General features: G+C 42.8%; 1 protein-coding gene across 1 annotated transcript; it reads left to right on the top strand.

Moving 5' to 3' along the window:
• Positions 1-963: 963 nt before the first annotated feature.
• LAPTM4B (lysosomal protein transmembrane 4 beta) lies at positions 964-117,057 on the top strand. Its single transcript, XM_033930189.1, has 7 exons — positions 964-1,326; positions 37,106-37,217; positions 43,653-43,726; positions 46,982-47,104; positions 61,195-61,293; positions 67,981-68,076; positions 116,724-117,057. Exons 1-7 carry the CDS (start codon positions 1,228-1,230, stop codon positions 116,796-116,798), a joined length of 678 nt encoding a protein of 225 aa, XP_033786080.1. The 5' UTR covers positions 964-1,227; the 3' UTR covers positions 116,799-117,057.
• The last annotated feature ends 3,312 nt before the right edge of the window (positions 117,058-120,369 follow it).

Below are 120,369 nucleotides of genomic sequence, written 5' to 3'. Positions count from 1 at the left end.
GAGATATTGGACTACTGGTGGGGAAAGGAGATGTCAAACCATGGAAATGGGGAGGGAAGGGGAGAGAGATGGGACAGGAAGGTAAGAAATGGAAAAGTAGATTTTGAGAAGAAAGCAGAACAATGGAAAATGTTAAAAAATTAATTCCAAAGATGGTTAGTTGTAGAACAAAAGCAAAGGAGAGAAAAAGTCAATGGATAAGAAGGCCCTGAAACCACAGTTAAGAGCACTTCAGGAGGAAGTGCAACTCCAGATTGGGAAAAGATGATTAGAAAAATAAAATCACCAGACAACTAAGGTAGGGAGAATTATTTTATTTTCAATTCTCCGATAGTGTGTGTATATGAAAAATGAATGGAAGAAACTGCATTACAATTAGTAATGGGGACTAGGTCTGGGGTGGAGCTTGGGTGGTACTCATTTGATATTTGTTAGACTCCCCTAAGTCTAACAAATATCAAATGAGTACCACCCAAGCTCCACCCCAGACCTAGTCCCCATTACTAATTGTAATGCAGTTTCTTCCATTCATTTTTCATATACACACAGTACTAGTACTTGGCTTGAAGAAGTTGAGAAACACTAGATGTAACCATGCGGGACTAGGGGACAGGTACAGGTAATGTGACCATTTTTTTTTTTCCCCCTGGAAGGGGACAGGACCCCTCCCCCCTTGATGACTCCCGGCAGCAGCAGCGCGGCGCGCCTGCCTGGTCCCGCGCCGCTCACGGGCTGCCCTCAATTCTCGCAGGACCAGGCAGGCGTGTCGCTGCCGGAAGACATCAGGAGGCAGCCGCCGGGATTAAAAAAAAAAAAAAAGGGGGGGGGGGGCGGATCCCTGACAACGGGACAGGCTCCCTAAAAATGAGATGGTCTCTTTGTTTTATTTCTCTACCGACAATAAAACTTTACATAGTTTAACATGCAGAAATGTCCTCCTCCAACAATTCCTCACTCCCAAATCATTTTACGGAATGCGCACGACTCAGAAATCACTTTTATACTGGTGATATACAAGGAGGTTGAGGTTGAGTGCAGAAGCCGCTCAGCCAGCTTCCTCTGCCCTTTTTGCTCACCCTGGCGCGACAGGACACGTGAATGCTGCAGTGGAGAAGCCAAGCGCCTGCTGCCTTGGTCGGTGGAGGCGGGTGCGGGTGCGTCACGTGGCCCTGTCTCTCATACTCCCGCCCATAATCCCGAGACGGCGGTTCCTGCAGGTGCAGCGCCATGAAGATGAACGTGCCCTGGGCTCGCTTCTATTCCAATAGCTGTTGCCTGTGCTGCCATGTCCGCACCGGCACCATCATCTTCGCGCTCTGGTACCTGGTAAGGCGCGCTAGCCTTTTTCCTTCTGATTTTCAGCATACAGCGGCGGGAGGAGGGGAAAATCCTCAACTGGGGGTAGTGTAGTTGTAGTCTATTAGCTCCTTGCGCCTCCACCGGGAGGAGGGGCAAATAGCTGATATCAATTGCACCTTGTGTAATAAAATAATGCTGCGTTTAAGAAGCGCAGGAAATTCATGCTTTAGTGATGCATCTTTTATTTATTTTTTGATTATATTAAAATCCTTAATGGTTAGGAATCTCTATTTCTTGAGTGATGTAAATACTTGCTATTTTGCGTTTAAGCATTCAGTGATGCAGCATTGGGTATGTGTTAAATGCTGCTCTTAGTCCTTATTTCAAAATAGGCTATATTCCAAGATCTGGAATTGGTACAGTATCCATATTAGGAGGTTGTTCTCTATAGATTTTGTTATTAGAAACGTAGTAACCGTGCCGAGCTCTACGCTTGTGGAGATGGTGCAGTATACAAACCTAAGGTTTAGTTTAGTTTAGTTTCCTTATAATAAGCTAATAAAAGGAACCCAAGAAAAACCAGATAGCAATGAATATTTAGGCAATTTACAAATAGTTTGCAAAGGCATATTTCTTCGATGTTGGCTTTTGTTTGCATATTTCTAATTGAGAATGAATGTTATAGCTAAAAAGGAGAATTATATATTTTTAGTTAGGAAACTTACAAACCCCTTCCCCCCCCCCCTTTTTTTTTTTTATCAAGCTGTGCTAGAGGTTTTTAGTGTAGTTTGGCGAGGTAAGTGTGCTCCGACACTCATGGGAATTCTATGAGTGTTGGAGCATATACCATGCCAGCCCATGCTAAAAACCTCTAGTGCAGCTAGATAAAAGGGGCTATTCTTCCTTTTAGTAACAAATAAGGTTTTTTTTTTGCAATAGGTATTTAAGTTCTTCCAGTACTTTGGATAATGATTACATTAATTTGATGGAACTAGTAATGAGTCAATTCATCAGTCTGCTTGCTCTTAGCCAGATTAGTTCTGCTCTGTTTTACTTTTTAATGCAGCACATATACTCTAGCCTTTTTCCAAATATTTCTGTTCACTGTTGATGCAGAAATATAGTTAGCCCTTGGTGTCTGTGAGGGATTGGTTGCAAGACCCCCTGCAGATACTATAATCTGTGGATACTCAAGTCCTATAACTACACACATCCTCCCATAAGAGGTGAGACATCAGGCTAACTTGAACATTATTGTAAACCGGCCAGATACTTGTGATGGCTATAAATAAACTTGAAAGGACGTCAGAAAAATCATCTGTGTTGGAAGAACCAGGTTCTAATTGTAGATGTTGACTCTTTGGAGAAGGTTTAATAATACTAATGTCAGGATCTGTGGAGGTTGAGGGCTGAGGATCTTCAAGCATTGAAGGTTGAGGCTTCATAATTGCAGATGCTTTAGTTAGAAACATTGTTATAAGAAACTGTTTATTTTTCTTTGCATCATGAAACAAATCTTGCAGTGGTTGTACTTGAAGATCATATCCTTTAGCACTTGTACCTGTTGGAAAAACTGCTACAAATGTTTCTAGTGTCCAGATTAATGGCTCTGCCTCCTCTAGATCTTTTGTATCATCATTATCTCTAGTAGAGGGTTTCAGCAGATCTTCTAGTTTCTTGTTGGTAAGGGTTTCTTTGTGCTCTTCTATGTATTCTTTGACGTCATCCTTGACCATGTAACACCTCTACTTAAGGAAGCGCATTGGCTTCCAATTGCATATCGCATAACATATAAATTGTCTATTGACTTTCAAATCTCTTCTCTATAAAACTCCCACCTTTATTCATAGACTATTGATTCCCTATACATCAACAAGATTAGTCAGGTCTTCTGACCAACATCTTTTAATAGTTCCCTCACTTAAAACCATAAATACACGGCGGCAATTTATTTTCTCCGTCACAGCACCCAAACATGGAATTTACTCCCAATTCATGTACGGGAAGAACATAATTTAGATAGATTTAAGAACAAGTTAAAATGCTTTCTTTTTTTAGATGCATTTGACAACTAGTAAACTAGGTTAGGTATATCAACTAGAAAATCAGATTAGGTGCATCAACCGAACCTTAGTTCTTAATTTCTTTGAAGCTCACTGTTTTCCCCCTTCCTATTGTTTTTTCCCTTACTCGTCTTACTTACTATCATTAACTTGTATTTCTTTCCCTATATTTTCCTTTTGTACCATATGTTTTGACAAGTCAATCGTATTTATCTGGTTGGTTTCCCCTTGATAATTGTAATTCATTATTTTACTCCTTTGTACATCGCTTAGAATTTTGAATAAGCAATTAATCAAATCCATAATAAACTTGAAACTTAATTATATCAGAGAAGTTTTTCCTACCAACTTCTCTTGCAAAATTCAAGATATTCCTGACTTCTGCATCAATAGTAGGGTTGCCCCTGAAATCATTGACTACCTCACTCCATAATGGCTTCCAACATGCAGTGTCTTGGGCTTTAGGACATCTATAGCTTCTGCAATGAGCACAATTGCATACACAATTGTGAAACTCTTCTGTAAATCCAAGATGCTATAGTCAGAGTTTGCATCAAAGGCAACACAAATCCTCCTGAAGGTGAGGTGAGTGTAAATTGCCCTAATGCACTTGATGTCTTGATCAAGTGGCTGTAGCAGAGAGATTTGGGGATGGCCAGGAGCATTGTCAAGGAGGACCTTGAATGGCAGCCCCTTCTCTTTGAGGTATTTCTTCACTTCAGGAATGAAGCACTGGTGGAATCATTCCAAGATCAAGATGGCTGCCACCCAAGCCTTCTTGTTATGTTGCCAGAACACAGGCAAGCAGTTTTGGGGTTTTGTTCTTAAGAGCTTGAGGATTGTTTGCTCAGTAGATGAGGCCTGGCTTAATCATGTAACCTGCATTGCCACACAGCACCAGAGTAAGGCAGTCTTTCCAGGCCTTGGCATGCTTATGGATGTAGATACGATCTCTATTTCTTGCTCTAGATTTCTAGAGTGCCATTTCATCACAATTGAAGACTTGCTCTGGAAGGTAGCCTTTCTCTTCTGTGAGTTTCTTATTCTTCTATGATCTTTTAAGTTCTTGAAGCTGTAGTGCTTTATATAGCTAGTTATTAGCCTTAAACTCCTTCCTTTCGCTCTCCTCGACCTCCCTCACAGTAGTGCTCTTTGAAACTAAGTACTTGTTCACGCGCAATTTGGCCATCAACAGGGTTATGCTTCTGTGACGTGTCCTCTAGCCACATATTTAATGCTTTCTCAGTCTTTCCAAGCACTTTATGAGGAATTAGAGAGACCATTTTTGCCATTGTAGGGGCAGCACTAACACTTTCACAAATTTCAGTTTCTTTCACTTTATTGTGTGAATGCTTGATTCATTCTTACTGACCTTGTGGCCCATTTCGGCAATCTATAGGCTGCTTTTCAAAAGATCTAAGACTGTTATTTTCTCATTGAGATATAGCACTCTTAGAGAGTGTGGCGTGGTGGTTAGAGCTACAGCCTCAGTACCCTGAGGTTGTGGGTTCAAACCCCACGCTGCTCCTTGTGACCCTGGGCAAGTCACTTAATCCTCCACTATCCCAGGTACATTAGATAGATTAATGGGAACAGACTTACTGGCCTTTAATCCCCTATATCTTCTTTGCTTCCATTTTTGTGAAAAGCGACCACTCCTGACTCTAGAGAAGCATTGAAAAGGTCAGCCAGTGGAGCCACCAGAACTTCCTTAAGCTCCTTTAGTTCCCATTGGATATATGCCACAGCCCCATCACTTTGTCCAACTTTAGTTTAGCTAGCTCCTCATGAACACAGTCCTCTGAAAATTATTCAGAATTTACCACACCTCCACCCCTATTTGCATTTGTCTTCTGCGGTCTTGCTCTTGATGCTTCAGCTGTGAACACAGAACAGAAATTTCCTTAGCATAGCAGCAGATGAATCCAGATACAAGTGGGAATAGCTCACATCGACCAGCAGGTGGAGATAGAGAAACTGATTAACAGTTGGCCTTATAGCCTGGTATTCCTTCTGTCCATTCAGTTTGCTCTATCTCCCAGCAGGGGTTCGAGCTAGCACTCTAGCTCCTGGATTCTGGCTGTGCCGGGTGAATTTCTTTACAGTTTTAGTCTTCTGTTGAGACTAGCTCTCTTCAGACAGACAGGGGTGCCTGGCTGAGCGGTGCCAGCTTTAGGAGCTACACCTGGGCCCTCTCCACCCTCCCCTCCGGTAGATTGAGGGGTTAGTTGGGCTCTGCGGTTTCTTCTTTCCAGTTAAAAAAAAAAAAAAAAGCCGGAGCCTGCCTTTGCTGTGCTGTACCTTTTTGGTCAGCTTTCAGTTACAACTGCCAGCCATAACTTTGCGTCTTGTGCTACTGTTTCGGAGTTTTGGTGAGTACATTTTCTGGTTTTTCTGTACTTTAGTGGTGGCATTTAGTTTCCCCTGCCTCGTCCTGTCCACCGAACGAGTGCCGGTTTCTTTTCTTTGGGGGCCTCGTCGGCGATTTTGACGGGCTGTTTCAGTTTGAAAAAAAAAAAAAAAAACACAGAGGGAGCTAAATGGCAGAGGCTGCGAAGTGGTGTTCGCGCTGTGGGAAGCGCAGGGCACTGTCGGGGCTGTGCTCGGCCGGGTGTTCAGATACACCGGCAGAGGCTTCGTTGGTACAAGCGGGTGACTTGACCATTTCCTGCATTGGGGAGGCGCGATTGACTTCCCCTTCCCTCGCGGTCGAGTCGGCCGTACTTCAACCTACTTCAGTGGAGGAGGGGAAGTCAGCGGCTGTAGTAGCGTCGGGTGCGCCGGGAGGAGCCGCGGTTCCGCTCCACTGCTCCGAACAGCCAGGGTCGGCAGGATTCGGGCTGAATTCGTTTTCCCCAGAGTTTGTTATGCTGATGCACCAGGCTTTTATGTTGCAGACCTCTCAGCCTGATCAACCGGTGCCTTGGAGTTTTCCGTTGCTGCCTGTTCCATCTACTTCCACTACTAATTTTTCTAGCAATACTTCTGGTGCGGCTGCAGTTCAGGCGGTTTCTCCGGTGAACTCGCAGGTTGCAAAGAAGCGCAGACTCGCGGCCGCGGACGAAGGGGATCCTATTCCAGTCTCCCCTTTATCCCTTCCTGAGTCACTAGAGGAAGGTGAGGTGTTGGACTTGGAATCGGCTGATCCCCTGGGTAGAGAAGTAGATGATCCTTCCGCTCTCCGTCTGTTTCATAGGGAAGAACTTTCTTCTTTAATTTCTAAGGCGTTGCAGGGGTTAAATATCTCGCAGGTAGATGCTGCAGTTTCTGGGTCCGCAAACCCCCTTATGGCAGGGACGCGAAAGCCACCTAGGTCCTTCCCAGTGCATGAAGCTATGCAGGAACTTATCACGGCGCAATGGGACACGCCGGAGGCCAGTCTAAGGGTGGCAAAAGCCATGCGGCTTTTGTATCCTGTTGCCCCGAACGAACTTGAGAAATTTCAGTTACCCAGGGTTGACGCACTGGTGGCCGCAGTTACCAAAAAGACTACCTTGCCGGTTGAAGGGGGAGTTGCGCTGAAGGATGCTCAGGATAGAAAGATTGAATCTTCTCTGAAGATGTCATTTGAAGTGGCTGCGGTCACGTTACAAGCCGCGATTTGTAGTTCATATGCGGCACGGGCATGTCTGCAGTGGTCTCAGTTGATGACTGATAATTTGATGGAGGCAGGGGGTTCTGTCCCATCGGAACTGGCTGATTTGGAGTCTGGTCTGGCATATTTAGCAGATGCCTTATATGATATTATTCGCGCTTCTGCAAAGCAGATGTCTCTGTCGGTTGTTTCCCGCAGATCCTTATGGCTCCGTAATTGGGCAGCAGATGCGGCGTCCAAGCTTTGGCTCGTTAAACTCCCTTTTAAAGGACGTTGGCTGTTTGGGGAAGATTTAGATAGATTGGTGAAGGATTTTGGGGATACCAAAACCCAGCGGTTGCCGGAAGACAGGCCTAGGCCCCTGTTGAAGTCCTCCGCTTCCAGACAGCGTTTCCGGGATGTTAAGAGATATAGGACAAGTAAACCTGTTTTCCGGTCCACGTATGGTTCCTTCCCTTCTTCGAGACCTAGGTTTTCCCAGAAAAGTTCCTTTCGCACAGCAAAACCTCCATCAGCTCAGCCAGCCCGTGCCCCAGCTAGTCGCACTACACAATGACGGGGTCTTGGCTCACTCCGCCACTCCCTTAGGGGGGCGGCTGTCGGCTTTTTTGGCGGAGTGGGCCAAAATTACGTCGGATCGGTGGGTGTTAGACATTATTCAAGACGGTTACAAGTTAGAGTTATCCTCTCCCGTCGCCGATTCTTTCTTGGTATCCCCGTGCAATGGGGCGGCCAAGGGAGACTCGGTCCGAAGGACTCTTCAGGTGCTTCTGGATCTTGGGGCGGTGGTGCCGGTGCCACTGGAAGAGGTGGGCCTCGGCAGATATTCCATTTACTTCATTGTACCCAAAAAAGGGGGGTCGTTCAGATCGGTGCTGGATCTCAAAAGAGTCAACGAATTTCTCAGTGTTCGCCATTTCCGTATGGAGACAGTTCGCTCAGTTATTGCGGCAGTGAGGCCGGGGGAGTTCCTCACTTCCCTCGATCTCAAGGAGGCGTACCTCCATATTCCGATATGGCCCCCGCATCAGCGGTTTCTGCGGTTTGCGATCCTAGGCCAGCATTATCAATTTCGGGCGATGCCCTTTGGTCTAGCAACAGCTCCTCGCACTTTTTCAAAGGTGATGGTGGTAGTGGCAGCATTTCTACGCAAAGAGGGAATTCGAGTACACCCTTACTTAGACGACTGGTTGATCCGCGCCTCTTCCAGGCAGGAAAGTTTGTCGGTGACTCACAGAGTGATATCTCTCCTTCAGTCTTTGGGGTGGATCATCAACTTTCCCAAGAGTTCTCTGTCCCCGTCCCAGTCATTGGTTCATCTGGGGGTAAGGTTCGATACTTGTCTGGGGAAGGTGTTTCTGCCCCGAGATCAGGGAGAGAAGTTACAGTCTCAAATTTGTCTACTTCTCGAGTCGCCCAGACCTCGGGTATGGGATTATGTACAGGTTCTGGGCTCGATGGTGGCGGCTTTGGAGGTGGTACCTTGGGCTCGGTTCCACATGAGGCCATTGCAGATGTCTCTCCTTTCCCGGTGGTCCCCGGCATCTCAGGACTATGATCGGCGTCTCCAGTGGACTCCTCAGGCGGCTCACAGCATGCAGTGGTGGCTCAACGAGTTCAATCTATTCCGGGGCATGCCGCTAGCGACGCCGGATTGGGTCGTGGTTACGACGGATGCCAGTCTTCTGGGCTGGGGGGCTCAGTGCCTACAATCGTCGGTACAGGGGATTTGGTCCTCGGAGGAGGCCCAGTGGTCGATCAATATGCTGGAGTTGAGGGCTATCAGGCTTGCGCTTCTGGCATTTCAGTCCATGATTCAGGACCGTCCGACCAGGGTCTTTTCAGACAGCGTCACGGCGGTAGCATATATCAATCGTCAGGGAGGTACCCGGAGTCCTCAGTTAGCCGAAGAGGCAATGGTGCTGTTTCGATGGGCAGAGATGCATGTTCCTCTCCTCTCGGCGGCGTACATTGCGGGTCACGAAAACGTTCAGGCGGACTTCCTCAGCAGACATCTTCTCGATCCAGGAGAATGGGAGCTGTCCGCTCAGGCGTTCGATCTGCTGGTCCTAAGATGGGGACTTCCGGAAATAGATCTCATGGCCTCGTCTCGCAATACAAAGCTGCCTCGGTTCTTCAGCAGACGCAAGGAACAAAACTCGGAGGGGGTGGACGCGTTAACCCTCACTTGGCCTCCGAATTCCCTTCTGTACATATTTCCTCCCTGGCCGATGATAGGTCGAGTGTTACAACGCATCGCTCTCTTTCAGGGGAGGGTGATCCTGGTAGCTCCAGATTGGCCGCGTCGGCCGTGGTACGCAGATCTGATGCACCTATACGCAGGCGATCGGTTAAAGTTTCAGATGACTCAAGACTTACTAACTCAGGGTCCAATCTCCATAGAAAATCCGTCCCACTTTGGTCTTACGGCCTGGCTATTGAACGGGCGCGGCTGAGGAGTAGGGGCTATTCGGAGCAGGTTATATCCACTCTTCTTCAAGCAAAGAAGATTTCTACGTCGGCCTCCTATGCTAGAATATGGAAAGTTTTTGAATCGTGGTGTGGGAGGCAGGGTGTTTCGCCCTTCCGGGCGTCTTTGCCGGCTATTCTTTCTTTTCTGCAAGAGGGTGTAACTAAAGGGTTGGCCTATAATTCTCTGAAGGTTCAGGTGGCGGCCATTGCTTGTTACAGGGGCCGGGTTTCTCGTTTGGTGCTCGCATCGCAGCCCGACGTGGTCCAATTCCTCAAGGGGGTTCACCATATCCGGCCTCCTGTGAAGCAAACCTGTCCCTCGTGGAGTCTTAAGCTTGTCCTTGGAAGGTTGCGGGCGGCACCATTTGAGCCTTTGTCTACGGCTACGCTGAAGGATGTCACATTGAAAACGGTGTTTTTGGTGGCTATGGCTTCTGCAAGACGGGTGTCCGAATTGCAGGCACTATCTTGCAGGGATCTGTTTTTGCGTATTTCGGATGCTGGGGTATCTATTCGAACGGTGCCGTCCTTTCTGCCTAAGGTGGTTTCTTCCTTTCATGTGAACCAATGTTTATTCCTCCCGGCCTTTCGGTGGGGGGATTGGGGAGAGCAATTCTCGTCGTTGCGTCTCCTGGATGTTCGCCGGATGATTCTTCATTATTTAGGGGTGACTAACGACTTTCGTAGATCAGATCACCTATTCGTGTTGTTCGCGGGAAAAAATAAGGGTATGGCCGCGTCTAAAGCTTCCATCACTCGATGGGTTAAAGAGACGATTGCTTCGGCTTATTTGTTAACCGGGAAGCAGGTACCAGAGCAGCTTCGTGCTCATTCGACTAGAGCATTGGCTACGTCTTGGGCGGAGTCCGGGGGTATTTCCTTGGAGGAAATTTGCCGGGCGGCTACTTGGTCTTCTGGAAATACCTTCTCGAAGCATTACCGATTGGACGTGGCTGCCCGTATGGAGGCTAGTTTTGGCGCTTCAGTGATAGCGGAGGCGGCATTAGCTTCCCACCCGGTTTGAGTTTTGCTTTGCTACATCCCACTTGTATCTGGATTCATCTGCTGCTATGCTAAGGAAAGTAAAATTATGTAATTACCTGTTAATTTTCTTTCCTTTAGAAGCAGCAGATGAATCCAGAGCCCCACCCCTTCGGTGAAATGCCTGTCGCGGATTTAGGTGGCATCTTTTCAGTGAGTTATTGTTGGTAATTGTATTCTGTAGTTTATGGATTGTACATTAGCTACTGGAAAGAAGTTTTTTTTTGTGGATGCTCATTCTCTTGTTTCTGGATGCTTGGGCAAGGAGCACAACTGAATGGACAGAAGGAATACCAGGCTATAAGGCCAACTGTTAATCAGTTTCTCTATCTCCACCTGCTGGTCAATGTGAGCTATTCCCACTTGTATCTGGATTCATCTGCTGCTTCTAAAGGAAAGAAAATTAACAGGTAATTACATAATTTTACCATTTGTTAAACAATTCAGTTTTATCTTTATCTGCTCCTCCGTATTCTTCCCCTTTTAGTTTTAGAATGCCACTTCTTGCACTTTCTCCTATCACTAACATATCTATATGCATTTTTTTTATGTGAATTGCTCTGATGCATGTCTTTGGGACCTTAATTCTGACCAAAGCAAGGTCAAGGTCTTCCATTTTTTTGTGTCCACTCTGGTCCAAGATGAAACAGGGTGACTTTTTTTTTTATCAAAAAAGATGCTCTTTCAAATGACAAAAATTATAAACTACAATAGAGATATTTGTATATACAAAAGATTTCTTAATAGAACCCTATCCTATCAGGCAGGACTTTGGAACAAAAGTTTTAGTGATTTGATCTTAAGTTCTTCTTCTTACCAGGCCTTTTGAAGATCGTTTAAAAGTTTATCTGTTAGATAAATATGTATAATCTAAGTTAATAATTTCTTAATGTTATACTTTATATATAATGTGTAAATTTGCTGTGTTTTTACAGTTCTTACCTCTTATTGTAAACTTATGGAAAACATAAGAATTTGAAGTTGAAATCGGTTGACATTACAGAGAAATCTTGCGGCTCTATTATGGGTGGTCTGGAGACGTTTTAAGTTCAGTTTGGGATATGTCCACTGAACCCAGTCCTTGGATATACCCAATCAATCTGGTTTTCAGGCTCGCCAAAATTAATATGCATGATATTTGCACACAGTAACTGTATACCAATCTATTTATTTCATACATATTGTGAAGAGCTTGAAAAAACCCAACTGTGTGTGTATGCCCAACATAGTAAATGTTGGCAGATAAAAGACCTGCATGATCCATCCAGTCTGCCCCTGTATTGCTTCTTGGTGCGACCTCATTTGGAGTTCTGTTCTCCTTATCTCAAAAAAGATATATTGGTGCTAGAAAAGATTCAAAGAAGAGCGACCAAGATGGTAAAGGGGATGGAACTCCTCTTGTATGAGGAAAAACTAAAACGGTTAGGGCTCTTCAGCTTGGAAAAGAGACTACTGAGGGGGGATATGATTGAAGTATACAAAATCCTGAGTGGAGTAGAACGGGTACAAATGGATTGATTTTCGCTCCGTCAAAAATTACAAAGACTAGGGAATACTCGAAGTTACAAGAAAATACTTTTAAAACCAATAGGAGGAAATTTTTTTTTCACTCTGAGAATAGTTAAGCTGTGGAACGCGTTGCCAGAGGATGTGGTAAGAGCAGATAGCGTAGCTGGTTTTAAGAAAGATTTGGACAAGTTCCTGGAGGAAAAGTCCATAGTCTGTTATTGAGAAAGACAAGGAGGAAGCCACTGCTTGCCCTGTATTGGTAGCATGAAATATTGCTAATCCTTGGGTTTTGGCCAGGTACTAGGGACCTGGATTGGCCACCGTGAGAACGGGCTACTGGGCTAGATGGACCATTGTTCTGACCCAGTAAGGCTATTCTTATGTTCAGCAATCTCCCGATGCCGGTCCCTCTTCTCTCTACTGGCCCTTCTCTCTGCGCAAGGCTCATTTGAAGGGCCTTGGCACATGCGCTGACATAGGCATTATGATGTCATGCAGGCGCGTGACATCATGTTGATGCCAGCACACTTCCGGGTGTCTCGAGCCAGGGACACTACCAGATTTAGTGTGCCCCAGCTCAAAAAAGTTTGCAAGACACTGCTCTATAAGATGTCCTCCCCTGCCCCCCATGATAAGCAAGACCTGCACTTGGATGATTTGAATGTGGTATAAAATACACATACTTGCTCCTGATCCATCTTGCCATATCCAGAACACAGACCATAGAAGTCTGTCCAGCATCAGCCGCATTGCCCCAGTGCCAGAGTCACTATCAAAGCTAACTGCAGCCCATCCTGTCAAGGACTGGGTTGAGAACCCTGCACTAACTAAATCATTATCATCCCTGTAATAATCACAGGTTGTTACTGACAGCCTATAGCTTCTCATCAGTAGCTGAGCTGCTAAATTGGAATTTTGTGTGATTGGATAATACTGATTCTAATTTTCAGCCTGACAATTGTAAGTGGTGATTTGAGTAGTTTAAGTTTACATTGCTACTTCTTTATTCAGCTTAATTCAGAATGAGAAATAAATTCATACCTCACGTTTATTTTCAAATTTAAAATTGAGACAGAGTGGGTTTAACATCAAAAGTGCAACTTATAGTATAATTAATACAGAGTGGCCTTACTGGTAAACTTCAACTGTAGGAAAAAACATGATATCGGTTTCTTAGTAACTTGAGCATGTTTTATTTAAAGAATGTACAATGTAAGGTGAACCAACATTCTCACAGAGGAATTTTCCATTACCTAGTTCTCGTCTGTGTGTGAGTGTGCGTGTGTTTCTATACCTTCTTTTATAGTCGTGTCTGGGTATTTGATGTTTAGGTGATCACAGCCCCAGTGCCTTTTTCTTAGCAGAACACAGTGTAGAGGTTTGTCATTGCTTTCTGCACTCTTTAGCTTCTTGTCTTTCCTGGTGGTTCATCATTCGGGTACTAGCCATGTCTGATGCTGCTTAACTTTTGAGATCTAATGTTTACGACTCTATCCAGGCCAGTTTGCTCTGCCAGCCTGAATTCTAAGAAATATTAAAACCGAAAGGAGCTGTCCAGCAGTTCAGCATGCAGCCTTCTTATGTTTCTGTCAGGAGGGGGAGAAAAAAGACCTGGAGAGTAATGTATAAATTTTCTTGATAACTTTATGCTGGATTCATCTACAGCAAATATGTCAAACACAAGGCCCGCGGGGTGAATCAGGCCCGCCTGGCCTTTTTATGTGGCCCGCGGCAACGTTCCTAATCTTCTCCTTTGAGCCCAGCGTGTCCTCCCCTCAGCGCCAGTCCGACGCCCCCAAGCCGGAAAGTCCACCAGCCTCGGCAGCAACTAGGCAGTGCTGTTCATGGCTCCCCTTCATGCCGTCTGTCTGCCATGGTCCACCCGGGCGGAAACAGGAAGTTGCACATCATTGGAGACAGACTGCGGCAGGCAAAAAGCAGGAGGAGGAGCCATGCACAGCACTCCCGAATCGCTGGGGTCAGAAGATTCCCCGGCCCAGCAGCGACATAGGACCGGCACCGGAGGGAAGGCATGATGGCTGTGAAGAGAGCGAGATGAAGGGAGAGACCTGAGGTAATGTGGAGAAAGAGGGAAAAAATTACTTGAAGGGAGAACTGTTGGGAAGAGAAAGGGAAAAATGATGGACCAGGAGGGAGGCAGGCAGACAGTGGGAGAGATGGGATGGGGGGCAATTGGGAAGAGAAAGGAAGAGAAGTTGAATCTGGAGATGGAAGGGGGAGAGAGAGATGCAGCATCTCTTATTTTTTTCTTTCCATCTCATTGTTCAGCATCAAGCGGGGAGGAAAGAAGAACAACAGAAAAGAGATGGAGCAAAATGTTGGACCAAGAGGAGAGAGGAGGAGAGAGAGAAGGAAATAGGAGGCTGGGAAAGGAAATGGGAAATGGGAGAGCTATAGAATAAGAGAAGATGGAAAATTGATAGATAGCTGAAAATTTAAAAAGGAGAAGGATGAGAAAAAGGGCAAGATTTGAGTGGACAGAGGCAGAAAAGAAAAAATGAGAAAAGTTGAAAGGGAAAAATCAATATGTTGGAGACAGGGACTGGAGCAAGAGAGAAGAGGAGAAAAAAATGGACAGCAGACACTGGAAAGAGAATTAGAAGATCGACAAAATCAGAAAGAGAAACTGGGACCAAAAACAAAATGACCAGACAACAAAAGGTAGAAAAAATAATTGTGTTTTCTATTTCGTGAATACAATATGTCAGATTTGAAATATGTATCCTACCAGAGCTGGTGTTAGACAGCAAGCGTGAACTAGGACCTAAAAGAGAGGAAAAGTCTTTTTAATTTATTTTGTAGCTGGCGTGGGGTTGGAGAGGTTGCATCCCTATACTTCTTCTAAGACTAATCCCCTCCTTTGCTGGCGTGCAGCGTGGTTTTTGGTGCCGGCGCCGGTGATTGATCCAACACTCACAGAAGTCCTGTGAACATCGGAGCCACGTCAGCAAAGGAGGGGGCAAGTACCTTAATAAAAAATCTGGCCCATGACTTAGCCTGCGTTTTAGACACCCCTGTAAGGTGTAGTTTTCAGTTGCCCTTTCTACCTTAATATATGCATACACAATTACATGTGCTTAAATTATGCCTAATTTTGAGAGGTATACTATCAGGTGATTTTCCCTTCGAAAATTAGTTGTGTACTTTACACCTGATACTTCAATGGGTGGCAAATCAGAGGTCAAAGAGCGCATGTTCATTTAAAAAACAATGTGTGCATTCTGTTTCCTTCCTTGACCTAAAAGTAGCCCTTGGAATGCCTCTTTTTAACCTAGCTGAAAAAGCATATATAATTTCAGCTGCTCTGAAGAGAACTCTTTTCAGTCAGGGTAGTCTACAGGGGTCCTTCAAAATTAAGAAGAGCAATATATGGAAAAGAACATTAATTAATTTCATTATTGTACAAGCTGTCAACATAACTTAACATCGTACTTATAATCCGCATAACCGTAAGTTCAACGCAGTTAACAAAAGATTAATAATAAAATAATATAAGAAACATATGGCTTAATTTGCCGGATATTTTGAAAAGAGGTAAGTTTTCAATTGAGTTCCAAAATGTTTATAAGAATAAGCACTGCGCAGCAATGGTCAAAATTCCCTATCATAGAAAGCAGCCTGGAATGCTAATGTAGGAAGGGCATTACAACCAGGATGAAGGAGGTCATCATGCCGCTGTATCGTGCGTTGGTGCGCCCACATCTGGAGTACTGTGTCCAGTATTGGTCACCATACCTCAAGAAGGACATGGCGATACTTGAAAGGGTCCAGAGAAGAGCGACGAAAATGATAAAAGGTATGGAAAACCTTTCATACGCAGACAGGTTGGGAAGGCTGGGGCTCTTCTCCCTTGAGAAGCGGAGACTCAGAGGAGACATGATAGAAACATAGAAAGATGACGACAGAAAAGGGCTATAGCCCATCAAGTCTGCCCACTCTTCTGACCCACCCCAATAAGTCTGAATGCTAATGACCCAGTTTCAAGATCATGAAAGGCATAGAAAAGGTAGAAAGGGACAGGTTCTTCGGACTATGGGAACCACAAGCACAAGGGGGCACTCAGAGAAGCTGAAAGGGGACAATTTTAGAACCAATGCTAGGAAGTTCTTTTTTACACAGAGGGTGGTGGACACCTGGAATGCGCTTCCGGAGGTTGTGATAGGACAGAGTACGCTACGTGGGTTCAAAGAAGGATTGGATAAATTTCTGAACGATAGGGGGATTGAGGGATACAGATAGAGGTAGAGATAGGTTTTAGATAGAGTATGGATAGAAGGATAAAAGAGATCAAAGGGCTTAGAGAAGGATCACATACAGGTCATGGGCCTGATGGGCCGCCGCGGGTGCGGACTGCTGGGCACGATGGATCTCTGGTCTGACCCAGCGGAGGCAACTTCTTATGTTCTTATGTATGTTCTAGAGATTTCTTACTCTTACAACCTTGAGCAGATGGAAAAATAAACAAAGCGTAATCTTCTGTGTTTATAAGATGCTATGAGGAATCTTATCAGTCATATAGATTGGAGCGATACCATACACAACTTTGTAGCAAAGAGCCTGCCTCTAAGGAAAGAGGAAGTTACATCATTTAAGGTGAGCTGCAACCTAGCAAAGGTCCCGAGGCTGCACTGATGCCACCAGCAGCATTGCATGCAAGTTAGAACAGAGACTCTGCTGTGAAGGGGGAGGGAGAGAAAGCTGCTGCTAGTTCGAAGGACAGAAAGAAGACGCTATTCGGCCAGGGGAAGGCAGAGAAGAGAGGAAATTAAAATGCTGGTGGTGGCTGCTACAAAGAGGGTGCTGCATTCCCCCTTGCTAATAATTTGCACATGTTGGAAACCTCTGCCATACATGCCTAGGTGTCCACTTGGCACATTGAGTTCACCAGAAATGTGGCATTCTTTTTCCTTGGTCTGAAGCTGTCTTTTGCTCAGTTCAAATTCTACCTCAAAGCTCACTTTTTTAGTGTACATTCAGAGTTTGTCCCCCAAAAGCTGACTGTAAATGGCTCAGCTTGTTCACAGAGACAGTGTGCTAACATTTGATTGTTACCCTATCCCACTTATTATTTATTTAAAAAAATTATGTTCTACATTAGTTTAAAATTCTAAGTATACATAATTTAAAAACACAAAATAACAAATATGCAACTACAAACGACTGGCTGCAGGGATGGTGCAAGGAGATGAACTTTGGGTTCTTGCACCATGGAGAGGCATTGCAAGGACTACAGGGACCAGACGGGTTACACCTGACCAGAAGAGGGAAGAACGTCCTTGGACACCGTCTAGCCCGCCTACTACACAGGGCTTTAAACTAGGTAAGTTGGGGGAGGGTACGGGCACAAACAACCTACCTGGCGAGCTAAACTGCCAATACTTTTTTGAGACTAAGGTAAGTAAACACCGATCTGGGTCAGGGGAGAGTATACACATTTTCGAGTCTGGGGTTGGCTCATTATAATTGTGGGTCACATTGTAATTCTGGGTCTAGAGGGAGTACACATTGTAATTCTGGGTCTAAGGGGAGTACACATTGTAATTCTGGGTCTAGGGGGAGTACACATTGTAATTCTGGATCCAGCGAGAGAACACACATTGCAAATAGTACTAAAGGAGTTCAAGTAGCCCAAGCAGGAATACCCCCACAGGGTACACACATTTCCGAGTCTGGGATAGGAAGATACTGTAGTTCTGGGTCTGGGGATTCCAGGATAGGTGCACGTTGTAGCTCTGGGTTTAGGGAAAATACAAAACATGCGAATAATGCTAAAGGTGTCCATGTAGCTCAAGCGGGAACATCCCCACTGAGACTTAACAAACATACAACATGGAGGGCTATGTACGTAAACGCCCACAGTCTGGGAAACAAGATCCTGGAATTAGAAACAGAAATGAGGAATGCCGACCTGGATGTGGTGGCGATATCTGAGACCTGGCTCATGGACTCCCACAGGTGGGACATGGTCATACCGGGTTACAACTTGCTTTGCCGGGACAGGGAGGGCAAAACGGGAGGAGGTGTAGCATTATATACTAAAGATGACATTAAGGTCACCAGAATCACAGATGTCCAGTACACTGGGGAATCCCTTTGGGTAAATTTGGCCAGAGGGAAGGACAAATGCCTGTATCTTGGCGTAATATACAGACCCCCAAGACAACAGGATGTCCTAGATATGGAATTAATCGGAGATATAGAGAATATCACCTTGCGTGGGGACACAATATTGTTAGGTGACTTCAACATGCCTGATGTGGACTGGAACACGCTTTCCTCTGCTTCCGGCAGCAGCAGGAGACTATTAAACTCTATGAAGGGAGCAAGACTCAAGCAACTGGTGTTGGAACCAACAAGAGATCAGGCAATACTGGACCTGATACTTACCAATGGAGAAAGTGTCACAGAGGTCTCGGTGGGCGACACATTGGCCTCCAGTGACCACAACATGGTATGGTTCAATCTCAGGAAAGGTTTCATTAAATCTACCACACTGACAAAGGTCCTCAAATTCAAGGACACAAACTTCAAATAAATGGGAGATTTAGTTCACCAGACGCTACAAAGCCAAGCAGAAACCGATAACATGGAAGAAATGTGGTCGACTTTGAAAGCCACCATACAGGAAGCAACAAACAACAGTAAGTAAACGGCGAATGAACAATAAGCCACAGTGGTTCTTTGCGGAGATTTCGGACCTCATCAAGGAGAAGAAAAAAGCATTCATCTCTTACAAACAATCAGGGAAACGGGACTCTAGAGAAGTCTATCTGGCCAAATCAAAAGCCGTCAAAACAGCAGTTAGGGAGGTCAAATTCCGCATGGAGGAGTCACTAGCGAAGAACATCCAGAAAGGAGATAAAGCCTTCTTCAGGTATATCAGTGACAGAAATAAGAACTCAGGCGGGATAGTACGTCTTAGGAAACCAGACGGGGACTATGTAGAAACGGACTCGGAAAAAGCCCAACTGTTAAATGAATACTTCTGCTCAGTCTTCACCCACGAGGCGCCGGGACTCGGCCCTCAGCTACAGACAAGGGTTGACGCAGTTGACCCATTTAGTAATTTTGAGTTTACATCCAGCGGTGTCTACTGCGAACTGTCAAAGCTTAAGTTTAACAAGGCAATGGGGCCTGACAACCTACACCCCAGGGTGCTCAGGGAGTTGTGTGATGTCTTGGCGGAACTGCTATCCGTGCTCTTCAATCTCTCCCTTAGTACGAGTAACGTCCCGTTGGACTGGAAGACGACTAATGTCATTCCACTCCACAAGAAATGCTCCAAGATGGAGACTGCAAACTACAGACCGGTGAGTCTCGCATCAATAGTGAGCAAACTAATGGAAACTCTAATCAAATGCCAATTGGATACAATCCTGAACAAGGAGAATCTATGGGATCCCCGTCAACATGGATTTACAAAGAGGAGATCCTGCCAATCTAACCTGATCAGCTTCTTTGACTGGGTGACGAGGAAGCTGGATATTGGGGAGTCCCTGGACATCGTATACCTGGACTTCAGTAAAGCATTCGATAGCGTACCACACCGCAGGTTGCTGAGCAAGATGAGTTCCATAGGATTGGGCGATACATTGACAAAATGGGTTGGGATCTGGCTTGGAGGTAGGCTTCAGAGGTAGTGGTGAATAGCACCCCCTCCGAAATGACGGAGGTGATCAGTGAAGTGCCGCAGGGCTCGGTCCTGGGCCCGATCCTATTCAACATCTTTATAAGAGACTTGGCAGAAGAGCTGCGAGGTAAAATAACATTATTTGCCGATGACACAAAACTAAGCAATGTAGTGGGCAAAAGCACAACAGACGTAAATTCAATGCCCAACAACATGATGCACGACCTATTACTACTGGAGCGCTGGTCTAGGTCCTGGCAACTCAGCTTCAATGCCAAAAAATGCAAAGTCATGCACCTGGGCAGCCAAAATCCATCAAGACTTACACCCTTAATGGTGAGATCCTAACAAGAACTGAAGCAGATCGAGACTTAGGGGTGATCGTCAGTGAGAACATGAAGACTGCCAATCAAGTGGAGCAAGCTTCATCCAAGGCAAGGCAAATCATAGGTTGCATACGCAGGAGTTTCGTCAGCCGTAAGCCCGAAGTCATTATGCCATTGTATAGGTCCCTGGTGAGGCCCCACCTGGAATACTATGTGCAATTCTGGAGGCCGCATTACCGTAAGGATGTGCTGAGACTGGAGTCGGTTCAAAGAATGGCCACCCGGAAGGTCTCGGGACTCAAGGATCTCCTGTACGAGGAACAGCTGGATAAATTACAGCTATACTCGCTTGAGGAACGCAGAGAGCGGGGTGACATGATCGAGACATTCAAGTATCTCAAGGGCCGCATCAAGGTGGAAGAAGATATCTTCTTTTTCAAGGGTCCCGTGGCAACAAGGGGGCATCCATGGAAAATCAGGGGCGGGAAACTGCACGGGGACACCAGGAAATTCTTTTTCACTGAAAGGGTGGTTGATCGCTGGAATAGTCTTCCACTTCAGGTTATTGAGGCCATCAGCGTGCCTAATTTTAAGGCGAAATGGGATAGACACGTGGGATCTATTCACAGAAGATGGTAGGGAAGGGTCAGTGGGGTGGGCAGACTAGATGGGCTGTGGCCCTTATCTGCCGTCTATTTCTATGTTTACAAGATAAGACGTAGCATAACAAATTCCAGCACTGGCCAAAAATTAAATAGACCAAACTCTTTTCTAGATCAGTCTCTTCATGAAATCTCAGTCTACTCCATAAAACTGTAAAAACAAAACAAAAACCTCCCAAAACATTTTAAGCGCACTATTAAAATGTCTTGGTGTTTGCAGCTCATGTTTCCCAAGATGTAGAGCAGGGGTGCCCACACTTTTTTGACTCGCGAGCTACTTTTAAAATGACCAAGTCAAAATGATCTACCAAAAATAAAATTTTAAAAAAACACAACGCACACTGTACGCATAGAATTGTTAATTATCATTCCTATTCCGGGGTTTTTTCAAAGAGGTCAAAGCAGATGACTCTATGCACTGTCACCTCAGTAACAACCATACAAAAATAGACAAATACACCCCCCCCTCCCTTTTTACTAAACCACAATAGCATTTTTTAGTGCAGGGAGCTGCGCTGAATGCCCAGCGCTGCTCTCGACGCTCATAGGCTCCCTACGCTAAAAACCACTATTGCGGTTTAGTAAAAGGGGGCCATATTGTAAAATATAGACAGCAGATATAAATTCAGACACATTTTGATCATTAAATTTAAAATAAAATCATTTTTCCTACCTTGTCTGGTGATTTCATGAGTCTCTGGTTGCACTTTCTTCTTCTGACTGTGCATCCAATCTTTCTTTCAGCCTGTATTCTTCCTCTCCTCCAAACCTCATTCCTTCCCCCAACTTTTTCTTCCTCTCTCCCTGCCCTTTCTTTCTTTCTCTCTTCATGCCCCCTTTCTTTTTTTCCTGTTTCTCTTCTTTCCTTCTGTCTCCCTGCCTGCGCCCCTTTCTTTCTTTCTTTCTCCCTGCCCTTCCCCAAGCCACTGCCGCTGCCATGGGGGAGCAGGACCCAAATGCCACCAATGGATAACAGGCCCCAAAGCCGACGCCACCCCATGCTCTCTCTGCTTCGGGCCGATCAATCTTCCTCTCCCCGACGTCAATTCTGCCGTCGGAGAGGAAGTTCCGCCCAGCCAGGCAGCGATTGGCTGGCCCGAACTTCCTCTCCGACAGCAGAATTGACATCGGGGAGAGGAAGATTGATCGGCCCGATAGATCGCCAAGGCAAAAGGAGTCCTGGATGATCAACTCACTTTGCCTTGGCGAGCTACCGGTCGATCGCGATCGACCTATTGGGCACCCCTGATGTAGAGCATTCCATAATCCTAGGTCTAGCACTTAAAAAAATTGAAGATTTGTATTTATCCAGCCTGATTGATAGACTAAAACGAACATCCAGTAAACATTTATGAACAGATCTCAGTGTTCAGATAGGTTAGCACCCATATTCTGTTTAGCAGTTAAATAGGATTGCATAACTACCAGTCCTATCTTTAACCACAAGGAACTTAACTGGTTTGTGCTGAATATTGGTTTAACCAGTTAAATTCCAGCAGCCAAAAATGAAACTGGAAATTTAATGCCGATTGCTGGATATGGCATAGTATGGAATTTCTTGGTTCATTGTTGGCAGCAGTCTTTAACCATGCTGCCCACTGCTGGTTGAGTATCAGCCCCTTTATTTTCTAAATTTGTACTTTGTAATTTTTGAATTCATTATTGATTTTTAATTTGTAATGAAGTAACATGAAAAATTCCTAGAAATGTTCTAGCTCCTAGATGTTTGTGATCCACATAGAACTGTAGAGGTGATTACTGTACAGTACTTATATTCTGCATAGTAAGTAAAAGTAAGTACAGATGGTCTGTCATTTGAAGCAAATGTCATCTGCCAGTAATAGTGTGCTTTCTTTACACATAGTGTGCCCTCTCTTGGGATAGAGGGCACACTATCTCCCAGATTCTATGTGTATGGTGCCTAAAATTAAGCGCTAATCCAAGATGTGTGCCCAACTAAATTGACTAACAGGCCAGTTAGTACCGGGCTACATGATGGCCAAGCTTCCTCCATACATGCCGCTCCCAGGATGAAAGCTTCCTCCGTCCCTCCGTTCCCAGGATGAAATACGCCTCAAAATGCCCCTTCCACTGCAAACCACCAAATGACGTTCCTTCTTCCACTTCATACCAAGCCACTGGAATCGACTGCCCCTACAGATCAGATCCTTTGAAGGACTCCTCTACTTTAGGAAAGCCATGGAATAGAGGGAGATATACTAAGATGGATAGGCAATGGCTGGAGAACAGAAAGCAGAGAGTGGGCATAAATGGGAAGTTCTCAGACTGGGAGAAAGTGACTAGCGGTGTGCCCCAGGGCTCGGTACTTGGGCCCATCTTATTTAATATTTTCATCAATGACCTAGAAGATGGAACATCCAGTGAGATCATCAAGTTTGCAGATGACACAAAGCTATGCTGGGCAATCAGATCGCAGAAGGATAGCGAGGAACTCCAGAGTGACTTGTGTCAGTTAGAGAAATGGGCAGAGAAATGACAGATGAAGTTTAATGTGGAAAAGTGCAAAGTAATGCATTTAGGCAGAAAGAACAGTCTCGCCTGCTGACATCATTCGTCCTGATGTGGATCATTACTGTGGTCTCTTCCGTCTCCGCTCCTTCCAGGATCTTTCCAATTTTGTCCACGATGTTCTTGGTTCTCGCTCCTGGGAGACAGGTCACCAGTCGATCCTCTCTCCCTCCTGCTATGTGGCTGTCCACATGCCTCAGGATCGAGTCTCCCACTAGGATCGCTGACTTTCCCTTCTTTAGGTTTCGCTTCGGTCTCAGGTCAATGTCCTCGGTGTGCTTCGCTGCTTCCTCTCCTGGGCATCGACTAGCCATTTTCTCCCCCTCGTGCGATGTTCCTCTGTGGGTGTCTTCTATGAGGTCATCTGCTTCTTGTTCTCCCTTCCATGTTGGGGTTGGTGTAACTTCATCGTTCATCTGAAGTTCGTTTTCTTCCACTCTCCTCCTGTAGGCTTCCTCAATGATGTGTTGACCTGTGTAATTGAATGCTAATTGGCAATTTGGATTTGTATGCATGCACATCTTGCTATACACTATTCTATAGCAGCGCACACCCGAATCCAATAGTGCATGACCCAATGGGAGGTGCATGGACAGCTCAGGATGGGCACCCAAATTAGGTGCTGAAAATTATACATAGTTTTTAGCAGGTATAAGTCCTGATGTCCAGATTTTGGGCACTGAAATTGGCACTCAGTGCTATTCTATAATGGGCGTTCATCTTTGAGTGCCCATTTGCTAATTTTTAAGCACCATTTACTAAATCTAGTCCTTTATTTGCATATTGTACACGCTTTAAGAACAGGTTGCACTATTAATGACATTAATTGAAAACAAGACATCTGTTCACTAAACTTAGCCGGTCAGTGTGTAATATTGCTAGTTATTGTACAATATAGCCAATTAACTATTCAGCGCTGAAAACAGATATTCAGTCGATATTGTGGATGTTCAGCATGAGATAATTGTTTGTTAGGCACTAAAATGCTATTTAACCTGGCAGTGGCTGCTTTTGGCCAGTTAAATAGCTTTGAATGTCAAGAAGGGGGGAATTAATTTTTTTTTTTTGTTTTTTAAAACCCCACCTGTTTTCTTCTTAAGTGTATTGTGTTTAAATTAATCTATAAATATGATTTTTAAAATGTCCTTTCAAAAAAAAAAAGTTTACTTAATTTAAAAATTAATCTAGATAACTACAGCTTTCAACTTTATTAAAATGCATGCTCTTAAGATAAGTGTGGGACACTTATTTTACTAAAGGGTGCTGAATTATAATTATGAAAGAGGGTATAGGATTATAACTATGAAAATTTAATATTGTTATATTCAAAATATTAAGACATTTAAAGGATTATATAAGGTTTCAAGGTTTATTAAAATTTGTTATACTGACTTCGGTTAGATCCAAGATGGCCGCGGTTGTGGTCTGCTGAACGCCGTCGGCAAGCCTACCTCCTAAAAACTTACTTCTCTGGCGTTGGTGCGGCAGAGTTTTTGCTATGCCGAAGAGAAGGGGAAAGGGAGCTTCTTCGGCCTCACGGCGTCCCGGAATAGCCTCCTCCGGTAATATTGAGGAGTTGCTGCGGCGGATGCAGGGCGTCATCGGAGCGTCGGTATCGCCCCCGGCTGAGACGCTTCCTGATGACAGACTGGAAGAGTCTCCTCGGGCTCACGAGATCACATTGAGCCCCGACGCACGAATCCCTCCTCCCAACCCTCGAGCCGCTAGTTCCCCGGGAGTGGGGAGGCAGCCGGAAGTCGGCTTGGGCCCCCTCCCAGAGGCTGTGGGGAACGGCGAGAAGAACATCAACCCAGGCTCACAGGGATCGCAGTTGAGCCTGAGTGCACACGAGGAGATTTCCATCTCAGAATCAACCCCGACACAGGAGATACGGAGAGGAGAAGGTCCCTCAGCTGGTGAGCCTAACTTATCACTATTAAACTTGCAGACATTTAACATAGTGAAACCCCAAGAAGTTACATTGGAGGCTTTGTGGGATCTGATTGCTAATTTAACTAAGACAGTAAATACTAATCATCTTCAAATAGAGGGAAAAATAAAAATTCAAGAGAAAGAAGTTTCTCAGATAAAACAAGACTTGGGAGAATCCAAATTAGATATTCAAAGTATTAAAGATCAACTTAAATCTTCCAAATTGCTTCAGGACACTCTAATTAAGGATAATATAAATTTAAGAAGAAAGATAGAGACATTTGAAAATTTCTCCAGGAATAATAACTTAAGATTGATTAATTTTCCACGGATCTCGACAGTGACTCCAAGAGAAATGTTAAAAAGGTATATGCTGGAGATACTGGAAGTATCGGAAGATTTAATGCCTCCTTTCACCCAGGTCTATTATCTACCTAATAAAACTCAAGATCTTCAAGAAGAAAAAATTCAGGGACCAATTGATGTATCAGCTTTGCTTGAATTATCTGATAAAGAAGTTGCTACACCTGCTACATTGATTGTGACCTTGGCTATTACGATGGATAAGAATTGGCTTCTGAGATTATTCTTTAAAAATAAAGAGAAAAAGTTTCTTGATCTAAAAATACAGATGTTCCCAGATTTGGCAAGAGATACACAAAGACGTAGAAAGGAGTTTCTAATATTAAAACCTGGTGTTTTGGCTTTAGGGGGAACTTTTTATCTTCGTCATCCCTGCAAGTGTATAGTTCACCATAATTCCCAGAAATATGTTTTCTTTGAGCCAAACCAGCTAACGGCCTTTCTCTCCTTGTCCCGCCTGGAGAAGGGGTAAGAATGAGGGCTTCAATAAATTAGACGCCTGAATATCAGTTTACCATGTACAGCTTATCTTTAATGAAATAAGTTTCTTTTAGTTCTGTTCAATATACATCATGGATCATAATTGTGGACTTGAGAGATTATACAAAAATTTTCATTTTCTATGTAAATTTATGAGGTTTATTTCTTTGTTCATTTGATGTAATCACTTTCTGTACAAGATTTCATCTTGAATTGTAAATTTGAAATTTATAAATAAATAAATAAAAAAAAAAAATTTGTTATACCGCTTAATCTGAAATTCAAAGCGGTGTACAATAAAATTCATTAGCAGCATACAATGACATAAAAACAATAAAATTCATTGGCAGCATACAATGACAGGTATTGTGCGTCATAGTAATTTAAAATGTAATAAGTGTATGTTTTTGGTCTATATGACATAAAAACAATAAAATTCATTGGCAGCACACAATGACAGGTATTGTGCGTCATAGTAATTTAAAATGTAATAAGTGTATGTTTTTGGTCTATGATTGAAATTGGTCCCTAAGATGGGCATAGTATGGACCCATGGATCTCTAAGGCCTTTTCCTCCTTTGAATCAAGTGAACATAATTTCCTGATCTATAGGGTTTGTTGGAGTAAATATAGTTGCTTCAGGTGTTCCCCCATTTTTTTGTATTCATGGATGTGCATACTATGTCTGGCCAGAAGGTGTCACTGTTGAGCTCCCTAGGAACTGTGTGAATATTGTTTTATGCCTGACCAGCTCTGAATAGCAAAAGCCAGGTCCAGGAAATTGAACACAGGTCTTCTATATAGCAGTATGCAGCAATGCCAATGAGCTACTGGTCTGGCCATTAAATATATCTTAACCTATCATTCAACATGGTTGAAATCCTTAGACTCTGTTTTTAAGACATTAAAAAACTTCTGGATGAAGCTGGAGGTCTGATGTTGAAACTTAGTGAATAAACAGGAAATTAAGCCAAAAAAAACATTAAGCAAAAGAAGACTAGACTGAGGGTATCGGATGTGGTGCTCACTTTTTGAGTATACTGTGTAAGTTGGACATTCAGACACTTCTGTATTTTTACAACTTTTTCTTTCTTTTTAAGATTTTCTTTCCATTTAAAATTTATTCTTCTATGAAAAAAACAATGCAACCCCCTCCCCCTTAGTGTTTACACAGATGGAATATCATTTGCTTTGAATTATGGGCTTTCTTTGGCCATGCTGTGGTTCAGGAATTCATTTGTACCTTTTCACTCCAGGTCTTGGAAACTGTTCTCTATAAGCAGTCTCTTAGGTATAACTTTGACTTTTATAGTGCCCTCTATAAACATAAATGCAGCCCAGCTCTTGGAAGGCTTTCATAGGGATGTTATATTTAAATTTTTAAAGTCTCACTAAGCATATTCTGGTAAAACTGTTAAATTCCAAAGGAAAAGGGATAAATGTTTTTGGATTATTTTTTTTATGTCTTTCATACTGTAGCCTTTACAGTGATTCTAGTCATTAGTTTTTCAGTGACTGGTCTGCTTTGCATTTTTATATTTGGTCCTTTTGACAAGATTCATGGGTACTAGCCCTTACATAGCAGTGTGATCCAAATCCAACCACATTTTCCTTAAGAATTGTCCTTCTCCTGGCCCTGGGTGGGAAGATTCTTGCTGGGAGCTGATGATGATTGGAGGAGAGTAGGGGAAAGATTGTGTATGCCTGGTGGGCATAATTAAAGGAGGTGGTTCCACTATCATTCTGTTCCACTTGTGAGTCCACTAGGGATAAGAAAGTTCCTGCATATAATTTAAAAAGTAAACCAATTTGGTTGTACCAAGAAGGACAATATATCAAATTTTTCTCAGTGGAGGAGGGTAAACAGTGGAGTGCCACAGGGATCTGTTCCGAGGTCGGTGCTATTGAACTTATTTATAAATTATCTGGAAATTGGAACAGCGACTGAGATAATTAAATTTGCAGATGACACTAAACTGATCAAAGTCATTAAAAACTCATGTATACTTAAAAAATTGAAGGCAGACCTTAGAAAATTGGAAGACTGGGCGTCCAAATGGCAGATGAAATTTAATGTGGACAAATGCAAAGTAATGCACATTGGGAAGAATAACCCAAATCATAGCTACCAGATGCTAGAGTCCACCTTGGGGATAAGTGCCCAAGAAAAAGATCTTGGTGTCATTGTAGGCATTATGATGAAACCGTCCACCAATGTGCAGCTGTGGCCAAATAAACAAACAAGATGCTAGGAATTATTAGAAAAGGGATGGTAAACAAGACTAAGAATGTTTAATGCCTCTGTATCACTCCATGGTGCAACCTCACCTTGAGTGTTAAATTCTGGTAGTCATATGTCAAAAAAGATACAAGTAAAACCTTGGATTGCAAGTAACTTGGTTTGCAAGTGTTTTGTAAGACAAGCAAAACATTTTATTAAATTTTAACTTGATATAGAAGCAATGTCTTGCAATACAAGTACATACAGTATACACATATCACAACTGAACCAATGGTTCTTCTCTCTCTGACGCTGCAAGAGTGTAGTGACTGTTCTAAACAAACAAAGTCTTGCAATACGAGTGCATACAGTATACATGCGTCACAACTGAGCAGATGGTTCTTCTCTCTCCAACACTGCAGGAGTGTAGTGACTGTTCTAAATGAGTGAGGTCTTGTAATACAAGTACATATAGTATTTTGTATTAAAGTTTTTGTGTTGTGGAATGAATCGTTTGAGTTTCCATTTTTCCTATGGGAAATTTCGCTTTGATATATGAGTGATTTGGATTACAAGCATGCTTCTGGAACGAATTATGCTCGCAAACCAAGGTTTTACTGTATAGTGGAACTTGAAAAAGTTAAGAGGGGGATCTTGTCTTGTATGAGGAAAGACTAAAGAAGTTAGGATTCTTCAGCTTGGAAAAGAAACAATTGAGGGGAGATATGATTGAACTCTACAAGTGGATCAGTTTTTTACTCCCATCAAAAATTACAAAGATTAGGGGACACTCAACGTTGCAGGAAGATACTTTTAAAACCAATAGGAGGAAATATTTTTTCACTCAGAGAATTAGTTAAGCTCTGAAACACATTACCAGAGATTGTGATAAGAGTGGTTAATGTAGCTGGTTTTAAAAAAGGTTTGGACAAGTTCCTGGAGGAAATGTCCATAGTCTGCTATTGAGAAAAATATGAGGGAAGCCACTGCTTGCCCTGGATTGATAGCATGGAATTTTGCTACTATTTGAGTTTTTGCCAGGTACTTGGGCTAGATAGACCACTGGTCTGACCCAGTAAGGTTATGAAAAAAAATCCATGACTCTCTACATTTACCACCCTTATTCGTGTGTGTAGCGGGTTATATATTGTATGCGACCGAAGATCTCTGTTTCGCTCTTACAATATATAAAGAGCTTCTTCAAGAAACTGTTGTTTTGCGATTGCAAATACTTTTAATGCTACCTCGACATATTCTAGCCGTTAGAGGAAGCCTTCTGAACACTCATTTAAACCACTCAACTCCCTACGTACTTGGAGTCAACTGGGGTGATAGAGGAGTCCATAAAGTTAAGGTTATGGGAGGGTATGATAGTGGAAAGCCGGTGGACATAATATACTTGGACTTCCAGAAAGTGTTCGACAAAGTTCCACATGAAAGACTTCTCAGGAAACTACAAAGCCATGGCATAGAGAGAGATATACAAAGATGGATAGGCAAATGGCTGGATAACAGGAAGCAGAGAGTGGGCATTAATGGGAAGTTCTCCGACTGGGAGAAAGTGACTAGTGGTGTACCCCAGGGCTCAGTACTTGGGCCGATCCTTTTTAATATTTATATCAATGACCTGGAAAACGGAACATCCAGTGAGATCATCAAGTTTGCAGACGACACAAAACTCTGCCGGGCAATCAGATCGCAGGAGGATAGTGAGGAACTCCAGAGCGATTTGTGTCGGTTAGAAAAATGGGCGGAGAAATGGCAGATGAAGTTCAACGTGGAGAAATGCAAGGTAATGCATTTAGGCAGTAAGAATAAGGAATACGAGTACAGAATGTCAGGTGCAACTCTGGGAAAAAGTGAACAAGAAAGGGACCTGGGTGTACTGATAGATAGGACCCTGAAGCCGTCGGCACAATGCGCGGCAGCGGCAAAGAAGGCAAATAGAATGTTGGGCATGATAAAGAAAGGAATCTCGAGTAGATCGGAGAAAGTTATAATGCCGCTTTATAGGGCAATGGTCAGACCCCACTTGGAATACTGCGTCCAACATTGGTCTCCCTACCTAAAGAAGGATATAAAACTGCTGGAGAGGGTGCAGAGACGAGCAACTAAATTAGTAAAGGGTATGGAGAAACTGGAATATGAGGATCGACTTAAAAACACTGGGATTGTTCTCCCTTGAGAAAAGGAGACTGCGTGGGGATATGATCGAGACCTTCAAAATACTGAAAGGAATCGACAAAATAGAGCAGAGAAGATTATTTACATTGTCCAATTTGACATGGACAAGAGGGCATGAAATGAAGCTAAGGGGGGACTAATATCAGGAAGTTCTGCTTCACACAGAGAGTGGTTGACATCTGGAATACTCTCCCAGGGGAGATTATTGCAGAATCGACAGTCCTAGGCTTCAAAAGCAAACTAGATGCATATCTCCTTGAGAGAGGCATATAAAGATATGGTTGGCTATAAAATAAGCCAGGTGTATACCTGGCAGGGCCTCCGCATGTGCGGATCGCCGGACTTGATGGACCGAAGGTCTGATCCGGAGATGACGCTTCTTATGTTCTTATGTTTCGTTGGACATGCTATGACCAGCGTGACAGTTTTATCAGAGTTCTGTTCTAGACAGGATAGACCCTTTCTCTAAGAACTCTTGATTTGGTCTGGCAGAACTTTTATGGTTGTGGAGAATTTGCTGACTTTCATTGTGCCTTTCATACTTTGTTTCAGGGTCATATTGGTACACCCATGTTTCATCACCAGTGATAACATGGCCCAAAACATCATCTTGCCTCTCCAAAAGATCTTGGCAAACTTTGATTCTCCTTTGCTTTTTGTTCATCGGTGAGCTCCTTTGGGACCACTTTTGCACACACCTTTCTCACGCCAAAATTTTCAGCTAAGATTTTCCTGTTTCTCTATCAATATTTACTTGGTCTGCTATGCTTCTCAAAATCAGTTGATGATTTTGATGCACAATTCGATTAATTTTTGCAATGTTTTCATCAATTCTGCTCGTTACTAGCTGCCCTGACCTTTCTTCATCAGTGACACTTTCCCTTCAGAAAAATGTTTAATCCATTTGCACTCTGCCATTTTCTTCATGCCATTATCCCCATAAACTTGGACTAACATGTCCTTAATTTCACTTCCACACTTGGCAAGTTTAGCAAGAAATATAGGGCTCCTTTTTATCAAGGCGCGCTATGGGGTTAGCGCGTCTGACATTTCATCACGCGCTAACCCCCTCTTAACTATAAGAACATAAGAATAGCCTTACTGGGTCAGACCAATGGTCCATCAAGCACAGTAGCCCATTCTCACAGTGGCCAATCCAGGTCACTAGTACCTGGCCAAAACCCAAGGAGTAGCAATATTCCATGCTACTGATCCAGGGCAAGCAGTGGCTTCCCCCATATCTCTCAATAACAGACTATGGACTTTTCCTCCAGGAAATTGTCCAATCCTTTCTTAAAACCAGCTATGCTATCCGCTGTTACCACAACCTCTGGCAAAGCGTACCAGAGCTTAACTATTCTCTGAGTGAAAAAAAATTTCCTCCTATTGGTTTTAAAAATATTTCCCTGTAACTTCAAGTGTCTCCTAGTCTGTGTAATTTTTGACGGTGTAAAAAATTGATCCACTTTTACCTGTTCTACTGCACTCAGGATTTTGTAGACTTCAATCATATTTCCCCTCAGCCATCTCTTTTTCAAGCTGAAGAGCCCTAACCGTTTTAGTCTTTACTCATACAAGAGGAGTTCCATCCCCTTTATTATCTTGGTCACTCTTCTTTGAACCATTTCTAGCACCACTATATCTTTCTTGAGCTAAGGAAACCAGAATTGAATGCAGTACTCCAGATGAGATTGCACCACGGAGCAATACAGTAGCAGGGGAACCCCCCCCCCCCCCCATACACACACACACACACTGTCCATGGCAGGTGGGATGCCTACTCCCTCCAGCAGGCACCCCCCAACCACACCTCTAAAAGCAAGGCTGGCCAGAGGGATTCCTAATCTCTCTTGCCGGCAAGCCCACCTCTTCAGAATGGCAGGCCTTCCCGGTGCATTCTGGAATGCACTGGGGAGGGGCCTAAGGCCCTGATTGGCCCAGATGCCTAAGATCCCTCCCATAGGAGGGGTTTTAGGCACCTGGACCAACCGGAGTCTTAGGCCTCCTTCCCAGTGCATTCTAATATGCACTGGGAGTGGCCTAAGACTCTGATTGGCCAGATTCCTAAGGCCATGTCTACTGCTTATTCCTAGGATAAACAGCATAGAATCTGTTTTGCTACTTGGGATCTTGCTAGGTACTTGGGACCTGGGTTGGCCACTGTTGGAAACAGGATACTGGGCTTGATGGACCTTCTGTCTGTGCCAGTATGGCAATTCTTATGTTCTTACCTTAAATGGTAGAGACAACAGAGAGCTACTCTGCATTCTCTAGATGCAGAAATCAAAAATCTTGAAAAATCATATGCTTCATCTTCTAATTATTTTATTTTTCAATCTTCTTGTAAGCAAAGGAGGAAATATACAACTCAATTTTTTCTAAGCTAATTGCCAGTATTGGTGCATGTTTCTACGCTGAACACAATAAAGCTGGCTGACTACTAGCCAGCTATTTAAAAGGTAAATGCCATAAACAGAGTATCTTCTCAGAAAAAACTCAGATGACACTATTTTTACCAAAGATTCAGATACTGCAAATCTTTTTCAATTCTTTTGTAGATCATACTCTTCAGAAATAAATGCCTCTCATTCTACCGTAGATTTTTTTTTTTTTTTGTCTAAAGTAGTGTGTGTCAAACTTTTTTTAGCTTGGTCACACTAAGCGGAGCAAATGTTTTTTTGTGGCACATTTACTACTGAAATTCTAAAATTACAAATCCTGCAAAAAATTTTGAGTTATTTATTTAAAGTTCTTTAAGCTATGTTTGGATAATTGTAACAACAGTGAAACTAAATTAGATAGAATAGAATTGCTAATCAAAGCAATGGATATGCTTGTTTTTAATTGCCTATTAACTCAAAACACGGCTCAGTAGTCAACAAGCAAACACGTATTTCATCATTCACCATCTGCAGTCATTCTCTTTTTTTCGATTTAATATCTGTCAAAGCTAAAAATCCAAGTTCTCAAAGATAAGATCCAAAGTTAGGATAACTACTACATTAGTGATGACATGAAGGCTGCCAATCAAGTGGAGAATGCTTCCTCCAGGGCAAGGCAAATGATGGGTTGTATCCGTAGAGGTTTTGTCTGCAGGAGACCTAAGGTCATAATGCCGCTGTACAGATCCATGGTGAGACCTCATTTGGAGTATTGTATTCAGTTCTGGAGACCACACTACCGGAAGGATGTGCTGAGAATTGAGTCGGTTCAGCGAATGGCCACCAGGATGGTCTTGGGGCTCAGGGATCTCACGTATGAAGAAAGGCTGAATAAATTGCAGCTGTACTCACTTGAGGAATGAAGAGAGAGGGGAGACATGATTGAAACATTTAAGTACATCACGGGCCGTACCGAGTCAGAAGATGGTATCTTCTGTCTCATAGGACCCTCGACCACCAGAGGGCATCCGCTGAAAATCAGGGAAGGGAAGTTTCATAGCGACTACAGAAAATACTTCTTCACCGAAAGAGTGGTGGATCATTAGAATGAACTCCCACTGCAGGTGATTGAGGCCAGCAGCGTATCAGATTTTAAGAGAAAATGGGATATTCACGTGGGATCTCTAGGGGAGTAAAGTCAGGGGGGCAGGTATTTTGGTATGGGCAGACTTGGTGGGCTATAGCCCTTTTCTGCCGTCATTTTTCTTTGTTTCTAAGTTTCTAAAAAATAAAGCTAAAATCACTTGCCATTAGTTTTCAAGGACCAATCATGTCAAAGAATGATGCTTGTCTAGGCAGTTGTGTCCTTTCGCACACAGACACTCATAACATTGACGGACATTTGCATACGCACTGTACATGTCATCTATTGTTTTGAAGGGCAATTATAAAAATAAAGTAAAATTCTGCAATCTCTCATGGCACACCTGTAATCTCTTCGAGGCACAGCAGTTGAGAGACACTGGTCTAAAGTGACCCTTCCAACTCTTACAAAGGATCAAATTAAATCTCTTGAATCTCCCATTACACTTTCAGAAATTCTAAATGCTGTAAAGTAATTTCCCTTAAATAAAGCTCCAAGTATGCATAGTTTCTCACAGAATTCTATAAGACCTTCGCAGTTGACCTCACTCCATTGCTTCAAATGCTTTATAATATATTGCAAGATCAGTACATTTCAGGTATGTTTGTTGAGGCTAAAATAGTAATTATACCTAAGCTGGATAGAAAGAGTACAAATGTGGCTAACTAGTCATATTTCTCTGATCAACTTATACAGTAAATATATGCTAACATTATTGCTCTCAATCTAACTTCTATCCTTCCATTCCTCATTCATCTTGATCAAAATGATTTTATGTCAAACAGAGCAACTTCCCTGGAGAAGAGGAGACTTAGAGGGGATATGATAGAGACTTATAAGATCATGAAGGGCATAGAGAGAGTAGAGAAGGACAGATTCTTCAAACTTTCGAAAAATAAAAGAACAAGAGGACACTTGGAAAAGTTGAAAGGGGACAGATTTAAAATGAATGCTAGGAAGTTCTTCTTTACCCAACGAGTGGTGGACACCTGGAATGCGCTTCCAGAGGGAGTAATAGGGCAGAGTACAGTACAGGGGTTTAAGAAAGGATTGGACAATTTCCTGCTGGAAAAGGGGATAGAGGGGTATAAATAGAGGATTACTGCACAGGTCCTGGACCTGTTGGGCCGCCGCGTGAGCGGACTTCTGGGCATGATGGACCTCAGGTCTGACCCAGCAGAGGCATTGCTTATGTTCTTATGTTCAGATAACTCTAGGTTAAACTGCAATATCCTTTCACTGACACAGCTTCTAAATAATCTTTGCCTTCCCTCTACCTGGATGCAGAGAAGGCATTTGATTGTGTAGAATGATTTGAGTCTTTGGGGGGGGGGCTTCATTGGTTTTAATGTGATCCAAAATTTATTGATATGATAAAAATATTGTCTTTTAATACCATGGTAAAACCTTTTGCCAATGACGTTCTATCTGGTACCTTTTCCATTTTCAGGGGGATGAGACAAGGTTTCCTCTTTCCTCCCTTTGTTGTTTAATCTCACTATCGAATCTCTAGGTTTTGCAATAAGTCAACATATACAGATTTCTATATTTAAGTAAGTCCTACTGAAATTATAATTATCACTAAATATAGAGGACCTTCAGTTATATACTGATACTGACTCAATCCCACATGTTTTCTTTATTTCTGATTACGAAGTGAACTGAGGGAAAAAAAAGAATGCTTCCCACTAAATGAAAATCAATCCACATGGTTTGACATCTTTCCCTGTTAAGATACAAACTTCTTTTTTAAGTATTTAGTTATCCAATTTGGTCACTCTATAGCTGATAAGATAGATAAAAATATGAATCTTCTTCTATCATCATTAGAAGATATTCCAGCCAATATTCAGCAGTATTTAACTGGTCAGAAACGACTCCTGTCTAACTAAATAACACTATTTATTTATTCAATTTTCTATACCGTTCTCCCAGGGGAGCTCAGAACGGTTTACATTAATTTATTCAGGTACTCAAGCATGTAATATACCCTAGCATACACTAGGCCAGCTAACCCCCAGTATTTGGTGCGAGATACTCAACTATCTCCCACTGTGCTAATATTCATTATCTGGCCAAATATAGACCCCCCTCCCCTAAATAGGAGGTCTGCCTTTGGCCTCTATTACTTATCTGACCAGCCAATGAATATTGGACTGAGCTAGTTATGTCTACAGCGCTTGCATGTAAACTGGAAATTCAATGCCTGTGGCCAGGTTTGCCACTGACCATGGGAGGTGGCTGGGCTGCCTCCCACAGTATGAATTTCAGCCCAATTATTTCTAGGTAGTCCCCTCCTTTTCCTAAGTTGATGGGATGTGTTTACAGCAACAGAAAAGGTAGCCTGCACTAAATGCAGGTAGAAACTGCATTTTATTGTAACTTATTGTAGTTTTCAAGTTTGGCAGAAAACCTGCAGATGAAAACAATTCCAATGGACTTTGGAACAAAGCGGACAGCTTGAAAATTACCCCTCCGCCCACTTTTGACAAAATGGCAGCATGAACCCATTTTCTGATAGGTTTGTTTCAGTGATTCATGTTGCAGATACCTGTGAGACTTTAATAATCCAAGGCCAAGATGCTGCTGCCTTTGTGACTGATTAACGGATGTTTTTTTATGGTCAGAATTGATGTTTTATTAACTTCTGTTTTTACCTTTACCAGACTAGCACAAAACAGATTTCTTTTTAGATTTTTAATTCATCAAGTTGCTAGGACGTGAACCCAAGTTGATGGCACCTAGCAATTGTTAACTTAGGGCCCTATATTCAACCGGCAACTGTCAGTGGTTTTGCTGACTGCCACCAGTGTTAAACCCAGAAATTCATGTCCAGGCACTGATATTGAATTTCAGGTTTCCAGAGCTGGCTAATGCATAGCCAGTTAAATGCAATATATTCAACACTTAACTGGCTGTGGATACTGCCTAAGGATAAGATTGACTTTTATGCAGTCCTCTTTATCCAATTAACTTGGCTGGTTAAGTGTTGAATATTGGCAGTTAACTAGCAAAGTGCAGATTCTGCCCTCAGAACACCCCTAAAATAGCCATTTTTCAGCACTAACTGGTTATTTTCAGTGGCACAAACAAATTAGTGCAGCTGAAAATAAGCAATTCACCCCAAATAGATGATTTAACTGGCCAAGAGCCTTTTCTGGCCAGTTAAATCATGTTGAATAACCACCCCTTAATTTACTTTTCAAGCTATTGAAAGTACTATGCTGACACAAGTGTGTTATTTCATTGGCAGATCATCAATAGCGTGGTTCTTCTGATTTCGCTGAGTGCCCTCACTGAGTCTGATCACTATCGTTTACCAACTACTGAACTGGGCAGCGACTTTGACTTTATAGATGATGCTAGTAAGTAGAGATACACACTCTTGTCAGATTTTAAAATTCTATTTCATTATGTTTGTTGCATACACTCTTTGGCCAGCCCAACTCCTTATCCATAAATTAAAAAAATATTATACAGATAGTATTGGGCCATCTAAATCAGTCAATAGCCAGATGTTATCCATATAATTAGGCGCTTATTAGGAGTGGGGGTAGAGGCGGCCCAAGAAATGATACATATGTGCAGCTATAAAGTAGGCGAGTTAAATGGATAGTACAGTCATACAGAATCGTATTAGTGTAGTTGCACGCTGTACAGCTTGACCACTGGTTCTCCCCTGCCCACTTTGCCACCACCACTGAGAGGAAACGGTGGGCTGGGAGCAATTTAATGCACTCCTTATTTTATACCCTGTGTGGCTGAACTGCTTGGTACAGTGCTACTGACACATTCACTGACCACTTATCAACAAAACTACCTGTACAGATTAAGTTAAATGCCAGTACTGGTGTTTACACACAAGTGGGGGCAAATAAACTCAAGATTGTTTTTTCAACTTGAGTGATTAGAAAAAGTATCCTCAAAGGCAATGGAATAATCACTCATAACAGATCTCAACATCTACAGTTTCAATCCTGTATACAACTCTTGGTAACTTTTGTGCTCAGAACCATGGAGTCAATAACAGGTGCAAACCCCAACACTAATGTCTCACCACCCAATCATCGCATCTTAAAGCACCATTTGTAGACAGTATAGATGTTTAAATTGTTGACTTGGGGTGCGACTAAGTCAACACTACTTGTTCTTCTCTATGCGTTTAAACAATAAACTTATCTTGTAGCTTGCGGATATCAGGTTCCGACATGATACGTTTCATATCTGCTTCAGGGAACCGACAGTATTACAGAAGGATTTTGATTATGAGCGGTGTTGACTCACAGATAGAACACTCTTTGCTTACTGATTGAACAAAAATATTAAGTCTTCCTCCCTTTGGAAAACTCAATTATTTGTTGATGCATTTCTTTGAGCATTTGACCTATTGTAAGGATGAGGATGGGAGGAGGATGAGCGGAATGAAATTCAGGGACTGGCAGCCCATGAGGAGATCGGCAGGAGCACCAAACCACGAGGAAAACCAACAGAGAAGACTGAGGACGTCACAGACACACAACAGGAGGAGGATGACCGAGATGAAGCTCGGGGGCTGGCGAACCACGAGGAGGACTGCAGGAGACCCAAAACACGAGGAAAACCAAAAGAGAGGGCAAAAACCTGGGTCTTAAACTGCCTATACACAAATGCTAGGAGCCTAAGAGCCAAAATGGGTGAACTAGAAATCATTGCCAGCAAAAAGGACCTGGACATAATTGGAGTTACAGAAACGTGGTGGACTGAGGACAATCAGTGGGATGTGGCCATACCAGGGTACAAACTATACAGGAGAGACAGGACACATAAAAAGGGTGGAGGAATAGCGCTGTACATAAAAGACTCCATACCCTCAGCCAGGATGGAAACAACAGTACGGGCGGATGGCTTGGAATCACTATGGGTTAAGCTACAGGGAGGAACTGGGGCAGACATTAAATTGGGTCTGTACTACCGCCCACCTGGACAACCGGAAGAAATCGACCAGTACATGGAGGCTGAACTGAGGCAGGTATGCAGAAGCGGAAATGTGGTGGTGATGGGGGACTTCAACTATCCTGGGATAGACTGGAGTATTGGACACTCAAACTGCGCAAGGGAGACCAAATTCCTAGAGGTCACGAGGGACTGTTTCATGGAGCAACTGGTCACGGAACCAACACGGGGCGATGCCACTCTTGACCTAATCTTCAACGGACTAGGGGGGCAAGCAAAGGAGGTGGCGGTATTAGCCCCGCTAGGTAACAGCGATCACAACACGATCCAGTGCAGGCTAGAAATTGGATCATCAAAGGGGAAAAGAACCACAACGACGGCACTCAACTTCAAAAAAGGAAATTATGATGCCATGAGGGAAATGGTGGGAAAGAAACTCAAAGGCAACATAGGAAAGATGGAATCCGTAGAAAAAGCCTGGACCTTACTCAAGGGGTCTGTGCACGAAGCACAAAACCTGTACATCCCCAAGTTCAGGAAAGGGTGCAAAAAAAATAGAACAAAAAACCCAGTGTGGATAACAAATGCAGTGAAGAAGGCGATAAGCGACAAAAAAGCATCATTCAGAAAATGGAAAAAAGACCAATCAGAGGAGAACCAAAAAGTGCACAAAGAACACCAGAAGGAGTGTCACCGACTGGTTAGAAAAGCAAAAAGGGAATACGAAGAGAGACTGGCAGAGGAAGCAACAAACTTCAAGTCTTTCTTCAGATACGTCAAGGGGAAGCAACCGGCAAGAGAAGAAGTGGGATCATTGGATGATGGAGATAGAAAGGGAGTAGTAAAAGAAGAGAAAGAGATAGCTGACAAGTTAAATGAGTTCTTCACGTCAGTCTTCACGAGGGAGAATACAACCAACATTCCGGAACCCGAGAAAATCGTAATAGGAGACCAAAATGATAAGCTGGTCAATTTAAAGGTAAGCCAAGAGGATGTACTCAAGCAGATAGACAGACTAAAAAGCGACAAATCGCCAGGTCCGGACGGCATTCACCCAAGGGTACTCAAGGAACTAAAAAACGAAATAGCGGAGCCACTCCGACAAATATGCAACCTATCCCTAAAAACCGGAGAGATCCCGGAGGACTGGAAAATAGCAAATGTCATGCCCATCTTCAAGAAGGGCTCAAGGGGCGACCCAGGAAACTACAGGCCGGTGAGCCTGACATCAGTCCCGGGAAAGATGATGGAGGCACTGATTAAGGACAGCATCTGTGAATATATCAAAAACAATGTGCAGCTAAAACCGAGTCAGCATGGCTTCTGCAAGGGTAGGTCTTGCCTCACAAACTTATTGTACTTCTTTGAGGGGGTGAACAGCCAGGTGGATAAAGGGGAATCTATAGATATCATTTACCTCGACTTCCAAAAAGCCTTCGACAAGGTACCACACGAGAGACTGCTCAAAAAGATATGGAACCACGGGGCGCAAGGGGAGGTCCACCGATGGATCAAAAACTGGCTGGCAAACAGGAAACAGAGGGTTGGCGTAAAGGGCCGCTACTCGGACTGGAAAGGGGTCACGAGCGGAGTTCCACAGGGGTCGGTGCTGGGACCGCTCCTGTTCAATATCTACATAAACGACCTAGAAGCGGGAACCAAGTGTGAGGTCATAAAATTTGCAGATGACACCAAACTATACAGCAGGGCTCAAACGAGGGAAGACTGCGAAGATCTCCAAAAGGATCTAACGCAGCTGGAAAAGTGGGCCGAAAAATGGCAAATGAGCTTCAACGTAGGGAAATGCAAGGTCATGCACGTGGGGAAAAAGAACCCGATTTTCGCTTACAAAATGGGGGGAACACCACTAGGGGTCAGTAACCTGGAGAGAGACCTGGGAGTGATGGTAGACGCAACACTGAAGGCATCGGCGCAGTGCGCCACGGCCTCAAGGAAAGCTAACAGAATGTTGGGTATCATTAAGAAGGGTATCACGACCAGGACGAGGGAAGTCATCATGCCGCTGTATCGTGCAATGGTGCGGCCGCATCTGGAGTACTGTGTCCAGTACTGGTCGCCGCACCTCAAGAAGGACATGGCGGTACTAGAGGGAGCAGGCAAAAAACTAGTAAAGGAACAAGCTACTTTAAATACCTTTTTAAACGAGAGTGGCGCTCAGAATCCAAGATGGAGTAAAAAACTTCAAATTGGGGTGCAAACCCCTAAAATGCGTTTTTTATAGAATCAATCATTGCACCATTTTGAGTGAAAAGGTAATAGAAAGTTCTTATTGAAAAACACTCTTGCTTTAAATGTCCAATAAATGTCCAATAAAGTGAAAATGTTCCAACTATTATATAAGTTCAACTACATGAGTTCAAATCAGAACTTATCTTAATGGTTCAGATAGCGTTGACCCGGCGAGGTTCTAAACCTCGCCGGGTCAACGCTATCTGAACCATTAAGATAAGTTCTGATTTGAACTCATGTAGTTGAACTTATATAATAGTTGGAACATTTTCACTTTATTGGACATTTATTGGACATTTAAAGCAAGAGTGTTTTTCAATAAGAACTTTCTATTACCTTTTCACTCAAAATGGTGCAATGAGTGATTCTATAAAAAACGCATTTTAGGGGTTTGCACCCCAATTTGAAGTTTTTTACTCCATCTTGGATTCTGAGCGCCACTCTCGTTTAAAAAGGTATTTAAAGTAGCTTGTTCCTTTACTAGTTTTTTGCCTGTTTATGGTCATTTGGGAACAAATCTCCTTTTTTTGAAATTTACCCAGTTGTGTATATTGGGTACTAGAGGGAGTACAGAGAAGAGCGACTAAACTGATAAAGGGAATGGAAAATCTCCCATATACCGACAGATTAAAGTAGCTAGGACTTTTCTCCCTGGAAAAGCGGAGACTTAGAGGAGACATGATAGAAACCTTCAAGATCCTGAAAGGCATAGAAAAAGTAGACAGGGACAGATTTTTCAAATTAAGGGGCACCACAAGTACAAGGGGGCACTCGGAGAAACTGAAAGGGGACAGGTTTAGAACAAACGCTAGGAAGTTCTTCTTCACTCAGAGGGTGGTGGATACATGGAACGCGCTTCCAGAGGCTGTGGTAGACAGGAACACATTAAATGGTTTCAAAGAAGGTTTGGATAGATTCCTAGAAGAAAAAGGGATTGAAGGGTATAGATAGATATAGACCACTACTCAGGCAATGGGCTTGATGGGCAACCGCGGGAGCGGACCGCTGAGCAGGATGGACCTCTGGTCTGCCTCAGCGGAGGCAACTTCTTATGTTCTTATGAATCTTTCTGCTTTTGCTTTTATCTGTTATGACCTGTTTCAATATTTTATGTACGTAACTTTATTGTAAACCGTTTTGGAATAAAATGGTATAGAAATTGTAAAAATAAATAATAAATAAATAAAGATTCAATATGAACTCATATCGCCACATTTCCGAATTTGGCCAACGAGGCCATTCCACAGTTTTACTCCTGCACATGAAAAGGTCATAGCATTCTTTTCCACATACTTGGGATTGGCCTTTGTTTTCAACCGTGCTGAATTTTCAGAATGAAATGATCTTGATGATTGGTAACCAGGCATCAAACTCTTAAAAAAAATTTGGGAATCGTGCCATATAGAAATTGATGACATAGCATAATTGCTTTATAATTGTTTTATATTGGATTCTAAATACAACTGATAGCCAATGCAGTTGTCGGAGATATGGGGGTAATATGCTCATATCTTGGTGTTCCGGTTATCAATCTGGCCACGGCGTTCTGGATCACCTGTAATGCCCTACACCTGGTTTTAGTTATTCTCAGATACAGGACATTGCTGTAGTCCAGCCGCGACAAAAACATTGCTTGTACAACAGCACGAAAGTCAACTGGTGACAGCATTGGTTTTAAATGATACAATCAATATATCTGTGCAAAGCATACTTGCACTGTCTTTAACACTTGACAACTCATTGTAAGACCTGGGTCCAATTTTACTCCCAGGACTGTCATTGACTCCCTCACCAGCAATACCTCATCTATCACTTTTAATGCTTTTTGCTTTTTACCCGGTCAGATTTACCCACAAATATTACCTCCGTCTTTTCTACGTTCAATCTCAAGCATTGCCTTTCCATCCATCCTGTAATTTCACTCATATAATTACTCATCAATTTCTCTAACCCATCCCCCCATACATACACTGGGAAGAAAAGATGATATCATCTGCATCACTTTCTTCACTCTTTTCAATTTGAATTCATCAGGGCCTCTCTACAGAAACTATTATTACTTCCCTTCTTAACAATCTTTATATTGCTCTGGATAAGGGTAATTTCTTTCTCTACTCATTTCTCTGGATCTCAGTGTAGCCTTTGATGTGGTGAGTTACTTACTACTTTTGTTCAAATTATCTTCAGCTGATATCTCGGATTCAGTACTTACGAGTATGTGATTTTCTTGGTTCCTTGCTAATAGCTCTTTTTCTGTCTCTCTTCTCAAGTGAAGATCAGATTCTCTTCATGCCCACTGCGGTGTCCCACAAGGACTGGGAGAGCTGATACAGGGTACACATCACTAGCAGGATGTTGTTTTTGATCTAGCCCATGACTAGCATAAAGATAATAAGGATGGCTTTTGTTTCTGGTTTTTTCTAGTCCAGCTTTCATGAGTTATTGGTAAGATTTCAAATGCAGTTTAATCATCTGGTTTTCATTTTGTCTAATTTCTCTCCTGCTTTATGAAATCTTTATTCTAGAACTTCCACAATTGTATACAAATTTAACTATTATTGTGCTCACTTCAACAGTGCAAGGTATGGTAATATTGCTGTATTGTTTGTTTTTTTCAGATATATGTATTGGTACTGCAGTTTCACTTCTGATGATTTTGATCTGTGCAATGGCTGCTTATGGAGCATACAAGGTAATGTAGACCTTATATAAGTTGCTACTTTTTTCCCTTAGATTCAATGGTTTGTAAACCAGAACCGGGAAAATTTATAGCACACGAGGCTAAGTCAGGGCAGTCACTTCTGGCTTTATACATTCTGCTGTCATTGCTGGAGGTCATCTGACTGAGGCTCCTCATCTTCCCAAGTCTTTGAACTTTCAGAGGGTTTCCTCTATTTGTCAGACCTTCAGTATAGACCATCTGTTTGCTCATCAGACCTCCAAGAATGACTTCCCCTGCTCCTCAGACCTCACATGGCTTCCCTCCAACTGACTTAATATCTTTCATTGTATCATTTTTATAAGCTTTTGTAAACCGCATTAAACTTATGGTTATGCAGTCTAGAAATCTGATGTTATGTTATGACCTAAAAATGATGATCTTGATCAAAAAACTTGCCCTTCCCCTTGCCTCTTGGAATCTCCTATGTTAACTAACTAAAAGTGAAAGTGTCAGTTAGTCTAAATTTCATTCTCTGACCCCCATCTGAATATTCATGTGCTGAGATCCCACCACCCCAGCCATATCATCAAGCACCTTTGCTATAAAGCAGGGGTGTCCAACCTTTTGGCTTCCCTGGGCCGCATTGGCCGAAAAAAATGTTTCTGGGGCCGCACAAACGCGCATATGCTGCAGTAAGACAGAGGAAGGAGATGGCAAGACGGTAAACACTGCATCGCCCTCGACCAGGGCCGCACAAAATACTTCACTGGGCCGCAGGTTGGATACCCCTGCTATAAAGCATCTGCCTCCACTCCTTTTTAAAGCCCTCTGCCTAGAAGACAAACACCCTTTCTCAAACTCTCTTCTTCCCCTTTTTGTGGAGGGAAATATGACACCACCCTCTGTTGTATGATGCCTTACTTAATCAGCAGGAAGTACAGGAGAGCTTTCTTGCTGGTACCACTGTAATCATCCAAGCAATGCTGTTAGGTAACAATTTACAGTTCAGTGCCACCTGCAGCATCATTTGGATATCTCCTGGGGTTGTCAGCAAGAGGTTTTTGCTGGGGGCCAAGGCTGAGAGGCAGGTTCTACTTTGATTTTAGGAGTGGAATTGCCTTCATAAGAACATAAGAATTGCCATCTCTGGATCAGACCCATCAAGTCCATTGATCCGCACACGTGGAGGCCCTGCCAGGTGTACCCTGGCATAGTTTTAGTCCCCATATCACTGTATGCTTCTCAAGGGAGATGTGCATCTAATTTACCCTTACCCGTATCACTCTATGCCACTCTTAAGGAGATGTGCATCTAATTTACCCTTACCCGTATCACTCTATGCCACTCTTAAGGAGATGTGCATCTAGTTTACCCTTAAATCCTAGAACGATGGATTCTGCAATTACTTCCTCTGGGAGAGCATTCCAGGTGTCCACCACTCGCTGTGTGAAACAGAACTTCCTGATATTCGTCCTGGACCTGTCCCCTCTCAGCTTCAGTCTATGTCCTCTTGTCCATGTCACATTGGACATTGTAAATAACTGCTTTCCCTGCTCCATTTTGTCGAATCCTTTCAGTATTTTGAAAGTCTCGATCAGATCCCCTTGTAGTCTCCTCTTCTCAAGGGAGAACAACTCCAGTCTCCTAAGTCGTCCTCGTAGTCCAGGTTCTCCATACCTTTCACTAGCTTCGTTACTCGTCTCTGCACCCTCTCTAGCAGTTTTATATCCTTCTTTAGGAATGGAGATTGGCATTATGGGGTTTGAGAGGTGCCTTACTATAGCAGTGAAGGATAGATGAATATAGAGATGCAGAAGGTCCATTGGTTTAACTGAAGAGAACTTGAGCCTTGAAGTTCTGGGAGAGAGATCTGACGATCTTCAGGGGTTGGCAGCTAGGGAAAACCTTAATGGGAGGAGGAAGTGATGGAACAAAATCCCTCATGGTGACTGGCCCTTTCACTCCAGTTAGCACAGGGGATTTAGAAAGAGCACATTTGTTGTGTGATTTCCCCTGAAGCAGCTGATGTATTTGGTGAAACAAGGTACCCTATTGGAATTTTGGGGAGATATATGGTGTATTATGGACTGAGCAACAATGTGGGAAATGAAGATTTCTCGGGTGCAGCCCAGCGTCATCAGTTAAATTTTTCATGTGTGCACACGGAGGGTTTGTTTTTCATTTTGAGAATAAGTATGCCGATGCTGTGAATAGACAGCTTGATTTACCTTGTAGTAATGTACTATTGTGTACTTTGAGGCTTTTTTCTCCACTTTTTTGTAGTGCATATTTTCTCTAAGGAGCAACACCCTGATGGACATAAATTAAAACAGTTTATATTGTTTGGATGCACAAAAATAATCTATTTGAAGACACTGCCCCCAATTTAAAATCCTAATGACAACCAGAACTATGGAAGCCCTGTCCACCTGAAATAGTTATTCTTTCCTTGCCAGGTCTTACCTAATAGGAGAGATTTTTATTTTTTTTAATTATTTTAGCATATGGTCTCAAATGCTTTCTGAACATAACTTATAGGGTATATTCTTTGTAAAAAAGCCTGTTGGAAAAACTTATGCCTGGTCATTAAAATCTGTAATAACAAAGCAAAGTCTTATTAGATGAAAAAAATAAAGTTGACTAGGTATTTTCCATAGTTGTTGTCATGCAGAAAAGTATTGTAGTCCATTAGCTTATAATGAGCAAACAAAATGATGATAATGTAGTAGATCTTTATATCTGAAAAACACATTTCTAAATAGGAATTCTCTACTTGCAAAGATGATATTAGACTCTGAAGAAGTACTCGTACAGTATGGCATTTTTATAATAAGATGGTGTTGTCTCATAAACATTCCTGCAGCCCAAGCCTAAGCTAAGGTGAGGAGTGGCCTAGTGGTAGAGCTGCTGCTTCAGCCTAAGGGTATGGGATCAAATTCCAGCGCTGCTCCTTGTGATCCTGGGCAAGTCACTTAATTCTCTTTGCCCCAGGTACAAAATAAGTACCTATATATATATATACGGTACACTGCTTTGAATATGTGACCACAAAAAAGTGGTATACAAGTCCCATTCCCCTTTCCCTCTCATGAAATGAGACAGATGACAAGAGGATACCTGAAAAACTACTTCAAGAGAAGCCCATATGTATGAGTATCACTACAAGCTCCAGATTCTTTTCTGTGATGAATACTCAGATTAGTCCTTGTCTTGTTTTGGCATTTGTTTGGCTTAACTCACTAATAATCTTTCTTCCCTTCTTTCTCCTTTTTTCTCATTCTGTAGGAACGTGCAACCTGGATTGTCCCTTTCTTTTGTTATCAGATCTTTGGCTATGCTCTCAGCACTTTGGTCGCCATCAGTGTCCTTGTTTATCCAAGCATGATTCAGGATTACCTGCGACAGCTGGTAACACTGGGAGTTAAAATTAGAAATATATGAAATAGAAGGAAAAGCCTGTGGTAATTGGCATCATAGCTCAACAGAGGACAGTTCTCATTTGAACTTGAGATCCAGTGGAGTGGGAGGACACCAATTGGATTAAATTGATTTTAGTAACAAAGTTCAAGGGAAAGTAATTTAATGTAGATTGTATATTAATGATACCCCCTCTATCAATATCCTGATTCACTCCCTAGTAATTTCAACCATAGATTACTGCAATGCCCTTTATCAAGGTATAACCCAGAAAGAATCCGCAGTCTACAACTATTGCAAAACACTGCTATTAAATTAATCTATCATGCAAAAAGATTTGACCATGTCACTCCTCTCCTCTGCAAAGTACATTGGCTACCTATCACTCACCGCCTCTCCTATAAAATACTCCTCCTCACCTTTAAAACAAAAAACTCTAACCAACCAGCGTTCATAGATAAACTTTTGATCCCTTACTCATCATCTAGGGCCTTCGAATCTAATAATCAAAATCTACTCTCCATACCGTCAATACAGGAACTGTTTTACAATACTACTCGCAAATCCATCTTTTCAGTCACCGCTTCCTCTCTGTGGAATGCCCTCCCATTAGATGTTTGATTAGAGAACTCGCTTGAAAAATTTAAAGCAAAACTTAAAACTTTCCTCTTTAAAGATGCCTTTATTCTTTAGTATCGGCTTCCGCCTCTTAATTCCTTGATTCTTGTGAAGCTTTGAAGCATCTAATGCTTCTTTTGAAGTGATTCCCATCCTAATGTTTTTCTACTCCCCATTTATCGTCCTTTTTTAAATTAATTTTACTTTGATGTATTTTAAACAACCTTTCCTACTTTCCTTCTATTTCATATATGTTAGCCTAAATTCATCTAGGATTTTTAATATCTGATAAAATATTGCTTTTATTTATTTATTTTAATTGGGGTTGGTTGTTTGGATTTGTTTGTTTTTTGCAATCTTTTTATATTGTACACCGTTTAGACACTTGTTTTGATAGACGGTATAGCAAAAATAAAAAAACTTGAAACTTAAACAATATTATATTGATTAATAAGAAGGATTGATCAAAATATTTTTTTTAAATTGATAAATTTGCAAAAATAGCTTATGTGGGGTGTAGTATATTTGAGTGTAAACTATTAATTAATTTAGAAGTTCCGAGCAGGAGTGATTAGATATGCTTATTCATTGAAGATATCCTGAAAATCAGACTGGCTTGGTGTATCCCAAGCACTGGTTTGAGAACCCCTGGTCTAGATAAGGTAGTTTTGATAGTGGTATTGGCTTTTGAGTGTGACTTTCAGTAGTATAGACCAGGAGTCGGCAACCTTTTTACAGCAAAGAGCCAGTTTATCCAAAATGTTTGACCCAAGTTTTACAAAGAGCAGCAAGGTATAGCTTCTCTGCTCTCCAAACCCCTTGCAAGTCTCTGCACCTCTCAATTCTCCCCCTCCCCTGTCCGTCCCCCTCCCCCCAACCCATAGCCAAGGTTCTCACCCCTCTTCAGGCCCCAGCCCTTTAATCTTCCTCCTAACCCCATGATTCCCCCACCCCACCCACAGGCCTACCGAGGTACCTGGCGGTCCAGAAGGAGTCTTTGTGGTAGGATCACGGCCCTCACTCCTGCCTCCTTGCGGCTGCCTTATAAAATGGCTGCCATGACCTCTCACAGCACTACAAGAAATTCCACGAGCAGCTAAAAGAGGTTGCAGCCTCAAAGAGGCAGGAACAAGAAGGTCCTTAGTAGACCCGAAGGGAGGGATCGTGGGGTTGAGTGGGAGATTAAAGGGTCAGGGCTTGGAGAGCCACAGCCACATGCAAGAAGAGCTGCATGTAGCTCGCAAACTTGTCAACCCCTGGTATAGACTATTGGCTTTTACAATTAGAATTATATCAGATTGGGCCACCAGGAACATGGATCTGCAGCTAGAGGGGCAAGAGAAGATAAAGAAGACAGCAATAGTCGGTGGGGACTCCATCATCAGACAAGTTGACAGCCACATAGCGGGAGAAAGACAGGATCGGCTGGTGACCTGCCTACCGGGAGCCAAGGAAGAAGATATAGTGAGCCGCATTGACAGGATCATCGACACCGTGAAAGAGGAAGATACGGCAGTGGTGATCCACGTGGAGACAAACAATGTGAGCAACAGGAAATACAGCAGGGAAGGACTGAAGGACCAGGTCTGGATGCTAGAAAGTAAGTTGAAGACCAGAACGCCGAGGGTAGCATTCTCGGAAATCCTGCCGGTACCCAGGGCTGACGAGAAGAGGAAGACGGAGCTGCAAGCAGTCAATGCCTGGATGAGGTACTGGTGTGAGGAAGAAGCATTTCACTTTGTGCGCAACTGGACGACGTTCTGGGGGAAGAGCAAAGCTATTCAGGAAGGATGGACTCCACCTCAGCGGAGACTGAACGAGGCTACTTGCAAGAAACATCAAGAGAGAAATTGAGAAGTTTTTAAACTAGCAAGAAGGGAAAGCTGACAGTTGACCACGAGTCTATGTTTTGGGAACCGGTATACCCAGAGGATACCATGCAGGAAGATAGCAGGGAAGACTTACTGGATCATCGGCAAGACAGAAATCCTGACGGATCGAAAGGGAAACCATAGTGAAGGATATGCAAAACAAACTGGTGAAATATTTTTTCATACAATATGTAATTAAACTTTGAAATTTGTTGCTGGAGAATGTGGTAAAATCAGTTATCTTAATCAGGGTTTAAAAATGGTTTGGATAATTTCCTACAAACAATGGTCTAAGGCAGGGGTAGGCAATTCCGGTCCTCGAGAGCCAGGTCAGGTTTTCAGGATATCCACAATAAATATGCATGAGATAGATTTGCATCTCAAGGAGGCAGTGCATGCAAATCCATCTCATACATATTCATTGTGGATATCCTAAAAACCTGCTCTGGCTCTTGAGGATCAGAATTGCCTACCCCTGGTCTAGGGAAATTAAGTAAAGCACTGAGATAGTCTTCAAGGTATCAAAATAAATCACAGTGTTCAATTACCAACATTAATAAATTATTCATTTTTGAAACATTCAGACCCGCAACCATGAGGTTAAAATATAAATCAAACCGGTATTGCCAATGGGACCATCATGATGTTTCACTGCCCCGACCACCTTTAAACATAATAGGTAACCATCGTATTGTGATAAAGAATTGAAAGAACTAAATAATAAGAGTGAAACTTATCTGTGTGTAGCGTGAACTGCACATTCAGTGTAGTCAGTCGGCTGGCCCCCAATTGCTCAGGCGATACCGGATTTACTACTCTTAACTCTCAGAACCGGTGAGCTGTAACTTAACAGAGAAATCCATAGGCCATTATTGAGATGGCTTGGGAAAATCCACTGCTTATCTCTAGGATAAGCAGCATAAAATCTGTTTTACTACTTGGGATCTAGCTAGGTACTTGGGACCTGGGTTGGCCAATGTTGGAAACTGGATACTGGGCTTTATTCCTTAACCCCACCCTTCCCCTTCTCATCTCTCTCCTTTCCCCTTCCTCACCCTTTTTCATATCTTTCCTATCCCTCTTTATTTCATTTATTTGAAAATTTTCTTACTCTTGCCATGTACTTATCTGGGTGAGGTGCAAAAGAAGCAATATAATAAAATCATATATGGAATGGTCTAACCTAAAACTTATATACTCACAAACAGGGTTGGCCAAAATTGTATAAAATCATCTGGAAATTCATCCTTCCATTTTCCCTTTTTTCCATCTCTCTCCTTCCCCTTCCTTATTCCCTCCTCTTTATCTTTCCTTCCTTTATTCTCCTGCTTCTCACCATTCTTACTCTACCTCTCTTCCAGTCTCTAATGTCACCATATCACCGTCACCATCCCCTCCCACTCTATGCCTCTCATCACCATTGTTCCCCTCCTGGGTTTTTTTCAGCTTCTTCAGTTTTACATTTCTTTCTGTCTCTTATCCTCTTCCTCTCAAGACCATGCTGCTTTGGTCACAAATGCTTTTCCCCCAAAAAAAATTAAAACTCAGAGTATTTTATCAATAATAATACATTTTTATTTTACTTTCTCTTTGTTAAATCAGAATTTAGGATGGATACAAATGAATGTAAGCATACAAATATGATTATAAAGAATACCCATACAAAAAATTATTCCTGTGGACCAGAGATAAAGACTCAAGTTGGCCAAAAAGAGAAGTGTGTAGACTTAAAAATAAGCCTGCTAACCTCTCCTTTGGTCAAATAAAACATACTCCTTCTGCTCTTAAATAACCCTTTTTCCTTACACTGCTCCCATTCTGTGAAATCTGATTCCTTTCAGGGTGACACCATGGTATCCTAGATTTGTCCCCTTATCTTATTATCTTTAGGCAGGTCTGCCTAACGTGTACCCCTCATAAATTCTTTCAGACTGTCTCCTTGGTGTCAAAGTTTGGTCCTCACATATTCCACAGACCTATCAAAGTTTTGGGGGGTTTTTTTTCTTTTAAATTCCTTTTCATTACAGGCATATAGTGCTGACTATAATACTATATAGTATTATATAATAACTCATTCACGACTTAACAGTCAAGCACAGCAGCAAGGACTAGAGAGATTTTGTTGACCTAACTGTCCCTTTCTTCTATACACAGCCTTCCCACTTTGAAATACGATGCAGTGATTTAGAGAGAGGAGGGGAGCATGAGGACCATCAGTACCATGTATGCTCAAAGTATCTTTGGCCCCTGTTACTATATTCATCTGTCAACACTGCATCAGGTTTTGCTCTTCATACTGTGCCTGCTGTATTTGGGAAGCATTGCCTCACTTTCTTCATTCAACCAAACTTAGGGTCACCAGATTTCCTCTCTTTAAAAAAAAAAAAGAAAGATATGTAGCCCCACCCCATTCCGCCCTGTTCTGCCCTCAGCTCTGCCCCTACGTGACTTGTATCTCCTTTCCCAAGCTCCGGGCCATGTGATGTCATCACATCAACATCCACACATGCACAGAGGCCCTACAGATACAGCCCCAACCTCAGGGCCTTGTAAAACCCAGACAAATTGCTGACATATCTTCCTACTTGGGCCATTATACCAATAATGCTTCACAACATTCATTCCTACCAGAACACCTGGTTTTGGTCACATGTGCAGAACACAGATAAAACCCTATGCATGTGTACCATCTCCTCCTTCTTTCTTCTCCCATTTTCCCATCTATCCATAAATAGCATTTCTTCCATCTCTTCCCTTTCCCACTCCTCCCTTCCCTGTGCATCATTTCTGGGACTTGGATACTGCCTTTTTTGTCCTTCCTCTCTCTCCCTTTCTCCCTCCATCCCTGTGTACCATCTCTTCCCTCTCCTATAGTCTGGTATCTTTATCCTCTCCTTCCCACAATCTGGCATTTCTCGCCTCTCCTTCCTTTCCCTTCTCCCCCTTTGTGGTCTGGCATTGCTATCTTTCCCTTCCCTCCCCCTGTCTTAGTCTGGAATCCCTCCCACCTTCCTTTCCCTGGTCTGACATCTCTCTCCTTGCCCCCCATGGTCTGGCACCCCTATCTGCCCCTTCCCCTCCCTTTCTTCCCCTGGAGGTCTGGCATCTTTCCTCCCCATCCCCACGATCCCACCCTCCTCATGTTATTCCTCCCCCCGTGGGATCTGGTGCTTGCTCACTGTTCTTACCAGCAGTGCTGTTGTAACCTTCAGTCCATCAGCAGCATGTGTGAAGTAAACATGCTGCCTTCGGCTGCTCAGAAGCTTTTTCTCTGCTATTGCTTCCTGTCCCCGCATAGGCGGGAAGCAGTAGCAGAGAGAAAGCTTCTGCTATATGGTTACCAGATGTCCAGTTTCCCCAGAGAAAAGTAGCAAAATTAAAAAGCCACCCCACACTCTTGATAGAGTCCTCAAAAAGAGGGCATGTCTGGGGAAACCTGGATATCTAGTAACCCTAACCAAACTACCTCCATACTGGACAAATATTTTATCACCACTACATTGGTATTTCCTACATGACATCAAGCTGAACCCTTGAGATGGCTTAATCTACTCTTAGAAACATGGGGTTTTAAAAGCATTGGTTATTCATAACTTTCTTTGTCTATCATGTTTTACATTTTGTAAAAAAAACTCTATGGAAAGTATTTAACTAAAATTTGAAAATTGTGAAATCACTGCTCTGTTTTGGAGGCAGGCATGATTCAAAGGGCCAGATGTAGAAATATGTTTCTTCTATTTTATGTCTATGGGAAAATACTTAGCATGTCTCACCCTGCTAGTCAGCATGTGCAGGCAAAGACTGACTGAGAACTTTATAGTGATGGGTTAGATAAATGGCAGCCTGTGTGCAGGACACAGCAGAAATTCTGGAGCCAAAAAATATGATAAAAAAGGGGGTCAGATTTTGAGGCTGATGCTTCAGCATTCATAATTCAAGCCTGAGTGTGTGTATTTTAGTAGTACATTTTCTTTTCTTTTCTTTTCATATTTTTACATTGGCTCGATTGTTCCCTCGTGATCTGAAAGTGTTTGTTTCTTGCAGGAAAAATTAAGGGTGAGCTGAATCCTGAGCAACAACACCTGCTGCTGAAGCGAGTCAGCTGACTGCATATCTTTCCAGCAGATGTTTCTGCTCTGTAAAGGAACAGATCTGTATTGGCAGTGTTTTCTCCCTCCTTCAAATGAGCAAATCCGTTTGCAGGGTTGGTGTACTGGAGCTCTGCCATTCCAGCTAGGAGCAGACTGCTGATATGTCATGCAGTCCGTCTGGAAACTCGGGCTGTGGCTCTTTTATAAAAACTGAGGGAGTCTAGCTGCCCAGATGCATTAATTTGAATCATTGTGGCAGTTGCAAATTAATTGCTATGATTGATTGTTTTCTGTTTATATGAAGCCACTTAAGTCATTCCTTTTTTAAAAGCTGCAAAATTGAAGCAGCTGTTTAGTTACCTGGACCTCATCCCTGGAGGCTGCTGATGAATTGGAGATCCAAAAACATTTTTGACTCATAAAGAGAAGATAATTATACGAAACATGAAAGAGCACTAATGGATTGCATGAGAAGATGCAAATTTACTTTTAAAATCTGGGCTTAATATTGTGCTTGAGTCATTCTGGAATAAAGTGATTGGAGAAGTGCGTACAGAGCATACATTTATTTTATACTTATTAATGCTATTCTGATGCAGTTTCCTAAATCTCTTAAATTAGTTTACAAGCCTCATCCTGCAGTTCATTCACTAGAGACCAGCAAATAATCGTTTTTCTGAAACATGTAACATACTAAGTAGGGAGGATAACCGTGGCCATTTTAAAGTATCACAAACATCTTAATTCACTTTAAAAGGTTATCACAAGATGTGAGTAAGGAAAAAGTGTCAGGCAAAATGTATTAAACCCCCCACAGCTAGGGTTACCATTATGGCTCCAGAAAAAGGTCTGATTAAGACATCCGGGTTTTACTTCCACCGAAAGCAATGGAAGTAGGGAGGATAGATGGACATCTGGGTTTTACTTCCGTTGAAAGCAATGGAAGTAAAACCCTGATGTCTCAGTTCATCGTCCATTTTTTGGAGCTATATGGTAACCCTACCCACAGCAGATGTTTGGCACTATTGAAATGCATTGAGAATAGTGACAGCCACTTTGTAAATTCAGGCTACAAGGATCATCAGGCTTATAAAATGCTATTTTTTAAACAAAAATGTTCACTATGGTTCTGGTTTATCATTATATTAAGCACTGTCAAAACAAGAGTACGTGACATCCTCTGCATGCAGATGATATATAAAGAGGAGTACTAATGAATTCAGAAATATTATGCTTTTTTATTTTAATGACTGCTGTAAAGAATTGAAAAGACTAGGAGGGTGGCAGTTCATAGACAACCTCCTGTTTGTTTTTTGTTTCGACTAGACTACGATACCCGCTAGAGAAGGCATTTTCCTCTTGTGTGTCTGTTCAGCGTACCGTATACTAGGAGTCACAATGTGCTGTGGTATTGAAATAAAGTATAATTGTGTGTTAGTGGTTTTGGGAGCCAAAGTACAAAAGCTTTAGGGCTAGATTAACTCGTCTATTATTGCCTTAATTCACATTATTGAACTATAATGCACCATTATTTTCAGAGCAGCCTATTTACTAATAATTAGTGGGTAATTGCATTTACATATATTTAATTGTAAATTAACATGTGTTAGAAACATAGAAAAAAGCAGCAGAAAAGGGCTATAGCCCACCAAGTCTGCCCATTCCAAGTATCCCCTCCCCTGAATTTACTCCCTTAAAGATCCCACGTGAGTATCCCATTTTCTCTTAAAATCCGTCACACTGCTGGCCTTTATCACCTGGAGTGGGAATCTGTTCCAATGATCCACTACTCTTTCGGTGAAGAATTACTTCCTGGAGTCGCCATGAAACTTCCCTCCCCTGATTTTCAGCGGATGCCCTCTGGTGGTCGAGGGTCCCATGAGCCAGAAGATATCATCTTCTGACTCGATGCGTCCCGTGATGTACTTATATGTTTCAATCATATCTCCCCGTTCTCTTCTTTCCTCAAGTGAGTGTTGAGTTAATGCACGTAGGGAACCTAGCTCTTGGTTTTACTATTGCTATCTACGCCATGTGCCATTGTAACTTGGGTGGCCCTGGTGGGAGTTGCACTGCATTCAACAGAATAGGTGTTCAGGCCATAGGAGCCTTTCCACTACATGTAAATCTTGTCCATAAAGAGGTATGGTGTCTTGACTGTGCATGAAAAGAAGGGTTTCTGCAGCATCCCTTGTGCCATACTGTATTTCCAACATATGCACTGCAGGCAATTTTAAAATCTTTAAGAAATTCCTGACTCTTATCCAAATGATGTTTCAGGGGACCTCTGTATTTTGCTTTTTACTGTGTTATTTTTTTTTATATATATATAAACAATTGTGTGCAAAAGTTTAGGTCACCTTGGCCAGATTTTATGTTTCACTGTATTCCTTAGGGGACAGAAGCCTACACAGCCTCTGCATAGTAAAAAAGTTCAGCATGATGTCTTTCTTAAAATTTTAATACATAAATACTATTTATTTGCTGGTTTGTTTGTTTTTTACTGAATTAGAATAAAACACATAATATGGGATGTGTCAAAATTTGTATATCCTTTCACTCAGTACCTTGTAACACCTCCTTTGACAGAATTAACTGGCTACATTTTAGAAGCTACGTAAATTTGTTTCCTACTCTTGCTTTTGAAATTTTTTTCCCATTCTCCTTTCAAGTTGGAAATATTCGCTTGTTCTGATGCAATGTGTCTAGGAGTCCTGATGATAGGTAATATCCCCCTTCTCACAAGTTGTGTTGCAGAAGGATGACATTTACATTTTTCAACTCTTCTTCCTCCTTTAATGGCTGTAGTGCCCCCTCCAGTTTTTTCTTCAAGCGAGTTGAGAAGGTATTTTTTTTAATGATCTGCTATATTTTATTATTTTAGGGTTTTTTGTCTGATTTTGAGGCTTTTCGGTGCTTAGAGATTCCCATTGACCCTGGGGCAGCTCTTTCTGGTAGAGAACACAGATCCTGTGAAAGAGAGCTAGCAGGGCACCTTGGGGTACCTGTCTGGCTAGCCTGCATTAAAACCTATGGAGCTCTGGGTCTGTTCCGCTGAAAGCTAGCTCACGACCTGATTTACCAGGTGTGTGAGCACAGGCCATTTGGCCCCCCCATGGTGGTCTGGTTGGATTTTAGTGGATACCTGCTGTATGTTCCTCCCCCTGTTGCATTGTGTGGATCCATGGGGGATGAGGTCACAGCCTAATGAATGTAGCATGTGGACTTGATTTGGCTGATTAAGGCAGTGTCTTCTCCATATCCCAGCTCTGTGAGAGCTGAAGCAAGCTAGCACCAGCACAGACAGTGAGTACAGAATATTACAGCCTATGGGAAAATCTAGGGGGAAGGGGGGAGTCAAAATTCAGGTTTGAAGCATTGCTGGGGTTAGATATAGGGTCCCCAAATCCCTTCCCACAAATTTTTGACTAGTTGGTCTTCCTGGACCATTTTTGTTGTGACCATGCTGCCACAGTGACCATTTTGGATTTTCTGATTTTTATTTAAAAACCTCCATCTGCCTCTAAAACGTTGGATTTTGCAAGAAATCACTTGGGATGGACCCCTTGGGCTGTGATACCCCTATATCATGTCAGATTTGCATTGGATGGTCGACTGAGTGTCCGTGCACCACAGGGCACATGAGAGGAGGGGTGAGAGTGTTGGGCTTAGGCTCTCCTGGTAGTTCAATTTATTTAATATACCGCAAATATAAAACCAAAGGTAAATCTAAGCGCTTTACAATAAAAAATAATAAAATTAATAAGAATAAAGATAAAATGGGGTAGGGAACAAAATTAGACTAAGCACAAATTACACATAAGCCAAAACGATAAGGAAAACATGAGGAAAGAGAGGAATCAGTAGGTTACAATAAAAACAGATGGCTGGGGAAAAGGAAGGGATGAACAATATGGTGGGGAAGGAAAACATATTTTGATTCTGCAAACACGAATCAAGAAAACTGATAGTAAAGGCTGGATGCATCTTTTACGAAAAAATGAAAGTTAAGAGCAGAAAGCCAAGGAGAAATAGTATGACTTAATCCTGAAAGTCACAAATTATTTTTCAGAACAGAGATAATAAGGCAAGGAATTCCAGAGAGTAGGAGCCATGACAGAAAAGTGAGGAATTCTTATGAAAGTCATGGAAAAGTCATCAAAATGAAGGAACAACTAATAACTGTTGTGAAGAGTTTAAGGTTCGATTTGATGAGTATGGAACCAGGAGACTAAATAAAAAGGAAGGGAGACCGCTTGATAGGATTTGATGAGAGAAAATGTTATATTTAAAAGGAATGCAATAGGACACCGGAAGGATATGTTCTGATTTTAGAAGTGGTATGACATGTCTGGGACCACTGCTCAGGCAATGGGCCTGATGGGCCGCCGCGGGAGCGGACTGCTGGGCAAGATGGACCTCTGGTCTGCCTCAGCGGAGGCAACTTCTTATGTTCTTATGATCAAACTTAGAACAGTGGTGAAATAATCTGGGCATCACAGATGTTTCTACCCTCTAGAGCCTCTGGATGGTGATCGAGCAAAACACAGGTGTGTGGACGGCTGGACACCACGGACCATGGGATGTCCTGAAGGGGGTCCTCGGGGCACTTTAGTTGGGACTTTACCCCTGATTTTGTAAGTTTAATGTGTATGGCCTACTTAAACTGTCTGGGTTCCCAGGCTCTGGTGGAAGGAGCACTGGTGGCTGTGCAAAGGGGGTTTGTCCACTGAAACTGTACGCCCTTCAGTGGATGTCCTCGGGCAGGGTCCAGAAACCCAGTCAGATAAAGACTGGTGAGACTGGGAGTCTATGCCTTTGCTGTCCCAGAGTAAATCTTCTGTTGTGGGAGATGCGGAAGCCCGGACAGAGACCGTGAGTCCAAAGGCAGTAGTAGCACTTGACCAGGAGGAGGACTCTGTACAATGCTGCGTAAGTCTGGTAGCGCTTTAGAAATAATTAATACTAGTAGTAGGACTCGACTGTACACCATCTGTTCAAGTGAACAGCCTTGTTAGAGCTTATATTTGTGCTGCTTCACGACAATGCGCCGGTGCACATGTCACAACAATCACAGGCTGCCCTCTGAGAATGTGGGTTCAACAACTGAACCATCCACCCTACAGTCCTGACCTTGGATTATTTCCTGTTCCAAGTTTTGAAGAAATCTCTCTATGGACAGCGGTTTTCAAGTGATGAAGATATCAAGGAAGCTGTGACATCCTGGTTTGAAGGTCAAACAGAATTCTTTTCTAAGGGGTTAAAGTCTTTGCAGGAAAAGTTGATGAAGTATATGGAGCTATCGGAGAATAGTTCCTACTGAGGAAGATAAATTATTGAACACCTCTCATATTTCCAGTTTTTCCCCACAGTGCTTCTTCCTTACCCGATATGTCCTGCAATTCATAGAAACATAGAAGATGACGGCAGATAAGGGCCATAGCCCATCAGGTCTGCCCACTCTACTGACCCACCCCCAAGTCTACTATCCTAGGGATCCCACTCCTGGTGACAGGTTCCCTTGGCTTAATCCTCTAAGGGATCCAACATGGGCATCCCATTTGCTCTTAAATTCTTGCATGCTGTTTGCCTCGATCACCTGCACCGGGAGCTCGTTCCAAGGATCAACCACTCTCTCGGTGAAGAAATATTTCCTGGTGTCGCCATGAAATTTCCTACCCCTGAGTTTGAGCGGATGCCCTCTTGTGACTGAGGGTCCTTTGAGAAAGAGAATCTCTTCTTCCATCTCGATATGGCCGGTAATATACTTAAACATCTCGATCATGTCTCCTCTCTCCCTACGTTCCTCGAGTGAGTACAGCCGCAAATTTTTCAGCCTTTCCTCGTACGATAGATCCTTGAGCTCCTAAACCATCCTGGTGGCCATCCGTTGCACCGACTCTACTCTCAGCACATCTTTTCTGTAGTGTGGCCTCCAGAATTGCACACAGTATTCCAAATGAGGTCTCACCATAGTTCTGTATAATGGCATTATGACGTCAGGCTTCCGGCTGACGAAACTCCTGCGGATGCAACCTAACAACTGTCATTTTGATTTTATTCTTAACATATAATGCCACTCCCCCCATACTTTTTGCTACTCTGACCCTCCTGAATAGATTATAGCCAGGTATAATTATATCCCAGTCATTCTCTGTAATTCATGTTTCTGTGTAGGGACACCCATTCTCTACTCCTGACACACTCCTTCAAAAGAAATAAGAATAATTTTTTAGCAATCACACATTTTGAAATTACCATAGAAGCCCGAGCATGCAAAAAATGAACAACATGAAACCCACTATGGGGTAATTTCTATATAAGGCACCCAATAAATCAGTGCCCCAAAAAGTGCTATTCTATAAACCGCACTTACAGTTAAGCGTGGTTATAGAATAACACTTATTCCCGGGAACCACGACTAAATTTAGGCATGGCCATTTGCATCAACAAAAATGAGTTGCTAATGTCTGCACCTAAATTTAGGCATGGATGACAATATTCTGTAACTGCACGCATAACAGAAAGTAATACTCCAATCCGCTCATGACCTGCTCATTTCCACACCTCGTTTTTTGATGTGTGTAAAATTTAAGTGTAGATATATAAACTTAAGGTTTAGATTAGATTAGATTAGATCCCGAGCCTAAATTTACACACATAATTAGCACCAATAATTGCTTGTTAAGACAATTATTGGCATTTATTAGCTGCTTGTTCAATTAAATTGCGTATGCAGTTTAGTGCTTTTTATAGAATTTGGGAGTGTGTGTGTAAATTTCTGCAAAAATAGTGACTTGAAAGTAAAAGGTTTAATTTATACAACATGAACATTACTTTTTATTTACAATTTAAGGGCTCCTTTTACAAAGCTGGGGTAGAGGTTTCTACCGCAGGCCAGCAAGATAAATGCTCCAACGCTCGTAGGAATTCTGTGAGCATCGGATCTTTTTCCTTGCTGGCCACGGTAGAAACATCTACCCCAGCTTTGTAAAAGCTATAGTAAGTATTTTGTGATATACAGAAAAAAATATAACTTTTTAATAAGGATTTTAGCATGATAGTGTGTGCAAATGGAGAACTAATTTTACTACTTTTTACATGGGTAAGCTTATCTGTGTAAAAAGCCCTGCTAAACCTGTCAGGCAGGGCAGAGCTGGCTAACCAACTATGCTAGAAGGATTTCATTTTGAAATTCCCTTGATTTTATTAAGCTGCAGACTTTATATCGGCTCCACAGTAGATGTAGAGTTTAGAGGGACCCTGAGTATTTGTAGTGTGGCTGGCCTTGCATTTTCAAGGGAAATTTCCATAGGGAATTCTCCTTTGAAAATATCCTTTCATGCTCACATGGACAAAATACTCCACTGGCCTGCAGGCACCTGATGAGGTTTTGAAATTCCCTAACAATATCCTTTCTCATATGTACAATGAGCAGGAATATCAAGATTATGTAGATTTGTGAACCTTACCAGTATTCTGTTTTTACTGTCTTTTTCAGCCTTCTAATTTTCCCTACAAGGAAGAGATTGCCTCCATGGATCCTACATGTCTCATTACAATTATTGTCATTTTTATAAGCATCATCTTGGCTTTTAAGGTATGTTGTACATGTTTATATTTTTTATTTCTCTTTTATATTTACCACAGGATGGCTGCTGGGAGCCCCGTTTCATTCCATTTCATCCATAGAAAAGAGAAGAATGTATAATATTCCTACTCCACTAAAGTTATTGCTTTAGAGGTGATCTGAGTGAAAAAATGAAGGATGCAGAGATTTGTTGTGTTAAATGAGGGTTCCCCAAACCTGGCCTGGAGACCCCGACAGCCAGAAGAATATATGAGAGTGGAGGAGTAGATTAGAGGTTAAAACTGCTGCCTCAATACTCTAAGATTGTTGGTTCAATCCCAGTACTGCTTCTTGTGACCCTGGGCAAGTCACTTAAACCCCCATTGCCCCAGTTTCCATGTTTAGATTGTGAGCCTGCCTGGCAGATAGGGAAAATAATTAGTGTACCTTATTAGATCATGAACCGCTCAAATGGCTGTGTCGATGGGCAGTATATCAAATAATTCAAAAAAAATTGAAGAAAAACTGGAATTGTCCAAAAGAAGAAATCAAATACAAACGGAGGACAAAAAGTATCAAGTATAAATGAACTACCAGACCTTAAATTTCCCAAGGCATGAATTTTATTCAAAATTTTTTCCGCCCTTGTTGGGAAAAACAATCCATCATAGGTCATTTGGTAAAGTGACTAGTGCTGAACAAAAAATTGTCAAGAGAGATGTCTTACACCAACCTACAGTTATATTTATTTCAATGCAATATAAAAAGACCATTTAAAGCCTTTTTATACTGCTTTGAAATAAATGTAACAGTAGGTTGGCGTAAGACATCTCTCTTGCCTCTTTTCTAACCTTGAAACATGTCACAACATGCAGAGACTTGTTTCAACAGGCTTGCTACTTTCCTTCATACTCAGGTAGATAAATAATTGAACGCCCCTCATATCTTTTCTCCATAGAGGACCTAGAACAGATATCTGCTGCAGTACATCGGTATCGGTGCATTGAAAGAATAGAGATTGTACCTGTTCACATGCTTCTCCGGGAACTGCAACAAGGATTTAGCAGAACCCAGATTACTGTGTCTTGGTAGCAAGGAAGTGTGGGTCCGATATTCAAAAACACTTGTCTGTATAGCAGCAACCAGTATCTCCCAAATTCTGTATATGGCGCTTTGAGTTGCATGCACAACTTAATTGAATAATGAGCCAATTAGCACTTTTGGCTTCACAAGCAATTTGCATTAATTACTTTTAATCTAAATTTATATGCATAAATTTTGGCGCAGGATCTGTACCAACAGGAGGGCACGGAAATGTAAGGGCTAGGGGAGATCAGAGGCATTCTTCAAAATTACTCTTAAAGCAGACAAGTTCTAAAATCCCCAGAGAGTATCCCTCTTGCACACCAATGCACATAGTTCTTTTCTGAAATATACTTTATTGAATAAATGTAGCTAATTTATTATCAGTTTGTAGATTCTCAAATGCTTGTCACCCTAAGGCAAAAGACTTCTTAATTCTAAGTTCTGCAGCAGTAGGTGGAGCTGGAATTTTTGAAGATAAAGGAAGCTTTATAGTAGAAAGTGGGAAAATTGGCAGGTCCATGAAGGTGGTTCCAGAGGTGAGACGCTGTGTGGTGCAGTACTGTGTGCGGTGGAAAGACAAGTTCACTCTAGGAGAGCAGAGAGACATGAGGTTTTGAAACAATATGGAAATGTCTGACCTCATAGGGTAAAAAGGGACCAAGAAGAATACCCATAAGGCCAGAGGGCGAGGTGAAAAGACTAATAGGAACAGAGCTTGACACTAGTAGTGCTGCCCAATTCTCTGATTTTGAATGGATTCACTGATTTCACTTCGGTGAATCAATTCAAATCGATTCTGTCTCCAAAAAAATCAGGCTCACCGGTTTCAGTGCCTAACCCACCACCATTACCACCACTACCACCGGTGAGACCTGATATACCAGGGCCTTCCCTCTGCTGCATCATTGATGTAAACAATAACTTAGCTTATTTCAGTGCAGGAGAGACAGTTGCTGACATAGCTATGTTTTGTACACTGTGTCAAGGCAAATGGACTCCTGAGAAAATAAAACAGTCATCACCACTTGCACTCAAATCAATTACATATGTATAAATTCACGCTGAGCATATCTAGCTCGTATATATACCTTATGAATGATGTTGCGGAGATAGCTGCTGTCCAAAAATCATGACTAGATCTTTAGACAAAACTTTAAAGTCCTCCAAAGATGTACAAAATTTGGCCCACTGGTATACTGGATTTGAGTGCATATGGATGAAAACTATCAAATTGTAAGTATGCATTTCTCTCCACCGGTTTATGGTATAATGTAGTTTTTAAAAACTCTCTGTCTTTGAAAACATGAACATCCAGAAAATTGATTTGATTCAAATGTTGCTGTGCTCTACACTGAAGATAACTATCACAAGCATTTATCCATTCAAGAAACTTTTTCACTGCATTTTGTGGCCCTGTCCAGATTAAAAAATATCGTCCAGGAACCTCGTCCAAATTTTAACATATTGGAACCATTCTGATCAGTAAATACATTGATCCTCAAACCTGGCCACAAATAAAGTGGCTACAGATGGTGTTAAAGATGCACCCATTGCCACCCATGTTTTTTTAAGTAAAATTTATCCTGAAACCAAAAATGATTTCTATTAATAACCAAGTGTGCCAGTTGCATTAAGAGCTCGGTAGTTAACCACAAATTAGTTGTTCTGGTGTCCAAATTTTCACGGATAATGTCTATTGCAGATTGCTGTGGAATCATAGTGTATAGTGAAGTAATATCCATCGTTAACTAGAATATCAGAATCAGAAACTTAAATATCCAGTACCAGTTGCAAAAAATGAGTGGTATCCTGCAAATAAGACTGTACAGCTATCGCACATGGTTGTAAAAAATAATCAATAAATTGCCCTGCTGGTTCCAAAATCAATCTTCTCATGCTCACTATAGGATGACCCGGTGGAGATTGAACATTTTTGTGAATTTTAGGCAAAAAATATATGCGAGGGGTTGTGTGGTAGGTTGGACAGAAAAAGGCTTCTTCCTTGCTAATAAACATCCCTTCTTGACTGCACTGTCCACCAAAAACCGTAAATTGTCATTGATACAGGGAAGAGGATCTTCAAGAAGTTTGTAAGCTATGAAATTTGCCAGTTGTCTCTGGCCCTCAATCCTATAAGCTCCTGTGGTTTGTACAACCACTACACCACTTTTGTCATCTCGCAAAATCATCAACTGATGATTATCACGTAACTCTCTTAGCACTGACCTCTGCATAGCTGTCATATTCTTACCCCTAAATGTTGGCAATGAACTCTCCCAGTTCATCAATTACTGCAATACTAAATTACGGTAGGTTAGCAGTGCAGGATCAATATTGTCTGAAGGACACCACCGAGATTTGGGGCGCTTAATTGATATATCCAAAGAGGGAGTATGAATGGAATAGAACAGATGGATCTGCAGCTTTCTGAAAAATGGAAAAACACCAGCCGTGTTTTAAAAGGGTCAGATGGAATAAAATTTAACCCCCAACTCTAAAACTTGCATCTGGTTAGCTGACAAAGTAAGGTTTGAAATTTTGATAACTGATGATATCATTGAGGAGACCATCTGGCCACTTAATGACAGTCTTGCATGATTCTTCCTCTGGTGTACGGCGGTTTGCGCTGGTGCTGCTGCTTTTGAAACCCCACCTTCCAATTACTGCACCTGCCACCTTGGCCACGGTCATTGTGGTTAGCATAACACTTATCATGTTTACTGCTGTCACCTGAAACATCTTCAACACTATGATCTGAATCCTCCTAGCCTTCAAAATGTTTTCTCATAGCAGTCACTCCTCTGTCCTTGCTCATCCATGGGTATACTGTATTCAGCTGGTTATACTGTATTCAACAGGATATAGTTCTGGTGCCCAATATAATACAACTGGGTAATTGAATAAATTGAATATTGTTCCAAAGGAAATGTAGCACAAACAGCAAAAAAGGAACAATAATAGTTATTAATACAGTTTCAAAAATGGCGTTTAGAATCCAAAAGTAGAGTAAAATAACTCAGCATAGGGAAAAACCCTTTTATAAACTTTCATAGAATCAATCATTGCACCATCTTGTTAGAATAAATGATTTTTAAATAACTTCATAGATTCATAAGTAATTCTTAAATCTCCATAATGTGAAAATAAAGTCCAAAGTCCAAAGTTTTGTGAAAAGCTAATATAAGTAAACAGATTTAGTTTCAATGTCTCTGCAGCGGTGACCCAGCGGGGTTCTGACGCGTTTCGCGTAATGCTATTAGCGGGTTCTCTGAGGAAGCCAGGACGGCGAAACGCGTCAGAACCCCGCTGGGTCACCGCTGCAGAGACATTGAAACTAAATCTGTTTACTTATATTAGCTTTTCACAAAACTTTGGACTTTGGACTTTATTTTCACATTATGGAGATTTAAGAATTACTTATGAATCTATGAAGTTATTTAAAAATCATTTATTCTAACAAGATGGTGCAATGATTGATTCTATGAAAGTTTATAAAAGGGTTTTTCCCTATGCTGAGTTATTTTACTCTACTTTTGGATTCTAAACGCCATTTTTGAAACTGTATTAATAACTATTATTGTTCCTTTTTTGCTGTTTGTTCAACAGGATATAACCACTCATACAGGTAAGCAGGCTGCAGTATGTACGAGGCTACATTACATACATTGCATTGCTCACACATCATGGCAGGAAGTGACTGCAGCAGTAAAATTCTAGAAAGTGAGAATAGAGTTAAACATATTTTTTAGAGCTATGCTTTAAAGACTAGTATAAGGCTGCCAGGGGCAGAACTGTGTATAACTTATTCTTCGGCCAGCATGCTGGTTTGGTGGTTTTCCTTTGAATTGTCTCCAACTTGTCAATGTCTTTTTGATTTGAAATTTCCAAAATAATGAGGAGCTTTGAAAAATGTACCTCATTTGGCTTAATCAGGGAACAGCTGTTCATTTACGTATGTGTACTTAAATGGGAAGGGGGAGGTTTGTATCAGCCTTTTGTTTTCCAAGCATTCCAGAACAGAGAAGGAAAACCAACAGATGAAGCTGTGTAAAATCTTCCAATGATATTGTCACTGGATCCAGTTAACCCTTGTCAGCGTGTATAGCTGGACTTTTATGATTTAAAATTAAGGAAAGGAAACTGAACAAAGCTGGGTTTAAATAAGAGCTGCCTATGCCGGGTTAATGAACGTGATCACATTTTTGTGCTTGAAAATTCATGACCCTTGGATGACCAAATTTAAATTAGTGGGAGAATTATTTATAGAGGCACAGGCGCAGATGGTGGATACAGCCTTAGCCCATATAGATACTGAGCAGGCATTTGATAGTGTCTTGTGGGGACTGTATGTGGGAGGTACTGGCTCACTTTGACGGAGATTTTCAGACAAATAAAACCATTATATTCCACTCCTGAGGCACAAGTTCAGATTAATAGCAGGCTTTCGCAGGTTTTTCCTTTGAAACAAGACGCAGAGCAAGGATGTCCATGTCCCCAGTTTATTTGTTTAATGTTTGGAGCTCTTTGCTGTGAAATTACATTTAGATGCTAATATCTAAGGCATATATTGTAGGTTGGCAGATATGAATTAAAAGCTCTTTTTGCCGATGTGACCTTCTGCTGATGACAGATCCACAGAGTACACTCTAGTAAATTCTCAAGCTTGCAAGTAAACCTATGGAAATCCTCCCAATTGGAAGTGTCTTTGGGCCACTACAGATTGTGGCAGGGAATCTGTTCCTTTCAGAGGCCCTACAAGGCTTAAGTATTTGTGGGTCATAATGGCAAGCTTGAAATTAGCGATAATTATCTTTCCTCCAGAGCATAAGTGGAGCATATTTTTTCAAATGACCTAATGTGCAGCTAACCCTTCTGCAGAGGTTTCACCTGAATAATCCCTTTTGTTTCCCATTCATTAAAACCTATATTCTGCATCCTTGGGGAGAAGTCAGCATATCTCTGCAGAGGCAAATAAACAGAAAAATCTCTGGGAATCCAAAACATTTACACCCATTTTTCCAAGCCCTTTCAGTTGATGTAATAAGAATATGTTTCAGTATGAGCAGGAGATTAGGTCCCTCCACATGCAGGAGATAAGATAAAGCATAGTGTTTGGACATCTGTCTCTCCAGTTCAAAATTACAGTATTCACTTCTTCCCTGAATTGAACCACATTATATACACTGGGGGAGGGGTGCTAAGTGTGATTCTATTAAAGCTATACACTCCTTGTAGAATCACGCTAAGCGCTGTTCTAGTCAGCACCAATTTTTTTAGGTGCCATACATAAGGCAGGACCATCAGGTCTTCAGGAGATTAGCAAAAGCAATCAAAATGAATTCCAAATATAAAGCACAGACGGTAGCAAAAATTCCAGGCGTGTGGTCTGATACATTGTGAATCAATGCTTTCTTTGCTCGCTTGAGTTTAGTTTACTTTGCAGGAATGCTAATTCTCTAAAGGCTCTCTGTCTGTTTTTGCAATCAGTAGTCCTGCTGTAGCTGATTTTTTTCCTGCCTTGTTTCTCAAGGCTAATTTCCAAAAACTCAACAGTAGAAAAATTATCTTGTGGTACAGTTCTGAAAAAAGTAGAATAACAAAACCACAGGGTATTTTCCTTTCTCATTTTAGGGTTACGTGATTACATGTGTGTGGAACTGCTACCGATACATTACCAGCAAAAACTCCTCTGATGTCTTGGTGTATATAACTAGCAATGATACTACGGTAAGCATGATTTGCATCTGTCTTTTCAATAGTTAAAATAAGGGTAAACTTTTCAATTAGCTCAGTGATGACATAGCTAGCCGTGTTATGCCCTGCTAAGTTAAGAAAAATTTCATCCGCAATTTTTTCCACTAGGTTGTAGCTGACTACACTTATAATTTAGCTTAGGCATCCATAATGTAGCTAGCTATGTTTCCTCTGAGTAGTCCTCGGACTGAAAATGCAGCCCTATATGTCCTGGTAGCTCAGTCTTTAAAACAGTCCACACCCTGGAGTCAGTGGTATCTTACCTTCCCAAATCTGACAGCCTGATCTTTTCACCCACTCTTAGAGTTGATCTTCTTCATGTATGATCCTGAAGCTCCAATCTTCAACATAACAGCCAATTCTCAGATTAACCCTTCATGGACTTTTTAAACACCAAAGCCCCCTACCCCTTACCCAGTATAAGACCAGAGAAGTTCCTTCATCCAACTTAACCATTCCTATAGAACCTCCCAGAATTTCAGTGGTCTAATGACTATATTTAGTCTCTCAGTTGTAATTTTCAAAGCCTGCATCTAACAGACTTACTTTGCTAGATCACTGAACATTTACTTACCTCAAGCTTCATTATTCAAGTTTACTTAATGAAATGAAGTAAGTTCTAAGTAAAAACGATACGTGTTGTTTCTCCAAGGACAAACAAGTATTATATTCTCACATGTGAGTGATATCATCCAAGGAGCCTAATATGGACACTGTTAAGTGTACTGTCACTTTAAATCTTTGAGGTAGCATCCCCACTGCATGCGATTAGATGCCTTCCTTCCAGACACTGATGCTTGGGACCTTCAATCTTTAGTTTTCCACAGAGCAGAGAAGCTGTGTTGTTCAGTCTCTCTCTTCAGCACATCAAAAAAGTTCTTTTAACCTATTAAGTTAAACTGAGTTTTTTCTCCACTTTTGTTTTTATTTTTTGTTAAATGAAGATATAAGGGGATATAACATTGGAGTAGTCTTTTGTGTTTATATTGGGGCATGTATTTATAGAGTAATTTGTGTGCAACATGCCCTCTCCTGAGTATATTTGTGGTAATTGAAATCGCCCATTATTATACTGTTGCCCAATTTGCCAGATTTCCTAATCTCTGTAAATATTTCTTCATCTGTATCCTTATTCTGTCCTGGGGAACAATAGTACAACCATACCTGTATATTCCTTCCTTTCACATGTGGAATTTCTATCCATATGGATTCCACATTGCTACCTATGTCATGAAGAATGTTTATTTTGTTTCATTCAATTCCCTCTTTAACATATATCACAACCTCCCATCCAATTTGATCTATTCTATCATTGTGATAAAATTTGTACCTCGATAATACAGGGTCCCATATGTTGTCCTTCTACCAGGTCTCTCAGATGTCTATTATATCTACCTCTTCATTTAGTGCATAGCTCTTCCATTTTATTGTTTAGACAACTAGCATTTGTATACGCACTTCAGATTGTGGTTTTTTCCTTGCATTTAAAGGTTGCTTTGAAGTAGATAAGGATAATTTGCATCTACTTTCCTCTTAAACACTTCTGGCTTTCTTTCATCATTATTGAAACATAAGAACATAAGAATTGCCGCTATTGGGTCAGACCAGTGGTTCATCGTGCCTAGCAGTCCGCTCATGCAGTGGCCCTTGGTCAAAGACCAGTGCCCTAACTGAGATTAGCCCTACCTGCGTATGTTCTGGTTCAGCAGGAACTTGTCTAACTTTGTCTTGAATCCCTGGAGGGTGTTTTCCCCTACAACAGACTCCGGAATAGCATTCCAGTTTTCTACCACTCTCTGAGTGAAGAAGAACTTTCTTACATTCGTACGGAATCTATCCCCTTTCAATTATAGAGAGTGCCCTCTCGTTCTCCCTACCTTGGAGAGGGTGAACAACCTGTCCTTATCTACTAAGTACCTTGAATGTTTCGATCATGGCCCAGTTTCTCTAATCTTTCACTATACGGCAACTCCTCCAGCCCCTTAACCATCTTAGTCGCCCTTCTCTGGACCCTTTCAAGTGGCATCATGTCCTTCATGTACAGCGACCAGTGCTGGATGCAGTACTCCAAGTGAGGGCGCATCATTGCCCGATACAGCGGCATGATAACCTTTTCCGATCTGTTCGTGATCCCCTTCTTTATCATTCCTAGCATTCTGTTTGGGTCCTGTGCGTGGAACGAGGAGCATTTCTGAAAATGCTGCCCTGGAGGATTTGGATTTCAGCTTTCTACCTAAGAGCCTAAATTTGGCTTCCAGAACCTCCCTCCCACATTTTCCTATGTCATTAGTACCTACATGTACCAAGATAGCTGGCTCCACTCCACCCCCCCCCCCAGCACAACCTAAAATCCTATCTAGGTGACGTGTGAGGTCTGCCACCTTTGCACCAGGCAGGCAAGCGACCAGGTGATCCTCGCACCCACCAGCCACCCAGCTATCTACATGTCTAATGATCAAATCCCCAACTATAGCTGTCCTAACCCTTCCCTGCAGGACAGATGCCCCTGGAGAATTATCCTCGGTGCGAGTAGATATTGCATCCCTTGGTGGGCAGGTCCTGGCTACATGATTATTTACTATCTTACCGGGGAGATGTTCTCCTTTTTATGCAACCTCCCTCCTTCAAGGCAGCACAAGGGCTACCAGACTGGAAGTGGGACTTCTCTACAATGTCCCTGTAGGTCTCTTCTATGTACCTCTCTGTCTCCCTTAGCTCCTGCGCTACTCTAGCCTCAAGGGAACAGACTCATTCTCTGAGAGCTAAGAGCTCTTTGCATCGAACACACACATAACCTCTTGCCACTGGGTGATAATCATACATGTGGTACTACAATTCTTAATAATAATTAGCCATAATATTTTTTAAATGTTGCCAAATAAATTTGCAAATTTTGTGCACAGAATTTGAATTTTTTTGTGTGCAGAATTTTGAATCCCTTTGCACAGAATTCCACCTGGAGTAATATTTTCAACTGCACTGTCTAGATATTGCAACTGAATATCTGCCTCAGCAGCATTTATAAAGCTAGCAGGCACCACTGTAGGGCAAGCAGAACATGATAAGCCAGTTAAGCAAGGCAGGAGGGCACTGACATTTTAGGAGTGCCAAGCCCATGCTCTCCATTGCTGTGTGTGCTGCTCTTTCGAATAGGAAGTTATTAAAGGAGAAAGGACAAAGCCATGCTAGACTGCAGATCTGTGAAGAAGGCCTTGTGTCACTATAGTGGAGCTGGGGGAATAGAGATAAGATGATAATGAGCTTGGGGAAGGGGGGCATTAGCAGCCCTAGCTGTATCCCTGTGCTGCTCCAAGATAAATGCTTTTAACATCAGGTCTTCCATGTATACTGCAGAAAACTCTCAATTGGCTTCCCTAGATGTCTCCTAAGTGCTTGTAGCACATTGTGTTCATCACTCACTGTAGCTTTGCCAAAGACGATACTGATGAGGCTGAGTAAATATAACACAGAGCTCGGACAAGCCTATCCATTGCCTGTTATGGTTATACACAGCTAAATAAACAATGTGATCTTCGCCCATCGTTTTATGCATCTCTGCTGTTATTTTGACAAGGCACTTAATAAAAAAAAAAAAGACAAGGAAATTAGTAGCTATGTATGTACTGTAAAAAGAAAAAAAATACCACTTTGTTATAACAGTCTAGAGTTGTATTTCAAAGACCAGAGAAGTTTTTTTAGTGTAAGAAAAGCCACAACTGCATGAATAAACCAAAATGGATCATTTACAACCACAATATTTTGATTTTGCAAATCAGTGCATTTTTGTAGACTTACAAAATATAGTATTGGAATTGGGAGATTTTCTTAATGGCTATATGGGAGAAAAGTAGCTCTTACTTTGCAACTTTTTGTAAGTTCAGCCAGCGAAAGGAGTTTTATTATATATCTGTCTCCAAGGAACAGCACCAGAAAATATGTAGTGTGCCAGAAACTGAGAGGAGTAACTGAAGGCTGACTTACCCTCTACAAATTAAATTTTCTCCTGCCTTATGGAGCATGCATTGTACATTATATTTATGTATAAAGAAAACTTTACATACTGGTACTGTAAATGTTTTAAAATACTCACTCAAAAACTAAGATAAAAGTTCAATATGATTTTATTATTGTTTGACTCAATTTCAAATTACTTAGACACATACAGTACCATAAATTACTATGAAACTTTGTGTGTGTAAGTGCTTAAAAATGAGTCCCTAAATTATTTCTATTCCTCACCATTATAAAATTTCTAGGCAGAATATAAATTGACACAATTTAAATCAGTTCAGTGCAATTAGGAATCAAGATAATGGAATAATATGGCATTTTAAGCTTGTTTCTCTATTGTTGGTCTCCTAAGCATTGTTTGAATCTGTGGAAACATCGCACAGTGAATTGAATTTGATTTCAACTTGAGATGGGGACTGCATATTAAATAAGACAAAAAGACCTGGTATAATATGTATGTTTAACCTGTAAGTTGTTCTGAGCTTTTGGGGGACAATGGGATACGAATTAAATAAATAGCTGCAAATGAAGTGTGTTATTATCAAAAAGAACTTATCCCTTTAGCAGCTGCCACTGTACAGATAAATCTCCCTCCCTGTCCATTAGTTTTCAGCTATATTAAGTGCCACTGATCAATTACTCTGATTTCTTCAGCACTATTCATTTGTATGGAATTTTATAACGGTTTTTATTGTGCAGATATGCCAGTATATAAGGCCAAATTCTGCATAGTATGCCTATAGTAGGTACCCTAATTGCAGACGCCTAGCAACACCTAAATTTGGGACCAACGCACAACTGTTTTTTTAATTGGCGTAATCAATGTGGTAATTGGCCATGCCAGCTTTCAGTCGATCAAAAAAAATGTTTAAATTATTGCTTAGGAGTTTGATGCCGAACTCTTAGGATGCCTAGTGACACCTAAGTCGAGGCACCCTCCAATTTCTAACAATGCTTACCTGAAAAGTAGGTTTGATTAGGGGCAGAGAATAGGCGTGGTTGATTTAGGCGTCACTAGTCATCCGAGTTAGGCGCCAATAAATTAGGCCAAGTAAAACTTGGCCTAATATACCTGCACAAACCTCCAGGATGCCTAGCAATGCCTAAGCACTCTTAGGTGGTGCTAGGCGGGATTCTATAAATAATGCCTAGCGGTTGATAGACGCTGTTTGTAGAATCCGGCCCAAATTGCCTTATAGAATTGTCTGTCTTCTTGTATGTGACTTTAGTGTAGAAATGTTCTGGGCTGGAGTTTGGGTGGAGCAAAGGCAGACTCGTAATTTACATGTGTACTTTATAAAATATGCCTAATTTCACATATTCCCCTGGATTCTATACATGGCACCCACATTCGCATGTGGGCCATTAAGTCATTAACTGGCTGCTAGAAATCAATTATTGGTGTTCATTAGCACTAATTTGGATTTGCGCAAGGATCTGGCTAGGCATGGTTCAATATCAGTCTGTGCCCAAATTCTCTCACGTGTAATCACAAAGGGGGTGTGGCCATAGGAGGGGCATGGTGGGTCAGGGACATTCCAAAGAATTATGTGCAGTGTTACAGAATTTGAGGGTATAGGATGAAGTTATGAGGTGATAGGCTCAGGAGTAATGTAAGAAAGGGTGGTAGATGCGTAGAATGGTCTCCCAGTGGAAGTGGTGAAAATGAAAACTGTTTCTGAGTTTAAGATAGCGTGAGACAGGCATGGGGGATCTCTTAGAGAGAAGAGGAGACAGTGGATGCAGCAGATGGGCAGACTGGATGGACAGATTTCATCTGTCATATCACTAGGAATATTTTAGGACACATCTAAGATACGCAAGAAAAATTATTGCATTATCATGTTGAATCATGAAGACTGATGAAGAATTTCCCAGTAAGAAAAATATAATTATATTGTGAGCCCACAGAAAGGTGGTATATCAAATCCATGACCATTTCTGCAGTGCACATAATGTTGAAAGTGTCTTCTGCATTGTGGTTAAATCTGCTCCCAGCACTTCCTTAACTCCCACCCTCCACCACCTGCCTGAAATATTTTTAAGAGATGAGGCAGTGTAAAAGGCTTTATACCATTTTGATAGGGATGAAAGAAAGATTTAGAAAACATCCAGCATATTCTGTTTCAACCTTTCTGTTGCAGCAATCATATTACAATATGGAAATTTTAAAAAATGAATTGTTGGCACAATTGGTTTTCTACCCTTTCTAATCTATTTTCAAGTAATTTCCTTTCAAGGTCTAAACGGTTCACAATATAAGAAGATAGAAGCAATACCTGGAATGTACAGTTCTTAGTTGATACAATACAAAACCAAGCTTAGTTTAATACTGATTCAAATTTATAGTTCACAATTTAACTAAACAAAAGCTGAGCCTAATGTGAAACAATATCGGAATCAACAAATAGAAGATCCAACTTGAATGCAGTCAAATATCGAGATGAAGAACAAAAAAGAGAAACTGCAGTGATGATGTACAGGACGCCAAGACTTTATTAAACAATCATAAAAAACATTAAACAGTTTGTTTCCAAAAGGACTGATAAGACTGGACCCAACAACATCCGTGTTTCGAAGAAATACTCCTTCCTCAGGGGTCCTAACAACTGAATAAAGACTGGAAACAACCGTTTGTGCTCTTGGGTCCGGTCTGATCAATCCTTTTGGAAACAAACTCTTTTATGTTTTTATGGTTTTTTACGATTGCTTAATAAAGTTTTGGCATCCTGTACATCATCATTGCAGTTTCTCTTTTTTGTTCTTCATCACAATATCGGAATCACCATTTGATATAAATTTGCAGAACAATATAGTTTTAAGAATCTTCTGAAACTCCATATATGAATAAATGCCTGGTGTGCCTAGGTGATCTGGTGCTTAACTTAATTATTTAAAAAGCTTAATTGGCACGGTAAACAAGTATTTAGCACTTTATAATTAGCTTAAAATTAATTGGGTGGAAGGCGTCTAGCCCAAAGCAACTACCAGAAAGTGGGTGTGGTTAAGAGGCAAATCTTGGGTGTGTTTTGTGTGTATTTCAAGTTCAGTTTATTTGATATACCGCAAAAATAAAAACCGAGGTTAAAATCTCAGCGGTTTACAATATAAAATAATTATAAAAAAGGGGAGGGAAGACAAAATTGGAGACAGAGAGAAATGAGAAGAATAAGTTGGTTACAATAAAAACAAAAGAGTGGGGAAAGGGAAGGAGTGAAACATAGAAGGTAGGGGTAAAGCACTAGGCATGTATGATTTCCGCTCATACATATTAGAATTTGATGGAAATGCCGAAAGAAGGTAAATTGTCCATAGATTATATCTGGAGACCAAAGAGAACATTCAGTGCAGAAGTAATACAGAAAATTACTGGGGAGTTATAAGTAAAATGCTGGAGAGAGGTAATATGCCTCAACGGTGTATTATGTGTTGAGAAAAAGCTACTATGTAGCTGATTGAGCAAAATGCTAATGAGAAATAATAGAAGGGGCATAATTTTTTTTAAAAAACCCTTTTGGCCTAAGGCCCTAAACCACATGTATCAAACACAAGGCCCGCGGGCCAAATCCGGCCCACCTGGCCTTTTTATGTGGCCCGTGGCAATGCTCCTGAAATTCCCCTTCTCACAGCCCAGCATGTCCTCCCTCCTGCGTCAGTCTGACGTCGCCGTCACGCTGGAAAGTCTTCCGGACTAGGCAGCAATTTCCATAGCTCCCCCCTCTTGACCAGACAACAAAAGGTAGAAAAAATAATTTTATTTTCTATTTTGTGATTACAATATGTCAGGTTTGAAATGTGCTTCCTGCCAGAGCTGGTGTTAGACAGCAAGCGTGAACTAGGATCTAAAAGAGAGGGAAAGTCTATTTATTTTATAGTTGCATGGGGTTGGAGAGGTTGTATCCCTATATTTCTGTTAAGACTAACCCCCTCCTTTGCTGACACACAGCGTGGTTTTGGCGGCGGCAGCAATTGGTCCAATGCTCACAGAAGTCTTGCGAGCGTCAGAGCAGCCGCCAGCGCTGGGGCCCACGCTGTGCATCAGCAAAGGAGGGGGTAGGTATCTTAATTAAAAATCTGGCCCGCGACTTAGCCTGTGTTTTACATTTCGGCCCCTATGTGATTTGAGTTCGACACCCCTGCCCTAAACGCTGAAAGTAGCAGCAGGAAAAATGTCCATTCGCAAAAAAAAAAAAAGTCCAAAATTAGGGTTTTGTTTTTTTTTTAGAATGGCCTACGTTGAGCAGTTTAATCACCCAGACCACCACTACGTCTAAACTTAGAACACATTATCAACCAAAAAATTGCCCAAGTTCCAAATGCCCCAAACAAGACATTTTAGGTGAAGGAGGGGCCAATCCTTCGCCTAAAATCTGGATTCGGTAACCGGTGTCTGTAAAAACACCGGTTACAGAATCCCCCCTCCCCCCGCAATGATTGCGACAGGAGAGATGTCTCATCTCGCCTGCCGCAATCACAATCCCACTCCCAAACTGCCGCGACCCGCGGCAGGAGAGATGCCCAGTCTCTCCCACCATGGTTCACAGCAGTTTGGGTGGGGGGGATCGCAATCGCAGCAGGAGAGATGCCCAATCTCTCCTATCGCTATCCACCTCTGAACCCCAAAACAATACCGGCAGGAGGGAGCCCAACCCCTCCTACCGAGGTGACATGCGACTCCCCCCGAAACAATGCCAGCAAGAGAGAGTCCAACCCCTCTTGCCGAGGCGATCCGCGACACCCCCACCCCCCCGAAACACTATTGGCAGGAGGGAGCCCAACCCCTCCTGACGAGGCGACCCCTCTCTCAGATATGGGCAGGAGTGAGCCCAGGATTTCCTGCCCACGATGCCCCCACCCCCCATAAAATACAGGCAGGAGGGATCCCAGACCCTCCTGCCCACAATGCACCCCCTACCCCCTAAAATACGGGCAGGAGGGATCCCAGGCGCTCCTGCCCATGACGCACTCCCCACACACCGGTGACAGCCCCTGAACCCCTTTAACTTACATGAAGTTGGACGGACGGGTCCCAAGCCTGTACACCTGGCAGGCCCGCCATCTGAATGGTGGGCCTAGGGCTTGATTGGGAGAGCTTGGGATCCCTCTTGCCTGTATTTTACGGGGTGCTTTGTGGACAGGAGGGCCTGGGATCCCTCCTGCCTGTATTTTAGAGGGGGTGGGGGGTGCGTTGTTGGCAGGAGGGTCTGGGATCCCTCCTACCAGTATTTGAGAGAGGGGTCACAGTTCGCCTTGGCAGGAGGGGTTGGGCTCCCTCCTGCCAGTATTGTTTCGGGTGGGGGGGGTCGCAGGTCACCTCGGCAGGAGGGGTTGGCTACTTCCTGCTGGTATTGTTTCGGGGTTCGGGGTAGATCACGATCACGGCAGGAGAGATTGACATCTCTCCTGCCGCTGGTCGCAGCAGTTCAGGGGGAATCGCGATCAGAAGGGGAGATGAGCCATCTCTCCTGCCGCGATCGTTGCAGTGGGGGGTGGGCAGGTTGCTGGGGCTGCTGAGCTGATCTTGGCAGCCGCGATTAGCTCAGCAGCCCCTATTCGGAACTTATACCTATTTTGACTTGGTCAAAGTCAAAACATAAGTTCCGATTGATCAACCTGCTCAAGTTTTTGGTTATGCTTGCTGTACGACTAAGTCTAGGTCAACCCACCTCCTGTCCTTTCCCCTCCTCTAAAATCGCCTGTTTTTACTCTAGGCTTTTAGAGGCAGGGGAAAGGCCTAAGCTGGTTTTAGATATATCTAAAACCAGCTTTGATTATCAGTACTTGGACGATCTGGCTTTTTGATCGTCCAAGTACTGATTTAGGCCACTTTTGTTATTTTTTTTTTTTTTTTTTATTTATGAGCCCCTAGGCCTTTAGTTGCATTTGAATTATGAGTAAAATGCTAATGAGAAATAGGCCTTTAGGTGCCTAAAGTGGACTTAGGCACTAGTATTTAGGCCAAGAAAATCCTGGCATAAATAGGAGGTGCCTAAGGTTCCTAAGTCTACTTTAGGCTCATCTAGGAGTGATTCTCTAAATGGTGCCTAACTGAAGATTGACAGGCACTTTGCTCTGCTTTTCTCAGCATGTATAACTTAGGTGCTGTTTATAGAATTGGGACCAAAATGTCTGAAAAATAGAGAAACAATCTTTCTAAAATTTTTCCACTTGAAAACTCAGAGTTCTACCTATCTGTTTGTCCATTTGTCAAATTCACACTATTTAAGATATGTATGTATCTATAGAAAAACTCTTATGTGAACCAATTTGTTTTTTTCCCTTTATAGTAGGAAAATGGAAGAAACTTGAGTTTGTTGTCCTGCCCTAATTAGTACAGGAAGAGAAAAAAATGCTCATAAAGATATGAAAGTGCTAAATATATTAAAAATAAAACAAGCCAACTTAAACTGGATTTGAGCTTCAATGGGAAGCCAGTGAAGTTGAGCAAAATAATTAGATTCTTGTTTTCTTAGGCTTCCACAGCTGACATCATGCTTTTTGCAGTTTTCCGGGTCTTTCCATGTCTGGTCAGCTAGAACAGACATTGCAGCCATCATGCTGTGGCTTTCTTCAGGGTATGACTCAAACCCAATTGGTTGGAGCTTGAGATAGATGAGGCAGGAAAAAAAAATTCAAATTGGTGACCAATAGACTTTCCTGCCTCATTCACCTCAAGCTGTTAAGCATCTGCAAAGGGCTCTTCAGGGTGCCAGCTTCGATTTTTGCCTCCCTCCCTTCACGTGTGTGGTTCAACGGGGGTTGAGAATAGAAACATAGAGTATGACGGCAGAAAAGGGCCATCGGCCCAACAAATCTGCCCACTCGAAGAACCCTCCCCCTAAGCACTTCCTCGAAGTGAACCCACATGTTTATCCCATTTTTTTCTTAAAATCGAGCATGTTGCTGGCCTCAACTACCTGAAGTGGAAGATCATTCCAACGATCAACCACCCTTTCGGTGAAGAAATACTTCCTAATGTCACCATGAAATCTCCCACCCTTGATTTTTAACGGATGCCCTCTTGTCGCCGTAGGTCCTGTAAGGAAAAGATGTCTTCTACCACCTCAATACGGCCAGTAACATATTTGAACATCTCTATCATGTTTCCCCTCTCTCTGCCTTCCTCGAGAGAGTATAGCTGCAACTTACTTAGACGTTCTTTATTTGGGAGATCCTTTAGTCCTGAGACCATCCTAGTGGCCATTCGCTGAACCGACTCTATTCTCAGCACATCCTTTTGATAATGAGGCCTCCAAAATTGAACACAATACTCCAGATGAGGTCTCACCATGGACCTGTACAGCGGCATTACCACTTCAGGCTTTCAGCTGACAAAACTTCTTCGGATGCAACCCAGCGATTGTCTAGCCTTGGATGACTCTTTCTCCACTTGATTGGCAGTCTTCAAATCTTCACCAATGATTACTCCCAGGTCCCGTTCTGCAACAGTTCTTGTTAAGGTCTCGCCATTCAGAGTGTAAGTTCTGCATGGGTTTACACTACCAAGGTGCATAATATTTATCAATGACCTGGAAAAGGAGGCAAAGTGCGAGGTTATAAAATTTGCAGACGATACCAAACTGTGCGGCAGAGTTAGGTCCAGGGAGGAGTGTGAGGACCTGCAAAGGGACCTGGACAAGCTGGAAGACTGGGCAAACAAATGGCAAATGCGCTTTAACGTGGAAAAATGCAAGGTCATGCATATAGGGAAAAAGAACCCGTTGTTCAACTACAAATTGGGGGGGGGGCATTGTTGGGAGACAGCAGACTTGAGAGAGACTTGGGTGTACTGGTGTATGCATCACTGAAGCCATCTGCACAGTGCGGAGCAGCCTCGAAAAAAGCCAACAGGATGCTGGGCATCATAAAGAGGGGCATAACAACCAGTACGCGGGAAGTCATCATGCCATTGTATCGAGCGATGGTGCGTACACATCTGGAATACTGCGTTCAGTATTGGTCGCCGCACCTCAAGAAGGACATGGCGGTACTTGAGAGAGTCCAAAGGAGAGCAACGAAACTGGTAAGAGGGCTGGAACACTGCCCATACGCCGAGAGGTTGGATAGGCTGGGGCTCTTCTCTCTGGAAAAAAGGAGGCTCAGGGGAGATATGATAGAGAACTTCAAGATCATGAGGGTGGATAGGGACAGATTCTTCAGACTGAGGGGGACAACAGGTACGAGGGGGCATTCGGAGAAACTGAAGGGAGATAAGTTCAAAACAAATGCAAGGAAGTTTTTCTTCACCCAAAGGGTCGTGAACACTTGGAATGCGCTATCGGAGGAAGTGATCAGGCAGAGTACGGTACAGGGATTCAAACAGGGTTTGGACGGATTCCTGAGGGATAAAGGGATCGTGGGATACTGAGAGAGGTGCTGGGATGTAACACAAGTATAGAAAGCTAACCAGGTAATAAGTATAGAAAGCCAACCAGGTCGTGCATGTGCAAGACCGGAGGGTTAGGACTTCGATGGGAAAATAGGACTTCAATGAGAAACCAAGGTGGCAAGGGGGCCCCTTCTGGTGATTCAGACAAGTCGTGACCTGTTTGGGCCGCCGCGGGAGCGGACTGCTGGGCAGGATGGACCTATGGTCTGACCCGGCGGAGGCACTGCTTATGTTCTTATGTTCTTACTCTTTTTGGCATTAAAACTCAGTTGTCAAATAGTAGACCATTGCTCCAGTAAAAGTAGGTCCTGTGTCATAGTGTCGGGCCCGGTAACTCCACCCACTATGTTGCATAGTTTAGCGTCATCGGCAAATAATGTAATTTTACCTCGAAGTCCCTGAGGCAGGTCCCATACGAAGATATTAAATAGGATTGGACCCAAGACTGAGCCCTGCAGCACTCCACTGATCACTTCCGACGTTTCGGAGGGAGTACCATTTATCACTACCCTTTGAAGCCTGCCACTGGGCCAGTCTTTAACCCATGCAGTCAATGTTTCTCCTAGTCCCAATGAACTCATCTTGTTCAATAATCTACGGTGTGGGACACTATCAAAAGCCTTACTGAAGTCCAAATACACGACATCCAGGGACTCTCCCTTATCTAGCTTTTTCGTTACCCAGTCAAAGAAGCTGATTAGATTGGATTGGCAGGACCTTCCCTTTGTAAATCCATGCTGGTGGGGATCCCTCAGCCTCTTATCATTCAGAATCAGTCTGACCTCGGTCTGACTGGCAGCCTGAAGATCTCAGCATTGGAAGAATGGCTGATTGAGGCAGAGTTACTTCTCTCAGTTCCAGCCACTACTTAGAGCTGAGGCAATTTGCCAAGTATCTTCAGAGCACGGCTATTATAACCTATGGACAAAATCAAGGGGGGGAAGGGTCTGAAACTCAGTTTTTAAGGGTTTCTGCCACTTCCTATAGTGTCTACCACCTCTAAAATCCTCTTTTCTGAGGGGGGGGGGTTTACTTTTAGATAAGTCATTTTTGAGCTGGGGGGGGTTGGCACTAAAATGCTGCCACAGTTCCTACCAAAATTTTTTTCAAAGTTCTCCAGAACCTTCAAATCACCTTATTTTGCCTCAAAACTAGCAGGGAGGGAGTCCTCGGGCTCTTCTACCTCTAATTCATGCCAGAGTTGTGCTGGATGGTTGCTTGAAGAGTTCCCTTGCACCATGTGCTGCACAGCACATAAAAAGGAGGTAAGAGCATCCGGCTTAGCCTCCCCTTTGGTCTCTATGGCTGAGAAACACTTTGGGGGGGGGACTGTCTTCCGTGAGAAAATCCCTTCTAGAGCCCCGGAACAACAGTGTACCTAGGTGCAAGAGTGTGGAAGCTGTGGAGCCCAAGAGATATAAGGCAGAGTTACCAAAAGAGGACTCACTGCTGCCTAGAGAGCTTTGGGGTACCCCCACTGTTAGTGGGCTAGCAGTATAGGAGGATCCACCATTGTACTAGTGCTGCCCGATTCGCGATTCAAATCAATTCACTTCAGGCGAATCGATTTGATTTTGTAAAAAATCAAACTCACCGATTCATCAGCCCCCTTGCTAGAGACCCATTTGGGCTTTCCCTCTGCCACCGGAATCCTTCCATCTAATGTAACTTCTGGTTTTGCGAAACCGGAAGTTACATCAGAAGCAAGGACTCCAGTGGCAGAGGGAAAGCCGAATGGACCTCTGCGTGCAGAACGGTGGCAACAAGGTGATTTTTAATTGGTTGGCTGGAAGCAGATGCCCGTGCCTCATCTTCCCACATGCACACTCATGCTTCCCCTGGAGCCCTGCAAACGCCCCTGATCCACCACCTGCAAGCACCGCTCTTGCTGCTGCTGCTCAGTGGCATGCGCCTGCTCTTCCTGCGGCTGGCCTTTTATCGGCCATATGACGGCCAGAGCCCCACGCACCTGCGAGCATTGGATGACATGGTGCCGCATGGGGGCTCCCAAGGAGCGATGCAAGCGCATTGGAAGTGCTGCAGTGTGGAGACGCTTCTCACTCGGTTTTTGCAGGGCCGTATATTCTGCAGCTCACAGGAAAAGTGCATGTCCGCTGTGCGAAGCACCCGGAGTTCTTGGTAGGTGCCACAATGCACGAGTGTTACCCTCTATCAGCCAAATACTGGGCTTCTGTGTTGGGAGTCAGAGCTGGGGGGAGAGGGGAGATGGGAGATGGATTTGGAGTTGGTGGACTGGAGAAGGAGAGATGGGGAGAAGGTGGAGGGGGAAGATGGTTCGACTTGGGGGAGGGAGAGATCAACTTGGAGGAGAGGGGAGTTGGGGATGGAGAGGGGAGTTGGGGATGGAGAGGGGAAATTGGAGTGATAGAAGAAATAATGGATCTAAAAACAGGAGAGGGAGAGAGATGGTGGACAATGGGATTTAGGGAGGAAAGGAACAGACAGGGAGAGAAGTTGTACACGGGGGGGATTTAGAGATACTGGATAGGAGGGTAGTTGGGAAGAGAAAGGGAGAGCTGGTGGAACCTAGAGTGGTGGGTAAGGAGGGAGAGATGCTGGATGAAAGGGTAGTTGAGAAAAGGTGGATCTGGGGATGGAGATGAAAAAAAGGAAAGATGCCAGACCTCCGGGGAGGGAAGGGAAACAGAAAGGGAGGACAGAGAAAGAAGTTGGATGGTTAGCACGAAGAAAGAAGGAGACCCTGGCAAGTTAGTTATCAGAAGACATCCAGAGCCTGGGACCAACAAGATCTTAATAATGACCAGACAACAAAAGGTAGAAAATATAATTTTATTTTCTATTTTGTGATTACAATATGTCAGATTTGAAATGTGTATCCTGCCAGAGGTGGTGTTAGACTGTGAACGTAAGCTAGGATTTAACAGAGAGAGGAAAAGTCTTTTTTTGTTTATTTTGTTTACACCACAGCGTCAGTGTGGCTAGGAGAGGGTGAAGGGGGTGAAGAGGCTATAAAATAAGCCCACCAGGATGTTTGAAAAAAACACCCATTTGGGCAGGAAAATTGAATCGAAAAATCGATTTCAATAGGCTGAATCAAATCGAAATATTTTTTCCTGAATCGGGCAGTACTACTGTGTACACTAAGGCCCTGATTCTCCAAAAGTGCATCCTGATTTTAGGCAGCTGTAGACGTCCTACAGCTGTCTAATCAGCCAATCGGGATGCACGTTTTTTTAAAAAAAATGCTCCCCAGGCAGGCCTGAAGGCGCCTCCGGGAGCCTAGGGAGACCCGCAAGATGCCTAAGCTCGCATATAGGCCTTAGGCGAACTTAGGCGGCCCTACGCGTCTCCCTAGTAGAGGAAGAGACGCTTAAAATGTAGGCCAGCAAAATGCTGGTCTACATTGTAAGTAGACGCGGCCGCTATACTGATCGCGGCAAGGGATCTCCCTGCTGCAATAAAGTATAGCGGCCGCGGCCGCCTGTCCCATCACCGACAGGAGGATGCCTAACTCCTCCTGTCGGAACCCGGAACCCCCTCCCCCCAAACTCGTAATCGCCGACAGGAGGATGCCCAACTCCTCCTGTCGGAACCCCGGAACCCCCCCCCCCCCCCAAACTCGTAATCGCCGACTGGAGGATGCCCAACTCCTCCTGTCGGAACCCCGGAACCCCCTCCCCCCCAAACTCGTAATCGCCGACTGGAGGATGCCCAATTCCTCCTGTCGGAACCCGGAACCCCCTCCCCCCCAAACTCGTAATCGCCGACAGGAGGATGCCCAACGACCCCCCACCCCAACTAATCTCCCTCCCCCAACTAACCTTTCAATGTTGGTCAGTTGGACGGGTCTTGCTGCCGTCCAGCCGACGGGTCTGCCTCGTGGAAATGAGACGGCACACCCCTTCCAGGCCCATCCCCGCTAAATCTAAGGCCTGATTGGCCCAGGCTAGGCACCTTGGCCAATCAGGCCTTAGGATTAGTGGGGATGGGCGGACCCGCTATGCCTAAGGCCTGATTGGTCCAGGCTTCTACAGCCTGGACCAATCAGGCCTTAGATTTAGCGGGGATGGGCCGGGAAGGGGCGTGCCGTCTCATTTCCACGAGGCAGACCCGTCGGCTGGACGGCAGCAAGACCCGTCCAGCTGACCAACATTGAAAGGTTAGTTGGGGGAGGGAGATTAGTTGGGGCGGGGGGTCGTTGGGCTTTCCGGCAGGAGGAGTTGGGCATCCTCCTGTCGGCGATTATGAGTTTGGGGGGGAGGGGGTTCCGGGGTTCCGACAGGAGGAGTTGGGCATCCTCCTGTCGGCGATTATGAGTTTGGGGGGGAGGGGGTTCCGGGGTTCCGACAGGAGGAGTTGGGCATCCTCCTGTCGGTGATTACGAGTTTGGGGGGGGGAGGGGGTTCCGACAGGAGAAGTTGGGCATCCTCCTGTCGGCGATTACGAGTTTGGGGGGGGAGGGGGTTCCGGGGTTCCGACAGGAGGAGTTGGGCATCCTCCTGTCGGCGATTACGAGTTTGGGGGGGAGGGGGTTCCGGGGTTCCGACAGGAGGAGTTGGGCATCCTCCTGTCGGCAATTACGAGTTTGGGGGAGGAGGGGGTTCCGGGGTTCAGGGTTCCGATAGGAGGAGTTAGGCATCCTCCTGTCAGTGATGGGACAGGCGGCCGCGGCCGCTATACTTTATTGCAGCAGGGAGATCCCTTGCCGCGATTAGTATAGCGGCCGCGTCTACTTACAATGTAGACCAGCATTTTGCTGGCCTACATTTTAAGCATCTCTTCCTCTACTAGGGAGACGCGTAGGGCCGCCTAAGTTCGCCTAAGGCCTGTAGGCGAGCTTAGGCATCTTGCGGGTCTCCCTAGGCTCCCGGAGGCGCCTTCAGGCCTGCCTGGGGAGCATTTTTTTTAAAAAAACGTGCATCCTGATTGGCTGATTAGACAGCTGTAGGACGTCTACAGCTGCCTAAAATCGGGACGCACTTTTGGAGAATCAGGGCCTAAAGGTGTGATGTAAGAGATAAGAAGAGAACCAGTATTTCTGTCCCATCCTGGGAAAGGGGATTTCCAAAGGCACAATGAAAGCCATGCCAGAAGTGAGGCCCTCCCGCTTCCACTTCTACCTGGGATGTCTTTTCCCTCAAGCACTTCTTGCTCCCAACTTGGGAACATTTCACAGGCTCCCACTGCCATGTGACAGAAGTTTCAGACATCATGCACAGAAAATTTCTTCTATCTTGGCTCCCAGGACTTCCCCCTTTGGTGCTAGGGTCTTAGCAGGGCATGAGCAGACATCACATCACTTCTGGGTCCTGCCCACATGGGTTGGCTCTTTCCAAGACCACCTACCAGGCTGAACATCCCAGCCCTCCTTACTGCTCTAAACATCCTTCCTCCCACTACTCAAAGTGAGGACATTTTCAGAGGGGTCATATAAGGATGAATAACTCCAAAGTTGTCATCTTGGTGTGAGGTAGTACCATCTTATATTTCAATATGTTGTGCCCACAGCAGGTGGCAGCAAAGTTTCTAAAGTATCGCTCCAATTCTCAAATTAGTATTTTCTCTTTCACCTTTGTCATTCAGGAAAACTTTATGGTCACACTGTCCATAAGGCTGGTATAGCTAATATGGCCATCGGACAGACTAATGTTTCAGTTTATTCCTTAACAGTTTTTGCAAAGAGGGCCAAGTGCAAGATTTATGGGTTTGTTTAATTCTGATTTTAAAGAAGATCATTTTTTTCCTAGTTATTGCACTGATACTGAATATTGTGAACTTTACAAAGCAGCAGTAGCAGCTGCCATGTGGCAAATCTCCAACACCCATTAAGTCCAAAGTTAGGTGTGCTGATAATAGTACAATCTTCATGCAAACTTTTTCTCATCAATTTCAAACTGCAGACACAATAAAATGAATTTTATATTTTATGACAGGAGAAATGTCCTGGAATCTCTAAATTTCTGGCACTTCTGGGCCCCTCTGGGAGGAGGCTGCCACCTCCTGCTTCTACAGTTGGAACTAAACAGGCATACTTACCCCAATACAAGCCAGGATTGCCTAAGTTTCTTTCTCACTTCTTGGGAAAAGAGGAAAACCAAACACCCCCCCCCCCCCAAAAAAAAAATAAAAAAATTCCCCATGCATTAGGTTTTTTAACATCCGTGTCTTGTCTGTGTCCTTGAACAGATGTAGTGATTTATGAATGTGAATGCTAAATATGAGCGCTGGGTGTAAGTGTCCTGGCTCTTAAGGAAATACCATGCCAAAGTTATCTTGTGAACTTCTAGGGTTCTAACAACCAGGTGGAACAAAATATTTACCTGTTTATAAATGTATAAGACTAGACAAAATATTACAGGAGTTTATTTCTATTATACTCCCTGTGCCTAATTTAACACCTCAATAATTTCACAGGGTTCACTGAAAGGAATAAACTTTAAACCGTTTATCAGCACAAATATACTCAATAATAGTGAAAGAGTGCTGAGATCCACATCTCTAGTGTTTCAAATTAAATGAAATGAGCAGAAAACATTATAGGGACCATCATAGCACTCACTAAGTCCCTTTTTCCCAGCCTAACAGTGAATCTTATATCAACTTATAATTGCTTAGAAACATAGAAATAGACGGCAGATAAGGGCCACGGCCCATCAAGTCTGCCCACTCCAATGACCCTCCCTATCTATCTTTGCGGATAGATCCCACATGTCTGTCCCATCTGGCCTTAAAATCTGACACGCTGCTGGCCTCAGTAATCTGAAGTGGAAGACTATTTCAGCGATCAACCACCCTTTCGGTGAAGAAGAACTTCCTAGTGTCACCGTGCAGTTTCCCGCCCCTGATTTTCCACTGATGCCCCCTTGTTGCCGCGGGACCCTTGAAAAAGAAGATATCCTCTTTCACCTCGATGCGGCCCGTGAGATACTTGCTTATTCAAAAATAATAACTGGATTTTATGGTGGTTGCCACTTTCATCTCTTTCCCTGCTCGATATCAATGTGTAGTGTAGTGTTGACTCCCAACCACCTCTAATTCAGACAACCCCCTCGACTCAAGTTTTGCATGTCCATGTCAGGAGGGGACACCACTACAACACAAAACAAAAAATGAAAAAGCTAATGATTCAAAAAGCTTAATTTCATAAGTTCATTTCAATATAATTTAATCTCATAACTTATCTTATCAGCTGTCAATGTTAGTCCCCTCAACCAACGCAATTAGTTTTGTGGTGGGGTTAGTAGGATTTGATTTTTTAATGATAGTATATTGTGTTTTCTTTTCAGCTTCCCCATGCCTTGATAAAGAAAGCGAAATGCATTGGTTGAGGGGACTAACATTGACGGATGGAAAGCTAAGTTATGAGATTAAATTATATTGAAATTAACTTATGAAATGAAGTTTATTGAATCATTAAAAGTATTTTTGATAAGAATTAACATAAATGAGAATTTAGAGAAGTTGTGCTTTACGGGAAGAATGAGGAATTAAACCCTAATGAGCATGCTGCTCAGAGGGTGGTCTGATACCCCATTGGCACTTATATGAAATCATTTTTGTCTATAACTGGACAGTATGTTTATGAACTATTCTAAAAAGCACCTATTTCTACCTTTTACCCCCCCCAAAATATTTAATATATATAAAAATTTTAAAAATAATGGCTCACATACAAACTTTCTTATTCACTATAACAGCCTCACCTGTGGAATGACTACCCAAATCCTCGGTCTACATGAAATTAATCCTAGCCATATCTAACACCACCACTGGCAGGATAACTAAGTACAGAGAAAAAAATATAGCCATAGATTCTATGGATATAACTTTTTTTAATTTGTGCTTATATATTAATAACACTATTTTTTCTAGTTATTTACAATATGCCCTCCTTATGAGATTTGCTCCCAGTAGGGAATTAATAGAACCATTATACATGGAATTGTAGAAAGTTTTTTCCCCCCCATTCTAATGGGAACTCTTAAGTTTACTCTGTTGGTCAAGTTGAGCTATTTTTAGGTACACAAGCTGGCTAGCTGCTTTCTTCTAATTGCTCATTGCGGGATTTTTAGATACTGATCCAGAGATTTCTAAAAAAAATAAAAAGTGTCAGCAAATAAAGGACACTGCGGTACTTATCCACGTGGGAACCAACGACGTGAGCGGACGGAAGTACGATAAGGAGGAAATGAAGAACCAGTTCCGCTCACTTGGAAGAAAACTGAAGGTCAGGGAGGTGACAGTGGCATTTTCTGAGATCCTCCCGGTACCGAGAGCAGATGCGAAGAGGCAAGAAGAGCTGCGAGAAATCAACGCCTGGATGAGACAATGGTGTGAGGAAGAAGGGTTTGACTTCGTGCGCAACTGGACGACGTTCTGGGGAAGGAGCAGGTACTATAGGAAGGACGGATTACACCTCACCAAAGAAGGGGCGAGAATATTGGCTGGAAACATGAAGAAGATCATTGAGAAGACTTTAAACTGAAGATCAGGGGAGAGCGGACAGTCGACAACCAGTTGATGGCCCGGACAGCAGGTAATAAGGACATCCGCTCAGATGAAGAGGAAGAACTTGACGCAAATGAGGGAGACAACAATGGAGCGCAAATAGATGCAGTAAAAGATACAATAAGGCCTGTGAAGCCCAGAAAATCTAAGAAGGCAACACAAAGGGAGCTTAAATGTATGTACACGAATGCCAGAAGCCTGAGAAACAAAATGGGGGAGTTGGAAACACTAGCTAGATGCGAAGAAATAGATATCATTGGCATAACAGAAACATGGTGGGACGAGGAAAATGAATGGGATACAGTACTACAGGGATACAAGCTTTACAGAAGAGACAGAACAGGGCAGAAAGGGGGAGGCATTGCCCTATATGTCCAGGAAGGAGTAGAATCTACTGGAGAAGGGAAGGCAGAAGAGAAAACGAAACTGGAGTCCCTCTGGGTAAAGATCCCCAGACAAAACGGAGCAGACATAAAAATAGGTCTCTACTATCGACCTCCAGGTCAGACGGAGGAAACAGACTCGGATATGATAGATGAAATAAGACATGAATGTAGGACGGGCAATGTAACTATCATGGGAGACTTCAATTTCCCAGGAATAGACTGGAACCTAGTAACCTCAAGCTGCGGGAAAGAAATAAAGTTCCTGGAAATGATAGGAGACTGCTTCCTAGAACAAATGGTAGGTGAACCGACAAGAGGAAACGCCACCTTGGACTTAGTCCTAGATGGCATAACTGGGCAAACCAAAGATGTAGAAGTCACGGTCCCGCTAGGAACGAGCGACCACAGTATGATCTACTTTAAACTCGACATCGGGAAGGGGAAGCGAACTAAGACCCTAACCAAGACCTTCAACTTTAAAAAAGGAAGATACGATAGCATGAGAGCCATGGTAAGAAAACGGATCAAGAAAAGGATATCCAAAATTGAAACGGTAGAACAAGCATGGTCCTTACTAAAAAAAACTATCACCGAAGCACAGAATCTATACATCCCGCAGATAGCCAAAGGAAGGAAAACTAAAGCCAAAAGAGAACCAGCTTGGCTAACCAAAGAGGTGAAGGATGCAGTTAGGGAAAAGAAAGACTCGTTCAAAAAATGGAAGCGCGAGAAAACAACTGAGGCTTGGAACAGTCATAAAGATGACCAGAAGAAGTGCCACAAGGCTGTGAGAGAAGCCAAAAGGGCCTATGAGGAAAAGATAGCCCAAGAGGCCAAAAACTTCAAACCATTTTTTAGATATGTTAAAGGGAAAAAAGCTGCAAAGGAGACAGTGGGCCCTCTCGACGACCAAGGAAGAAAAGGATACATCAAAGAGGACAAACAGATTGCAGACAGATTAAATTCCTTCTTTGCTTCTGTCTTTACCAAGGAAGACACCACATCGATACCCGAAACAGTGAAAGTATTCAAGGGGGAAATAGAGGAGAGCCTCACCACAGTGAAGGTGGATCTGGACCAGGTATACTATCAGATTGACAAACTAAAAAGTGACAAATCCCCTGGCCCAGACGGAATTCACCCGAGAGTATTAAAAGAACTAAAGGTGGAAATCGGAGAACTACTGCAAACCCTCGCTAACTTGTCAGTTATAACCGGACAGATACCAGAAGACTGGAAGATAGCGAACGTAATACCAATCTTCAAAAAAGGATCAAGGGGAGAACCGGGAAACTATAGACCAGTGAGTCTCACATCGGTCCCTGGGAAAATGGTTGAGGCTTTGATTAAAGACAGCATTGTACAGCACCTGGATAAGCATGACCTGCTGAGAGGTAGTCAGCATGGCTTCAGGAAAGGGAAGTCATGCTTGACAAACTTACTTCAGTTTTTCGAGGGAGTGAACAAACAAGTCGATAGTGGAGAACCAGTTGACATAATATACTTGGACTTCCAGAAAGCGTTTGACAAAGTACCTCATGCGAGACTTCTCAAGAAACTACAAAGTCATGGAATAGAAGGGGATATACTGAGATGGATAGGAAAATGGCTAGAAAACAGAAGACAAAGAGTGGCCATAAATGGGAAGTACTCAGACTGGAAGAAAGTAACTAGCGGTGTGCCTCAGGGCTCGGTTCTTGGGCCTATCTTATTCAATATCTTCGTAAATGACCTGGAAGAAGAAACGACCAGTGCTATCATCAAGTTTGCAGATGACACAAAACTATGCCGAGCAATCAGGTCACAAAAAGACAGCGAAGAACTCCAGAGAGATTTGAAGCAACTTGAGAGATGGGCAGAAAATTGGCAGATGAGTTTTAATGTAGAAAAATGCAAAGTGATGCACCTGGGCAGTAAAAACAAGGAGCATGGGTACAAACTGTTAGGTATAACATTGGGGAAGAGCGATCAAGAAAAAGACCTGGGAGTACTGATAGATAGAACCCTGAAGCCATCGGCTCAATGTGCAGCGGCGGCAAAGAAAGCTAACAGGATGTTAGGCATGATAAAGAAAGGAATCACGAGTAGATCAAGGGAGGTCATAATGCCGCTTTATAGAGCAATGGTCAGACCACACCTGGAATACTGTGTCCAAAACTGGTCTCCATACCTGAAGAAGGATATAACACTACTGGAGAGGGTGCAGAGGAGAGCGACGAAGCTAGTAAAAGGTATGGAGAACATGAGCTACAAAGATCGCCTCAGAAAACTGGGACTATTCACCCTTGAGTAGAGAAGACTGAGAGATCTGATAGAGACTTTTAAATTGCTAAAAGGAATTGACATAATGGAGCAAGCTCACTCACCAACAGGGGGAAAGGATGGTGAGCAAGAAACAGCGTTATTCACATTGGCAAATGTAACCCAGTCTCGGACCAGAGGTCATGGCCTGAAGCTGAGAGGGGACACGGCCAAGACAAACGTTAAAAGTTCTGCTTCACACAGCGAGTGGTGAACGCCTGGAACTCTCTCCCGAAAGAGCTGGTGGAGGAAACCACCGTTCTAGGATTTAAGGGAAAATTGGACGCACATCTTCTTGCAGACGACATTGAGGGATACGAGTGACATTGTATTCGTCAGGGTGTGCCTGGCTGGGCCTCCGCGTGCACGGAGCGCCGGACTAGATGGACCCCGGGTCTGAACCGGTGCAGGCATTTCTTATGTTCTTATGTACCTACTGGGTATTGCAAACGCAAGGTCTATGGGTCTTGTACGAGCAGTGCCTGATTGTAACTGTGGAAGATACAGTAATGACTTGGGAAGATGTTGATCTTTCCATTTTCCATTTTTTTGCAGTGTCAGATTTTGCTCTGTAATTTACATAAGGATTTGCATTGAACTATAATTCTGGAGAAACTATTCTGTTTTGTTACATGTTATGGTGTCCCATAAAACTTATTATTGCAAATTGTGTGTGACTCATGAGACATCAAAACATTATTAACTGTGAGAGGAAGAAAATGACACTGCAATTATCAGTGATTGTCCATATTTTATCCATTTGAGTCTTATCAACAGAATCATTCATGCGACACCTGTTATAGATATGACATTTTTCTCATTATCAAGTAAAAGTCTAATGAAGCTATATTTTGTGAATGAGATTTCACACATATCTAATGAAGCCTATTTTCTAGAATATGCAACTGCATCCACAAGTATGAGTGGATTAGAAACAAGAGAGACTTTCATGATCCCTTTAAATAGAAACATAGAAATAATGACAGCAGATAAAGGCCAAATGGCCCTTCCAGTCTGCCCATCTGCAGCATCCACTATTTCCTCCTCTCCCTAAGAGATCTCACATGCCTATCCAGTGCTTTCTTGAATTCAGACAGTCTTTGTCTCCACTACCTCTACTGGGAGACTATTCCTAGCTAGAGAGTGACACAGTGACAGTTTGTCCCCATTCTCATGAGCTCTGGCCCCGTCCCCACACGCTCAGTCTGATCCCATTTGCACAAGCCTCATAGACATGATTTTATATTTAAATCATATGATTAAAGTACAGGCAGACCAAGAATTACAGACGCCCAACTTAAGTGTGACTCTTACTTAAGAACGTGGTTGCGCCTTCATTTGATTTCACTGAACAGTATTTCCAGTGGCACAGACACACCTAAACTAGAGAATGACATGGTGGCTGTTACCCGTGGCTAGCCGCAGGTAACCCGCCAAAATGGTGAGAGGAAAAAAGTGATTGCTGTGGGTACAGGGACTGCAGTGAATGGCCTTGTCTTCCACAGTTAATTGAGGGAGTGTGCGTGGTCACCGATCACGGGGTCCAGCAGCCCCTCCCTCCTTCCTTCTGATCACTGCTGTCCAAGCATCTCCCTCCCTCCCCTTTGTGGCGATTTTCTTTTTGTCTCTCAGATGCCCGAGCCAGCTGTCATGCATGGCTGCTTGAAACTTCGGACACAACCGGAAACAGAAAGTTGCATCAGAGGAGAAGTTTCGGGCAGCTGCACACAACTTGATGAAAGCCAACTTTGGCAGCTAGGAGACAAAAAGAAAAAAGAAAATCGCCACGAAGGTAGGGAGGAGGGAGATGCCTGGACCAGGAGGGAGGAGGGGGCTGCTGGACCATGCAAAGGACACTGAAGAGAAGTGGAGAGAGAGGAACAGACGCTGCATGGAAATGGGTAGGGGAGAGAGAGGGGAACACGCTGCATGGGAATGCGCAGGAGAGAGAGAGGGGAACACGCTGGAAAGAAGTGGAGAGAGGAACAGACACTGCATGGAAATGGGTAGGGGAGAGAGGGGAACACACTGCTTGGAAATGGAAGGAGAGAGGAGAGAAGACGCATGTTAGTGGGTAGGAAAGAGGGGGGAGAAGACTGTGAAGGACGGAGACAAGAGGTAGAAAACAAAGTGGAAAGGAAGAGTGGAAAGGGAGAGGAGGGACAGATACCAGAGCAATGGGGGTGAGAGAGGAGACAGATGCCATATCTGAAGGAAGGAAAGGAGGAGAGAGATGCTAAATTGCAGCATGCACAACCCAAAACTCCCACATACCAGATATCCATATCTCCAACGGTGCCTGGCACCCCACCCTCTGGTCAGACCATTACAAATATACCTTCAATATCAATTGGGCACAAAGCAACAACAAACCCGAACCCCACAAAACCACCTTCAAAACTCTCCCAAAAATCGAACCCACCACATTCTGGGACAAAATAGAGCCCACAATAGGCTCTACAGATCCTAAAGAATTCATATGCCATTGGCTTACCTTAAGCAAAACAACACTGAACGAACTAGCTCCATTAAAACCAAAAAACAGAATTTGCAGGCCATCTGGCAAATGGTTCGACACCGAACTTCTACAACTAAAAAGGCAATGCAGACATCTCAAAAGAGCCTGGAAAAAACAGAACCAAGAACAAAGTCGCTTGGAGAAGCCTATTCAAACAATACAAGTTCAAACTTAAGGAAAAACGGAAAGCCTACTATTCTAAACTAGTTGGCACCGAAGTCCCTGACACAAAAATGCTCTTCAACCTAATAAAGAACCTCACTGACACCAAGCCTCTCTTAGCCACTCAAGGAAACCACCCACCAACAGCCTCCCAACTAGCTGACCACTACAAAAGCAAGATCACCACAATCAGATCCACCTTCAATAACTCACCAACCCACCTCGACAAGATAATAACAAAACCTACTATAGAAGAAGCCACAGCGGCTGACAGGACCTGGACCAACTTCCCACTAGTTCAATGGTCTCATATGGACCGTCTCTACAAAAAATACAGCAAAGCATCATGCGACCTGAATAATTGCCCCTCATATCTCCTAACAAACGTTACCCCTAAATTCAGAGCCGACCTCATGCAACGGATTCAAACCACACTCACGGAAGGTCAATTCCCACTTGAACTAGGTGCGATTATAATCACCCCACTACTGAAAGATCTCAAATGCCCAATAGATACCCCCTCCAACTATAGACCCATTGCCTCAATCCCTCTATACGTTAAATTAATAGAAGGTCTAGTAGCACAATACCTCACCAACTACCTAGAAGACCATAACATACTTCACCCCTCTCAATCAGGATTCAGAACCAGCTATAGTACAGAGACATTATTAGCAACACTACTAGACACAGTCCGACAGCACCTCAGCAAAGGAAGAAGGATGTTGCTAATTCAACTCGATGTCTCTGCTGCATTCGACCTGGTAGACCACACCATACTACTTCAGATACTAGATGCCAAAGGGATCTCAGGAGGGGTATACACTGGTTCCAAGGATTCCTAAAAACAAGAACGTACAGAGTCAAGTCAAATGACCATAATTCAGACCCCTGGTCTAACCCCTGTGGAGTCCCACAAGGGTCACCGTTATCACCCATGCTCTTCAACCTCTTCCTAGCCTCCCTAGGCACCATTCTAGATATCCTAAACCAGGGATCTCAAAGTCCCTCCTTGAGGGCCGCAATCCAGTCGGGTTTTCAGGATTTCCCCAATGAATATGCATTGAAAGCAGTGCATGCACATAGATCTCATGCATATTCATTGGTGAAATCATGAAAATCTGACTGGATTGCAGCCCTCAAGGAGGGACTTTAGACCCCTGCCCTAAACGTAACATCTTTCAGCTACGCAGATGATATAACCATACTCCTCCCTTTTGACACCCAAGACCCCACCTCGTTAAGCAACCTAAAAACAACACTGGAAGCAGTGGAAGAATGGATGTTAAACCACAAACTGAAGCTGAACTCGGACAAAACAAAATTTCTACTACTTGAAAAGGACAAAACCCCATCCATAACAGAATTAGAAATAAACGTCACCAAATACCTCATTCAGCCCTCTCTCAAAATCCTTGGAGTGTCGATAGATAGATGCTGCTCAATGCAGGTCCAAATCAACAAAGTTTTTCACCATGCACAACTTACGAAAAATAAGAAAATTCTTCGATAAAGATCACTACAGGATCATAGTCCAGTCCCTTGACCTAGAACTAGTGGACTACTGCAACATCCTATACCTACCATGCTCTACAAACTTGATAAACCAACTATAGACCATTCAAAATACAGCCCTCAGACTGATCTACTCACTCAGAAAATTTGACCACATTACCAATGCCTACCTAGACTCACACTGGCTACCGATACGAGCCCGAATCCAATTCAAATTTCACTGTCTACTATTCAAAGCAATAAACGGAACTGCACCCACCTACCTAAACAACCGTCTAAACCGTAACCCGCACATCCAGACTAAGAAGAACTCAGACCCCATTCTTCTAGCCACCACTCAAGGGAACACAGCATAAGAAGATGTACGACGGCCTCCTAGCGACGCAAGCAGCAAAGCTGGACCCCTCCATCTCCAACCTGCTGACAACTACAAGTAACTTTAAATCATTTCGAAAAGAAATCAAAACTCTGCTATTCAAAAAAATCTATACAGCCTTCATACCCCCCCTCACATCCTCCCTCCTCCTTGCAAATTTCCTGCTGACCTCCTACCCCTCTACTAATATCTCAATGACTCTATCAATTAACCAACCCCAAACTGCATCTTCCCTACAAGTATACCTCAATTCTCCATCCTTCCTTCTATCTCTCACCAATGCCTCTACTATGTAACCGACCCTAAATTGTAACTTCCTGGAAATGTCCAGCTATCTTCTACTGTAATCCGCTTAGAACTGCAAGGTACAGGTGGAATAGAAGTCACTAATGTAATGTAATGTAAAACCACCTGAGGGAGCCAGGCTTTCCCTTACTCCCATCTTGGTGGTATATACATTGTACTGTGTCTTCCTCTGTTGTTTTCCGTAGAGGACTCATTTGGATAAATGACAATTCGTTTTCATTTGCTTTAGTGATAAATGTCTATGAGCCATGGTATATGACTTCATCTATAATCATGCCATTCTGGTTTCTCTTGGATGTACTTCATATGTTTATATGATTGGGGTTTTTTTCCTTTTCAAGTAGCATACACAGATTTTTCTGGAGAGATTACATATTGCAGAATGCTCTCACTATTACTTATAAACTTTAAATTAAATATTTCATTAACAAAAGTCCTAAGAAACCTGTTTACTTGAGCACAGTAATGGTTTGCACTTACCTCATGGTAAATGTAATACCTGTGTACTTCATCTACATTGAGATATCTTGTCAAGCTAAGGAAAATGTTTTGACTTGGAATTTATAATTCATATAGAGAACACAGTATTGTGCCAATCAATTTTCATTTTGAGATTAGACATTTATCTGTTCTGCAGAGATTCTTTACATTATTTTATACACTTGCTTTACACAATGATGATGTATGATATAAGAAATAAATTACATTACATTACATTACATTATGATTGATGGGAGCATTGGTCATTGAATTGTTCAATCTTCTGTAGAGTAAACTGACTGCTCTACACTTTATCGCAACATTATATAGTAAAAGAAGTTAATAGTGCATTAATATTAATAGTTTTGGCATTTGGGGGATAATCTCATAGATTAGATATACTGTACATTATTCAGTAGACCTTTTTATTATGTCTTGTGATTCACAGGGAGTGTAAATATATAGCCAACTATTATTCAAAATGCTGTCAATATTTCACATAAACCAAAACAAAAAAAAACAGCACTTAATATTTTTTAGGAGTTTTCTTGTGTGTACATTTTTATTATTATTATTGGTGCATATAGTGGATTTTGGGGAGGGGCCTCAACATAACCTATAAGGGAGTTCTGGTGAGATGTTTATCTGGCATCCTTTATGCGAAGTTCACAGCAGTGCCCTCTAAGGTGCCCCACTGCTCTGTTGTCATGTCTGGATGGCCAGTCCATTACAGGACTGGCCCCTCCTACATCCAAATGGTCTTCTGGGTGTTTGGGACTTGGATGAAATTTTGGTCAGAAATGTGGTATAAAGCTAGACATCCTGGCGGTCTGGGTTTCCCAATGACCTGGATGTCCAGATTGAGGATCTTCAAAAAAAAAAAAATTGTATAGATCCATGGTGAGACCCCATCTGGAATACTGTGTACAATTCTGGAGGCCGCATTACCGCAAAGATGTGCTGAGACTTGAGTCGGTCCAGCGAATGGCCACCCGGATGGTCTCGGGACTCAAGGATCTCCCGTATGAGGAACGGCTGGATAAATTGCAGCTATACTCACTCGAGGAACGCAGAGAGAGGGGAGACATGATCGAGACGTTCAAATATCTCACGGGCCGTATTGAGGTGGAAGAGGATATCTTCTTTTTCAAAAGTCCCACGGCAACAAGAGGGCATCCATGGAAAATCAGGGGTGGGAAACTGCACGGTAACACCAGGAAATACTTCTTCACCGAAAGGGTGGTTGATCGCTGGAATAGTCTTCCACTACAGGTAATTGAGGCCAATAGCGGGCCTGATTTTAAGACAAAATGGGATCGTCACGTGGGATCTCTTCACAGAGAAAGGTAGGCGAGGGTTATTGGGGTGGGCAGACTGGATGGGCCGTGGCCCTTATCTGCCGTCTGTTTCTATGTTCTATGGTGGCCTTTCAAAAATAGGCATTTTCTTACTGCCGACTTAAATGTATGTTTTGACAATGCCCCTCAAAGGGTCCCTAAATTGAAAGAGGATACCATCAACACAAAACTCGACAGAATAAAAACTACAATGTCATTTATGATGCGCAGGAGTAGTGCTTAAATGAAAGCCTCAGCAGTGGGGAAGTGAAGATGATGCCGGTTGGACTTCTATGGTCTGTGTCCCATATATGGCAAGATGGATCAGGAGGGGCTAAAGTTAGCTTTCATAGAAACATAGAAGATGACGGCAGAAAAGGGCTACAGCCCATCAAGTCTGCCCACTCTGCTTACCCACCCCTTGTCTATGCCCTAATGACCCAATTTCCTTATCTTGACCCTCGTAAGGATCTCACATGGGTATCCCATTTATTCTTAAAGTCTTAAAGGCTGTCTGCCTCAATCACCTGCACTGGAAGCTTGTTCCAATGATCAACCACTCTCTCTGTGAAGAAATACTTTCTGGTGTCGCCATGAAATTTTCCACCCCTGAGTTTGAGCGGGTGCCCTCTTGTAGTCGAGGGTCCCTTGAGAAAGAAAATATCATCTTCCACTTCCACGTCCCGTGAGGTACTTAAATGTTTCGATCATGTCTCCCCTCTCCCTACGTTCCTCGAGAGTGTAGAGCTGCAATTTGTTCAGTCTCTCTTCGTACGAGAGACTCTTGAGCCCCGAGATCATCCTGGTGGCTGTCCGCTGAACCGATTCAATTCTGCGCACATCTTTACTGTAATGTGGCCTCCAGAACTGCACACAGTACTCCAGATGAGGTCTCACCATGGCCCTGTATAACGGCATTATGACTTCAGGCTTTCGGCTGATGAAACTTCTATTGATACAACCCAATATCTGCCTTGCCTTAGATGAAGCCTTCTCCACTTGATTGGCAGTTTTCATGTCTGCACTGATGATTACTCTTAAATCTCGTTCTGCTGAAGTCCTAGTTAAAGTTTCTCCGTTCAAGAAGTACGTCCTGCATGGATTTCCGCTTCCGAGGTGCATGACCTTACATTTCTTAGCATTGAAGCCTAGTTGCCAGGTTGAGGACCAACTTTCCAATGTAAGCAGGTCCTGCGCCATATAATTCTGTAAACTGCATTCACTTACTATATTACATAGTTTGGCGTCATCGGCGAATAGTGTTATTTTACCTTGACGCCCTTGAGTCAGATCCCCTATGAATATGTTGAAAAGGAGTGGACCCAGGACCGAGCCCTGCGGCACTCTACTGGTCACCTCCGATGTTTTAGAGAGGGTACCATTAACCACCACCCTCTGAAGTCTGCCACTCAGCCAATCATTGACCCATGCAGTTAGTGTCTCTCCTAACCCCATTGATTCCATCTTGCTTAGCAGCCTGCAGTGTGGGACACTGTCAAAAGCTTTACTGAAGTCCAGGTCCAGGCCCAAAGACTCTCCCAAGTCCAACTTTCTTGTTACCCAGTCAAAGAAGCTGATGAGATTGGATTGGCAGGACCTACCCTTGGTGAATCCATGCTGATTGGGATCCCGAAGATTCCCTTCATTAAAGATCGTGTCCAATTTGCTTTTAATTAGTGTTTCCATGAGTTTGCACACTATTGATGTGAGACTCACCGGTCTATAATTCGCAGCCTCTGCCCTGCAACCCTTTTTATGCAGAGGAACGACATTAGCTAATTTCCAGTCCAGGGGAACTTTCCCCTTACTTAGGGAGAGATTGAATAGCTCAGCCAACGGTTTCGGCTCAATTCTCTAAGCACTCTTGGGTGCAAATTGTCTGGTCCCATGGCTTTGTTCACCTTGAGTCTTGCCAGTTCACTGTAAACTTCACCTGGTGTGAACTCAAAATTCTGAAACGGGTCTTCTCTGCTTTGTGTTGCCTTCAACTGCAGACCATGTCCCGGTGCCTCACAGGTGAAGACTGAGCAGAAGTATTCATTCAATAGTTTGGCTTTATCGGAATCTGCTTCCACGTAACTTCCGTCCGGTCTTCTAAGGCGTACTATCCTGCCTGTGTTCCTTTTTCTGTCACTAATATACCTGAAGAAGGATTTGTCCCCCTTTTTAATGTTTTTTGCCAGAATTTCTTCCACTCGAAGTTTTGCCTCCCTAACTGCCATTTTGACCGCTGTAGACCTGGTCCTATATTCTACCTTTGCCTCTCTTTTCTCCGTGCGCTTGTAGGAGAGAAACGCTTTTTTCTTCTCCTTAATGTGGTGCGAGATCTCTGCGGTGAACCATTGGGGTTTATTGTTTCTTTGTCGTTTATTTACTGATTTTATGAAGCAGCTAGTTGCTTCATGTATGGTTGATTTCAGTGTTAACCACTTAGCTTCTACATCATCAGTCTCTGCTTGGTCCTGCAGCGTCCGATGGATGAAATCTCCCATGCGTGCGAAGTCTGTGCCCCGGAAATTGAGTACCTTTGTTTTCGTGTTTGATCTAGGGAAGCCTTTCCTAAGGTTGAACCAAACTATGTTGTGGTCGCTGGAGGCTAGCATATCTCCTACTGAGACCTCTGAGATGCTTTCCCCGTTGGTGAGTACCAGGTCGAGGATTGCCTGGGCCCTAGTGGGCTCCGTTACCATTTGTTTGAGACGTGCTCCCTTTATGGAGGTTAAGAGCCTCCTGCTACCGCTGGTTGTCGCTGAAAATGAGTTCCAGTCTGCATCAGGCATTTTGAAGTCCCCTAGCAGTACAGCTTCTCCTCGTAGAGTGATATTCTCTATGTCTTCAATTAATTCTGCGTCCATGTCTTCCAGTTGTCTTGGGGGTCTGTATACCACACCTAGAAACAGGCATTTTTCTCTGCCTCTTGCCAGGTTTACCCAGAGGGACTCCCCAGTGTACTTGACATCTGTGATCCTGGTGGTTTTGATGTCCTCTTTAATGTATAGAGCTACCCCCCTTTCTGTCCTGACTAAGTAGATTGTAGCCCGGTATAGCCATATCCCACCCATGTGAGTCCTTGAACCAAGTTTCAGATATTGCCACCACCATCTAGGTCAGCATTCCTTATTTCAGCCTCCAATTCTAGAATTTTGTTACCTAAACTGTGTGCATTGACATACATGGCCCTCCATATCTTGTGTTTGCTAAGTCCCTGTGAGGCGTATCCTACCCGAGTCGGTGTGACTCCTAAAGAACTGTTTGCAATGTGGGTACTTACCTTGGACATGGAAGCGGAGTTTCGACTCACCTCATCAGGATAATTCCTTTCTGCACTAATATGTGAATGGGTACCCTCCACCGACTTACCTAGTTTAAAGCCCTGTGAAGCAGGCGGGCTAGTCTGTGTCCGAAGACGTTCTTACCCCTACTGGTCAGATGGAGTCCGTCTGGTCCCTGAAGTCCTTGTAGCACTTCCCCATGGTTTAGGAATCCGAAGTTCATATCCCGGCACCATCCCTGTAGCCACTCGTTCGTCCTCAGGATACGTTCATCTCTGGCTCTAGCAGTGGGGCAGTGTAGCCGATGCTGGACAGACTTTTACATTCTCCATCCCAGACCTAGGGTCCAGAGCAGATCTAAATTGGAACCAATTCACAACACTCGACTGGAAAACCTTCAACAAATACTACAATAAATATTCTAACTCCTTCTGCAAACTGGACACCTGCCCCCCAAACATCATGAAAAATGCTCCGATCCATTTCAAAGCCAACATGCTTACCTGGGTCAACTTCCTACTCTCCGCAGGAAACTTCCCTCCAGAGCAAGGCCATATTATGTTAACCCCAATCATAAAAAACGTGAAAAAACCCCCAAACGTCCCATCAAATTACAGACCAATCGCTAGCATCCCTTTATTTACCAAAATAGCAGAAGGGGTGGTAAAAGAAGAACTTACAGCATATCTGGACAAATTCAACATACTTAGCGACAATCGGGCTTTCGCGCAGACCACAGCACCGAAACCATTTTAGCAGCCTTACTTGACCACTTGCACACACTCTTCAGCCAGGGCTCCAGCGCCTTAATCCTCCAATTCGATCTAAGTAGTGCGTTTGACCTAGTCGACCACAACATCCTCCTAGAATGCCTGACACACATTGGCATCTCCGACCAGGTCCTCAACTGGTTTCACGGGTTTCTACGAAACAGATCCTACAGGGTCTTCAAAAACGACTCATCCTCATATAGCTGGGATAACTCCTGCGGTGTCCCGCAGGGCTCTCCCCTGTCCCCCATCCTGTTTAACATCTACCTCATCTCCCTGGGCAACCTCCTTCATAATCTCAAGCTCAAATTCTTCATCTATGCAGATGACATCACAATAGCCATCCCACTTACCAGCTTCTCTTTAGAACTACTCACTTACATTACAAGCATACTCAACCAGATAGAGCTCTGGATGTGCTCCTACAGACTAAAACTAAACCCAGACAAAACAAAATTCTTCCTAGCCACACCCAATGACAAAATCAAAGACACCTCAATCCAAGTGAAAGGACTGGTTTTCCCCCTCGAACAAACAGTAAAAATCCTGGGAGTCACCCTAGACAAACATCTTTCTCTTGAAAATCACACTGATCTTACTGTCAAGAAATGTTTCTCGGCACTCTGGAAACTGCGCACCATAAAAAAATACTTTGACGACACCTCATTCCGACTACTGGTACAGTCCTCCGTTCTCAGTGTACTGGACTATTGCAATATCATCTACTTGAACGCCACGAAGAAAACCACCAGGAGGCTAAAATTGATCCAAAACACTGCCGTCCGCCTCATATTCGGCCTACAGAAATGGGACCACATCACTCCTTTCTACCATCAACTGCATTGGCTGCCGTTCGAATCCAGAGTCTTATTCAAATTCGCCTGCTTCTGCTACAAAACAGCTCTCGGCCTTTTACCTAACTACCTCTATCAGCATTTCACTTTGAATCCCACCAACAAGAATTCCCGCAGAACTCAGCTGTTCGTCTTCCCCTCCTTAAAATTATGTCATCTCAAAAGATTTCTTGACAAAACCTTTGCTTACCAGGCGGCTAAACTGAACCCCTGGCTAGCACAAATGGTACTCGAGGCCCCCACCTACCTCAGCTTCAGAAAATTAAATTACTCAAAACGCACCTTTTCCGAGAATAGGCCCTTTAACCCCTTTCCATCTGCACCCACCCCCTTCCCCACTCTCCCCCGGCCCCCTTTGCCCCCCCTCCCCTCTCTTGATCTCTTTGTGGAGATGGTGCGGTATATAAACCCAAGATTTAGTTTAGTTTAGTTTAGTTTTCTCCTATCTTTCCTTTACCTTCCTTCCCCCCTTTATTGCTGCTTATACTTTTGATAATACTCTGTATATCACTTCCCACGCTCCCTTTCTTTACTGCTGTAACTCTGTTCAAAATATTGTAAATCCGTGTGTCAGCACAGATCTTAATTAATGGATGTGAACCGCCTAGAACTTTTTGGGGTGTGGCGGTATACAAGAATAAATTATTATTATTATATGCGGCAAGAAGGATCAGGAACAATTATGCATATTCAAATTGTCCGAGTACAGATATTACCTAGCTTTGGGGGGAAGGGAAGACATCTTATACTGGAACTTAGCAAATAAAATGAATAATTACTGGCTTGTTGCTTCAACATTGCCTTGAGAATGAAAATGACTGGGAGACTGAATGGACCACACAGGTCTTTATCCGCTGGTTTGGGGGAAGGGGGTGCTGATGAAGGAGAGGAGGAGTAGCACCAGCTGACTGCTTACAGGATGTGCCTCTCGCAACAAGAAGCACTTCCTGTAGGTAGTTAACCGGTGCCTCTCCTTGCTGGCGTCTCACAGCATACCTGGAATCTGCTGTGGCACACAGTTTGCGATACATTGTGTTAACTACTTAGCACACTTTAGTAAACAGGTTCCTACATCTCGCTACAACAGAAGACTTCTTAAATGTTAATTAAGTATTTTGTATCTCATTTCCACAGTATATCCCTACATAATGATTGTACAGCCATACTGAATATATGCACCAATATGGAAATAGAGTCAGTTCAGATCTCCTATGCATAACCCATGCAAGCTCTAAATGTAAAAAAAAACATAGCAACCATGAGCTTACTGAGTCAGGCAATTCATAAGATACACTTCCCTACTCAGAACATACTAGAGTAGTAGGTGACATTAATCATAAGGTGAGATTCACAGGAGGGTTTACAAAATATTCTGACCACCACGTGTTGGAATGCACTTGTTGTTCATTCCCTTGAGGCAAGCTATATTATCTAGCTGGGCTGCATACTAGATCTTTTAATGCGAAAAATGTACAGTAAATTAACTGGGAATGTCAGAATGTTTTTGTAAACTGTGCAATCTGACTGTGAGCCTTTCTTATGAGTAACTTCGCTACTGGTCCCGTAGGTTCTCAATGAGCGACTGTTTCATAAGTTTTCTGACTCATCAAGCTCATGATTGTTACATGTTTTGTTAATTTAGGGTATGAATGGATTTTAATTTGGAGGATCTGAATAGTATCGCTTAGGCTTATCTGCAATTGCATGCTTCCTGCCTTGCACTTAAGATTTCCCCTTAGTTGTAATATAAGTAAAGTGTGCCACAATTATCTAATAGTGTCATAGTTATAATGAGGCTTCAAAAAGAGGAAGCAGATCCAAGATGGCTGCAAGTTGCTGAGTGTGTGTGTGAGACACTCATAGAATTTGTTAATTTATTACTTCTTGAACACTACCTGATGCCGAAGAGGAGGGAAAAGTGCCTCTGGAGCCTCGAGGCGCTTGGAGACCCCTCCACAAGCGACTATGGACGATTTCTTGAAACGTTTATACCAGGAGTCAACACAGTCGGGGAATCGCCCGCTGGAACCACGGGCTAGGAGTGAGTCTGCTGTGAGTTTCCTTGGGCTGGAATCGACGCTGAGCCCCGACGGCAGAACCCCGCCCTCTCAACCGCAGAGTGCTAGCTCACCGTGGGAAAGTAGCCAGTCCGAAGAGGCAGACTCCATTTCCTGGGAAGCTGAATTGAGTGAAGCACTGGATAAGATTAGTTCTGCGGCGAAAACAGCGAAGGGCCAAGGAGAAAGACAAAATTCACATGGGGAAAAGACACCGGAAACAGCACAGGCTGGATCATGACTGCAAGTATATTTTTAAAGCCTAAACCCATCAATGTTACCCTTGATTCCTTATGGGATTTGGTAGCTACATTGGGACAGACTTTGTCACCACAAATAAAGGATTTAGAAAATGAACTTTTTGAACAGAGGGAGGAATTAAATGGATTTAAACGGGATATTACGGTTGTAAAAACTAAGGTAGAAAAAGTTGAGAAAGAGATATTGGAAGTAAAGGAGGTAGAACAACTCTAATTAGAGACAGCTTTAATTTAAGAAGAAAGATGGAAATCTTGGAAAATAATAACCGATTAAATAATCTTAGACTATTGAATTTTCCAAAGGCACCTTTATTGTCTGCTAAAGAAGTCCTAAAGAAATATTTTATGAAAGTTCTTAATGTTCAAGAAGAGATTTTTCCTCCCTTTTCAAAAATATATTATCTTCCTACAAAAATCCTGGAGAAACAATGTCCGGTAGAGGGTGAACAGATGGATTTAACAACGATCCTGGAAACTTCAACGAAGGAGGTAGCTAGGCCAGCTACTTTTTTAGTTACAGTCGTTCTGCTACACGACAAGAACTGGATTTTAAAGTTGTACTTCAAAAATAGACATAAAGAATTTATGGGACAGAGAGTTCAAATATTTCTTGATGTGACAAAAGAAACCCAGAAATGTAGAAAACAGTTCTTGCTTCTCAAACCAGCGGTTACTGCGATGGGTGCCTGATTCTTATTACGGTATCCATGCAAGTGTATAGTAAAGTATAAGTCTTGTGATTATGTATTTTTTTAAACCTTCACAGCTAACGGGTTTTCTCTCCATGAAACATCTTGAAGGGGAGATAGTAACAACTTAGTTAATTAGATTTCTCCTGTGAATCACTTTCAGCTATCCGCCTAATTGGTAAATTTCTATATTTATTAGTCTTTACTTGGGGGGGGGGTTCACTCAAAAGATTACCATCTTGGATCTTTTAATATGAAACTTTAAAATTGATTAAGCAAATGAGTTATTTTCTAATTGCTGTTTTTTTGTAATATTGCTGATTGTCTTCATCATATTCTGTACAAGAAGTTATTCTTGATAATTTGTTCAATAAAATAAATAAATATAAAAAAAGAACCAAAAATTCTGCCAATGATATTAATAACTAAACAAAAACAATTGGCAATATCTTAACTCCCGATGAGAACAGACACCAGCATCTTAATATTATTTAATTATTAATAAGACATTATTATGGGCACAACCAACTCTTCAATCATCATTTGGCCCTGGGCAGGAACTCGTAGGTGACTAGCACCAGTCTAAAAGTTTAAATAAGCCCTGCCCCATACATCATTATGTCCTGAAATTTCAAAATATCAATGGAAAAAAATAATAACTAAACAAATGCTCACTGTAAATTCACAGCGGGAGAAAAAGAATTTTAAGCACTTTAAAACCCCCAAACTATCTCAAAAATCAACTCAATAAAGATTAGTTTAGCGATACAAAAATATCATTGAAAGGCTGTGACCGTCAATATAGTTCAAGTTAGCTGAGTCCCATCGGGTTTCTGTCACCATTCGACAGAGCTCCATTTCGGAATCTTCGTCAGGAGCGGAGACAAGTAAATGCTTGTAAGACAAAAAAGCAGCTAGTCCATTCAGTGAAGACAAGGAACAATAAATCCTGTGAAGAGCAACCTGCCACAGCTTAGTGCAATCAAACTAGGGCTGGCGGGGGTTTTAAAGTGCTTAAAATTATTTTTTCTCCCGCTTTGAATTTACACTGAGCATTTGTTTAGTTATTATTTTTTCCATTATTATTTTGAAATTTCAGGACATAATGATGTACGGGGCAGGACTTATTTAGACTTTTAGTCTTGTGCTAGTTTGCCTATAAGTTCTTGCCCGGGGCCAAATGATGATTGAAGGGTTGTGCACGTACTGACGTCTTATTAATAATTAATTGATATTCAGATGCTGGTGTCTGTTCTCATCGGGAGTTAAAAGTTATTGCCAATTGTTTTTGTATAGTTATAATGATGCATCATCTGCTGTGTGAATTTCTATGCCATCAATTCCTTTTCTTAACATGTCTGGTCTATGAAATACGGTTGTCTGTTGTGGCTGCAATAACTAGACCAGGGATGGGCAACTGTGGTCCTCAAGGGTCAAAACCCAGTCAGGTTTTCAAGATTTCCACAATCAATATGCATGAGATATATTTAAAATATCCAACTTTCCTATCTCAGGATTTAACTATAGCTTAATATCTTAATCCCAAGGCTTCAGCAGTGTCACTTAGAGCTCAAAATCTCTCATATTTCTAAGCTATGAAGTTCTCACTCTACCTGTCTTATCACTAACCCGTACTGCCCCTATATTTTATTATATGTCTTATCCTTATTTGTAATCTTTATCCCAACTATTGTATTGCTAGCACCAGCATCATTACTAGTCAATTTCTACACTGGAAATCCTTCTCATCTTATTTCATTAATATCTTTACTAATATATCCAATAATCAAGTCACACTTAACTTGTAGTACTTATCTTTTTAGTAGTCCCAACAGCCAGGGGAATTGTGTCCAACATTTATTTATTTATTCAATTTTTTAGTCCATCCTCACAAAAGAGCCCAGAAGGGGTTACAAGTTCACACATAATACAAGCTAGCAATACAATACTTGGGATAGGGATTACAAATAAGGATAAGATGTAAAATATAGGCACAGTACGGGTTAGTGATAAGACAGGTGGAGTCAGTGATGTACCAGGGGGGGTCCACCCCGGGTGCACACCCCAAGGGGGTGCACAGTCGGCCACCCTCCCTATTCTGCTGCTGCTGCTGCTGCTTTCCTTAACCAGCGGCAGTAAACAGGGGTGTCCGCAGGTACTCACTCCGGTGGCTCTTCAGCTTCTGTCCGGCTTCCCTGCTCGAAGCCGCTGATATCGGCTCCTCGCGTGATCCGCGGCTGTGTCAGAAGCGTTCCCTCTGATGTCATGACGTCAGAGAGAAGGCTTCTGACGCAGCTGCGGATCACGTGAGGTGTAGACACCCGCGGCTTTGAGCAGGGGAACCGACCAGAAATGCTGGGCAAGGAAATAGTGTTGCTGCACAGGGAAGGGGGAGGGTAGATATGCTGCACAGGCAAGAGGGGGGGGGGGTGGAGAAATGCTGCACAGGCAAGGGGGGTGGAGAAATGCTGATGCTGCACAGGCAAGGGGGGTAGAAATGCCACACAGGCAAAGAGGAGAGAAATGCTGCTGCTGCACAGGAAAGGGGGAGAGAAATGCTGCTGCTGCTGCACAGGGAAGGGGGAGAGAAATGCTGCTGCAGCAGCACCCAATTGGGGAGAGAGAGGGAAGGAGGGAGAAGGAAGATAAGGGAGAGGAACCAGACATGCCAAGTCCATGGGAGGGAGGGAAAAGAGAAACCAGACCATGGAGGGGGAGGAAGAGGTGCCATGGCATGGGAGGAGGGAAGGGAAGGAGATAGAGATACCAGACCATGGTGTGGAGTGAGAAGGAAGGAAAGAAGAAGAGAAAGAGATGGCAAAGCATAGGGGAGGGGGTGGAGACAAAAAAATGGAGAGAGGGTGAAGCTGAAATGAATCATGTGCAAAGGAGAGAAGGGACACAGGATATACAGTTTATTGAAGGGACATAGAAAGAGGGAAGATGCCATATGGAAGAGAGAAAGGGTGGACAGTAGATGGAAGGGGCAGAGAGAGTGTGGGCAGTAGATGGAAGGGGTAGAGAGTGTGGGCAGTAGATGGAAGGGGTAGAGAGAGAGGGCAGAAGCTGGATGGAAGGGGCAAAGAGAGGGCAGATGTTGCATGGAAGGGAGAGAGGACAAATGCTGTATAGAAAGAAGAGAGCAAAAAGAAGATGATTAAAGCAGAAACAACAAAAGGTAGAAAGATTTTTTTTTTTTGTTGCTTTACTTAGAATCAAGTAGTATTGTAACTGTATTGATAAAAGTTTATAAATAGGAAATGGAAATAAGGCATTTTTTTTGGACTAAACCCCTTTCCTCAGGTCAGGACAGGATACCATAACAAAAGTATACTGTACTGTTCTGAAGAAAGATTTGGCCTCTGAAAGCTAATTGAAAAATGGATTAGTCTAGTAAAATGGTATTTTCTTATTTCTCATTATATGTTTTATTTTTATTTGTTAATTTGTAAAGTGGTGATTGTTATGTATCAGTTTTTTCAAATTTACATCTACTGTCTATATTTTGCACAGTATTAGGGGACATGTGTCACTGTTTTTGTGGTGTTGTGGTGGTGCATTGTATGCAGAGTCTTGTTTCTTGGCGGTTCAGTTTAACTTTTGTCTACATATTTCTATTTTTAGTTTGTGATTATTCCATATTGGGCGAGGGTGTATCTCTGTTCTGTGTGTATGAAAAAGACAGTTTTCAGTTGGCATTGACTACAGGATCAATTGACTGTGCGGGATCTGGCTTGTTTAGTTTTACAATGTATGTGTTGGTGTTCTAGTGCTCACTGCAGCGTTTAAGATGCTGCCTTTTCCTAGGTACACTCTTGTGCGATATGTGGATTGTTACTAAAAATCATATTTTTCATATAGATGGGGGGTGTCAAAAATGATGGGCCCCGGATGTCACATATGCTAGGTATGCCTCTGGGTGGAGTAAGAACTTCAAATAAAGATAGGTTAATTTTATCATAGAATTCTTACGATAGTAGAACAGTTTCTATAGTCAGTGTGAGAAATCTAAACATTTGAGTTAGGTCTTATTTCAGTAGCGAATCAGCTGTAACTCTTTTTTATAAGTCATCAGGGCGAGTTCCAGAGATAGCATATAGGAGATCTAGTTAAAGTTGGTTTAGGGTTAGGAGTTAGCCTTGTGGGTGGTAATTAAGTAAAATAAAAAAGAGTTTTTCTACCGCTATCCTGATGTTTAATAATCCTGAAGTTTCACCATGAAGGCTTTCTCAAGGACATACCCCTGCAACCAATACAATTTTTTTTAACATAATGATACTATTATTCACATCCCAAATTACATGCCCATAAATATCAGTTTTAAACTACACCTTTTACCACTGTTAACGCCATTCACCCCAGCTATCTTCAGACCAAAATGGCACTGGCATCACTGCTTTTATTTTTAAACTTTCCACCCACTCAACCAATCTGACCTCCACTCTAAACTCTTCCTGAGCTACAATAACAACACCCACATGATCTCAGCTTTTGAGACCAAAGGGGTGGCACTGTTTTCATTGTTGTTCTTTATAATTTAGCACACTCTTCAAGTTTCCACCCTCCCACCCTATTATTACTTGTGACAGGGTGAAGTTCCTGTCACTGGCCAGAGGAGGGAGTCTGAGCAGAAGAAAGAAGGAGCTAATCTGCATAATATCCTGCAAAGGCTTACACTCACCTAGAGGGAACGGTGATGCTGAAGAAGACAGGTCCAGAATAGAAAGCTAGGAAAATCAGTAGTTTCTTTAGGAGTTAGGTGACACTCCTTTGAACCTGAGGTTGTCTAATGAAATCACCATCTCAGCAATACCGCGTCTCTCTGATAGATTACTGTGTTAATTTAATTTCCCCACACAGCTGCTGCTACCGTTAGCTTAGCTGCAGTTTTTTCAGGAATCCTCAGGGCCTTTGCTATGAAATCACCAGCTCAGCAGTACCTCTTCTCTCTGGTAGATTACTGTGTGTTTTTAACTTCCCCACACAGCTGCTGTTGGCGTTAGCTTAGCTGCAGTTTTTTCAGGAAGCCTCTGGGCCTTTGCTAAGCCGGCCCACTTCAGACAAAAGAAGAAGTTGTATCTTTGAAGGTGGGCCAGCCTAGCAAAGGCCCCAAGAAATATTGGTTGGGGAAGGGAATAATGTCTGGAGCAGGGCTGTGGAGTCAAGGAGTCAGAGACAATTTTGGGTATGTGGAGTCAGTCGGAGCTATGGCTACTCCACTTCCCTGGTCATGTAGGAGGCAGAAAGAAAGACATATTGGATGCACAGTCAGAAGGAAGTGTGTATATGAAAAATGTATAGAAGAAATTGCATTACAGTTAATACTATTATTATAGGGGTGGGGTCAGGGGCGGAGCTTGAACAGGTCTGGGGCGGAGCTTGGATGGGGGTACTCAGTTGATATTTGTTAAACTTAGAGGGTACTTGACTTGAAGATATTGAGAAACTCTGCCTTAGAAAACCAAATTGTATACTAAACTTGACTGATTGTATACCTAATTCTACCTTCACTTTACAAGTAAGTTGTAACCTGTTTGTTTATGCATTATGCATGTCACATGTCAACCTGTAACCTGTTCTGAGCTCGTTGGGAAATATGGGATAGAAAATGAACCAAATAAATAAAATAATGTTAAAAAAAAAAGACTGTTGGGCAGACTGGATGGACCACATGGTCTTTATCTGCCATCGTTTACCATGAGACTATGATTGGGCTGTAAGAGGAAAAGTGCTGGAGATTGGGGTATGAATATGTCAAGTCCGGCTGCTGCCTTACCAAACTGTTTAACTCTCTTGAATTCATTGCATATAATTACCTTAACATCTCTTTCCCTCTAGTTAGAGTAAAGTATCACCCTCTGCCTCATATGTGTCATGTCTTGAACTTCTGCACTCCAAATGCAGGGTTATGGAATCGGTACACAAAATCTTCAACTCCACCTCCTCAAAGTGTTGCCCCCGGTCTAGTACGCCTACACAGTGTCCCCACCTGATGAAGAGTGCGAAACTCGAGTCGGGGGGCCAGGCAATGAACTAGCATGGTCTTAGGCACTAAAATGCACCATTTGCACATCGCACAGTTTTGCACGTTAAGCACAGCACTTTAAACGCAACGGGATTATAAACTCTGAATTCTCCAGCCATTGGTTGTGTGGTGGCAGGAGTAGCAAAGGGACACAGAAGATATAAAGGTCCCAGCAAATTTCCCAGTTCTGTGATATGGTCTGAATCAGAGGACAATTGGTTGGAATATTTTAATATGATCAAGTTAATAAAATTATAACGAGCTGTGATTCAAGTTAATAAAGTTTTTTCATCACAGAATAATATTAATTTACTCCCAAGTAGTGTGTACCAATTTAACAGTTGCCTTTAATTTTGATTTTCCCTTGTATAAATATAATTGAGTAACATTAAACATAAGACAAAATTTAAAAAAGAGACAGACTTGCAGCCAGGTCAAAAAAAAAAATTCCTATTTTAAAAGAAATAAACTTAAACCACACCCCTTTTACAAAGCCATGCAGCAACGGCACCAAAGCCCATTAATTCCCAATGGGTTTTGGTGCGATTACCTTGGGCCACTGTGCTAATCAGTTTAGTAAAAGGGAGGGGAGTCAATTAGGTAAATAACTCTTCCTTTTTGAGATTAAAACATTGTTTGAAGATACAATTTAAATGAATGGAACTTGAAAGATTACATTAAATGAAATAAGTATAATGTAAAAGCTAGCAAAGATTATCCCTACAAAATTTATTAAACATATCTATAGAAATGGGGTTAAATCCAAAATTTACAAACAACTTGTCCTTAGAAACAGAATAGCTTCTGCCAGCTCCTCCTTCATAGAAGCCCTTAAACCTGATTTGATCATTTTCAGTGCAGAAAATGGTCTTTCTGCACGACTTGGTGGGTGGCATCATCACTAATAACTTCTGGATAAGCAGGGATGACTTCTTCTTCTTTGTTTGGACAGCCTCTATGAATTCAATTATTTCCTGAAAAGAAAAACTGGGTTAATGAAATTAGTAGCTGTGAAATTGGAATTATTAAAGCATTACCATTTACACTTGGAGTCAGTACATATTTTCCGACTCCAGTAACCGTACAATTGCTTCCAGCTCCACAAGTCCAACTCCGCAGCCCTGCCCAATTGCATCACTACATTTTTTTCTACTGAAAATTATTTTTAAGCATACGACCATTACTTGAACTTTTCTGTATCAGTTCATTCTATTGCAGATCTTGGTGCTATCCACAAAGAAATAAACATTTCCTCTTAACCTGTCTGCAGTGTTGTTGACAAAACTACTGATCAGAAATCAGCCCCAGGGCAAATTCTTGTGACACTTCACTAATCTACTTTTTTCCCTTTAAAGTGAGTTCAGTTTATTATGATGCTGTGTATTTTTCCCTCAACCAATGTTTAATACTTTGGCATTCGAATTGTAGTGTCAGCAGTTATTTTGATTTTTATACCACTGCGGGTAGTAGGGAAGTCATCATCCTCCCACCAGCAAAAAATTCTGAAGTCCATTTTATGGATGAGTTGGGTCTTCGGAAGGGTAGAATCAGGAGGGTCCAGAAGCCAGGTGGTGGTTTGAAGTAGAAGGGCCAGAAACCTGAATCTGCTTTTGAAGGAAAGGGAAACAGGGAAGTGCAGAGGCCCAAATCTAGTTTTTGCAATGAGGGTGGGTGTAAGAACTCCAGAAGCTCTAAATTCAAGGAAACAGGAGGAACACAAATGTGCTGGAATTACCAAATTCAGCTTTATTGAGAGGAAGTTCCTTGTGCTCACTTAGGCTGTTTTAGTGCATGGAAACCTGCTAAGTGGAATGGAATAGCATTAGCATGACCACATTGGGTCCAATACCGACACTCAGCCCAGATATTCAATGCCGGGCCATTATCAGAAACCGGCATTGAATATCCAGGGTTGTTTTTTGGCCAGTTGTATCTTAACTGGCTGAGCAAATCAGCACTGACCAGTTAAGTTAATAGCATGTAAAGATAGGTCTATTATTTATGTGGTTCGATTTGCCTGCTAAACATAGCTGGCCAATACTTGAATATTCCCAGCTATCCAGCTAAGTCATGTGGCATAGCCAGCTAGTGGCTAGCTGCTAACCTCGAATATTCAGCTGCGATAACCAGCTATCTCCTGCCACATATTGGTGGTTAGCCGGCCATATGCTTTTAACCAGCCAGGAACCATTTCAATAGCACTGGATATCAGGGAGGTTGTGTTTAGTGTGTGGGATCATTGCCGTGTTCTCCATATTAGTTTGGTACATCAGGTATTACAACCAATACATATTTATTTATTATTTAAAAAAATTTAATACCACTTAAGAACTAAGGGCTCCTTTTATCAAGCCGCGCTAGTGGGGTTAACGCGCGCGACGTCTCATCACACGCTAACCCCCGCGCTGGCCAAAAGCTACCGCCTGCTCAAGAGGAGGCGGTAGCAACTAGCGCGGTCGGCGGTTTAATGCACGTTAAACTGCTAGCGCGGCTTGATAAAAGGAGCCCTAAATGGTTTACTTGAGTTATGACAAATTAAAATCTTCAAATTAGCTGGGGAGAACTATCTTTTTTTTTTTTTCCAAAGAACTTAAGCCATAAGAATTTTAGTGTTTGAACACTGCTTATAGCCTAAGCAGTTTACATTCTGGGGCTCGGGTATTTTTCCCTATCTGTCCCAGTGGGCTCACAATCTGACTAACGTACTTGGGGCAGTGAAGTGTTAAGTGACTTGCCCAGGGTCACAAGGAGCAGCACTGGGCTTGAACCTGTAACCTCAGGGTGCTGAGGAGCAGCCCTAACCACTACGCTGCTCCTCCATATGTTCCTTTATAAGTGGTATAGAAACCGAGTTGTGAGTTGAGAGAGAGCCACTCCGCTTTATATAAATACCACTTAAGAACATAAGCAATGCCTCCGCTGGGTCAGACCTGAGGTCCATCGTGCCCAGCAGAACGCCCAGCAGCGGCGACCCAACAGGTTCAGGACCTGCACAGTAATCCTCTATCTATACCCTTCTATCCCCTTTTCCAGCAGGAAATTGTCCAATCCTTTCTTGAACCCCAGTACCGTACTCTGCCCTATTAATATTGTAGATTAGTACCTCTGGAGCTTCCAGGAAGCAAGAAGCAATGTTGTTAATGTTGAAATTGTTTTGGGGGTTTTTTGTTTTTTTTTACTGTGGTTTTAATAAGATTGGGTTTTTGGCATTGGGACAGTGTGATTAAGGATGTTTGCACTAGTCCTAAAGAGCACCAATCCCCAGTTTTATTACCCCCTTTTATTTATTTGCACTTATTTCACAGGATAGTCAGATGTAGGCTATAGTTTTGAAATCCTCAGATTACTTTCAGGGCTTTTAAACAGGGGTTACTCACCTGTGATTGCTGAAAAGACTTATTTTAAACACTCCTTAAGGAAAATGCATCAGAATAAAGTTTGTGCCTTTTTATCAATTATACAGATTATAGGTATGGGACGGGTCTTATCTAAATTCCTTTGGGGAGAGGGTTGCAAGTTTGTTTCAAGATAATCTATGTCTGAGAAAATAAGCCTAAGAGGGCAAATTTAGGAGGCGCTTACACATACAAGAAAAGACCATGTGGAGATGTAAATCCAGATGCACTTGTAATTAGAGATTTCAGAAATCTTATGAATGATAACATGAACTGCTTATGAATGTTGATAAACGCACACACACATTTAAAGGAGACATATTCTAAGAGTGGTTTAGGAACACCTTGAAAGCATATATTTACATTCCAAAAATTTCAATGTTCAGCATTTACATCTGCTTCAAGTCAGGTATACTGTAACTGCAGGCCAGTTTCTGTTCTTGGGAGGAGAGCTTAGGGAGGAGAAGGTGCAATTCTTATCTTTCAGGTGCTGAAAACCACATCAAAATGCTAAAATATTGAACTGTGGAGCTTAGCTTCTTAATTGGTTTTCCTTGTATATGTAGTTTTCACATACAATCCCTTAAGTAATCCCGCCCTTAACGTGTTTTTTGTGAAATAGCTGATCCACTGTACATATATTTTTCCATGCAATTATATGGATTTTACTAAAGTTTTCATGTTTGTTGAGCCTTTTGTAAAATACACTGCAAATTTTGAAGAACTAACGTGGACATCCCATTCCAGAGCTGGACAACCTATACAGAACTGGGCTTTAAGGGTAGCAATATAGATTTCCAAGACAGAGGCCCCCAAAATGATTACCACCCTCAACAGTGCTAGCAAATATCAGTGTCAGCTTCTAGAAAACCACAGGAATGTTTACTTACAAAACAAATTATGAATGTATAACTCTGGAATTAACTATGATCTTGATTTCACTTTTTATCTTGGAGAGGTAGTTTCTGAGTATACCATTTAGCTGGTTAATATGTTTTCTGAAGTCTCCCTTTCTTCCTGCTACCAGGTCCTGTTGCCACCCTATGATGAAACCATGAATGGACCAGTGAAAGATCCCCCGCCACCCTATTTGTCTGCCTAAAGCAAGGAAGAGGCTGAGCCAACTCCTGGTGTGATGGCTTTACTTGTATTCGAACACTGGAGCAATAGATTATTCCACTTAATATTTCCTTAAACTTGTGATGGATGTTTTCCTAGGGTTTTGGAATTAGCAGATGCTATCTCAAATTTGTGTGTTATAGTTTAGCACATGTATGTTAACTGAAATACTGTATTGAATTGACTGCAGTGCACTTTTGAATTTTGTATTAAGCAATACACCAGAGCTGCCCCCACATGAAGTACACTTGAAAAGCATATTTTTTTACATTTTCAGTTACATGCCTTTCCAATTAGTTGATTAAGTTAATCTATAATAAGCATCTTACTAGTTTTGAGATGAGAAAGACTAGTGGGATAATGAACTGAATGTCTTAATGAATTGGCAGAGTAGAACCTTTAGGTCACCAGTAGAGAATGACACGGTGGCAGTTACCCGCGTTTAGCCACGGGTAACCCGCCGAAACGGGGAAAGAAAAATAGTCGCTGTGGGGACGGGGACAAGGCCATTCACCGCCCCATGAAGCGGTGAATGGTCTTGTCTCCGCAGTGAGGCATCAAGGATCGCGCGGTCCCCGCAGCCCCTGCCTGCCCGATCGATCGTAGCATTTAGCCAGCTCCCTCCCTTCACCTCACCTTAGTTTGCAGGCTTTCTTTTTCAGTGACCCGCATGCTTTCAAAGAGCCGTGTATGCGCGGCTGCTCAGTGTTCAATCTTCTGCTCTGATGCAACCGGAAACACGAAGTAGCAGCAGAGCAGAAGATTGAACACTGAGCAGCCGCGCATACGTGGCTCTTTGAAAGCGTGTGGGTCGCCGAAAAAGAAAGCCTCCAAACTAAGGTGAGGTGAAGGGAGGGAGCTGGCTAAACGCTACGATCAATTGGGCGGGCAGGTGGGGGCTGCAGGGACCGCGTGATCGCGCGTGTTCCTGGCTCACACTGGAAGGAGGGAGTGAAAGGGAAAAGGATTCTGGGCCAAGGGGATGAAGAGGGAAAGAAAAACCCACAGCAGGAAAGAAAGGGGAGGACAGGCAGGTGAGCCAGATGCGGGAAGCAGGGGGGGAAGAAAGAGGGAAAGAAGCTAGATGGGGTTGAAAAGAAGAGACACTGGTATGGAAGAGGAAGATAGGGGAAATCTGGACACAGGAAGGTAACAGAAAGAGGGGAAATTATGTGCATGGGGCATAGGGACAGAGACATAAAGGGGACATGCCATGGGGATGGTATATAGACACAAGGGGAGGGGGGCAATGGCAGATACATAGGGGAGATATTAGAAATGGGGAAAATAGGAGCACAGAAGCAAGATGGTTTGTGGGGATGGGACAGGGACCGAGCTCGCAGGCTCCAGTGGCTTGCACAAATTACATTGTAACGTGCCACGAAAATAAGAGGGAGGAAGGTAGATATATAGGCCACGTGAGAGGAGCTGAAGGGTGGTAGAAAGGAACAGATGGTAAAGGAGGGAGGGAAGGGTGGTGGTGGAAAGGAATAGAACAGACATTGAAGGAGGGTGGAGAGGAACAGACCCTAAAGGGAAATGTGGAAGACAGAGTGGGAAGAAGACAGATGCCAGACTATGGGGGAGCGGAGGGAAGAAGATGGGTGTTAGACCAATTGGAGGGGGGGGGGTGTGAAGGAAGAGGCACAGAAACAGCAAATGGAAGACGCAGAGAGAAGACACAGTGGATGGAAGGAATTAAATGAGAAGATGTGGAAAGCAGAAACCAGACAACAAAGACAGAAAAAAAAAAATTATATTTTTATTTTTTGCTTTAGGATAAAGTAGTATATTAGTTGTGTTGATAAAAATTTATAAACAAAGCCCTGCCAGCTGAACATCTCTTTTTCTAGTTCAGCAGCCAGAACTTTGATTTATAAGAAAGGAATAAGCTAAATATTGCAGTACTAAGGCTTATATGGATGCTGCGGGGACGGTGACGGGGCGGTGAATGGGATGGCAGTGGCGGTGACGGGGCGGTGAAAGGGATGTCGGTGATGGTGACGGGGCGGTGCAGAGGATGGTGGGACGGGGACGGGGCGGTGACGGGGACAGATTTTTTCCCCGTGTCATTCTCTAGTCACCAGTTCAAATCCAGCTCAGTTCAGTATCATCTGTCTGATGCTTGATCAGTGCAAAGTAAATTCCTACTTCATGTGCTTGTCTGTATTGTGCATTAGGCATTCGCATTCGGATTGTTAGTGGTCCTTAAGTTTGGTGCATGCTGAATTTAATGTGCATTAACCTACGAACGATAGCACCCCAATTTGTCCTCTTTCTACTATGTTGATTGGCACAAGGAGGAGGAGAGTGGCTGCATGGTAACAGTTCAGACATAGACAACCAAAAATGGTATGGGGTTTGTACAGAAAGATATATGAGACTTGAAAACCTGAAAAAAAATATATACAGTAAAACCTTGGTTTGTGAGCATAATTCGTTCCAGAAGCATGCTTCTAATCCAAAGCACTCGTATATCAAAGCAAATTTTCCCATAGGAAATAATGGAAACTCAGACGATTCGTTCCACAACCCAAAAACTTTCATACAAAATACTATACGTACTTGTATTGCAAGACCTCGCTCATTTAGAACAGTCACTACACTCCCGCAGCGTCAGAGAGAGAAGAACCATCGGCTCAGTTGCGATGATGTGACGCTTATATACTGTATGTACTCGTATTGCAAGACTTTGCTTGATTAGAACAGTCAAAGTAACATAGTAAATGATGGCAGATAAAGATCTGAATGGTCCATCCAGTCTGCTCATAAGTTATACTCATTAAAAAATACATGATTAGATTAACTTATCTCTTCTTTGATATTTCTGGACCGTAGACTGTAAGTCACTACACTCTTGCAGCGTCAGAGAGAGAAGAACCATCGGCTCAGTTGTGATGAGTGCATACTGTATGTACTTATATTGCAAGACATTGCTTGTATCTCAAGTTAAAATTTAATCCAATGTTTTGCTTGTCTTGCAAAACGCTTGCAAACCAAGTCTCTTGCAATCCAAGGTTTTACTGTATATATATCTATAAACACAACCTAGAGCCGTATATTGCAAACTGTGTGCCTCCTGAGATTTCAGGTGTGCCACGACACACCGGTGGGGAGGTGAGTCATCCATGCTGGTTGACTGCCTACAGGACGTGTCTCTCGTGGCAAGAAGCATGTCCTATAGGCAGTCAGCTGGCGCAGATGACTCTCCTGGCTGGCGTCTCACCTCCTCTCGCACCTTCCGGATCCCTCCACCGAAGCGGGTCGTGGCCAGATGGGCCTCTGCAAATGTGCGGATGTCGATGGGGTGATGTCTTAGCGTCAACGTCCGCGCACTTCCGGGTGCCTTCTGGCCGGGGCACTGGATTTAGTGTGCCGCCGGCTGGAAAGTTTGTGAGACACTGCCCTAGAGGAAAGGAGGGATAGGGGAGATTTGATACAGATATTTAAATACTTGAAAGATATCAATGTACAAACAGATCTGTGTCAGAGATGGACAAGCGGTAGAAATAAAGGACATTAAAGGTTGCATTGTGGTAGACTTAAGAATAACG

Source organism: Geotrypetes seraphini, chromosome 2, assembly GCF_902459505.1.
Source record: "Geotrypetes seraphini chromosome 2, aGeoSer1.1, whole genome shotgun sequence".
In the NCBI taxonomy this organism is placed as follows: domain Eukaryota; kingdom Metazoa; phylum Chordata; class Amphibia; order Gymnophiona; family Dermophiidae; genus Geotrypetes; species Geotrypetes seraphini.
Note: the sequence above shows the minus strand (reverse complement) of the source record. Positions and strands in the feature narration are given on the sequence as shown.

What these genes read in the sequence shown, in the direction of transcription:
- LAPTM4B (XM_033930189.1), top strand. Translation starts at nt 1,228, where the DNA reads ATGAAGATGAACGTGCCCTGGGCTCGCTTCTATTCCAATAGCTGTTGC. An exon ending in AGGATTACCTGCGACAGCTG is followed by an intron (nt 47,105 to 61,194) that starts GTAACACTGGGA and finishes TGTCTTTTTCAG; the next exon opens with CCTTCTAATTTTCCCTACAA. An exon ending in TAACTAGCAATGATACTACG is followed by an intron (nt 68,077 to 116,723) that starts GTAAGCATGATT and finishes TCCTGCTACCAG; the next exon opens with GTCCTGTTGCCACCCTATGA.